The sequence below is a fragment of the Pezoporus flaviventris genome, unplaced genomic scaffold (assembly GCF_033815535.1).
Source record: "Pezoporus flaviventris isolate CSIRO_AGI_PZ_B2104156 unplaced genomic scaffold, CSIRO_AGI_Pfla_v1 ptg000007l, whole genome shotgun sequence".
In the NCBI taxonomy this organism is placed as follows: domain Eukaryota; kingdom Metazoa; phylum Chordata; class Aves; order Psittaciformes; family Psittacidae; genus Pezoporus; species Pezoporus flaviventris.
The window spans coordinates 79,778,742-79,922,920 of record NW_026892555.1 but is presented as its reverse complement, the minus strand read 5'-3'; the positions used below and the strand labels follow the sequence as shown (position 1 = coordinate 79,922,920).

The 144,179-nt window shown below is 37.4% G+C and overlaps 1 protein-coding gene across 3 annotated transcripts; it reads left to right on the top strand.

Annotated features, from left to right (window-relative positions):
* Positions 1-31,578: 31,578 nt before the first annotated feature.
* CDH10 (cadherin 10) lies at positions 31,579-126,119 on the top strand. Of its 3 annotated transcripts, none has more exons than XM_061449269.1 (12): positions 31,579-31,713; positions 71,035-71,412; positions 93,302-93,596; positions 103,036-103,155; positions 103,761-103,928; positions 108,105-108,292; positions 111,136-111,389; positions 113,609-113,745; positions 116,039-116,160; positions 121,944-122,052; positions 123,964-124,215; positions 125,045-126,119. In XM_061449269.1, exons 2-12 carry the CDS (start codon positions 71,182-71,184, stop codon positions 125,536-125,538), a joined length of 2,370 nt encoding a protein of 789 aa, XP_061305253.1. In that variant the 5' UTR covers positions 31,579-31,713; positions 71,035-71,181; the 3' UTR covers positions 125,539-126,119. The 3 variants fall into 3 exon arrangements, with proteins under 3 accessions (XP_061305253.1, XP_061305252.1, XP_061305254.1); XM_061449268.1 differs by lacking the exon at positions 31,579-31,713 and adding an exon at positions 31,779-32,110; XM_061449270.1 differs by lacking the exon at positions 31,579-31,713 and adding an exon at positions 66,918-67,010.
* Positions 126,120-144,179: the final 18,060 nt, after the last annotated feature.

The window sequence follows — 144,179 nt, the reverse complement described above, 5'->3', positions numbered from 1 at the left end:
GGACAGATATCAGTTCCTACTTGAGATTTAATGATTTTTTAAGTTTAGATCATAGAATCATGGACTCATGGAACGGTCTGAGTTGGAAGGGACCTTAAAGACCACTTAGTTCCAGCCCCCCTGCCGTGGGCAGGGACACTTTCCACTAGACCAGGTTGCTCAAAGCCCCATCCAGCCTGGCCTTGAACACTTCCAGGGATGGAGAAGGGGTATGGAAGAATATTCAGAGACAGAGAAGACCTTCTTGTTAGCTGCACATTTCATTTCTTAGCAAGACCAGTAATACTCAATATCTAATTGGAAAGATGTCTCTTAGCTTATGACAATATTTGCAACATGTAAGTCAATAGTGATAGATAAAATCGAAGAGTCACAGACTAAACAGACCTATTCAGTTAAAAAAAAACTATTATCTCTCTCATGCTTCTGTATTTATGCCCAAACTATCAAGACCTTACACTTTCATTGGCCAACAGAAAGCTGACTTTTTAACAACTTTCAGGGTACAGTTGCAAGTGTTCTATGCTCACAAACTTAGAAGAAAATCTGGCTATTGTGGATCATTTAAGTAATAAGAAATGAGAAACTAAATATAAACTAGGCCAAACCCCAAACATTAGTTCTGTAATTTCTTAATCCAGAATTTGAGTCTTCACAAAAGTTAATATGTTATCTTGAGTGGCCTTCTTCTCTCAAAAATAAAAAAAACACAACACCAAACCCTGTTACATTGTAATACATTCCCCATTTCCTGTTTTACTAATGTTGGTCCTTACTGAAGTGCGTATTTCAGAGCCCAGAAGGTAAACATCAACTCACTTCACATGACTCATTTGAAAACTAAGACTCTAGCATTCCACTGCTTACCCATAAAAAACAAAGTTGTTACTCTAATTCCTACCAGTATACATTAATACTGTTTGAATTTCTTCATTAAAACCTGGTCAACAAGTGTTTATTAGAAACTTTCATTATCTTCCAAATGGTCAAATGCATCCTTACATCAGCAGGATCCCATACAAAAAAATTCAGACCAATCATAGAATAGTTAGGGTTGGACAGGACCTTAAGATCATCTAGTTCCAACCCCCCTGCCATAGGGAGGGACACCTCACACTAAACCATGCCACCCAAGGCTCTGTCCAACCTGGCCTTGAACACCGCCAGGGATGGAGCATTCACAACCTCCGTGGACAATCCATTCCAGTGCCTCACGACCCCCACAGTAAAGAACTTCTTCCTTGTATCCAATCTAAACTCCTCCTGTGTAAGTTTTAATCCATTACCACTTGTCCTATGCCTACAGTCCCTAATGAAGAGTCCCTCCCCAGCATCCTTATAAGTCCCCTTTAGATACTGAAAGGCTGCTATGAGGCCTCCACACAGCCTTGTCTTCTCCAGGCTGAACAGCCCCAACTTTTTCAGCCTGTCTTCATATGGGAGGTGCTCCAGTCCCCTGATCATCCTCATGGCCCTCCTCTGGACTTGTTCCAACAGTTCCATGTCCTTTTTATGTTGAGGACACCAGAACTGTACACAACTCTCCAAGTGAGGTCTCACAAAAGCAGAGTAGAGGGGCAGGATCACCTCCTTTGACCTGCTGGTCACGCTCCTTTTGATGCAGCCCAGGATACGGTTGGCCCTCTGGGCTGCGAGCGCACACTGCCTGCTTGTGTTCAGTTTCTCATTGATCAACGCCCCCAAGTCCTTCTCCACAGGGCTACTCTGAATCTCTTCTCCATCCAACTAAAAATAATCAGAATTTTCTGGTAGGTTGTTTTCTGTTACAATCCGCCACGGCAGGTATATTAAATTATGCTCTTTGTGTATAGCCTAAAAGTTATGCTTATTTCTAACTTTGCAAGTATGCATTTTTATTGTAAAATTGGTAAAAAAGTAATTTGTCAAGTAATTCATATAGCATTTACAAGATTAATTTTTTACCATTACACTGCAATACTAACGTGTTAAAATATATTTTTCCCCCTCTAAATTGCTTTAAGTTGATTATTCTTTTCAAGGTCTTTTCCTTTAAAAACACTCACATGTCTATCCAAAGGGAATTCTTTCTTGCTAAACAGCATTTCACTCTCACCTCGAAACTAGTACAAGTCAATGAAAGTATTTCCAAATTTTATTTTTTTTATTTTTTTATATATATGGAATAGAGAAATACTGATGCTAACAACAAAGCCAGTTCAGGGATCTGGCTAATTTATAACAAGTTATTCTTTAATTTGCTTAGTCATATGCAGAACAGAGTATTTAATGCATTGCCAACAGTGCTGTTAGTAAGTTCCCTTTCAGTGATAAATAGTAAATGATTCTATCACAGTGAGTTTTCAGGAGGATTTTTATGATACCACAAACTCCTTAAAGCTTTGTAATCAGAATGTAAGCTTGTCCTGGAAAGGCATGCCTCTCCTAGGTTATAAAGCTAGTACAATTTGGTTGAAATTCCCAAGCCTTGTTTAGAAAGAATTTTCCTCTTTTTGCTTCTTTTCTCTGCTACTGTTGCAAGAAATAGTAGGTGTTACACCAGCAACTATTACAGGCAATTAATAAAATTAAAGCAGAATTAAGAGGCAAAGTCTGTTAGGTTTAGTCAGTCTTTGTACAAAATCAGAGATGAGTGTTGCAGGGATGGAGCGAGTGAAGGCTGCTTGAACAAAAGCTGTGTAGCCAAAACTGAACTCCACTGTTTCAGGGTACTATGCCAGTCTTACTGCCTTATTCACAGGACATCATGAATAATGGATGAAAAATGTAGAGGGATTGGAATCCCAGTTGCTGCTTATAGGATGGACATAGCAAGTGCCAAGTGTTAGAAATGACTGTACAGACTCATGAGTGGCCATCATGATAGGCTTAACCTTTAATGGGGGCAAAATTTACAAGCATTCTCGGTTTGCAAGGCTATATAGCATGGGCAAAATAAATATCAGTGTAAGGTTATTTTGTTGCCCAAGTGACTGGCTACATTGCTTATGCTAAGGTCCATCTCATGTTTTCATGCACCCACTCTTCAACATCTGCATTAACTCATTACCTGCAGCTGTGGATGTGTCTTTATTTTAGCAGATTTATGTACAAATTAAAGGCCATAAATTAAGAAATACAATTGACAATGCTTTAGTAATTTCTTACAGTTCAGAAGTAATGTTTTGGTCATCACAGAAAGGATACACTTTCAGGAACTATAGTCACAACATGCTTTCGAAGTACTACTCACAGATTTCAAATAGTCTCAGCTTGTGCCAAGACCATATTCTCAGACTGTGACATTACCATGTATCTAAGACATATTTTGGAAAAAAAAAAAACAAACCACAAAACAAAGAAACAAAAAAACCCCACAGAAATATATAAAGAATATGGAAAGAAATTCTTATATAACAATTTTTAAATTCAATGCTGCTGGCTTCATTTTTTTTGTTTTTTTTTTTTAGCTGAAGTGTATTAATTATTTACTTAAGAGGGAAAGCATGATTGGAAGGGAAAGAATCAGGCCTGTTACATACATCTCAAACTATTTCTGATCAAAACACAAATGGCAGTTGAAAACCAAATAACCCTCGTTTGCTTGCATGAAATAAATTGGCTCCTTTTAGGTCTCTAACTTTGTTTCTTGTAACTTTCTGGTCTGCTACAACCTGAGTTTGTTCCTTATTAGTCACTTTTCTCCCTTATTTTAAATGGCAATCCCTTCCTCATCCAGTGAAAGAGAAAAAAAAAAAAAACAGAACAAACAAAACCCTCACACTTTTGCATCTATGATGGGGGAACTACTGAGAGACAGTGGAGGCATCAGTATTCTAGATGGTGGGAAGCATTTAAAAAGGGGAAGAAAATTTATTTTTCATGCTTGCAGCAGAAAAAACAACTTACCAATAAAAACATTTAAGATCTCTGTGAATGGATGAGGACTGGTAACCTTAGGAAGACAGAAATTAGAATTTACTCTCAAAAACTGTCACTAGAATAATTATTAGAAGCTGACATGCATACTTTTCTCGATGTTCAGGTAATTCCCTCTCAACATTTTCAACTTTGACTCTCCTTTAAGACTAACATTCAGTAAGGTAACTGGGCAATAAGATCAGTATTACCAATGTCACTGCAACATTTGATTAAATAAATTCTTGCCTGGCTTATCATAAGAAAATTCTGGATTCTCATTGCCAGAACTTAATTAATTCCCATCTTTCTAATTTGATTACCTTTGCATATTCAACTTGCATTTTAATTGTGAGTAGTGTTTCAGAAGCTAAATATCGCCTAAATCATCAAAACCATTGAGACTTGTTTAGTTTTGTCTTATCCTCACGTGTGTTTCTGGGCTGGGTGTTTTCCTTTCACATGTGGAACACATTGTGATGTAAAATCCAATTTCTATTAGGGCTTGAAGGCTAAACAAGTTAAATAGTAACACTGCAGTTTAAGTTTGTTATTTTTTTGCTATGGAATAACTTCGAGAAACTTAGCTTTCTTTTTCAGGCTCTTTTCTAAAGCATAATCACAGTTGCCATGCTGCTTGATCTAAGCACTTAAAACATGCTTTTTGGGTTTTCAATTTTATTTTGGTGTGGCATGTTTGTGGAGTTTTTTCTGTACACTACAATTGAAACATAAAAGGATACCCTATTCTTAGCTATAAAGGGTTCTAATTTTTTGCTATGAACAGAGGAAGGTACTGTATTTAGTCTCTGCATGGTTCTTTCAGAAATCAATGCAATAGCTCTTACTTTCAAAAGAAGTGCCCAATTCAAACATTTGCATGGAGAGATGTGGGTCAGTGGGGAGGCTACGTTTGAGGCCACAGGATGAATTAATGGCCATTACCCCCCTTCCCAAAAAAAAAAAAAAAGTTTTATTATTACCTATAGCTTTATATTTATATGGTCAAAATTCATGAAGCTTTGTGAGACTCTGGGTACTTCAATGTTAATCTTTATATTGCATCCATGGATATCACTATTCCCATCCCTTCAAACCAGGATGTGCAACTGTGTGTTTTCTTGACTGATAGCAGTTTTCAGTTGACCTTTGTGCTCTGCAGAAGTTCAAGGCTGTAATTCATCAGCTTCATTTAGACTACCATTATGAAAGAAATCACTATTATTGTTAGAAATGTTGCTACTTTCAAAGGCAACTTTGTTAAAAACAGTGCCACTTGAAGCTGCTATTTGAAAGTATTAAAGCCTTTCACCTTTTTCCAAACTGCTGAATGCTTAAATCAGTTCAAAGCAAGCATATCTAGATTAGCACTGGTAACAGTGAGAGTGTCCTGCAGCGCATGTCTAACATAGACAAGGAAGGTGATCTCGTATATTTTTTTAGCTGCACAGCTAAAAGACTTGTTTTTCATTTTAGTCAGACTCTTACTCATGTCACTGAATGACATGTCCCGAAACAATTCTTTCCCACTGGAAACTAATCTAGAAAAGCATTTAAGTGCCTCTTGTAATCGAAAACACTGCCAGTGAAGTTAGTAAAACTTCTGCAAAAAATCTAAAGTTATGCTGATGCAGTTTGAGTCAAAAGTTCATCAGGAATCTCAGATTTATCTGGAAGCAGACTAAGAAGCTAAATCTCTCTCCTCCAGTGTTGCTAATCTTTGGAGTATCTTGAAATGTCACTGATCTTGAGAACAGTAATCTATTTCTTTTACTCCATTTTACAGAAGAATAAACTTATTTTTGTCTAAACTGTATTTCCTACTGATACTTAAGTGTGAGTTTCACACCCACAAACAAGAGAAGAATTCTGGGCTCTTTAAAAACCTCAGTGGTACTTGACATTGCTCCCAAAGCCTGTGTTTGTCAGTCTAGAAGTGACCTGACCATCAAATTATTCATTTCATAGAGTTGTTTCTAGTGTCATTAACTACTGCAAGCAGGCATTCCAACACTAGTAAGTATAACGTGTAGATAAATACCCTGACCTGAAACTTCTGTCTTCAAGACCTCTGGAGGTCTACCAGTCCAACCTGTGCTCACAGCAGGTCCAACCAGATCAGGTTGCAGGGAGGCTCAGCCACATGACATTAAGAGATTTCAGAGCTGGGTTTACTGTCAAAGGGCTTCACTTTACATTCTGCTTACAGTACTGCTGCCTATCATGCTGTGCCCTGTGCAGGTGCACATGTGCAGCACCAGCACTGGGCGGGAGGCATCCCCTGTACGGAGCTGCCCGTGCCGCCTGATGCCGCTCACAGCCGGTCCCAGGCCCCTCCAACGGCCCCACCGCAGGGCAGAGCTGACTCCCTCAGCCACGGGCAGGCGCCTCGGGAAAAACCTGGGTAAGGAAGGGCAAAACGGTGCTCGGCAGCCAGGGCTGAGGGGAACCGGGTGAGAAACAGCCCTGCGAGCCCCGAGGGCAGAGCGGGAGGAGGGCAGGAGGGGCTCCAGGCACTGGGGGGAGGGAACTGATCTCTTACCACAGTTGTGTACAGGAGAAACCACAAGCCCTCCAGACTGTAAAACAAAACAAAAATTGATTTTATTGCAAACTTTCCTAAAATTGTGTCAGAAGAAACAAAAGGCTTGGAAAGCTCTTACAGAAGAGCGAAAGTAGATGGAGAAAAGGATAAAGGAAAGAAAAATAGAAAAAAATATGCTCACCATCCAGAACTGTCTTCTCGGTCAGCAAGTTGAAATTCTTTTAGTTGCAATTCCTTTAAGCTACAGATCTTTTACCCGTTTCAGTCCAGAATGATAGAGTACACGGCCTCACTGCCGGCTGTTTTTTTTATACAGCCAGGGATTCTTGGACACCCCTCCCAGAGGCCCAGACTCACTTCCCACACGCACCGGGAGCTGCTCTGGAAGGTTCCAGCTGGTGCCAGGGGTCTCTGGTGAGCCCCAGCCCCAGTTCCCCCTGTGTCCTGAAGAGCCGTAGTGTGGTGCCAGGCAGCCGTAGGCGTTGTGCTGCTGTCTCTGGTCAGGTTCTTGCTGGGGCCGTTGATGTTCCGGGTCTCAGGGCAGACAACATGGGAAACCATCCCTCGGCTTCGTGGGGCGCGGTCCCTCCGCTGTTCCTGACCATCAACACGCTACTCACCGTGAACAGGTCCTCAGCCTCCCTTTGCTGCTTCCATCTGTTTTTTGAGTCGCACAAAAAGGGGCCCTTGACCATCATAGTAGTGAATGCAAAAATTGTGAGGTGTAGGGATCTTACCAGTACCTTTAGTAGATGTTTCATTGCCTAACTAAATTGACCACTTAATATTTTGTTTCAGGGGTTTTCAGAGTTTTTTTTTGTTTTCCAGCCACTGGATCTTTCCAGGTATGCTTGATTATTTATATTTTTTTTTAAACTTAGGAATCATTTTCACTTGATGGGTTTCGTTTTCTTCTTGTAGACAAATTAATCCTAGAACAGTATGCATAAAAATGCACTAGAAGCAAATTTGCAGCAAATTCTTATATAACAGTTTCAGCGTAACATACCAGATTTTTGCAGTCCTTATCTAAAAGGACACTGTCTGCCTGACACAATAGTATTCTTAGTCATTTCAAGATAAGTGGCACAGGGTGAGCAGACAGAAAAAAAAATCACTATGCTTTTATTATTTTAAAGTATTTCCGTTTCATAAGAGTACTGCATGTGTTGAAAAAAAAAAACGAACAACAAAGTGCAAATGTGTATCTCGTAGCAACAAAGAATCAGAACAACTGTCAGAAGATTTTAGAGGAAATAATACACCTTTTCAAAGGGATTTTATTGTTAACTACATGTAGTTCTTTACATACCACTGTTGGACCAGTAGATCAGTTTCCATGGATCTTTAAACTTTCAGTTCTCTTTCTGTCATATCTGCCCAGGTTATCTGCTGTATGTTACTGGTTTTCAATACATTGCACTATAATAGTAAAAAAAATGTGTCATTATGATACGGGGAAACAAAGGGTTAACATTGTGCCTGCTTGCTTAAGCAGTCGCTGTGCTTGGTGAAGCAGAACCCTAGGAGTCAAAGTTGCTAGAATGGTGAAGCAGAACTGTAGGAGTTAAAGCTGCTAGGCAGAATTGTAGTAGATAAGATTCATAGCTTAATATTTAAGACATTCTTGTTCAAATACTATCCTTAGAAAAAAAAGGAACAAAAGATAGCCAGAGTAACAAAATTTGCAAACTTGACAAGTTTCTGCTTTAAGATACATCAAACGGGCTTCTACCAAACCTGAAGTTTGGATAGGAGCCGAAACCCTATTGAGTCTGCGTGAAAGCAAGAGGTTACTCACGGTGATGAAGAGGAACTACAGTCCTTCATCCTCACGACCCCCTACCAACCACCACCAGGAGGCACTGCACAGGTGCACCAATGGGACAAATGCCAGAAAACTAATTATAATACTAGGCGGGTATAGGTTTTGCATATGTATTAGGTGTGAAGCAGTCTCATGTTTAGGTAATCATTATATGTAATATAAATGCACTGAGTGACAAAGGAGAGTGTGCATGCTTTTGGAGGAGCAACCCCCATGCGCCTCAGCTGAATAAAGCATACCTACTTCACAACTCTAACAAGTTGTGGAGTCAATCCGTGTATCAGCTAATGTTTTTTATTTAAGTACTTTCTGTCTAAATCCTTGCCTCAGATGCCTGGAACTATCTGAAATACACTTATTTTACCTACTTTACATGAGATTTATTCTGAGCTAGATATACTGAACACTAATGTATTTGGCTAGCTAATAAAATATCACAGTTTTAATTAGATACCATATCTTTAAATTATCCTTTTAAAATTATTTGAGATAACCATGTTAGTTATCTAATTTTGGAGATTCGATATACAGTCAATAAAAAACACCTCAGGATTTCTCTTACTTATTAACGTTGCTTCCTTTGCCTTCCAGTAACTACTTTTCAGTTTCAGCAGGTTTTAGTTCTCCTAGATTTATTTTTTTTTTTTCCTCCTGCCTAGTGTTATTTAACTTGCGCTTTCCTGTGAAGGATGGCATTTGTGTGTTCAGTAGTCACAGTAGACATGCTAGACATGCTGCTGCACTGCGCTGTGCTGAAATCAGAGCTAAAGTCTCGAGGTCTGTTTCCAAAACTTTTATTTGCCTCTCTCAACAGAGTTGAACCTTCTCTGCTTAAACAAGTTCCACTAATCCAGGTTACATTTCAATAAAACAATACAAGGGATTGAAAGTCCTTGGCTATCTCTGGGTAGTTTCATTTCAGGCATACAGTGAGGTTTGCCTCAGATCCCATGCATGACATTGAGAGTCCCTGAACCTGTGCCTGTGCTTCACTCAGATCATTGTTGGGCTGCATCAGCATAGCATTTGGGACTGAATTCTAAAAGAAAGTTTGTTGTTTGAATTTGCAGTAAAACTATATCCATCATTAGAAAAATGAGCTCCTGATTGAAACAGCTTGAATAATTGCTCAGTGCTGTGTATTTAGATGATTTTCTTAGTGCGCTCATAATACATGTCTTCCAAAGTTTTGCAAGTGTCACCCAAGGTAGATTTCCACTTGTTTTCCTTTCAAAAAAACAAAAACAAAACATTATTTTTTTTCATGTGCTGCTACCCATTTTGATAACTTTCCTCTTTCTGATTTTTAATTTTGTATTGGATTTTTTTTTTGACATTGACTTTAATATAAAGAAAATCTGTGGAACGCTTCTCTGTATTTTTGTTTCTTTGGATTTTCTTTTCTTTATTTTGTCCTAAGATTAGTATGAATCTTTCACAAGAGAACAAGGTTTTCTTAGTAACTGGAGTTACAGAGGCAAAGGCTTTGAAAATTAACTCAGCGAAATGAAATTCAACAACACTTAAACTTGGGCTTTATTTTCAGAAGTTTAGTGAAATATAGAGAAACAACTTGGTAGAATGGAAAAGTCATTTTGTTGGCATGGGATTTTGTCTTTCTTGGCCTATATAGATGACTCAGCACTTCTGCAATAGTTTTACTATTACCTTGACCTTGCATTTTCCTTATTAGCTTACTGTGTAAAGTTTAAGCAACTATTCAATAACCCTAGTGTGTAAAAGTAATGTATTGAAGTTCTAGAAAATGTACGTATGTGCCGAATGATTAAATTATCTGGTCTACAGTGCTGAAGCATTTCAGGTGAGTGGTGTAGATCATGCAGATACAAAAAGCAAGGTGTTATATTCTTGCAAACGATTACTTTGGAAAAGAAGAGGCAAACACTGATACAATTGTAAAGTTTCTTGTAATAATTTTCTCTGATGTATTATATACAATTTTTATGTGAAGCGCTGTATAGCTGTGTACTTGTTAAACAGCATTATTTAATGCACCTTTCCAAATGCAGAAGGTTAACAAGAGAACTAAAAATTTTTAGGCTTTTCCAAGATAAGTTAGGTAAGAAACTAACTACACTGCGTGGCCCTCTAATGTAAGTCAGAAGCAAGAGGATGATTTTTTTAATTTTTTTTTCACAATAATACTGAAATTTATTATAATTTTTGTTAATGAGTAACTTACTAGGAAGAACTACTTCACTAAATAAAGTGTAGGAGTGTATAAACTGAAAGATGTGACAACTGAGGAGACTTAACTGAGATGAATTTATGCGTGTGTTGTGAATGAGCACACAGTAGAAGGTATGAAGTGGTAAAATACGAAGGAAAGTTTGAGACCAGAAGTAAATGAGAACAAAAGTATCACTGGAAATTTTAAAAGATTGAAATTGATGAGAAACTTTTGTGTCTGTAGGGGTAAGAAAGATGAAGTGAGGCAGGAAAAGAGAAGTTCGCTTCAGTTTCCTGTTTGTGGGTGCTTAACAGTAAGTGACAATGTAAAAGTAACAAATTCAGAGTGGAGTGAACATTGGAGACTTTAAACTGTTCTGGTTTATTTCCTTCATCCTTAATACCAGCTCCAGTCAGCCCCTCCACAGTATCTCTTTGGGATGGTTGGTATAATTCAGAAAATTACCTTCTGCAGTACAGAGCGGTATGGTTAATTTGGAGAAATCACTTCTAGGGAGTGATTCTAGGTTGGTAACTCTCTTGGGGTATCCTGTTGCCAGATTAGGACAAAAATGGAGGTGACATACAGCCAACTAGATACCTGACTGAGAATAATGGAAAGCCTAGTAGGCCAAGAGTCAAAGCAGGACAATAAATGAAAATGAAGTTTTCCGATACTCTTATTTACCCTATGACAACTGTCTGATAACCTTGGGTTTGGTTGGTTTCAACTTGCCATTCTGCTGCATTTTCCTTTTCTTCTTATTTTGAGTAATGTACAGTAGCTCTGATGTGCCCAGATATTTCTACCTTGAAAAAGGAATAATGAGAGAAGGGAATGTGCCAGTAACAGCATAAATATTTTCCCTTTTGGTTACAGAGTTCTGGATTATTAGATACATGAATAACTTGCTGTTACCAGTTGTATTTTAGTGTTGTATTTTTTTCTCTAAATTCTAGACTATGCCTCTTAAGGGACTTAAAATACCCTAGAGTGCACTGTCAATTTGAAAAGAAGCTGAACTCTTGACATGGGTCTTCCCAAGAAGTTTCAAATGTAGGAACCAATGACTTGTCCAAACAGATATAAACAACTATGTACCATAGATATAGAAGATAGTCACCTATTAAATCACAGATAGCTGTATTCTTAATCCATGTTACTAGTAAATATTCTCAGAAAAACAAAAATAATCAGGTTCTTAAGATGTATAGTATTGGACTTTTCAGAAGCAGGCCTCAAAGTATCAAAAAATTAAATGAAGAAATCATACTGCAATTGCATATATCATCAGTTTAAGTCGAGTAATTTCATAATTCAAAACCAATCAAACAAAAAAAAACACAACCAAAAAAGCCCACAACAGAACAGAATGAAAAAAATTTGTGCTGTCCTAATGAAAAAAGTTACTGTTTCCACAGACAGGGACTTGATGATTTTTTATAAATCACATTCCACTCAAAAAACATTTGTCTTTGATTAAATTAAACTAAGTTTTTTCCTGTATGAGAGTTGAAATATCCTTTTTATCTTTTTTAATAATGTAACACAGGTTCAAATATCATCTTTCTTACATGTACATGATCATTAATGCCTCTCTAATATCAATAGCCTGTGTACTATGAATGGTAACCTACACTATGTTGTACAAATCCAGCAAGAAGTAATGGCTGCTGGTGTATACGAGTGTCCTAACCCCTTCAGGTTTAACTATTATATTACTTTTATATGTTTACCAGGAAAAAAATCAACTTGAAAAATAATTGCATGCTAGTATTATCAGTTTGAAGATGTCTCCTGGGCAGCCAAATCAGTGATTTTATTTTTTTTTTTTTCTTCTTTTTCCTGTCAGTACTGAATGGATACCCTAATAATGCCTCCTGTCAATTGTGTTTTGAATATTTTTCTTTTTAATATTTTTCCCCCCAGACAAAGTGTTATATTTATTTCTGGAATAAGTGTTCTTTGAAATTATGAAACCAAAATAACAAACAATATAGGTGCCACTTTCCTACTTTATCTCAGTTGTTTTTATAACATTAAAGATTTTGTAACTAATGTCTCAGTCTGCTTAAGTAGACTGAGATAAATATTCAAGATCTCTTGACATTTTAATGCTTCTCTAAGTAAAACTGTGCATCTGTCAAGGGAAAGAATATAGTTCTTTCTTTTGGTCATTCATTCTGTTTGGAGTTTAACCTCAGAGCTGAAATAAATGATGTTCACAGACTAAAATGACATATGATTAGTGGGAGAAGCTGGTTTCAGTGGGGCAAAAAACTGAAGGCCTTGTAGATGTCACGCTGACATAAACTATTGAAAATCATATTTATAAGGATCATGTAAATAAAAAAAAATTGTTTTCTGAATTGGTGGAAATCTTATACATTTGTAGGAGGGTTACTTCCAGTGCAACTGTTTCTTCCTGTGGGTTGACTTTTTAAGCTAAATTATACTAAAGATTTAGTGTGCATTCACCCTTCATTAGACACAAGAAAATGGTCAGAGAGATGATACAAATGTCATAAGACTTAGAAAAATTTCTGGCAGCATCTCTTGTGGCACTAGAGATATACACTCCCACTGTCATTGTTTCCCGAGTGCCTCACTGTCCCCTTTATTTTTGATGCATAGTCTGTTATTTTTTTCCTGGAATAAAAATGATTCAGTATTAACCAACTTTTTGTGTATCATTAATTCTGTGGGGTTTTATTTATTTAATGTTACATGCAGATGATACAGCTTCCCATTACACCATCCCAAAATCTGCTGATATTAATAGGGGTGTTTTAATATATGTGTACTAATGTCATGTTTTTCTACCTGAAGTTTCATAGATTGTATGTGTATGTAAGTGCATATATATAAATAATCATCTTACTTTATGCACTTTAATGTATCATGAAATAGAACCTTTAGAAGAGCTTGTGCATTATTATGATTTCTTCTGTAAACCGCCACAATGATACACAACACAAAATGATATCTGCATATGTATCTAAATGATTTAAAAGAGTAGAGAAATACCTTCAAAATACTGACAAATCTCTGAACAGTTTAAGACAAACTGTACATGCAGTTAGCCGCATTTTCTTTGATTTAAAAAAGTATACCTTATTTGAAAACTATTTCACCTTCCACCTAAAAGTTTTACTTCAGTCAGAACTATGTCTTTTTGGCTGTCGAAAAGCTGTGTTTTCATCTCAAGATGAGTGTATATCTCAAAATGCACTGTAGTGTGTATTTATCTTCAGTTCTTTGCAGCATCCTGTACAGAAATTATTTACTGCTGCATACATAATCATTCTGACCCAATATTTTTTTAATTCCCCACTCTTTCAGTTAACTGGTAAGAGATTAACATGCCAAAGTCTACCACTGTTTTAACAAATACATCTATTGTACTGTAGTTTTCTTCTTTATCCCTCTTTGCTCTTCTTTTCACCACATAAATACAAATCCAGCAGAAGTTTTGAAGTAGAGATTGGATGGTGGTTCTTCAGAAACAAACTAATCCATGGAATAGAGCTGCTCATACTCAAGCTAAGTAGATAATAAAATAGCCTTTTGTAAAGGTTAGCTTGCAGCTGGTTTTGTGAATCCCTATTCAAAGACAAAGATTGTTAAAGGCTGTTTTCTAGCTTGAAAATAAAGCTAAATGCATTTAGCTTTTAAAGTCAGTATTTTTTATTTTCAAGGCATATATTAGAAACGTCCCTTCAGATTCTGAGAAAATAACAACTGAGAGATGAAAAACCATTGTGTTTTACTAAATGATGACAGGTATTGCTACAGATAGCCTTGTAGGCTAATCTTCATATGATAGAGGTACATTTGGGTCATGTACCTACTAACTTTCCTTTTGATATGCTGCAAACATGCATGTAAGTAAATAGCGATATCAAGATCTACTTTGTTTTATTTTTGGTTTTCTGTGTGTGTCTAATATAGTATAGAAAAGAAAAACCCAAACAACCTGTCATGGTTTAAGCCCAGCTGATAGCTCAGAACCATGCAGCTGCCCACTCATTCCTCCCCTTCCAGAGTTTATAAATAAGGCTGAGACCAATACATTTTGAAATCATTAAAATATTCTACACAAGTTACTGTTAAAATGAAATAGTTTGATTTTTCTTTCCATCAGAATATGTTCAAGGTTCCTTTTTTACATCTTCAAAGTACTCTAATGAAACCAGACAATCTCATCAGTGACCAGATGAGTTCAGCAGTGTTGTCCGCAAGCAACAATCACAAAACATACCATTTCTCCTGCCCTGAAAGCCTGTTGCGACATATGAAGCCCAACATCACAGACTGAATGAACTCAGCAAACATTACAGGGATGGTCCATGGACTAAGGAATGTCTCTGTGTGTATAAACACACACACATATATATATATATATATATATACATATTTAGTGAGACAAAAAGCCATAGTATATTGAAAAATGTGGGACCTGAGCATAATGTAAATGGTATGGAATTAGGGATGGATACTGTCCTGGGTTCAGCTCTAACAGTTATTTTTCTCCTTTGTAGCTGGTGCAGTGCTGTGTTTTCGGTTTTAGTCTGAGAACAATGCTGGTAACACACCAGTGTTTTAATTGTTGCTAAGTAATGTTTACCCCAATCAAAATCTTTTCGTTCTTTCACGCTCTGCCAGGGAGGAGTGGCACTAAAAGCAGGGAGGAGGCAGAGACAGGACACCTGACCCAAACTAGCCAGAGGGGTATTCCATACCACAGCACGTCATTCCCATTATATAAACTGGGGGGGGTGTCAACTGTAAGGCCCAAATCGCTGCTCAGTTTAAGCTGGGTATTGGTCAGCAGGTGGTGAGCAATTGTATTGTGCAGCACTTGTGTTTATTTTCTTTTTCCCTTTCCTGTTTAGTTTTATATTCTCTCCCCTTGTTACCTCATTTTTATTATTGATGGTAGCAGTAGTGGTTTTGTGTTATACCTTAGTTACTGGACTGTTCTTATTTCAACCAGTGGGATTTACATTCTTTTAATTCTCCTCCCCATCCTGCTGGGAGCCAGGGGGGAAAAAAAGGGAGGAGTGAGAGAGCAGCTGCATAGTTCTGAGTTATCAGCTGGGCTTAAACCATGACAGGTTATTTGTTTTTTTTTTTTTTTACTATACTATATTAGAGACACACGGAAAACCAAAACATGAAACAGAGTAGATCTTGATATGGCTATTTACTTACATGCATGTTCACAGCATATCAGAAAGAAAGTCAGTAGGTACATGACCCAAATGTACCTCTGTCATATGAAGATTAGCCTACAAGGCTAACTGTAGCAATACCTGTCATCATTTAGTAAAACACAATGGTTTTTCATCTCTCAGTTGTTATTTTCCCAGAATCTGAAGGGACATTTCTAATATATGCCTTGAAAATAAAAAATACTGATTTTAAAAGGACAAAAACTTCAGAATATGACTGTATCTAAGAGTGCTGCTTTTGATATTCTGGGTATTATAAAAAAGATTAATTTCTGTCTTTCATATCTGCAAATACTTAGTGAGAAATAGGGATTTAAGTCCAAAATGTCTTTGAAATATAGCATGCTGTTAGGAAATAACATAATTGTACCTTGCCTGGATGATACGAAAGTTAGACCAACAAGGCATACTGCTTTCTCCAGAAAACCTTACTTTCTGTTAGCCTGACCCAGAAAGAATGCCATTTTGAGAAAAGCAGCATGTCTCTAATGAACAGAACAGTTGTCTTATTTGTATTTCTTTTTTACTTTTTGGTGATCCATAGCAGGTCTGCCTAATCCTAGCTTTGCAGTGACCTCAACTCAGCAGGCTAGAATGTTTTGTTTTGATTATTTTTTACTTTTTTTTTTTTGGGGGGTGCAATATTTTCTCCCGATGTGTTTCTTGACACAGTGAAAAGTTAAGTGCTCCTCTCTGCAGGCACCGTTTCCATCTCTCTCTGTATAGTTTCCCTCTGTGGAGTAGAAGATTGTTCTGGAAACATTTTTGGAATCTGGGGAAAATCTTTTGACATTTCAATGGGGTTGGTGATTTTGTCAAATTTACTGCAAACCTTAGAATTGTTCTTCCAGCTCCAAATAAAACAAAAATCTGAAAATATTCTTATAAAAATAATAAGTCTTTTACCCTTTTACCCTTTGTAGAAAGCTGTTGTGGTTTAAGCCCAGTTGGCAACCCAGAAAAAAACATGCAGCTCGCTCTCTCACCCCCGCCCCCTTTTCTTCCCCTGCTCCCAGAGGGATGGGGAGGAGAATCAAAGGAATATAACTCCCACGGGCCGAGATAAGAACAGTCCAGTAATTAAGGTATAACACAAACCACTGCTGCTACCACCAATAATAATAATGATAAGGGAAATAACAAGGGAAGAGAATACAACCGCTCACCACCTGCCAACCGATACCCAGCCTGACCGAGCAGTGATCTAGCCCTTCTGGGTAACTGCTCCCAGTTCTACATCCTGGGCATGATGTGCTATGGTATGGAATACCTCTTTGGCTAGTTTGGGTCAGGTGTACTGTCTCTGCTTCCTCCTGGCTTCTCCTCCTCCATGGCAGAGCATGAGACTCAGAAAGTCCTTGGTCAGAGTAAACATTACTTAGCAACAACTAAAAGCATCAGTGTTATCAGTGCTATTCCCAGGCCGAAAATCAAAAACACAGTACTGCACCAGCTACTAAGAAGGAGAAAAATGACTGCTGCTGCTGAACCCAGGACAAAAGCGTATACTCATTGTAAATCAGTATCGTTTATTGCTATTCAACTGCTTCTTAATAACATGGTGCAAACATTAGCATGACTCTCCTTACAGTTCTTGGGAAAGTCAATGAATAAAAAAATAAATAAAATTATTATTTGGCAATATTTACTGAAGTTATTTCATGTTATTTATGACAATAGAGGCATTATTTCCCATTATGTTTCTGGAAATATTTTGTGGAATGCAATTAGGAATTTGTGGATATGTGTAGCTAGTAACAAAACTTTAATTGTTTAAAAGCTAGACTCACCCAATCAGGGGAAAAAAAATACAATATCATATGTTTCCAGACAAAATTAGCCAGCATTGCATGAGTTCCAATGGAAAAAAAATTGTCAGCTGAGAAATCGAGGGATTAATTATGCAGAAGAAATGCAAGGAAACTGTAACCTTTGCATGAACATTTATAAATTGAAGGTGAAATATATTCATTCTGTAATTAATATCTCCATCATAGTGATGAACATAGCTAAGTGACTGGCCAAAATTCACGAAAGACATTGATGATAGAAACTATTAGGGGTGATTATCTCTGGAACTTGCCATGTGTAGTTGCCATTAGACTGGACAGTCCACAGTTTACAAGCTATTGTATAATACCTACAGAAGGAATTTTCTGCTGTTATCAGCTGCTTCCTGCTCACACTTTTTTTTTCTCTAGCAAAGCCATTGATTGTAAGTGATGTGCCATGCACAATCTCATAGCTTTCAGTTTAGTGTTAAATTTTCATTTTTTTTCATTCATTTAAATTATGTTAATTTTTAAAAAATTCAGGAGTATTAACTTCTTCACAGTGAAACCTAGGAAGTGTCATGGTAGTCTCCTTGAGTGCACCACATTTTCTGTGCAACTTAACTGTCCCGAGACCTACATTTGAAGAAATTTCTTTTTTTTTTCTTACTTGAAAGCAAAAATTAATCAAGGGCCATAGTATGTTAAAAATGTTGTACAACGATATTCCGTTTTCCAGGATCCTGTTATTCCATCTGTATCGCTTAATTACTAATTCTGTACATGGAATTTATGACAAAATAAGTATAAACCCCTATTTGCTAGGTCCTAAAAATACCTTTGCTAATAGTCTCCCGTAGGCCTTCATTATACCTTATAACTTCATGTGATACTGCACAGAAGCATAATTTAAAAATGCTAGAGCTTGGAACTCTCAAGTACTTGTTTTCTTAGGAATGAGAATGTAGCACAATGAATGACCTAAAAAAAGAATGTACCCAAGCTTCTTGGCTGATGTCCAGTTTGAAGGTAAGATATAAAAAGCTGTTGGCTGTTTTGTGTGTTCCTTAAGTAGGTTTTTTTGGTTTGGGGTTTTGTTTTTGTTGGGTTGTTTTTGTTTTTTTATTGCTACTGTCCCAAGGCTAAAATTTTAGAAAGCTATATGCAAAATTCATTTTATGCTACATTGTGACATTTTTCAACAAAAAGAGAAAGCATTAAATGACTGAAGTATGAATCCTAGTTTAGAGGTTTATGTTACCACAAAGGGCTTTTTCAAGTGCAGGTTGGAGAGTCTTTGGTGACACAGTCTAGTGTGAGGCGTCTCTGTCCATGGCAGGGGTGTTAGAACTAGATAATCTTATGGTCCTTTCAAAACCTAACTATTCTATGATTCTATTATTCTATTGTGATGGAATAATGACGGGTCAGAGCTTGAATGTAAATTCACTTCCTATAACTTTTAGGTAATTTCTTGAATCCTGAATAAAACATATCACATAGAAGAGGACTATGTTTCTAGAAAGATAATACATGTTATTCAGAATATTTGCTTTTATGTATCAGTGCATTTTTCAAAGGAGAAGAAATAGTTGGAAACACCATTGTGATAAAAGATATGTATATAGAGCCCAGAAAAGTTTTACATCTATTTTTGGAATAATATCAAAGTGTCAATTCCTAAGCTTCAAGTAGTAATGAAAAGAAAACAATTCACATCTGTTGTTATCAAAATATCTACGAAAAACCAAAAATAACACTTTTGGTTTTGTTTATGCCTGAAACTGTACAATTTTACTGAAAAAAAAGAATAAAGCTGTGCACAAAAGTAATATACAGTGATCTTAAAGTATAGGTTTAACTGTGTCTTATTATTTTATTCACAAGAATTTTCCTTTGTCTTATTATGACTAAGCTGTGCAAACCAGTAAGGAAGAAACATGCTGTGTGTATTAGCTTTCATTTCATTTGGGGGCAACCAATTATAACATATTTATTTATTTATTTGTTTATGAATTTTAAACTCATCTGATTTGATAGGCAGTTTTCTGTGCTAACATTTATTCACCCATTTTTATTTTGGCGTCAGATACTATATTGTCACCTAAGCAAATCTTTCCTTTTCTGTTGAGTCTGCCAATAAGGGTGACATTCTAATTAGTACTGATATTTTTATGTGTGCATATTTATGATGTGGGTGCTTACTCATTGGGCAGTTGTCCAAGGTAATAAAGTGACTTTATGTAAACCACTAACTTGACATTAAATGATGAAGGTTTCTCAGATTAACCATGGACTAAATTTTAATATAAGGTACCTGCATAGTCATGGTCTCAGTTATGTATTTTGCTTATTCTGATGACATCCATTTCTAAAACGAGACTTGTCTCTATCTTTCATGTGATTTTGGATTGCAATTTAATATGCTGTAATTTGGCTAAAAGTTGTCTGCTGAGAATTAACATTTTTCTTTTCCAGAAAGCTTAATGATTAAATTTCTGTACACAGGGTAGCTGCTGATTTTTTTAGCTGGAATCAGTAAAGGACAGACTGTCTTGAAAATGAGACATTCTTTCAGTGACACTTGAGAAGGATTCTTCTCTCAATGCAGAATGATCAGGTTTCAAGGCTTGATAAGGGGCAACACTGTCATCCAAATATGGATGAAGTTAACAGGTAAATTACCCCTGGGGTTAGAGTACCTGCACTCTGAAGTCTTTCCTGCTGGGTAAGGACAGTCTCTCTTCCCCAGCCTGCAGTTCTGTGTCACCCCACTGAAACAAGCATGAACTCTAATCTAGGGTGCTGTTTCACACAGAAATCCCTAAAAGTCTCCTGACTGATGTGCCTTTGGTCTTGTTTTTGGAATAAAGGAGCTGCTGATTTGACTAAATTTTGGGGGGGGTTGGGAGGGGAGGAAGTAAAATATGTAAAACAGGTGAATACAGAGATTGGAAAACAAACAGTTCTGATGATGGTTTTACAAACTGTAACAGGTAGCTTGACTTCGTCTTTTTCTCCCCTTTGCAGAGAAAGACATTGCTATTCCCATAGCAAAGATATTTGTTCACCTGAGGAAGTTTAAGACATGATGCTCTGTGGGGAAAAAAACAAAATAAACACAAACAAAACCCACAAAACCACAAAAAAAAACCCAACCAAACAAGAAAAAAGATGATGTGTGCATCAGCAGCTACATTGGTTTAGCACAGACGCCGCTTCAGTGTATTATCTGACAGATTTTTTTTTTTTTTTTTTTTTTTTTTTACATTGTAATCCTTCTATGCGACAGGCTACTGTTCTTGGGCATTTTTTCCTTAATTCAGAGTAAATCACAGAGATGAGAGATTTGGCTTTGTGATTGGGAACCTTGGGTAAACTTCAATGTTAACAAAAGGTGCTTATTTTTTCACTCTGGTGCCTTTTTCCCTTTACTACAAAAATACTAAAACTTCCTTCTGCTTCTTGGTACATGTAATTTAATATTCATCTATCCAAGATACAATTTTTTGTGTTAGACTGAGACTATAACTTTTCCTTCCCTTCTGGTCTAAAATACATCAGTAACATTGTATGTTACTCTTAAGCAGTCAGCACCCACCCAAGTTTTCTGCCTTTATGATACTTATTAATACTTCTACTTATTTCTGTTTTTTCTGAGACATTATCTTCCAATGTTGATTTAGAAACATTACTAACTATCACAGAGGAATCTAAAGAGAAGCATATACAGAGAAGTGGAGAATCCAGCAATCTGATGGGGCTGATTGTTGCTGATACTGACCGTAGGGATATACTTCTGAGGAGAAATTCATCATTACCTGTGAAAAAGTCAGATCACCTGACAGTCAAAGCACAAAGGAAGAAGAAAACTGTAGCCTTTTAGATTAGGCAAAAGGCATTGTATTGCCAAAATATAGCAGCCTAGGCAACAGAAAACTTAAATTTTACTTCCAGTTCTATCATGGACCAGCTTTACATTATTTCTTTTTTTTTTACCCTGTCTGTCTTGTTTCTTTGTAGACTATCTCCTTACATTTGGGGTCTCATGCAATGGTGTACTCATTTCTTGAGGTCCCTGTCAACATAAGCAACTTGAAAGCTTTTGATAATGAAGTGAGTAAACATTAAAATAGTGGCCCGGCTGGGAAAAGCGTTGTATTAAGACAGAACAGACCAAACTGGGAACACTTGGTGGGATGGAGATGGAAGATCTGCTCCAAGAATTCTAGTAAGGGATGGCTACAAGGTCAGACCAAAACAGTTTTAAATATGACAGAATTTTGGAGTTTAATGCAGTAAACGATAAAAAACCTGTATTTGCCTTCCAAAGAGAAGACACACCTACTATATCTTATATTACTTGTTTGGTTTTGACATGTTTACAATTAAAACATAAGACACCAATTGTCGCTGATACTTCCTGCCTCCCAGATGAATGCTTTAAGCACAGAGATTAAAAAAATCTAGTAATAATTATGCATTCGACTGAAAGAGCATCCTGACTTTTCATATTCTGAACATCAAATTTATCAGACTCTGACACTGCACTGAAGAAAAAAAAAAAGGCAGTTTCAATACGCATCAGTCCTTCCATTAACCCTTTTGTTTATGCAGTGGATCAGATTCCATGAGGTCTAGGAGAGTTCTGACACAATAAGACTACATGACACAATTACTACTGTCACATTATGCTCTAAGAGATGTGCATGTCATTTCATGTACTTGATAAAATACTGTTAAAAAAAGAATTTCACTGAAATTCTACAACATCCAAGTTTGATTTATTCTTGATATATGTGCAAATTCTTGTTGCCTGGCTTTTTGCCAAAATCTTTTGCCTTTCAATACAGCATTTCTGGAATTCATGCTAATGCCACGAATCACACAGAATATTTAAGTCTTTAAACATAAAACTGAACCATCAATAATGATGATAATAACTGAAATGATTCAAACTTTGCTTCTAAAAATTAAGAAAAAATCTTATTTGCTGTTCATACCAATTATCTAGGCAATTTTTTATCTCTTTCTATTTTTGGCTATCTAGACTTCTACAGGAGGTGAAGTGGGTGAATTTACTGCCAATCTCTCAGTCCTTACATCTGGACATTGGACTATGTATTGGTCAGTTTGTATTCACAAAATATTCTCTATGCATAAATATGTTGTGGATTTGTGTGATGCCTCTAAAAAATCTTGCATGAAATAGCTCTAACAAGAATCTTGAAGTATTTGATTTTTATGCTGTTAATCTGATTTGTTTTTTGGTAAAAATCCTGTTTGGTCTTACTGCTTCTATAGTATTTAAATGCATGTATTTTAAGTATATGGTCTGAAACTTATGGTTTTATTTGTCAGTTATGGTAATGAGTAAGAAAATGCATAGGGAAATCCCTCCTCAACCTTTTGTCAGGAGAAGACTGAGTTATTTTCCAGATTATCTAGAACAGATAAAAATATTCATAGAATCATAGAAGGGGCAGGGTTGGAAAGGACCTTAAGATCATCTAGTTCAAAATTCCCTCCCAAGGACAGGGACACACCACACTAACTCATGTGGCCCAAGACTCTGTCTCACCTGGCCTTGAACACTGCCAGGAATGAAGCATTCACCTCTTCTTTGAGCAACCTGTTCCAGTGCCTCACCACCCTCACAGTGAAGAACTTCTTCCCTGTATCTAACTTGAACTTCCCCTGCTTTAAGTTTAAACCCATTACCCTTTTTCCTGTCGCTATAATCCCTGACGAGTCCCTCTCCTGCATCCTTGTAGGCCCTCTTCAGATACTGAAAGGCTGCCTGTGAGGTTTCCACACAGCCTTCTCTTCTCCAGGCTGAACAGCCCCAGCTTTCTTAGCCTGAATTCAATTGCCTGAATTTTTTGGAACCAAGGCCCAGGTTAATCTTCGTCAGAGGGCTTATCATTGCTGTTATTTTTCATAAGACATGAAATATTAAAAGCCATACCGTTTTTCCATTATTGGACAACTTCCCTCTCCCTAAATTTTAAGTTTATCCTCTCACAAGAGACTGTGAAAATGCTTAGGTTTGCAAACCATGAACTGATACCTGAACCAGTGCTAATAAGAAACCTCTGCTGTTTCATAGTTTTGTATTCTAAGTCCCAAGATGAACTCTCATCCAGTCCTTAGTGTAAGATCTACTAAGGAGGTGTTTCAAATTAAAGGCAGAATGCAAGCACAAGGCTGATTTCTGTTAGGAAAATTTATATGTGAAAACCTAAAAAGAATAGAAAAGACTACTAACGGGACTTCCAGACCTGCTGGTTGCAGCTGGACATGGTAACTGCAAATCATTTAAGATCTGCTAAAAAGGAACTAAGGATGGGGGGGTTGTTTTTGTTGTTTTGTTTTTTCTTCATCTGGCTTGTGCCCTGTTAATGTGAGAGAGGTTCTTTGGAAAAAAAGAAAAAAAAATATCAAGTGTCCTGCTTTGCATATTGGAAGCTTGACATGTATTAGAAACAGCAATAAGAAAGGCCAAGTCCTGCCATATTTCACTTCTCTCCTACTACCCTAACTTTAATGTGTACCTCTTGATCAATAAGAAGATTGCACAAAAGTAGCACTTTTCATAATCTGTTAAAGCTAAAAGGAGAGTCAGTGTGTATCCTGCTAATTGCATATGAACACTTCAATGAATAAGGAGCTTAAAATGGCCCTAAGTCTCTCTGAATCCAAATGTGATACAGCTGCAACATTATACACATGTTGAAATGTAGCACTTTTTTTGTACTCTTGTATTTTTTTCTGAGCTGGGTTATGCTTTACTGTCTGCTTTTGTCTACAAATGTAATTACTGGTATTATTTAAACTGAAAAATTATGCTTAATTTGATCTTGTTCTCTGCAGAAATATAGCTCAAGTGTGAGCAGTTGATCTAAAGCTGTTTAGCAGTTTAGCTGTTCTTAACACATCACCATCTCATTTGCCAAATGCAAACCTGATACATTTAATCTGTGTTCTTCCAGATATATTATCAAAAGAAGAGGGATTTCTTGTGTATTTGTTCATTTAGTTGCAATTGCATGCAACATAAAATCATAGAATCAATTAGGTTGGAAAAGACCTTTCAGATCAAGTCCAACCATTAACCCAAGACTGTCAAGACCACCACTAAACCACAAATGTCACTGAGTGTCTCATCTATACTTTTTTTGAACACTTCTGGGGAAAGTGATTCCACCACTTCCCTGGGAAGCCTGCTCCAATGCCTGACTACCCTTTTGGTGAAGAAATGTTTCCTAATATCCAACCTAAACCTTCCCTGGCACATCTTAAGGCCATTACCTCTTGTCCTATCACTTGTAACTTGGGAGAAGAGACCAACCCCCATGCACATTCTTATTTAAGTGTGATGGGATGGCACTAAACCTGAAAAAGATATAGGTATGACAGCATTAGTTTAGAATAGTAAAATTAGAACCATGCAGGTAAAGCAAACATCTAAATAATCGCAATGCATAAAAATACTATTTACTTGTGAATGCAGAGAAACATATTAATATTAGGTGGGAATCAAGCTAGAAGTTGTTGGAATTATTTGTAACCTTTTTGGTGAAGTTGTCACTGAATGGAAACTAAGAAATGAAAAGACCAAGACAAAGAGAGATCTGGTAACAGATAAATACTACTAAAGACATCTTGCATAGCTGTGTTTTGTTTACACAGTGTAATGACATATCTGCAAGTGAACTTTATCAATGTTTAAGCCATTACTAAGGAAAAAAAATAACAACTGACTGACTTGAAAAGGGGAAATAAACAGAATACTTTTAGTGAAGTCAAGTAAAGATACTTTGTTGTATTTATTTTTGTAGTATTATGCAGAAATAGTATTTTTTATCCAAATGAGAGGATACCTGTGCTATCTAAAGGCTTCTGTTTCGTTGTATTAATACATCATTATTTCAAAAAAAAAGCACTCTCTCTGTTCATACTGCTAAAACCATGACAGGTGATTTGAAGAATGCTACCAATAATCCATGAAGATTTGTCTTTATGGTTGTTTAATTCTTTTTCAATAATCATTAAACTATAGACAAGTTTGTATAGCATATAGATGTTTTACTGGCATCTTTCTTAGTAATTCCATCTTTTGTGTGTTTAGCCTTTTGTATGAATTACATTCCATTTATACTATGTTTATGGATATTTTCTACGTGACTAATTTTTTTTTTAGTTTACTGAAATTCTTTTGTAGCACGAGAACATTTGAACACCAATACAGGAATTTTGAACATTGATACATAGGAATAGGAGGGCAGTTGATTTATAAAAACAAAAGAGGTTTAGCAGATAGCAGGATGAGTGCACTCTGGAGTAACTGCAATGAATGAAAGAATGGGTAGTTGATTCTTTGGAGGCAGCTACATGCTTACGGCTTTCAATAGCTGGAAAAATGTATGTGTTTAGGTTAAAAAGAACTGCCAGAAACTCAAAGAACTCAACCAAATACGTTGGGTTTTTTCCATTATAATAGATCAAAGGCAGGGGATTTGGAAGTAGATGATCTTCAGGTTATTTCCAACCTTAACTATTCTATGATTCTATGATCTAGAACAGCAGTCAGGGCACTGCAAAACATTGCTGCGATTGCATGGAGAGTTACAGGAAGTGATGTTATTGTCAAAGAAGCTGCAGCTAGTATGAATGGAAAGAAGTGATGATGTTACTCTTAGAAGAGTAACATTTTTAGACTGGGTAGTGCCCTGTAGATATTTTTTTCTTAATGTATGTACTGTGAAGTATTTTGCCCTTTCTTCCTTCATAAACAGCCTTTTGATCCTAGTACTATCTATGTGTTCCTCCACAGCACCTAAGCTGTTTGGCATGTGATCCTCTACTCCCATATTACCACCGCCTCTCTTTACTGTTTATCATTACGCTTCCCCTGTTTGCTTGGTTGGGTTTTTTTTTGTTGTTGTTGTTGTTGAGTTTGTTTGTTTATTTTCACTTAGTGGCATTTTTATGTTGTGTTTTCCATCCTTCATGTCTTTTTTGGAAAAAATCCATCTCTGTGGGGTCTGTTTTATTTTTGCCTCTAAGGTCCCATAGAATGGTTGTGGTTGTAAGAGACCTCTGTAGGTCACCCAATCCACCCCTGCCCCAGCAGGCTCACCCAGATCCAGTTGCCCAGGACCATGTCTAGACAGCTTCTGAAGATCTCTAATGCTGGATGCTCCACAAATTCTCTGGGCAAACTATGCCAGTGTTAAGTCACCCTCACAGGACAAAAATGTTCCCTGATTTTCAGAGGGAACTTCCTTCATCCAGTTTGTGCCTCTGGTCCTCTCACTGGGCACCACTGAAAAGAATCTGGCTCCGTTCCCTTTGCACCCTTCCTTCAGGTGTTTGTAAATATTGCTAAGATCCCCCCTGAGCCTTCTCTCCTCTAGGGTAGAAAGTTACAGCCCTCTCAGCCCTTCCTCATGTGTGAGGTGCTCCAATCCCTATATCATGCTTAAAGTCGTCCTTCGCTGGAGTTTCTCCAGTATGTCCCATGTCTCCCTTGTACTGGGGTGTCCAGCACTAGACACAGAAGTCCAGGAGTGGCCTCATGAGTGTTGAGCAGAGGAGAAGGATCCCCTCCCTTGACCTGCTGGCAGTACTTCACCTACTGCAGCCAGTAGCCTTCTTTGCAGCAAAGGCACCTAGCTGGCACCTGGTTCATCCTGGTGACTAGCAGAACCACCAGGGTCTTTTCTGCCAAGCTGCTTTCCAGTTGGTCAGCCCCAGCATATACTGGTGTCTGGGACTGTTCAGTGAACAGTTCAGGATTGTGAAGTTCAGGACTTTGCACTTCAGCTGGTCCTTCATGAGGTTCCGGGCAGCCCATCACTCTAGACTGCTGAGGTCCTTCTGGATGGCATCATGACTGTCTGGCATTATTGGCTAACCCTCCTACACTTTTCAAACCCTGCTTTTGTATAACTTTCTTCACAACTTTTGTAGTGATTAATATTATAATAGCTGAATGTTTTCCAAGCATTAGCTTATCCTCTCAGTAAGTGTCTTACATGGGGCCACCATGTTTCCCTTTTTCCACAAAACAGAATTTGAGGCATAGAGGCCATGGTAAAAAGTACAAGCTGACTTAGTGACAAGACACAGAATACCAGACTTAATTTTTACAGGTTTTTTTTCTGTTATTATAGCACAGTATGTGCTGAAAATGTGAGTGTTCAGCATCTCTTTATATCAGACCCAGCTCTTCAGTTAGAAACTTAAAAATGATAGGATATAACAGGAAAACACCCATGAGAGAAATCTAGTTCAAGTGACATACTCAGCATCATATAAGCATAGGTAGTAGAGAATTAGATAAGGTCCAGTTCAAGGGAGAATGTTTTCATTATGAAAACTTGTGTTTTCCCCTCTGTTCAGCTTCATTCACTACAAATTTTCTGACTTCTACACTATGAAATACAGTCTTTTCTAGACAACTTGTCATGCTGTGACTTATGCATAGACCAGTCCATCTTGTGCAATGAGGAAGGGTACTTTTGTGATTCTATGAAGGGAGATGGAAAGTAATTACAAGATGTGTGTGATAAATTGGCTTTTTTTCATATATGCACGACAATATTTTCTGTGGGTTCTATTATGCATAGATGGCCTTTGTTAATTTTGGAGTACTTGGGTTTTATTATGTTTTGATGTACAATTTCATAGAGGTTAAAAATGTATCGAACATGGAATAAAACCGAGAGGAATGGGATCATCAGGTTCCATACAGATCATTGCTTGTTTTGGAGTCTCTAAAAACACCACATTGATATCTATATTATGCACGCATAAAAGAACTAATATGCTCTCTTCCCCCATGTGGGCCAACACTGAGTGGGCAGAATTCTAATAGGTTTGACAGACATTTGCCGATACTGATATTTAGGAAAAATTCTGGATTTTTTCTTCCTCATCCTTCTTACACTTCATCTTCCTGCAAATGCAACTGTTGGCTTCCAGGACCTCTGCCAAGTTTGCAACCAGAAATGAAAGAAGAAAAGCATCTCCACTGTAGTATGAGTAGGTGTCATACTAGACCATTTCAGAGGATAAAGCTGCCTACCTTGACGACAGAGATGGCAGAAAGCAACCCCACACTCCCAGGTAAGATATGTAACTCTGACTGTTTATCTTGGTGCTTCCTTTTTTATTATTTTTATGTATTTTTTTTCCCCTGTCCCAGGTTTCCTTGTTCAGTCTCCTTGAATTTATGTCTTTACCGCTCCCTGTTCTGCCACTGTTTCTTCCTTCTTGCTTCTTTATCAGAAATAGGCTGGTTTCTTTGCTGACCAGGCCAGCCTCCTCTCCTTCTGCTCCTACCACTCTTCCTTTATTCTAATGCTCCTTGACCTAATCTGTCCCCATTGGTAAGCTTCTGTGACTCAAAGGCCAGCTGTACCCTGTGGATTTTCACATTCTGCCTTCAAAGCATGAAGGCTGTTTTAATCCTGTGAGAATATTTCAGGTCTGTACTTTTTCCTCATTCTCTGAAATCTCAGTATCATTTTGGCTGAAATGTTTTTAAACTATTTCTGCCTGAGGCAGACCATGAGCATAGAAAATTCAATCCTAAATAATTTGTTGTTAAATTTATAAGCAACTATAAAAGGGCTCTTCTAATGAGAAGTATTAGCATTAAAAATAGTTTATGATACCACCTTGTTTTAAAGTTACTGTCATGTATATAAATAAGTACATGGCTATATACCTGTTTTGCCTTAGATATTCATATGCTACCATTATAAATAAATACTGGCTTTTAAATAGTTGACCATATCAACAGGAACAGGAGTTAGTGACAAAGTATGACTTTTATAGGGTTAAACCTTAACTCCCAAAGTTGGTCCAATTTAAAGGTGCAAGTGTGACTTGCAGTAACTATGCCTGAATAAATTAATGTATCTCTAGGATAAGATTGATTCATTCTAGCTGAATAAAAACCTAGCTGAAATATAACAAAATACCCTGCAGAAAATGGGGTAAGCACACATTTAGTTACTTTAAACTTCTTGTTCCTGAATAATTCCACTAGCTGGTTTTTTTTCACTAGAGAATTTGGGTTAAATGTGTGTATGTGTGCGTGCATATGCAGAATAGACTGTGTATATATACACAAATTATTTCCCACTTCATGGTTGCAACTTAAATAACAGGAGACAATGTTAAAAGGAACTTAAGTTTTAACCTTAATTTTCAACACTCAATATTTTGTTCATCATCCGAAAAGCAGTCCAGATTCAAAGAGCTACTTGGAAGCCATGTGTACACATTTCCACATATTTGTGTATCCTCTCATTATAATTTAATTTGTGTATTACCATATTGAAGGTGCAACTTTTATTCTAAGACAATCTTCAGGTTTCTACTATTGGGCCCAAGCCTAGATCTGATATTTTAAGAGGCAGAAGCACAGTTGGTACAGCCAGAAGAGAACATTCCATGATCTTTACTGTTAGATCAATGTGAAATGAAACAAATGTGAAATAAAAACAATGTGAAATAAACAATGTGAAATAAACAAACTTTATGCTTTCAGTTTTGCACAAATAAATGGGTAAACTTGGAAGACAGCACAGATGTCTCAAAATTGTCAATTCGACATGGATCACTGGGAACTGTGAATGTATCTTTACATAGTGTTACGTCAAATGGTAGCAGAGATAAGGAAGCTTGAGTTAGATTTTGCAGTCTTCTCCTTTCCTGGGAAAGGACTGAGAATGAAAGTCTCTGGAAACCAGGAGCAAATGGACACATGAAAATTATAATTTTTTACATTGATATCACTATGGTAAATGGAGAAGGAAAGCAGTGGAATTTTTTTTTCACAGATGTGCTATGCATTGCGTTATGTATGTGTCCAGGGACAGCCAGAGCTAATGAACTTGTCTTTCCTTGAAAGAGTAAAAATCTGTCACGGTAGATAAATTTTTCAATTCCAAATAATTTCATATACAGTAGTAAAAAGATATTCCCCACACCCTCTGGCATTTTGCTGCTTTGCTTCTATTTGCAGATGGTGTGTTCACGTGCTAGTACAGTATGTTACTTAAATGCTGACTTGCTCATCTGCCACAAGGTTGAGCTTAGGTGGTGGTCATTTCCGTTCCTGCTGATGGTCACAGATCTGGGAAAATGGCAGCATGACAGCAGTTGGTTACACTAGGAACTCATACCAGGCATGATAGGGTTCTTGCCTTTCTTTTTTAACTGTATTTTTAACTTACAGTTCACAGCTGAAAACAAGCCTAACAACAGCCAGTTATCTATCTATTCCTGTGTTAGATTTCCTAATAACAAAATATTTTTCATTGTTAGTTTCTTCTGACTCTCAAATCCATTTTTCAGACCCTGTTTTAAGAAAATTTAGCTTTTTTTTTTTTTTGAAGACTTTTTTACAACCAGAGAAAGTCCCTTATGATGCTTTTTAGATGGAGCAATACTGACATCCATTGGTTTAATCTTACGTGACTTTGTTAAATCTCTCCTAACTACTGTACACATAACCCTCTACAGTATCACAATGAAAGGATTGGACTTGGTATGATCCAAGAAGGATTGTGCTAAATCCAATTTTCTGTATTAGAAACATGAAACCAACACAGATTAACTTGATGAAAAGAAACACATTGCAAAACGTGAAGTACAAATACAGCAACTGAAATAAAATAAAAATGGGCATCACAAGTATCAACTGGGGAAAAAATATTAATAAGGGATTACTAGCGCTATTTTTTCAGATAACTTCTGGAAATGTGAATACCTAATATATGAACCTGTATTGTTTTATATTAATCATAAAACTGGTGATGCACGAGGAAAAATGTAATAGCATAGGCAGTTCAGTGAAGAAAACAACTACTCAGTGGTTTCATCTGAGCAGTCTGAGGTTGTAATTTAACTTGGCACCATGCTAATTTTATATATATATATATATATATATTATATGAACACTGCTGTAAGATCACTGGTAGTATAGGAAAGTGGTTATATTTAATCAAGAAAAACACACCACAAAAAGTATTTATTATTACGACAAGCTAAGCAGATGAGGCTGATTGCCTTAGACTTCAAAACCCCAGAACCATTCTGCCAGCGAAGGGAGGAATGCAGGCTTTAACAAAAAACCCTCCGTTTGCTGTACCCTCCCACCGCATTCACTTGCAAATCACTGTGTGCTTGGAAAAGCCTGCGCTTCCCTAGTCTCCAACCTTCCCAGGGTAAGTGCGGTGGCTTCGTCAGCAGCGTATGTTCGCTTTCCCGTTCTCGTACTCGGAGGGAGAGTGTGTGTATGTGTGCGAGTGTGCGTGTCTGGGCATGCTGCGTGTGTATGGTGGTGGTGGTGGTGGTGGTGTGTCTTTTTTTCTTCCTAATCAGGAGCTCCGAATGAGAGCCTGTCAGGGGGAGAGCTCCCTCTTAGCTTTGGTTTCCGGCTGTCCAGAGTTATGTGATGCTGGGAGAAAAAGCCTGAGTTAGATCCAAGTAGGATCAGTCTTAGAAAATAACTGGAGAAAACAAGCAAAAAAAAAAAAAAAAAAAAAATAAGGAGCCTAACAGCACGTTTTTCAGTTTGATTCGGGTGGATACTACTTCACTTTCTCAGAAGCAGAATAAAAGGTAGGAGCCTTTCTTAATTTGATTTTCTTAAGCTTTTTGTAGTTGCTGCTGTTATTACCATAGCATGAACAGTATGGTGTTTAATTCAAAGCATAGAATTGTGCTGCCATATACAACTTTTTTACATTTTATGAAAATGCTTCGGGAATAATGAGGCAAGGGATAGGAAATAAGTGCTATGTATTGTCTCCTCAAAGTAAACCGGTATCATATTTATTCAAGATTGAAACACTAAGCATTTATATATATATATATTCTTTTTTTTTTTTCCCTCCTACTATACAAGCTAGCTTTTGAGCAGCAGTTCCCATCTGTATTCAGTTCTTGCAAATTCAGGGGGGGGGGGGGAACAATACCACTAGAATTGAAAAAACCCACAATGTTTCATAGTTTGTTGCGAGCATAGCACAAAACATGCACATATGTGCCCTCACTTTCTGTATACCTGTGCAAGTCTGTTGCAGCTTTCACTGCTATTTGTTCTGCCCTGAAATGAATTTCAGAATGATTATACACACTCAGGGCAAATGCTTCTTACAAAGGAAATCCCTGTGGAGAGGCATAGCAGGCAGCATTCAGGCGATATTTAAAATTTCTGTATGTAGCTATGTACACACAAATGGGAAAAATATTGGCAGGTTTGAGATTTCAGTAAAAGGGGGTGGGGGAGAGAAGGGAAAAGGTGAAAGGAGGAAAAAATTAATCTGCACCAGTGTGAGCATTTATTGTCACTGCTGCAATAAAATCCATATTTGATGTGCTATTAAATTAGTGCAGCACAATGCAAGGCTAAATCCATGTTCCCAACTACTATTGATGGCAATGTCAGGTGCATTAGAAATCTGCAATCGGCTAATACTGTACATGATACTAATTGCAGCCGTAAAAATCTAACAGTCCTTCAGTTTAAGAGAATGTATCTGCACGTGCATTCAGTGACAAATAGCAACCAGCATTTTAAAACTGACCTATCATCTCTGTTGCTTCCACACAAATGGAACTGTTGCCTGTAATCATCTTTCAGTAAAAGCCTCTGTATTACCCCAACTGCACAGCCATTGCTTTTAAGGTATTTTTTGAATTATACAACTTGTGTGTGCATGTGCATATATGAGTGTGTGAATGTGTGCACAGTGTAAGAAAGCAGGCTTGGAAAAAACGTTTTTTTTTGTGGTTGGGTTTTTTCTTAAGCTAGTAGGCTTTACATTTACATGTTGATATTACTTGAGGGGGAAAGCATGGAGTGGAAGACAGGAACATTCTTCTGAATCTAAATCCTTTCAAAACCTGCCATTTACTAGGAATATTATGAGTCTGATGTAAGCATTTATTGATTTTCCAGTTACTCAAACTTTTATTTTAATTGGTTACTTTTTGAACTGAATAGTAGACTGCAATTTTAGAGGAGAAGTTGAAAGAATGAACTTAGAGAACTGGGAAAGGCAAGTTGAAAAGATATCTTTCTCAAAAGTTGAGAACCAGCTTTTTTGGAGTCAATATGGGTTTACATCAAGAGAGGAGTACTTCTTACATTATAAACTGGTAATCTAGTTTGCATCTGAGGGAATCTTCTCATATTTCTAAATACTTAGTTAAATAGAAGTATGAATGAAGAGGTCATTGCTGTAGCAGTTTCTGTTAATTTTAGTTTAGCTTTATGTCTGTTTTCGTGTGGTGTCAAGATGATTCTGTGCACGTAGATAGGAACTTTGTAATGCTTGAAGAATGATTATAATACAGGTATTTTAACTTGAATTTATAATGCTTTGTGACAGTTTATGGAAAAGTAAATAGAAAAATATATCTGAAAGGGGTTGTACATAAGACCTTATACATTCATAAATTCTCTTTTTGCTTTGTATTAGAGTAAATGAATGTAGATATACTAAAACTTTGTACTTGCATGTTCTCAATAAACAAAGGATCTGTGAAGAAACTGGTGAAATACTGAAATGTGCTCACAGGAGACACTGTGGTTACTGTTCCTTTCTGTGCTTAGCTGTAGTTGAAAAATGCATAAAAATAGTGTTATATGTCAAAGCAAATGAGCTCATCATTAATTAAATGTAAAGATATTAATGAGATACACATCTATACATTCACACTTTTATACAAATTTCAGCTAAGTAATATGTTACATTTTCATTGTTAAATAATTAAATGTAAAAGGCAGAAAAGATTAATTTGAAAATAATATCTACCTCTGATTCTGAGAAAGTAATTTCCTGATCTCAACGTGATTTCTCAAGAAGAAAGTGAGTGAAAGAGAGCCTGTCTCATCTGGATAATTCTGTGCAGGTGACTTAGTTTCTATGGCTGTTAACCATATTTACAGCCAGGGTGCAAGGCAAAGTGATTTTATACCTTATCACACCACTAGGTTGCACTAGTGCAGGGGGTCAAATTCAGGTTGAAATATTGTTGAGTGGTAGCAGTGAGGTGGAGTTTCTGACTTAGCATAATATTATTCTTAATTAAGTCATTATTATCACTTGAAACCAGTCGTAATTGGACTTCACAGTACGTCATTGTTCATAGATGTGAAAAAACTTATACAGTTAATTCTTTCATATTATGTGATAGGCAGAAATGGAAGGAAAACACCTATGATTTGGGTAGTATATAAGGGCTTAAAAAACATTCTGTGAGTGCCTTACGTGAATCACATAAATATATATTCTATATTATCATTGTAATGGTTATAGGCTTTTTTATAACATACTCATTGATGTATCGTTTATTATAAAAGAGGAAAACTGAAACTCAGAAATAAAATTTCCGTACTTATGAGCAGTTTAAATATGCCAAAGTAAAACATTATGAAGGGCGACTTCACTGCACATAAGAATGCCATACCATAGCACGTTCTCAATTACTCTGAATGGTATGCAGCTATCAATGAAAGCGCCTGCAGACTAAAGGTACAGTTCACTAAAACCTTGGTTGACAATGCACATGCTGCCCATCCTGCTGTACCCTCAAACACCTGCTTTTTGAAGATAAACCAAAAACTATAAACAAAAAAACTACCACCACCACAGGAAAAAAAAACAAACAACAAAACAACACAACAACAACAAAAACAAAAAACACAACCCCAGGTTATACTTCCTCTACCATTCAACTTCAGGAAAAACTTGAAAGCAAGAAACAATGAAGAAACAATGGTTTTCTGAATTCTGGCTTGAGCTAAATATTCCTTAAATCTCTTTTCAGGCCTAGAGGAACTCCTATGTTGAATGTTGCATCCTTTTTCCTCCCTAAATTTACAGCTCTTCGGCTTTGAGTCTTTGGCATGGTGACTTCCCTAACTTGCCTGTTTCTGTTGGTTAGCAGCTGTACAACAGAACAATAGAAAACAATCCTCATCTCTAGGAGCTGAGTGCGTTACAGTTATCAGGCTGTATTACTACACACAGAAAAAGAAACCAAATACGCTGAGCACTAGTGTTACCTTTGTTGTTTTCATCTGGTGGGAAGCCAGAACACTACCCAAGTAAAGAGCTGTTGAGCTTATAGGTCGCTTACTAGTTTATTAGTCTAATTTTTAGTATGTGGAGGATCTGCCAAAATCTTTCAGCTGGACCTCTATAAGTATTTCTTTGTACATGCAGTCTTCTTGATTACTAAATGTCAGAACCAGTTACTTGAAGTGTATGTGTGCAGTAGGGGCAAAACAGGGAAAACCTTTGTCATGTACAGGGATTGCACTCTAGCAAGCAAAGTACAATTTCTCCTTTAATTTATATCAACTTTTTATAACTGGACTTTTTCTTTAAGCTCCCACTACCATTTCTTGCCTTTACTTATATAGAATAGATGATATCTATCACTTTGTTTTTTTATAAAGAAGCTTGTCCAACAGGAGGGATAAAGCTCTAGCAGTATCTCAGAGGTACTCCCCAGCTTGTACTGTCACAGGGCATCTGATCTTGGATATAAACTCAAGTCTGCTAGTTGGAAGTGTGAAGTATTATCTCTGTACCAACAGTCTGCATCAGGGGAATACAAAGACTTAGAAAGCTAACGGGCTATAATGAAAAGCAACATGACAGGTGTCCTTTTTAATATTGTTCCCACATGCACATCATTCTTCACATAACATTTTTTTTATTTGTAACTTCACTATGGTATCTATGAATTGTAACTCAGAGTGAACTTTGAGTCATATTTCAAACAGTAAGGCATCATGTAAAGAAAAGAGCATGTGTGTGTGTGTTTCTGTAAAGATGACAATTCAAAAAATGAACTGAAAATAGGTATTTCCAGAATTCTGTTCCTCAAAACCTAGAACTGTGTTCTTCTGTGTTTTACAGAAAATAAAAAAAAATATATTTTCTTCTGAAGAAGTGCATAATATGTGAGACATATATGTATGGTTTATGATTTTTCTGTTAATACTCCATCATCTGCCACATTACAGATTGGATGTATTGTATTCAGTGCTTGCCTAAAGAACATGATGTACCATCCCTTAGCCAAGTCATATCATGATCCTTAAAAATGAATACAATCCTCTTGAACTCTGGAATGCTATAATATCCGGTTTTTTTAAGATGTAAAAAATAGGTACTAATGTAATTTTCAGTTCTGTAATCAAAGCTCAAAATGTAGTGTCCAATGGGACAGTTAATTTTTTTCTCAAAATTAACATAAAAATATATGTGACTGAACTGTTACTGCGTGCTTGTGTCTACCACAGTTTGTTGTTCACATGATAGTTACACCTGTTTAATGAATGAAAATATTATCTTATTAATTGTTATGCTATCCTAATAGTAAGCGCAAATAAAGCAGTGATATGCCTGTGTCTAGGAAACTTAGATGCTATACCTTCTGTCATTGGTTCCTCTGAGTATCACAGGTCCACACCTGATTTTTACTTCCACTAGAATCATGAGAGTTTTGTATGTAGGATTTCTTGAAAATGTTTCATATTTTACACATAAAACAAAATACATGCACAAAATCTTTGAGTTTGTAAATGAAGGTAAGAAAAGAGGTAGGAACCTGGAGTATTTGTAATTAATTATTTGACGTAATGTTCACAACAGAGGAAGGATGTCAAGTTTATCCTGCTTCTAAGATTCCTAAGAAAAAGTATCCCATAAATGCATAAATTTCTCTCTTACAAGTAGTCATCTGCCATTTTCCCCATGCCTTTTATATGGTGAATGGAATTGGAACCATAAGTGCACATAATGTTCAAGGTACAGGACTTGGTCAATATCAGTAATGTTGCTGTGTTCATAGTCTTAGCACCCCTACCTCTGTCCCTTGTCCTGGGGCAGTGGACTGTCTAGGGCAGAGGCTCCTGGAACCCTGCAGAGGTCTTCATACTGGTACTGCTACCGCAGATGAAGTCTCCTAAAAAGGGATCTGGACACCCTTTTGAAAATAGGGTATGAAAGGTGGGAAAAAAAGAGACCACTTCCTATCTCATGACATTGAAATTTCCTTGACTCTATCATGTGGTTTATTAGGTATAGTATTTTTTTCTTCTTGATATAGTTATCATTCTCATAATGTTCTTTTAACGATACTGTCCTTCACTAGACCTTAAAATGGTGTCAGATACGGCATTGAGAGGCATATGGGCTTCAATTATGAATTGGGACTGTACTGTCATATTTTCTCCATATATCTTTCTGTATTTTTGGTAGAATAAGAAAGTGGAGAAATGTGTACCTAACCTTCTTCTAGTCTTGCTTGAAAGCTGTGGATAGTATTACTATATTTAATTTGAAATAAAAAGGGCTTCTTCAAATCTTCAGATGGTTTTCTGTATTTTTTAAAAATACATGCACTTATAATCATGTTTTCATGTTTCATTCTTTATTAGAGAACTATCTGAGCCTAAACATACAGGACAGGGTATGAATCTAAAAGTTTCTACATGGGTTCATCTCTGTTCCATGATACTTAAGATTTCTTGAAGACCTGTAGATATATTTTATCTGTGTGTCACCCAAAAATTAGTTAAAAGTAGACTGAAATGTCATTGATTTCTCTACATTGAAGATTTTAATACATTCACTAGAAGTGTATATATGCTAATTAGTTGAGCAACATTTAATTCTTAAAATAATGTGGTTTTGGGATGGTTTTGTTTGTTTTTTTAATGTTCAGGATACTCAGAAGATGACCAGGATTTTCATTACAACTATAAGTTAGAAATAATTGCAGAAAAAATACACACCAAAAATAGAATAAATAAAACCCCCAAAACAAACCACAAAGCACAAACCCCTCGTTCCCCAACAGAATGTGTTTAAAATAAAAAAAATCCTAAACCATTTTGAAGCAGAAGGCTGACAATATTTCAGCTTTTATTTTCTTTCCACATGTAAGAATAATTTTTAATAACAAATTATGCAAATAACCTTTCACGAAAAATTTACATCATGCTATAATTCATATTTTCATTGTCAGTATAGAAGACTTCTGATTTGTTTTTTTTTCATTTAGTAGGGAGTGGAGGGCTAGAGTGTCTCCCATGAAGGTAGGCTGGGATAGTTGGGCTTGTTTAACCTGGAAAAGTCTCAAGAGAGACTTTGTAACAGTCTTCCAATACCTAAAAACGGCCTGCAAAAATGCTGGAGGGGGACTTTTTACAAGAACATGTAATGATAAGACAAGGGGGAATGGCTTTAAACTGAAAGAAGATAGGTTTAGATTAGACATGAAAAAGCAGTTCTTTATGTGAGGCACTGGAACAGGTTTCCCAGAGAAGTTGTGGCTGTCCGATCCCTAGAAATTTTCAAGGCCAGGTTGGCTGGGGCTTTGAGCAACCTGATCTAACATGGCAGGGTGGTTAGAACTAGATGATCTTTAAGGTCCCTTCCAACCAAAAAACATTCTATGATTCTGTGATTTTTGCATGTCAGTACTGTTGTATTTTATATTCTTTTTATTTTTTCTTTCATTTTAATCTTTATCCTGCAAAGAAAGCTATGTAGAGATACTAGCCTGCCCTCATCACTTTCTGCTAAAAATGAAACCAAGACTAATTAATCATGGTAACCAACCCTTGGCTTATCTAGTAATGAACTACAGTTAAAAACACGTGATTTAAGGCAACAACAAAAAAACTCAAAACCCCAAAACATCAAAAAGCTTCCCCCCACAAGAATAAGATCTATAAACATTAGAATCTGTAAAATCTCTGTCATAGAATAAGGGGAGTTTCGGCAGTGATCAACAGCAGTCAACCATTTTATCAACAGTCTTTAACCAAAATAGTCCTGTATTAAATGGTAAGTACTAATGTCATTATGACATGTCACCATGTCATGGTAAGTAATAATGACATCAATTCATGAATGAATTACTGTATATACCCAGTCTTTTTTCAGCTAAATGAAAAAAAAAAAAAAGTTTTCTAAGACTTGACAGGGAAGACAACATTATGACATGAAAGATAGTTTGAGATTTGCTTAAGCATATGTACATCCCAGTTCCCTGCTGCTTCCCACTTCCCAAGGCTGAGTTTTAAATAGTATTTTTGTCTCCTATTCTGCTTCCCATTGGAATAGTTTCCACAGGCTTTTGGCAGGAACCTGTAGTGTCCTTAAAAGAGCAGGACACAGAATGCTATTATGAGTACCATCCTAGGGCAGTACGATTCTTTTCTCTCTGTTGGACAGAGTTTATTTCTGTCATTAGTGTGCGGAGATGTGTTCTTTCCCTTGAGTGAAAGTATGGTCAAGATACCACTGAAGCTGAAATCTTGATTGAAATGAGTGAACTCAGCCCTAGGCATATTAGATACATTTGGTTCTCTCCTTGACTTAATACTTGGGGCATTTTATTGACAGTTTGTGCTTAAGATCTTAAAAGCATATGCATTATGTGTTACTAGATCTATATTTTCCTGGTAGTTACATCTGAATGGCAGATGTACAAATACGGACAGATGGATTTTCCTCTCTTAATGGTGTTCTTCTTAAATATATATTTTTGCATTGCTTACATGATTCCTTCAAATTTCTCTTCTTAAATGGTTTCAAATGAAGTAGTACCCTGATTTGACTGATTAATTTGAGAAAATGTTATTTAAGGTGGAAATGTGCTACTTTTAAATTCATTTATATTATTTAGGCAGTCGTTAATCATTCTGATAATCAGAAGAAACTGATCTTATTTCTAAAATTTTAATATGTGTGTGTGAAATATATGTACAGAATGGAAAACTGAGACAAAACTATCAACCTGATCTAGTGGAAGGTGTCCCTTCCCATGATAGGGGCTTGGAACTGGATGGTCTTTAAGGTCCTTTCAAACCAAAACCATTCTACGATTCTGTGATTTCTGCTTTTTATCCTTGACTGGCAAGGTATCTGAACCCACTTTGAAACATGTGTGCTATTAGGAAATATATCCTAATTGTGGCTTGTTTTCCTCTAGATTTTTATTTGAGGTCAGAGTAATGAGAGTTAGAAATGAAAGACTAGCTAAGACGTAGTGTATTGTAGTAACAATCCCATAAAAGTTTTGATAAGCATAAATCTCCAAAAAAGAACTTTGAAATCTGTGATGTGAATTAGAAGGGTCACTGGGCTTGATCTATTCTAAATTGGATACCTAGAAGTTTGTGACATTGAAGGAGAAATCAGTTATTTAAGTTCTGAAATGCAAAGTTTTTTTTTTTAAAGTAACACTGTAATTACAATTAAATACATCCAGGGGTTTAAATTATTCTGGTTATACTAGTATTCTAGAGCAGAACTTACAAAGAGCCATTTACAACTGTGTCTTTCAGGTTTCCATTTATAACAGTACCACTTAGTTGAACACAAATGGTAAAGCTCAGAGCAGTCAACTTTCTAAAGGACCAAACACCTGTGTTGACACAGCAATGCTTTCTTGCCAGATTTTGGTTTAACTACATTCAGGAGAGGAAATACCCACCTTTTCCTTCCTCCATGGCTGCAGCCATCAAAATCCAACTAGTAAGTGCATGTGTACATAGGGTTGGAGGTGTTTTGCCATTTGGACCATCTGTTAAAGCCAGGTCTAATGGAATTAAAGCAGCCTTAGGTGGATCAGTCCCACAGCTGCCAGTTCAAAAGTTCCAGCTCAGTCTCTGGAAAAGCACCCAGACAGTCTTGTCTTATATGACTATCATGTAATTTTAGTGGTGTGACTCTGGGTATTCCAGTTAAAGTCCATTTCTAGCTCTAGAATATTAAAATCTATCTTTCAAAAAAGGGCACGCAGGTAAAATCTTGATACCTCAGCACTTAAAAAAAAGGATTCCTGGGCTAGTTTAGAAGACATTTTAATATCATTATAGTGGATTAAAAGTGGACAATTGGTTACTAGGACAGTAACATGAAAAAAATCATGACATTATGTGGTGTCATAATGACATGATGGCTGCAAACCCGAAAAGAATATTTTAAAGAATTAAATTCAGTTCTATGCCAGTAAACAGAATTAATCTCGATTCTAATGTGTAATCAAGCACTGACTTGTCAAGGGTAATCCACTAGTGCTTTAAAATATATGAGCTAAAATGAAGTGCAGAACAAAATGCTTGAAGATAACATGTTTCTGTGCAATCAGAAATACTGTCAATGAAGATCTGGATAATGCTGATGCAAATATAGTTCTTTTTAATCTTGACATTGTTCAGGGCCTTTTCTCCTTAAAGGAAACAGTTATAGTGACTTAAAGAAATCTGCTGGTGAATTAGTAGGTTTATATTCCGCTTGGTTTCTGGCTGAAGGCTGTGAACAATTTTCAGATGTTTTTGTTGTATTTTTTGACAGATAAATGAAACATAGTACATGAAATAATTGCCAGTGAAGTAATTATGATTTGAAAATTTTTATCCCCCAGAAGTCTTTGAAGTTTCGTTTTGGTTTTGTGCAGTTAGCACACTCTGACCTTTTCCTATCATACAGTACTATTCTTTGAGAAGGATGATGTTTTGTGGTGGGAATAGAAGAGCTTTCATTTGACAATAAGAGATCCTATAAGCTAGAAATATAATTTTGTCAGTATTTCACACCTTCTGTACGACAGCTCTTTTCAGAGTTCACTAAATTTGAGATCAACTTTTCTCTTTTTTTTCATTGCAGTTGGGAGGTAAAATTAAGTAACATAAAAGAATAATTCTTAACACATATGTTGTAGAACTTTGATAAATTTTCCTTTAGGGAAGACTGAAAATTGTTGATGGGTTTAGAGTTACTTTGTCTTGTGTCTGCTTTAGTTTTTATTCATACATTTGCACATGTTCTTACTCCCGTATTCTGAAAGGAAGTATATCGTACTAAATGCTCATTGCTTGTTCATTGCAATTTGTAGGAAACTTAAGCTTTAGTAAAACATTTATTTTCTCCATATTCATTAACTCTGGTAAGCCTTCACATTTCAGCAGTTTGTCAAAGTAAGCAGAATGATGTTCATAATTTGCTAACCAAATAGAAAGCCAAATGTATAACATCCCCTGAAAATTTTGTTCATTGTTTCAGATGGGAACCTTGAAATGCAGATATTTTTAATCTTTTAGTGCCATCTTGTGGCACAAGGATAATTACATTAAACCAGGAGGTATCCTTTTTTCTAGTCCAGTTTCTATGCCTACCAGCAAAATATCTTGCTTTGGTGATAGATATATATGTCTGAATTTTTATAGTGACTGTAAAGCAGTGAACCAAGTCATGCGCAGGACAACTCTCTCTCTGGTTGCTGCTTCATCTTCTATTTTTTTTTAATCTTTTCAAGTGCATTACTATAAATATTGATTTGAGAAATCTTAACAAGAATTTGCTATAATTGCCACATAGAAATAGATTTTCAGTCTGTAATGCATTAGATCTGTGTAGAATATTTAAATACTCAACTAGTTTGAGGTAATTGTCAATAGATTTTTATTATATTAGTGTGTTAAATCTCTGTAGAATACTTTAATACTTAGCTAGCTCAAGGCAATATTCACTTCAACATTCTGTAATGTTTAACAGAAAGCCAAGGTCTGTGCTAGCATTCTTGTTTTCATTTTATTTTCTAGTTTTGGCTTGGGGAAAATTCATACCAGCCTGCATCCAACAAAGCAATAACAGCACAGGAATGCTGTTTATTTTACTGATATTTTCATTGGGACTCAGCGAGATGAGTGATTTTGTTTTTGCACTGAATGAATACTAGTTTGATACCTGGGTTTTTGAAGATAATGCTTGTAGATATCTGCAATCAGTACAGATCACGTTCTCACTCAATTTCCTAAAGAGTTTTCTATGTGATATTCCATATTTGTTTACTTATTTATCTCTGACATCCAGTCATGCTGAAGTTTCTAGATGCACAAGTACTACTCCCTGTCAATAGCTGGAAAGAAAATCAAGATGTCAGTCCTGCTTTTACTGAAGCCAGTTGTTCTCATTCTTTCAAAAGAAAGGATGATTTTTTTTTTTTTTTTTTTGACATTTCCTGTAGTCTGGTCCAAATAACATCCAAATATTTTGTAGTCAATTGCAAAGCTCAATTGCAAATTATAGCTTTGTGAGTTATAATAACAACCTTTTTCAGACAAGGGGTATGCAAGCTTATAAAAATTAAAAGTGCTATTACCTCAGGGCTAGAATACAGACTGAAATTTTGAATTTCAGTCCTGTACTATAGCCACAAAACACACACACACAAATACAGTATTTTTGATAGTATATCCTCCCAGCTGCAGGAGGAAGTACTATGAATAAAAATGAGTATCAAAGAAGAACCGTTAAAAATCTCATCTCTTAAATAGAAGCAGTATTCCAACTAAATACTCTTGCAATGTCAAATACTTCCATCACTTCCGGTACACATGGTCAATACTGCCTTGTTGTGTCTTACATGCTTTCTAGATTTATACAGAAAATAAAAATATAATGATGTTAGAACAAAATATGTGTTAATATATGTATTCAAATGTTTGTCACTTGAATGCGATTTTTAATAAGCAGTCTCTATCTGGGCATACAGTTGTATACTGTGCCACCTCCTGACTGCAGTAAATCAGTCAACAGCTGAAGCATTCCTTTTGGATGGTTAGAGATTGTGTGAGTTCTCTGATTACGGTTAGCTGGGTTAGGTAGAGATAAAACTCCATTGCCTATCAAGAGGAATGGAAAGATGAATCATAACATGAAGGTAATAACATACAGAATTTAAGCAGTGTTGTGCATGTATGTGATGATGTGATAGAATTTTTCCTTCTGATCCCAGTCGAATTCTCTTGACACCTAACATACTTGCTTCTCTCTCTTTCTGTATCTTTTGGTGTCTTCTATAGTACACTTTGCCCACAAGATTAAAGTGGATGGGGAATTAAAGAAAGAATTGCAATTGCCCATTCCAGTGAATTAACATGGTATTCCCTTACTAGGAGGACCAGAGTAAATATGTGACATAGTCTTTTTGGTAGAAAGGTGTGAAGCATAAGGCATGACTCTAAACAGTATTTGTATAAATAAATTATATTATGACAAATATAATAATAAATCCAGAATATCATTTGTAGCTTTTTCAATCCATATAAAATCAGTTCCTATATCATTCTATGATTTTTCTAGGCTTAACAGAGATATTTTCTATAACTACAGTTCCTAGGCCTGGTAGAGTGTAAATTTTCTTACATTGAAAAGTATAGTCAGTATTTAGTCATTAAACAGTATTTTCTGTCATTTTCAAGTAACCAGTGAATGGTCTGTAAAAATGATGTTTTAAAAAGCTTTCTAGCGAGTTATTTATCAAACTCGCGTCTTCTTAACATCTTATTCTGGATGAATGCACATTTGTGTATGCCTGGCACTGTAATTTTCATGTGGCTACATTTAACTCAAACTGAGTGCAGAATATTTTAAAGACTATTCAAGCGGGGAAAAGTAGACTCTGTTAAATATTGTAAAGATTTTTAAAATTCAATTTGTGTGTTTTTTTTAAATGCATAAAAACTGTAAGTAAGGCAGGCAGCATGCTTCACTTGAAACGTGGAAAGAGGCAACAAATCAAGTACGTATGCAGAAAGATGATGTAGCGTATCAGAAGTTACCAAAGGGAAAGTCTCCAATGAATAGTGGTTGTGTTTATGCAGTGCAAAAAGCAGAAACGTAACTGTGATAAATCAGTGGTTGTTGTGGAGGAACAGAGTTTCTTGGGCTGATTGATGCGCATACCTGAACCATTTCAGGAAATGAGTGAAGGCTTATTTGAACAGAAGAATTTTGAAACTTGGAGAGAAAGTGTTGTCAAGGTTGTATCTCTTAATTCACATGAGAATGTACTGCACCAGCCTTCAGAAAATGAAGGAACAGGCCATATGCAAAAGAGGAGTGATATTCAATGATAGAAGAAATACTGGTTGTGCCAAGGATATGATCGGAAATCATGTTGACATGTGGTTGAGAATTTATAGAGAGTGTTTTGTGGATAAGAGGGATATAAAATAAATTTAAGGGGTAAAAAGAGAATGTAGATAGTTAGGAAAGTGGTTTACATGTAATATTCTGAAGTATCAATGGCTCCATTGACGTTACAGAGGGAAATGGAAACATGGACCATTAAACTGATTATTCCTATTTAATAATCAGTGGAACTTCTGGTTTTGAAAAGAAAACAGAAATTAATGATTTTGTGATTATAATCAGGAACACCTGGAACTCTGTATAGTACCATTTCACAACATGTGTTTGAAAGAAGTGGAATTGCTGGAATTTCTTCATAGAATAGTTAGGGTTGGAAAGGACCTTAAGATCATCTAGTTTTAACCCCCCCTGCCATGGGCAGGGACACCTCCCACTAACCCATGTCACCGTGTTCATCTCAGTTGCCATATCCGTTACATGCTTTCTATGCAAATTACACCTTTGAATAGTACATTTTTTTCTTTTAATCCCAGTGTGCATAATTTAATTAGAATTTTAGGTAGGTAAGTAAATACGTTATTTACGCTGGAAACTGTTAAATCCTGTATATAAAGGGGAGACAGAAAAGCGCCTGTCACAAACCTTGTCTAGATGATCAAAAAGAAAAAATGTTTTTTAATGCTGTTTCTGGGGTTAGACTGTCATATCTGGTTGATTGCTGAGCTGTGGAAGTCATAAATTTAGTGTGTTCTTCTGACTGTCAAAATTATTTATGTCTAGTGTGACTACAAGCCAGTCTAAGCAGCATGCACCTAGGCTGTGGCAGTGAAAGAAGAAAATTAATCCTACTCTACAACTGCAGTTATATATAACTGACATGTTTCAGGGCCTGAATGCCTAGAGAAAGTCTAAACAAGACATAAAGGTCACAAAAGTACAGGATCCCAACAACCATGGGTGCTGTTGCTACATACAAGACATAGGTTTACTTTCTTTTCAGACACCTGCAGAAACAGGCTGATTTTGTCGCTATGACTTTGTCCTTGAGAGATTAAAGTATTTAGGGCAAATCAGGACATGCTTTTTAAATTGAAACCTTATAAGAGTAGTGACACTGATATTTCAGGTTATCTACATTTTGGTGTTAGGTTAGAAGATCTTTCCTTTGCCAAAGTGAACTTGGCTGTTTCCTCATGAAAAGGAGGAGAAGCCTATGTATTCAGTGCAAATGAAGGATTTTTTTCCTTCCCTACCTTTTACAGTGTAGAAATAATTTAAGCTCTCTCTGAGGTATGAATATAAAAATAAGACAATTTTATTGTCTGTGTGGTTCAGAAATAGCACTGTGTTTTCCTGAAATGGATTTATATCCATGTCCTTTGATGCAGAGCACACTGTGAAACACTGACATGGAGAAAGCTGTCACTTTTGAGTGTAGTAAAGAGAATTCATGAAACGAAACATGAAAGAAATCACAGTTCCTTAAAAATGGGAGCAAAAAGTCCTGCCTTAGCAGATGTTATATATTTTTTTTTCCCCTGGTTTAACAGTAATTCAGCAATAGTCTCACAATATCTTGTGCAGGAAAGAAAAAATTTCCGAGAAACTAAAACCTTGTGTCTCTAGAACTGTCTCTGTTCAATGGCACTCAATCAAGTTCTCCTCAGCCAAAGGAAAAAAAAAAAGAAATCTTCAGAAACTGCAGTGGTTTTATGGTACTCTTAGACCAGGTTACAGCTCTTTCCTGGCTCTTTGGAGTTTGTGATAGCTGATTTACATGTGAAAGGAATGGTAACAAAGATCAGCTCTCCTGCTTTTAGTCCTGGTTGCTTTCCACAAGAAGGAGACAGTTTTTGCACTTTGAAAAGACCATAGGAGAGTCTTTCGTGCTCCTCATTTAAAAAAAAATACAACCCCCCCGCAAAAATCCCGAGGGAGGGTAAATAAGAGTTAATTTACAGTGCCTCCTTCTGTGTGTACTTTCTCTGAAAGGCATTTTGGTTAACAGCAGCAGTCAGGTGCTTTGTCAGTTAGGTCATGCTTGAAATATTTTATATTTGTTCATGCGTAAGAGGCATGCATTTGAAGAACCTTAAGATGCAGGGCTGGACAGCACTGCAGAAGCTCCTCATTGTCAGTAGATTTCTGATGCCATCCTTCTAATTAGAGGGAAAGAGTCTGCCTTCAGGGAAGGTTAAAAGCCACTTCCTACTATGTATTGCAATCTTGGAGGATGCGCTAAACTACAGAAGTTTGAGTGCCTTGGTATGTTGTTAATGTGCTTTCATGTGTGGGAGATGCCAGCATTTTGTCAATTACTTAAACTTGGGTTTAATTTCCATTAGTGTTGACAGGATTTGGTCATCTGTATAAATTTTAGCACATTTAAATTGTTTTAAACAATGTGTTTAAAATGTTTTTAAACAAAGTGTGCATATACGTACACACTCATCACCCTCACATGCTTTGGCCAGCTTAGTCCTTAACCAAGGTTTGTTCCAAGACTTCAATTTCTCAACAGAAAATAAGAATAAAATGGCTCTGTATTTCTGATAAGAACTGGATGTTAACCATCAGCATCATCTGTCTTTGTCTTAGTTTGTGCTTAGCAGTATTGTGTTCAGGACTTCCAGTTTTTTCAGACATTTTGTTGGTTTCCACCTAGATTTTAATAAAAGGGTAATTTTCATTCCCCACGTAATTCTTAGTATTATTTTTCCAGTCAGTATTTGTCAGGAGTTAATTTAATTGATTTAAAGACCAAGATGAGCATTCCGCTTTAGTAGTGAAATGCAGAAGACAGGTGGAATGAATGAATTATATATACAATACATGTGATCAGAGCTTGTCCTAGAAGAGAAGTGCAAAATGAGAACATACGCTGAGCTGATCATTCTTATTACCTAGGAAGTACTTAACTGCACTTTTTGCTTCAGGGTGCATTAAGCAGAAATGTTCATATCCAAAGCAATATGTAGAATTACATCTTTAATAAAATACCAGTATGCTATCTCACTAAAAATGCTACAGGGTTGTAAGTCAAACACTGCCAAATATTTTAGAATTATTAAATAAAAATGTAAGACTATACATTAAAATTATAAAGGAGATCTAATTACAAACTTTTGTTTCTGTTTTTTTTTTTATCCACATATTTTACTCCTGAAATTTTAATGTTTATTGTGTTATCCTGTATGTTTCTCTTCGCAAGCTTTCCAGATTAAAAGGGATGTTTTTGTAGTGTTTCTTACATCCCACATTGCCCAGCCGTTACTCAGAACTTGATCACCTACTTTGTGTGCTATGCCGGTGCCGGTATTTTGGTGTTCCTTTTACATGTCGAGTACTTTGCTTAGGACATACTCCTTGCATTCTTTGCTTTTTACTTCAAAATGGGGATCTTTGACTTTCATCTGTACAATGTAATATAGCAAAATAAAAGTTGAATACTTTAAAATCCTGGGGTTTGTGAACAAGACTGGGGTTCACTGTGACAGGTTAAAAGGAGCTTGAAGTCCTCTGTGAGAAATTTTATTATGTAGCTGAAATGTAGAACTTTTTAAAAGAAAGTATGTGAATTCTGGCTAAGCATATAAAATTTCTGTTCTAGTGGGTGGCTAAGTACTGTGGTACCTCTTTCAGGTATGCTCTTCCTAAGCTGTATCACTAAGATGCACAAAAATTGGTTAAGCTTTGATAGACCTAATTTGAGTAGCAAATATAACCAGTTACCTATAAAGCCAGACTAAGTCTAGGTGTTAGTACACACATTCAGGTACTTCTTTGATAGTTTATGATACTTTGTAATCCTTTGCATATTCTTACAAATAGGTTTTATTTCTTGTATTTCTTCAGTTTCTTGCTCATTTTAAACCATGGATTTTATGATATGCTTTGGACCTCATATGAATATTCGGTGCTATCAGCAGTGTTCATGCTGTACAGCTGTAGTTCCTGATAGTTTTCAGCATATAGTGGATGTTAATTATGAAAATGTAAATAATGGTAAAGTCAGATTTTATCATATATCACTTATTAGCTATTAATAGGTATATGAAGTAATGGGGGGTTTTAAGTTGCAACAGTGTGCTTAGGTACTGTCCTATCTGTTTGAGCACGGCCTGGTTGGTTGCAGAGCAGCAAGGGCTTCAGCATCACTGAAGAGCTTCAGGAATTACAAATAATGAACACCTACCCCACCCACTACCTGTGCTCATTCTACTTAGTCTGTAAGTAGGAAGAGGAAAATAACTTCCTTGAGACCTTTCAAGGCTGATGAAGAATCAGTTTACTAATTTAACAAAATGTTGATTTTTTTTAATTTTTTTTTTTAATCTATGTTTAAAAATATTGGTTTGTTTGCTCTGCCTCTTTCCACCAAAATAACTTTGGAAACATAACGTTTTAAATTTCATGATAAATGACATATCACATTAGAGCTAAGTGCTGTCTGCAATGGCTGAAATATCGAAAAGAATCAAAACATTATACTGGAGACAGGCCATCCTTAATAGCAACGTGATTACAGTTTTCATACTGTTTTTCCTCTCTGACAGCATTTCTTCAGCATACTTGGGATTATTCCATCTTCTTTCCCTTGAAGACACAGCGGGTATATAAGCATTAACTATTGTGTGTTTAGGCCCTTGGGCTGTGTTTCTTGTTTCCAGTGATGTTAAAAGGTACTTCTGAAAATCCAGTAGTCTAAAGTGACAACTCTAAAAAAGCAAATGTACAGTGAGCTGCTGCTAAACAAAATATGAGTAGGCATTTAGTTTTTCAAATTATGTCTGATCCCTAGAGGGCTGTGGAAGCCAGCCTGCAAATATTACTTATTTTATGTTGAATCTAGGTTAGCAAGACATTTTTATTACTTTTATTTCACAAAACAGGGTCTATATGATTAAGATTGGCTCAAATAATTTGGTCCTACTTTGCTCAGTTAATATGTGAAAGTGAAAAATCTGGAAGTACGTACTGTATAGTAGCCTTTTATGACTTTTTTTTTTAAGTGTAAATAAAATGAAGTTCAGGATTGGTCTTCTGGGTATAGCACTTACAAGATTAAGGATAGATAAATGTGGAAAGGGAAGTTAATCTCCAAGATGGTTTTAAGAGATGAATTGTACTATGTAAATGTGTGCTAATTCTGTCTGTAGATGTAATTATCATAACAGTTACCAAAAAAAAAAAAAAAAAATCATTCACTGGGATGGGGTTTGTGTTGGGATTTTTTGTTTGTTTGTTTTTTCCCCTAGCTATAAATCTTCTCAACCATTACTTCTTGTCATGTTCAGTAAATACGGATAATAGATTATCCCCTGTCTCTTTTACAGAAGACTTTCATATTTGAAAATTGTAACTTGTTCTGCCCTCTCACCTGCTTTTCTGTTTTGACCTAATGGCACTAGTTTTTTCACTTGTGGCAGGATAGTCACAACGACTCCTCTTTTACCCTGGCTTCTTCACACCTCTTTTAAGCTGTGGTGTTCAAAACCATATTTATTGTTTTAGCTAAGTCCTTCTGGTGTTGCCTGAGTAGAGAAGATATACTTTATTTCTCTTACAGGTAATAAACCTCTATATAAAACCTCCTTATAGTTTATTTTTTGGGGTCCAGATGATGCTGTTAATTCATATTCTGTGATCTGTATGCCTCACTAGCATTAAGATAGTTGACATTTACTGATTTTTCTCTGTCCACAAGGCATGATAATTATTCAATTTAGAAATTTAGAAAGATTTAGGGTGTGTCCTGGGTTCAGCAGTAGCAGTCATGTTTTTTCCTTTGTGTTAACTGGTGCAGTGCTGTGTTTTGACTTCTAGTTTTGAGAACAGCGTTGGTGAAGCCGATGTTTTCGGTTGTTGCTAAGTGATGTTTACCCTGACCAAGGACTTTGTGAGGCTCATGCTCTGCCAGGGAGGAGGGGAAGCTGTGAGGAAGCAGAGACGGGGCGCCTGACCCGGGCTAGCCGGGGAGGTATTCCATACCACAGCACGTCATGCCCGGGGTGGGGGGTAACTGGGAGTTGCCCGGAAGGACAGGGGCTTCCGGGTGGAACTCGTTTTCTTGGCCGGTGGTATCGTATTCTCTTCCCTTGTTATTTTCCCTTATCATTGTTTTAGCTGATAGTAGCGGTGGTGATTTGTTGCTGGACTGTTCTTGTCTCAACCCGTAGGAGTTGCACTCTCTCGATCCTCCTCCCCCGTTCCTCCGGGAGCGGGGAAGGGGAGAGCCCCGGTGCAGGGAGGGGGGGGAGACGAACACGGACCTTGATTGTTGTCAGCTTGGCACCACTCACTGGGAGTGAGTGAACAAGTTACCTGACTGGGTTTAAACCACGACAGTTGTTTTTGGCCGTTTTGGCATGAGACTCTTAATCTCAGGGTCGTGGGTTCGAGCCCCACGTTGGGCGCCAAAAACAACTGTCGTGGTTTAAACCCAGTCAGGTAACTTGTTCACTCACTCCCAGTGAGTGGTGCCAAGCTGACAACAATCAAGGTCCGTGTTCGTCTCCCCCCCCTCCCTGCACCGGGGCTCTCCCCTTCCCCGCTCCCGGAGGAACGGGGAGGAGGATCGAGAGAGTGCAACTCCTACGGGTTGAGACAAGAACAGTCCAGCAACAAATCACCACCGCTACTATCAGCTAAAACAATGATAAGGGAAAATAACAAGGGAAGAGAATACGATACCACCGGCCAAGAAAACGAGTTCCACCCGGAAGCCCCTGTCCTTCCGGGCAACTCCCAGTTACCCCCCACCCCGGGCATGACGTGCTGTGGTATGGAATACCTCCCCGGCTAGCCCGGGTCAGGCGCCCCGTCTCTGCTTCCTCACAGCTTCCCCTCCTCCCTGGCAGAGCATGAGCCTCACAAAGTCCTTGGTCAGGGTAAACATCACTTAGCAACAACCGAAAACATCGGCTTCACCAACGCTGTTCTCAAAACTAGAAGTCAAAACACAGCACTGCACCAGTTAACACAAAGGAAAAAACATGACTGCTACTGCTGAACCCAGGACAGGGTGGAAAATATATTTTTAAATAAGAGAATGAATAATTATTCTGAAATTGCTTCAGCCAGTTCATGTTTTTTACTAGTAGTAAAAAACTAGTAAATACATTAGTAAATTTATTAGGCCCCAGTGCTTTAAAAACCTGTAACTTGCAGTGCAAAGTATGTGGTCTTGAAGCAAGCCTGATTCCTATGCTGAGGTGGTTTTATTTTATCAACACATGAGCACGCCAATACTGGGTTGCTGGGTTTTCTAAATGTCTTGCCACTGAACAAAGGCCCCATATCTTAACTGAGTTGCCTTCTCACAGCTGCACACCTTATCCAGTGTCTTTCCATCCCCTTCAGGTGTTCACATCACTTCCCACCAATGAATTGTTTATGGATTTCTCTGATGTCTTATGGATCTTAGTTGCAGAACTTGCTTGTTACACAGCTAAAAGGATTGCAAAGACTGGCCATTCTCATTGATGTTCTTCAAGTAATCTTTATCCTGACTTTTTCCTGTTTGATGTTGAGATCATAACATCTTGTTGCCAATATTAATTGTACTAGCTACTTGCCCTAAATTTACTTTTAGGAGCAATGCTGCTCAAAATAGACACTGAATTCTCTAACTTTCATAATTTTACCCATAAAAGCACTATTTTTCCACTGATTATTATTGAACCAAAGGTTTTAGTCTTGGTCTGACAGAATTATTTCACCCTCGATGTGTCTGACTTCTCATTTTGTGCCACGACTGTCTATTTTACCCCTTTCTTTGCCTGCTATTCCTTTATATTTCTTTATATACTTATATTTAGCAATACAATATATTTTATATTTTTTACATGCTTGCTTCCCTATATTTTGAATGTAGTGACAGTGGCTTAGCCAAAGTCTGTTCTTTACTTTCCTATCCCACTTTTGCACTAGAACAGCTTTTGTTTGTGCTGTATAGTGTTTTTTCAAAATACTACTCCATCCTTTGGTCTTCTGTCTTTCCTGCACATAATCTTCCAGTCCTGTGGCATACTTCACCAGCTCTAGATTATGTTTATGATTGGATTTTCAACTTTTAAAACAAAAGACTTCAAGATCTTCTCAGTTTGCTACTGCATTTTTTCCATTAATGTACAGATGTTAGAGATGTTTGATAGATGACTAATACAGCACCTTCTTCATCCTTTCTGACTTGCTGTCATGTGTTCTTTTTGTCCTCCTTCGCCTAAATTAGATATTTATGTTAGTATACCCATGTTTCGTCTTCCTTTATAATCCTTTTTTGCCAAGTTAGTAGTTAAATCTTCCTTATTTCCATTCAAGTCCCATGAGAAAGAATTCATCTTTATGTAATAGCCCAATGAAAAATATCCCCTAAATTAGGAAGACAAAGCAGTCCAGGTGGCACCGTAAGTCACAAATTTATTTACAGAATATTATTCTATAGAACTGATGTTTCTTTCCTAATGAGAAGGTTCTCTAAAAGATAATGAATAAAACAAACTTGCTTATGAAAAGAGTAAGAGGTGGTTACAGAGGTTGATACTGGGAACAAAATTTGCATATCTTGTCATGGATGAGCCTTTGCAGCAGACTTCAGCAGTTTGCATAAATAGAGCTTTTGGGGGAGAAAATTTCCAAATTAATTGGGAAAAGTTGCAGAACAGGATTTGCCAAAACACTGAGGGAGGGAGGCTTTGAAGAGGCTGCTGTCCAGTTGCAGATCAGAAGAAGGGACACATGTGCAGCGCCTGTCAGGACAGAAGATGGAAATTACAGCAGCAGTGCTGCCGCTGTGATCTAAGGGATCTGTGATACGACTTCTTGCTGACCTCATTATCTGGTTGCGTTTTAAAGTCTTACCTCCCAGGTTGCCAGAAGGGTTCAAAACTTTCAACAGTGTGAAAATTATGTTGTATCATATTCAGTGTATGGCCATATTTTTAAACAAGTATCTGTCTTCTAGAGCTGGTGTATTGATTGTGGTGACTTCTCCCCCCCTCACCTCCCCTTCATACAGCTGTCTTTCTGAAGAATTGCACTGAGTAATGTGATGAAGACATTGCAAATTGGAAGGTTTGTTCATAGTCACATAAAAATTTACACTTGAGTTCTTTGATCTTGACTCATGTAACAGCTATTACAGATGATATCTCTATTTTACTTTATAATAGTGTTTAAAGGAGAGGGAGGAAATCATTGCTTGACACTTTCTCAAAGTTTTGCTAATGTGTGCATCTATATTTTTTATAGCATCATAGTTCTGTGCTTCTCATCACTTTGAAAAAAATCCCCATAGTTTTAATCCCTATTCTCTAAATATGATAATATACACTTTAAATACATATGTCACATTGTACTCTGAGTGACACCAGTGAATATCTTCAGCACGTACACTTCAGTCACTGAAGTAGCTGGCTTTTTGCTGCTGAAACTGAGAAAAGATCCTTGACATTCTGGTAGTAACATAAATATAACACTTTCATTGACATTATATTCTTATTCTAGCCTGCCTTTCTCAAACAAGTGTTTGGAAAAGGACTAAAAGAAGCACAAGGGATAAAATGAAAATGTTAGGAAAAGAAGGTGTAGCTGTGAATGTACCAATGAATGTTCACAATATAGGCTAGAGCAAGTAACTATGAATGACACTGGGTAAAAAAATACAAAAGTGAAGAGAAGGAGTCATAAGAAAAAAAGAGTTGATTTGATGTATTACTGTTTAATTTATGTGACCTTTACAACATGTTAAGAATCACTTTTACTTGCAGTTTGGAGTCACTGTTCTTTTGGACCATAATGAATGGATGTAGGACATCATGGAGCCTTTCTCCTGTGTTTGTCTAAACTTCCAAATTAAGCCCTAAACTTCTTATAAGAGCTTGCTTTCCTGTAAAAATGAAAATAGGAAGCTTTAAATGTTCAGCATTGCAGCTTACAACACTGACAGTAGTATTGGGTCCATGCATGTTTCTTGGCAGGTGCAACAAATAATATTTGTAGCAGTATGACAGAGATTCAACCTGACATAAGCCTTCCAAAAGTGAGAAGCTGGATGCTGTTAAATAAAAATATCAAGGCGCACTGGATAAAACAGTAGTTCTTTAGCTACTAGTTAGGTCATGGTATGCTTTTGATGGAAATGGATTTGCTTCCCCAGGAGTGATTTTATTGCAGATGGTCAATATTTCCTATATTATCACTTCCCAGAATATTTTTTTGCAGAAAGTATCAGAATATACTGTGTCTGTGTACTCTTCTATCTGTATCTTTGTGGATTTATTTCCTAGCCAGCTTTTAGATGGTAGTGTATTAGAAGATACAAGACTGAGATTTTCCTGATGACTTGCAACCCAAGAATGTTAAGGAAAGTCTATTACAAACAGTTCTGTGGTCTTCTACAGTGCTTCCCTCTTTGCAAGTGATTTACAGGAGTCTGTTGGTAAAAAAGAACAGGTTGTCTGGTTCTTATTATCCTGAAAGATTTCTGAAAAACAAACCAAACCAACAAGCCCTGGATGGACATTGTGGGTTAACACTGGTAGGCAGCTAAGCACCACGCAGCTCTTCTGCAATCCCCTTGCAGTGAGCTGGGGGGAGTGAAAGGGAAGGATAAAAGTGAGAAAACTCCTAAAGACAGTTTAATAGGGAAAGAGAAAGTTGTGCTTACAAGCAAAGCAAAATAGAGTTCACTCACTCCCATCAGCAGGCAGGTGTTCAGCCATCCCCAGGAAAGCAGGGCTCCATCATATGTTTACAGTTACTCGAGAAGACAAACACCATAACTGAATGTCCCCCCTTCCTCCTCCTTTCCTTAGCTTTTGTTGCTGAGCACATCATCTGATGATACCCCTTTGGTCAGTTGGGGTCAGCTGTCCCAGCTGTGCCCCCTCCCAAATTCTTGTGCATCCCCCAGCATACTTGCTGAGGATGGGTGGTGTGAAAAACAGAAAGGCCTTAACTCTGTGTAAGCACTGCTCAACAAGGGCTAAAGCATCCCTGTGTTATCAAACCATTTTGGTTATAAATACAAAACCATATGAGCTACTGTGAAAAAAATTAACTCTATCCTAGGCAAAATCAGTACAATGATGAATTGAAACATTCTAGTTTATTATTGTTATGCATGAAGTTGGATTTATTTTTGCCATAGCTGAGTATTTTTAAGTATTAATTGCTTTATAGAAATCTTTTGTCTGCCATTAACTAAAGCTATTATTTTATAGTGTCAAAAAATTCTATGTAAAGTATCTTAGCTGTATGCCAGATATACCTATATGTATTCCACATATGCATAGTTGAAGGGGTTTGCCTTTAAATATGGGAGAGCTATCAAATTCCAGCTATCATAACACCTTTGTTCAAGGCAGTTTTCTCAAGGAACTAGGTGGTATTTACATCATTATTTTTTCACTTATGAGGATAGGATGAGATGGAAGTCTGTTTATCACTGGGTAGACACTTTGTTTGAGCACACTGTTGACTCTTGGAATTAGAGAATTATTTTTCTGCAGTCTCCTCGTGATTACCTGTTTGTGATCTTTACAAAAGAGATTTCTCTTAACTTGCTTAAGTTAAGGTCTTTTAGACCTTTGGTAAATTTACAGAAGAATATTCTATAGAGAAAAATGTGCATACATTGCCTAAGACAGAATCACTCATTCAGAAATGATATTAAAATGTTGCATATGATACAGCACAAGGTAGGAATAAGCCCCTGTAAAAACAATTTAAAACTTTTTGTGGAAAAAAAATTGCTTTTTAGGATGTAAACTTTGATGATCAATACATCTTTAACCACTAATAATTTAAGTTTGAATAAAGAGACTGCTGTTTAAAAAAAAATAATAATTAAATTATTAGCTGTACATATAACAGCTTTGTTTCTTTCTGGAAAGATAATAAAATACAAAAAATCCAATAATCTAAATGTCTTGTATTTCTCTTGGACTATAATTATTCAGACAAATTAAATACAAAACAGAGTATTTTTCACGTAGAAGTATACTTTGACTTCTAATTGAATTGCAGTTATAATTAAATTATAAACAATTGGTTTCAAATTATAGTAGTAATTTATTAATCTCAGATTCAAAATAAAGATTGGAAAATCTTAAATTCTGCTTGCATTATAAAATCATTTCTTTACTTAGGTAAACCCACAGAATAAACAGTAGATCAGGTATATTGCTGTAAGAAATTGAGGTGTAATCCTACACCAAAATCTGTCAGAAAAATTATTGATTTTGTAGCTAACTGTATTTGTGGAAATACATAATTTTAATTATCTGTTGGTTTTACAAGGGAAGGAATTGGATAAACCTCTAATATATGAATCCATTTTCACTTTAACCCTGACAGTTACCTTGCTATTGTAATAAAGTAGGCTTAAATCATCTTGCACCCTGTTTAGTTGTTTGCTTGCTAACTAATTGTTACAACATATGCAGTGTTTGTGAATTGTTTTCTGGCTCTTGTGGGTGCAGGTAGAGAATCATTTGGGTGAGATAAGGAGATTCATTGTCACTTTGGGTGTGATGTGGACAAGCAAGGACTCTATATAGTAGATTTGCTCTTCCAGATTTGCATTTTCAGTTTGGATTAAAGAGAGCTGTTAGGCAAAAATAATCTCACTGGAAGCAAGAAAAAGGCTGTGGAGGGCTGGTCATTATTGGTTGAACAGTTAATATTAGTTGTACACACAGGTTTCAACAGCCATTTAGACTAAATCTGTGACTGTAGTGCTACAGAAAAAAAAAAAAACCAAAACAAAAAAAACACCACAAACTAAAAAGAAGAAAACCCAGCAGGTTTACTTGAAACAGAATGTTGAATAGCATTAAGACTAAAATATAAATTTAAAAGCAAAACAAAGCCTTGAATATTTTCAGTTTTCTTTTTGTCTCCCTTCAGAACAGAAACTTTTCTACCTTTATATAGCAGGAATATTCATGCTTTGCTGAATACGTATCTCTGTGTCTGCAAAGTTTATGCATACACATATGCATACAGAAGTAGAAACAAAACAAACAAGAAACTGCACTCAAACTGAGTAACTTAAAACTTTATAAGCTGTCCATCACCACTCAGCGCCTGTGATAAAACTGTTACTGTCTGAAGAGCTCTACTTTTGTAATCCTGATTCCAAAACTTTTCATGAAATTGAGGTTCTCTCACAGAAGTCATCTGAGAAAGAAACCAGTGTAACACTAAAATCTGTCAAATAACATGTACTTCTCCACCTTTTTTTATCTTTACCTATTTACGTTATCCTAGTTCCTGATGATTTTAAAAAATAATTACACACTATTGCTTTGCTTATATGACTATATTTCTCCTTTTTTTTTTTTTTTTTTCTGGAAGGAGAATTTCTCCTTTCTTCTGAGCGAAAAGGATGAAAACTCACCAGCAAATGCTGGCTTTATATGATACAGTGATAGGTACTGCAGCTGCTGTATATTACCTGCTGATTGCCAAGTCACTATATTTCAGTATTCTAACTTAGAAGACTGCTTGGACAAAAAATGTTTTAAGAACAAAAAGAGAACATCTGTTACCAAAGTAATGCTCACCTTCCCATCATTGTTTTACAAACACTAAAAGCTCACAAAAGTAGAAATGTCCTTTCATTTTCTTAATTGTCTCCTGCAAAGAAATTGTGTATAGAATTTATCTGCAAATGATACTGAAACCTCATTCTTTTTACTAGAGAATGTTATAAAATAAAGTTCATTTACTGTGGAGATGGTACTCTATGCCATTCTGACACACACACACACACACACACACACAAAAGCAAACAAAACCCAAACAAACTCAAACCTAAAAACCTAAAATTGGTAGGCAATGCAGGTCATATTCTGTTAGGTACAGTGAAATGGTTTAATACAGTATGTTGGGTGATTGTTTCAGAGCAGTACTAGTGGTCTTTGGGGAGAGGGAAAAGGAGGACATTTTTTTCTGTCAGATGGATCATGGACAGCCTGCTCAGGTGTCCACAAGTTTAGACCACTTAAGTTGTCAAGTCCCTAAATAGTACAGTGATGTTAGTCTGAAATTTATGGGCAACTGGACTTTTATGATTGTTACATGAAAAAAAAATAGGTCTTGCAAGTCTCACAATATGCTTTCAGAATGTGTTAGCACCTTGAAAATTACTGATGAAAGCATAATTTTATTGATTTGTGTGTGTGTGTGTGTGGTTTCTCGAAGTACTAATTGCTGCTGGGAGCAGAAGGCAGAAGCGGTGAGAGACTGCCAAAATACAGATTAGCAACATCTATAATACAGTATTCTTCCTGGCTTTGTTTTTTCTTCCTCTGAGACATTCTTGAATGGCATGACTGCTGGGCAGCTGTCATTCTCTCTTACCTTTTATTGCATGTATGTATGTAAAAGACTACAGTGTTGAATAATTTCAGTGAGAGGAGCTGTGAGAGGTCCTGAGACTTGGTGATCAGAACAGTCTTCTGGAGAAGAATGGCCTCAGTTAACATCTCTGCTTGATTAGCTGCCATCTGTACTGAATTTGTGAATGATTTTTAAGTTAATGAAGTCACAATTTGGAGAGAAAATATGTTGGGGGGAAAGCCCCCTCCCCCCCTTTAAAAAAAGCCTCCTTCGCGGTATTAATTTTTTTTTTAATGGGATTATTGTGATGATATAGGACAAACCGAGAGAAAAGAAAGTTTAACATCACATCCATTGGGATAATAATTTCTTTTAAATTGTACCATGGGTCAGAACTACCCTCTTACTTGCTACCTGATCCCTGTACTTGCAAATGTAATTAATCAGGAATATCTTCATGCTGTACACCATGAATGTTGCTACTTCATTACTTGCTGCTAAGCAAGATTTGAGGGTGGGAGACGAGATTAAGAAGTCAAGGGTCTTTTTTAACTCTCACTCTTCCTGATTGACAATATGTGCATTCATTCACGTATTCACAATGTGTTTATTCATTCTCCAGACACTGGGAACCATGTTTAGACCTTCAAAGTACAACTGCTCATGCACTAATCACAAATGTCTTCCTAATTTTGCCTTATATCACATCTCTTGAAGACAAAGCCTGCTCATGCTTACCCAAGCAACTTCACTCAATATTTCATCTGACACACAGGTTTCTTCATTTGGAGAAGCAAAGCAGATAGTTTTTGGTCACCTGTACATAGGAAACTTTTACTATTTCAGTGATATCAGTTTTCAGCAACTTCTTGCTGGAGAACAATGTCTCTCCTGTATGTTTCTATGGGCTCCTTATACATTTTATGATTCATTCTCCTATTATTTTTCAGTCCTCTGCATTTATGTTTTAACAGGTTACCAACTTCATCTTCTCATATATACCCTCAAAAACCTTAATGACAGCCAGAACCTTTTTAAAATTAATTTTATTCATATTTAAAGTAACATCTTCTTGGTCTGTACATCTTCTCTCACCTAATAGCATAGAGTAGTTTCCATAAAACATTGTTAGTCTTCCTACGGACTAAGGAAATTCTGCTTGTTATTCCATTTTCTAGTTGCTTATCAGTTCACACGCAATTATGTCAATGTTCTATTACTTGACTTATACAGCTACAATAATTTCATTGTATTTATAGCTCTTCAGAGCATACTTTATCCTAGAGGTAGGAGCAGCTTACTATTTTTCTTGTTTACCACATCCCCCCACTCACTGAGCAGCTGAATGATTTCACTTGGCTAATATAGTAAGTCCATTACTATTCACAGACTTGATGACCTCATCAAAGAAGATTGAAACAGGGTAAATAAGTACAGGAAACAGAATGGGAGCCTCTCAGAAGAGGAAGAATAAAAGACCACTCAGGCATTTCAAAAGATGCAGTTTGCCTCCTTGCCTGCCACATACTTGCTCTGCAATCTCAGATGACCACTTTGTCTTTGCTTGAGATTTGAATTCATACAGTCTAGAATAGCAGACTAGAATAATAGAATAATATTTTATTTTTGTATTCTTAGAGTAACAGGTAAGGGTATATTACTTCTCTGCATCTTGGGTGAAGCAGTAATGAATGCTACAATGACTGCCAGCATTGCTGTAATAGTAATGATCCAAGGACTTAACAGATGAAATACATCTTTTTTAATAAATCAAAATATTTTACTAGCCTGTTTGTTTGTATTTGGAAAAAAAATAAATCCTTTTAGGTATAGAGTCCCTTTTTTGTTGTTTTTATTTTTTCTATCTGAAATAGAAAAGATGGACTTACAGACTAAACAGAATTTGAGGACAATTTATCTAATTTTAATTAGAACCTGTCAATTGCATGAACTCTGTAAAGAAAAACATATATACGTATTAATAGTTTTCACCAGTGAAATAGAGTGGTATGAAAAGGGTGCTGAAAGTAAAAAAATAAATAAATAAATAAAAGAAGAAAGATACTTACTTCTCAAAGGAAAGGAAGGGTTAGGTAGTTTATAACCTGCAGACATGCAGAGGTTGGAAGGAGAGAGAGATACACTATAAAGTGCAATAAAACCAGAAACTCATTTGAGTCCATTGTTTTTGGCTTCCAGCTGAGTTTTGAAGTTCTGATTCAGGTTTATCTTTGAAAGATATTTTATTGGTTCTCCTTGAAAATCAGGAGTGAAAGATAAGAGATGGAATGCCTGTTTTGAGAAAAAAATGAAAAAATGTCTCCTCTGGCAGCTGGATGTAGCCTTTCACCAATTATCTGTGCAAGTTCATTCCAGTTCAAGGCTGATTTCCACCCATGTATTTATCAGAAAAGCATACAGCTCAGTGTGTGAAATGTATTACATTATGAGAAAAAGCACTGTAAAATTTGGTGACCTATTTCTCCAGAGGAGTGTTCTTGTTGGGAAGAGTTCCTCTTAACATTATTGAGATGGGGAGTGCAAGTGTTCTTCAGTAATTATTTTTTTACTGAAATAATAATTTTTTAGTATTTTTTTTGTCAAGCAGTGTTCTACATAGATGACATCTGGACAGGAAAAGCAGGCACTTCCTTACTGGCCTTCATCAAAAATTCAGTAACTGTCTACAGACTATCTCTGTAATAGTTCTGTATTATTAGTACTTTCTCAGATGCTGTGGTCAACATCAAAAAACCTGACCAGTAAAATACAGCATATAGAAAACTAGGAAACCAACATATACATCTCTGTATGAACAGCAACCTTAAAAGACAAGTCCAGAAAAGTTGCAGTATACAAACATATTCATAAATATCATCAGATTTATGAAATCCACAAGTTTATCTGACTTTTCCAGCTAAGACTGGTAATCCAGTTGAATCTATTGCATTGGCCTCTCTTACCTTGAAGACTGAGGCAGTAACAGAGTTTATATAAGGCATAGGACTATAAAGCTATTGTGGGAGGCATTCAGAACAGTCTTGATTCAAGTGTGGAGTCCATAGTAACTTCATGCATAATTTCATTTATCTGATCAATGTGTCTACCTCTATGTTGTTAAACAGCAGTGCCACTGTATGTATAAAGGATGCTTACTAAGTGTGTGAAGAGCTCTCTGAGTGTCAGTATAATTACAGTGCTGGTTGAGTTTTACAGTACACAGAAGCATTCTTAAGAGAACATTTCCTTACTTCCAAAGTTTTGACCTGACCCATGTCCATCACCAGTTTATCATGCCCATATGCCATGCCTTGTAAGGGTGATGTGCTACTTCAAAGCAGGTTTCTCTTTCCAAACTAGTCAAGACCCAGCCTTTTCATTACTAAGATAGGCAAAATTATAGTTATTTTTTAATGATATGAATTGCAGGCATTTATACTTAAACATGGTGTAAAACTGATTTCGAAAAGATGTCAGCTTTAGCCTGCTGTATACTGTTTTAAAGCAAGTACCATTTGGGAAAAAGTAGGTTGTGATCTAATTAGCTCCTATCATCATGTCTCCTACATATGATGTAGGAGCATATCAGCATATCTCCTACAACTGATTGTTTCATGTTGTACAGACAATATCAAATTTTATATTGCCTGATTTTAATATGTGATATATTTCATCTTTTTTTACAGTGCACTGTAGATGGCATAATGTTAGGTAAAACAGGTTACAGATTACTATACACTGTATGTATATGTAGTATATTCTTAAGAGGTTTCTGATCCTGGTTTAACATTTAAAACAACTCATAAGAAAATTTATAAAGGGGGCTCTATAATTTTGACTCACTAATGGTGAAGAAATTATGATTTTGTTGTTGTTGTTGTTTTTATTTTGTCTTTTTTTCATAATTTCGTTATCATCCTGGCCCAACAAACTGCAGTCACCTCATAAAGGGACTTCTACTTTGCTGTAAATGAGTACAATAAAAAGAGCCATAGCAGCACTTTTTAATATGCTAAAATAATTATAAAGGCATTGAACACAAGGTGAAACTCCAAGCATTTTAAGAAATACTTATAGTTAAAAATTTCAAATGCATTGCAAATATACCTTCTTGTAATCTGAGGGTTTTTTTTTATGTCAAATATAGTATTTATGGTGACTATTAAACAGCATTTTTTCAATACTTATGCTTTTATTCTAATAAATGTAAGAGATACAATCGCATGCTTTAACAGACTTTCTTAATATATATCTCTCTTACATTTCAACTGTGAGTTTCCATGAGAAATGGTTGTTTCCATTTCTTCCTGTCTGATAAGAAAGGATGTAATCCTTCTACTGTCATCTACTTAGCAGGAATGTGACTATCCATGCTGCAGGCACAGGCACTAACACAAGTTTAAGGAGCCACTGTGTAGACATCAATGAACACTTTATTAAATTACACAGTTTTCTAAGCAGGCATGGTCTCTCAATGCCCCAGTTCTTTATGCCTTAGTGAACTGCCTCTGCTCTCTGAAGCTGTGAGGTTTCAGCCTCAGCTGAAGATAAAAACTCCTGATGAGATTATGGTGAGCTTTTAGATATTTGGCTCACTTCTGTGCTTATTCTGTTTCTCTAATAAGGCTTAGATTTTGCTGGCAGGTGAAATCATTGGATCGCAAAGACTAGCAGATTTAAAATTCCACCTGTCCTGAAGGAAAAGAATGTCTTTTTCTTAACTGTTCAGCATTATTCATTACAATTCACCCTGTTTGGGAAAACCCTGTAGTACAGGGAGGAAGAATATTAAGTCCCCAGGTCTAGAAATTCAATGATCTCTCTGTTTGGGCTCTTGGCAATATTGAGACAGAATTTGCTGATCTTTTCCAGGAATACCATGGTCTGTCAAAGATGGAAGGTAACGAATGAGAAAAACAAAATGTTGTGTTAACAAAATCTCTTTAGCATATGCTTTTGTGTCTAAATTAAAATGTTACAGTGATGCAGATTACTTTCTCTGATAAATCACTCTTCCCCTTCTATTTCATACTTCTTCAGAGAAGAAAACAACATTCTGAAACTTGTTTTTTTTTGCTGCTGCCCATCAGAACTGGTAACTGCCCTCCTCTCTACCATCACTTTCTTCTCCCCTTCCCCTAGCATGCTAAATATCAGAACAGTTGTTTGTTTGATTGTTTAATTGTGAGAGGTGTTTTGGGAGGCAGTTTTTGTTGTTGGTTGGTTTTGTTTTTTTTGTTAAACAAAGAAAGAAAAGTATAATCAAATACTAAAAGCTATTGTGGGATTTCTGTTGTTTTTTCAATAAATGAAGTAGAAAGCTACTTTATGAAAAAAACTAATAACAGAATATGGATGTTTTAGAAGGCTGCGTGGACATGGCTAAGCACAAAGGGGTTAATCATTTAGGATGGGGTACATGGGGTGAATTCAAGGTAGAGTAGGAAAGAGCTAAATTCACTATCTGGGAGAATGTAGCAGACAGTAGATGGAAGAAATGAAACTCCAAAAGCTTATAGAGGGAGACTCAGAGTAGGACAGACCTTATAAAATGGGGGAGGGAACTGTGTGGCTAGGACTGTATTATCTGTTGTGGAAAAGCATGCTATGCTGACTGGCAAGCAAGAGGATTTAAGTTGCTTTCAACCCACAATAGTAATCAGATTAAATCAGATAAATGGAAAAGGATGGGGTCGGGCTGATCTGTAATGAATAATAGATATTCATATATAGGAGAATAGAATGGCCACTGGTAACAGTGATACCAGACGTAGGAAAACCTAATGAGAGCAGCCAGACTGCAGTTTCTTCAGACAGCTCTTGCAAACCTTTAGTCACATCTCCCTTTGGCTGCTGACTACCACAGCAAATATATATGAAGTTTTTCTTAATGCATGACCTAAATCATCATTGTTGCGATTAAAGTCAGTTGCTTTAACTATCTATGGTGTGCATTGAAAATAATTTCTTATTTTCATCAGGGTTTCTGAAAAGTAGTCTTACCACCTTCTTCTTTTTTCTTCGTGTAGAGTAAGTAAGTAGATGTAGTTGTTCTTTCCTAAAAAATTGCAGGTTTTTTTCCTAAACATTTTGATGTTAGTCTAGTTTCTGATTATATACATGTTGGTACTGTGATGTTCAAACCTGGACAGAGGATTTGAAATGAGTGGAGAGGGAGGATTACTTCATAGTTCTTAAGAATAATATTCCTGCTCGCATATCTCTTCTCCCCCCCCCCTTTTTTTTTAAAGATGAGTGACAAAGAAGTCCAACATATTGAGAATGTTCAGAACTATTATACTCTTATTCCTAAATTTTCTCCAGAGCTGTGCCTAGGTAGTTTATTCCTATGTTGAGCAACCTATTATGATCTTTTGACTTCTCTTTTTTTTTTAAAGAATAACCTGTACATTTCACTTATTTTTTGGGAATACTTTGAATTTTAATTCTGGTGGTTTTGTAGTTGTTGCCTTTTCTCTGTTGTTTTGCTCACCCTTTCAATGCCCTGCTATGTCTTAAGACTGAGGAGATCAGTCTTCCTTAAGAAGGACAGGGAAGGGTTGTGATGAGGCATCTGGAAACCTTTATGGGAAGGAGGACAGTGTTCTCCACTGCAGGGGAGCTGGGAGGAGTGAGGTCTTAACCTTTTCTTTGTCCTCAGTTTAGTGTCTGATTGGGGTTATATTATGCATTTCTTTGGATATCACATTTATGAACTACCAGTGGAAGGTAGACTAAATCTTTTTCCACTTCAGAATCACTATAGTGCATATTAATTTGTTTTTGTAAAAACAATTAGGATGTATACTATATAAATATGCTTAAAAATAAGGCATAAAGTATGCTTCTATGTAATCTCACTGTTGCTGAAAATATTACTTTTGTAGGAAAAGTTATAATTGGCAGTATTTCCTTTTCCTTTGTTCCTTTTTTACTCTGCTTGTTTTTCAGTCTTTTTCCCTGTGAACTACGAAAATAGTATGAAAAACTCTCATTTGAGTGAAGTAGCTTTGATGATTGTGAAATATGTTTTAGTATTACTAACTAAAATACATAATTCTTGAACTTAGTTGCTTGCTGGTTTTTGTTTTTTTTTTTTTCAGTTTAGCATCAAACTGTACATATGTAATTCAGATTCCTAAGTGGATCCAAGGTTGCAGGACTTCATAAAAAGGACCAAGTTCTAAAGTTCAAAGGTATAGATGACTACTTTGCAAATTCATGTTATAATTTAATAACTTAAAGCATGGTCACTGCAGTGTGCAAGTGTTCCACTGGAGGCTATGAAATAAGTGGCTTACAATTTACCAATTATCTCCTTAGTTCAGAACTAGGTAATTAAATTGTGAACAGCTTTAGACAACTTCATTGGGATATAATGTTTAAAGCAAGGGACATAGACCTATAATACAAGGAATGATGAGATCAGAATATCCATTAAGAATTTATAATTTGGAAGATCTCATTAGTTTGCTTCTGGTAGACACAAAAATCTTCATAAAAAGTAGTATTGTCTTTTTCTCTTAACAGATAATTTACATCTTTAAGTTACACTTACAGAGGGAAATATTTTTTAGTGTTTTCACTAACGGTCTTTTGCAGAGGTGTCTGTTTAAAGAACTTGTTCATCATACCGTGCTCTAAAGCATTATAACTTTATACCTGGTCTTGATAAAGAGATGACAAATAGGTCAAAAGAGCTAAATTAGCTGAGCTGGAGATTCTTCTCAGGCTTGTTGAAAACTCAGCTTTTCTGCACTTAGTTGCCTTCCTACTTCTATTTTTATTGTTAAATAGTTCTTATTATTTCAAAACCTAGCCAGATTGCTTAATTTCATTTACTACATCATAAACCAGGAGTCAGAGTTCTGATGAAATATAGAGGCACCTTACCAAGTTAACTCCTACAAGGAGGCAACCAAAATGGTAGGAATTGTGTCTTATGGCTAATGGCTGTAGACACTATGAAAGAGGCTCTGCAGCCTGTGGTAGCAGCTTTATGCTGGGATTGGAAAGGCACCAAAGTTTTGGAGAAATAGGGCAAAAAGAACAAAGTATGCTTGTGTTTTCCATTATAATAAAATTTAAGACTGTTCTCCTCATAAAATTCTGAATTAGTTTAACCTAATTTGTCATGAAGCATCTTCAGTTCCAAAAATATCTTTCTTTTGTGCAAACATAGCAAAAAGGACTGAAAGACAAGATTAGAGATGTAAATGGATAATAGCTCCCAACTGAAACAGAAATGGAGAAAACAGAAATGGCATTGCATAAATATCTTTCTTTAAACAAGCTTTTTCAAATGTTATACAATTAAAATTCAGTTCAAGTTTGACCAAGGTTAAATACAGAACAAAATTCATAAGTGGTAGCTATCCCAAGTAAAATTTTTTTACTGTTCAAATCTGTTCTTTGCAAGAGAGGAGCTTAATAAAATTTCTGAAGTAAAAAATTATATGTATACAAGCATTTGACTTTTTTCTTACTTTGTTTATTTACTTTAGATTTAGTTTGCTGACCTCCAAAAGAAGCTATACATTAATGTAGAAAGACAGACAAAAAGAGGAAATAGTTTATGAAAGAAAGACCTCCTCATGGAGCAACCAGTAAATGGAAGTCTGAGGAGAAGTACATCAGTTAGAGGTGCTCATGGCCCATCTTAGATGTCAGTTAAATCTCATGAGTTTCAAATGGTATGAATATGATTTCAAATTACTATAGGGGTTGCATGACTGAGTAAGTAAAATGTATTTTCCAAGTTTTGCAAAAATGACATTTGAAATCACATGAATACAGTTGCGGATGCAATAAAACGTTTTCTTCTAAGTTCTAAGAGATACACAAGTGATTAAGATGTGGAAAGGGAGAATGGCCTAATTGTTCTAAAATTGTTAGCTGAAAGATAATGTTGTAATGATAAATAGCTTCAGTGATGATTGATCCATTTCCTCCATACTAGAGATTGAGCCAAGAAAATTCAGTAAAAATTCCAAAACAAAACTCTATGTAAACTAGAGCCAAGTTGGGCACAGTATTCCTCTGTAGGAAGTTTAATATTATTTAGAAGGACAGAAATATGGAACATAGCACATATTTAATAGTTTTTAGAAAGCTTTAATTAAAAAAAAATATTGATTTTCTTTTTTTCTTTTCTATTGTGGGAAAAAATTGAGAAGTACTCTTTTGGAAGAAGTGGCAAGAGAAACTTGAAGAGAACAACTGGTGAAACAGTTTAATTTAAAACTATTTTACCTATTTAAAATTATTTCAGTTCTTAAAAAAAAAATCTTACTTGAAGCCAGCAAAAGTATTAGAATTCTGCTGAGTTCTCAGACCCTCTTCTAAGATAAGATTTTCACCAAAATTTAGACATTTTTTCTAATTAGTTTTCCAGGAAATTAAAATAAGAATAAATTTATCTTCCTCCATTGGCTGTTCCAGCTTTGGCAGGGTAGTACAGAACCAAATATTAAATGTCTTACAGAACCTGGACTTCTGCCTGTTTTCTGTAGTTAAATATTAAAAGGTTTCCTTCATCTAAGCCTCTTCAAACATTTCCATTATTCCAGTGCTTTTATTTATTTGATTGTTATTACTTGGGTCTGTTTTTTCCTTGCTTGCTATCTTATTTTTAGAGGTAAATGTTTTATTGCTTTAGCGTAGATTACTATCAAAATCATTGCATTTAAAGCAGGAAGCTGAATTTCACCAGGATTCTCAACGGAGGGAAAAGACCTTAGTGGTATGCTTGCCAAGTGCATGTGCATTAGCTGCTTTTGTAACTTTAACAAATTTCATCCAATTTTTCATTCCACTGACCTAATTTAACATGAAGGAAATTCAATAACAACTCCTAATATTGAAACATTATTTCCCAAGAGGAATTTAACAACACTTCTACATCAAATAATAATATGTGAATAATGGAATATATATATGATAGCAATAAGAAAGTAGGGAAAAAAAAAAGACCACAAAGAAAATATATCTCCTTTTCAAAAACCCCTAAGTTTTACATCGCTCTACTCTGAAAAATCAAAAATATTTAAGGTGATAGTGAGCTATACATGATGTTATTGAAACCAGGGGACACATGGGATTGCTGTGTACAATGTTACTTATCTATCAAAATCAGAAAAGGAGAGAAAAAAACAACCCAAGCTTTTTACTACTTGAGTTTTGTGCCACATGTGGAAGAATATACCAGGAACTGCAACCACCATCCATTTATTTTGTTTTCTGTGGACATGGCAAAAAGAAAAAAAAATCCAAACAACTCTGATTAAAACTTGCAGAAACTACACCCCATTAACATGACAAATCATAGGTTTTTATTATTTACATCCCTGCCATACAGAACCAAAACATTACCAAACAATCTGGGACAGAAGTGAAGAGAGCTTGGCAAAATTTGTCTTGCTGAAATAACATCCCATGATTCTATCAGAAGGAAAAAAAAAAACGAAGACAAAGCAAAAAAAAAAAAAAAGAAAGGTGGAGACAAAATAAAGATGAGTTAGGAGAGGCTTGCCTTTCCTCTGCAGTAGCATTTCCCAGAATGAGATTAATTTCAGTGTTATCCAAAATTAATTATTCAGGATACTTGCAAAAAAAGGCCTTCATTTTTTAAGCACTTCCTACATTTTAAGGCTAAGTTTGCATCACTCCATATTGCAAGATCATCTCAAGAACTCTAAAAATTTGCTTCTGGTCATGCTGTGTTTCTTCTGATGCATATGATGTTCTCTTTCACCATTTAAAATACCCTGAAGAGCTGGTGTTTTACCATTTCCCAATTTCTAAAACCACTTTGTGTTGGCTTTTCAGTTCTCTTGGTAGTAAGATTAATAAAACACTGGAATTAATGTAAATCAAGTCAGGTGGAAAACATCTGAAGCAAAGGGAGTGGTATTTAATGTGCAAGTTTCAGCAATATTAAATCCACAGTCTATATACAGAACACGCCTAGAAGTTTCTAAATTGAAAGTTTGTTATAGTTGGTCATCTCTTGGCACTCTTACTTTTTCTTAGGAAATGTTTTGGAAGCAACTACCTAACATATTCACAGTGTTCTCCCTACCTGGATAACTTTTATATTCCTAACCAGGTTGCTTTCTATGTCATAATGTTTTGTATCTGCAGGATACAGCAGCAGGGATGTTGGACACTGGGGAGTGAATGCATTTCAGCTTACATTGTCTCTTCTCTGTTTACATTCAGGAGTTGATTACCTTATACAGTTCAGAAATGAGTTGCTGGAAACTGCTTGGCTGCATCAGCAACTAGAGACATCAAAAGGGAAGTCCAGAAAACAAAACTGTAGACTTCATTGCTGACCAGCTTGAAGAACTTCAGCAGTGGAGAACTATGACAATACAGCAAGTCCTACTACTTCTGCTGCTCTGGATGTGGCTGCCGCATCCCTGCCATACAGAAATGCTGTTCAGAAGGACTCCTGATCTCAGACCTAAAAGCTTTGGAGGACGTGTATCAGGGAATGATGGAAAAACAATTCACCGCCAGAAGCGAGGCTGGATGTGGAACCAATTTTTTCTTTTAGAGGAATACACAGGATCTGATTATCAGTATGTAGGCAAGGTAGGTTTCTCATTCAGATTTCTGTATAATTGTCAGGTTTACCTAATCTTTCTAGAGAACTACCATTTCTGTGTTTTATTCTAATGCATAAGAAGCAAATTTCCAGACAATATATATATATATTTTGCTTGTTGTACTACAATCACTAAATTAATATTGTTAGTTAAATTTACTCTGAAATATTTGAATTAAATCAATGAAGGCTACAAAAAATGCTCCAGTCCCTTAATCAACTCAGTGGCCTTTTGCTGGACTCAGAGTTGGACACAGAACTCTGGATGTGTCTAACCAGGGCAGAGCAGAGAGGAAGGAGCATCTCTCTTGATCTCCCGGTGAAGCTCTTCCTAATGGAGCCCCGGGTGCTGTTGACCTTATTTGCTGCAAGTGCAAATTGCTGATTCATGCTTGCTGTCTACAAGGACCCCAAGGTTCTTCTATAAAACTGTTTTCCATCCATTTGGGCCCCAGCACATACTGGTGCATGGGATATGTTATGTTAAGTTTATATTACTATATTATAAAATCACAGAACAGTTAGGGTTGGAAAGGACCTTAAATATCATCTAGTTCCAGCCCCCCTGCCATGGGCAAGAGACATCTTCCACTAGACTGTGTTGCTCACAAGCCCCAGTCAACCTGGCTTTCAACACTTCCAGGGATGGGGCATCCAGAACTTCTCTGGGCAACCTGTTCCAGTGCCTCACCACCCTCAAAGTAATTTCTTCTAGAAATGGTTATTTCTTCTAGAATTTCTTCCTAATATCTAATCTAAATCCATCTTCTTTCAGTTTAAAACCATTCCTCTTGTCCTATCTCTACATGCCCTTGTGAAGTCCCTCTCCAGATTTCTTGTAGGTCCCCTATAGGTACTGGAAGGCTGCTATAAGGTCTTCCCTGAGCCATCTAGTCTTCAGGCTGAACAAGCCCAGCTCTCTCAACCTGTTTTCACAGGAAGGTTCTCCAGCCCTCTGATCATCTATGTGGCCCTCCTGTGGACTTTGTTGAGCAGGCCCACATCTCTCTTGTGTAGATTGCCCCAGAGTTGAACACAGTACTCCAGGTGGGGTCTCACCAGAGCAGAGCAGAGGGGGAGAATCACCTCCCTCGACTTAATGGGCCATGATCCTTTTGATGCAGCCCAGCAACTGTATTTCTTGAAAGGACTAAGAATGTTGTGGGGATTGAGAAAGGAAATGCATGTTAAAATTTATGAGATTTAAGTATTGAGTAAAAATTGAAGAGTGCAAGCTTATGAAGGTGTAAACTTCCTTTTTGTTTCCAGTTTTTATTTGTTGCTTTATCTGTAATTTTAGCACCATCGTTTGAATGATACAATCATTTCCAAAGTGTTGCAAATAAACCTTATATTTATTTCATACACTTAGCAATTGTAAAGTCATGCCTCCCAGGTGTTCCACTGTATCTAGGCTAGATTGGTAGCTTATGAAAATTGACCTTGCCTATAAAATGAGATGTGTCACTGTACCAAAACACTAAGTTATTGCATTTGGAAGTGTATTGCTCCCACAAGTCTCAGGAAATAAATAATTCTGCAGGGCACCCTGAAATTCAAGTAACTTAAGCTCCTTTAAAAACCTGCTGATTGCTTTTTTTTCCTTGCATTATTTTCGAATATTTATGATCCCAAGTCATAAAGTGTGAGTGTTGTTACTTAGTAATTTTCTTCCACTTATGATAAGTGAAGAAAGACTCCTTAGAGAGAAAATGGTTAACATTTTTATAGGCTAACTCATCTGCAGTAGAAAAAGAGAGAGGGATGTTAATAAACACAGAACTACTTTGAGAGAAAATAAGTGTCTGCAAATGGAAAGTGCTAAGTAAAGATAGGTAAAATGGCAAATAAAGAAACTTAAGGAGTAGTCAAGACTATGCTTTCACCTTTTTTTTTCTGCTTAAAGCAAAAAATTTTCAATTTGGGCAAGGGAGTTTAGAAACTGTTGAATATCACATTTCTCTTGAAACCAGTGTCTACAATTTACAGTGTAATTTATGCATTAATTTATTCCCTCTTTAAGTTGGCTTGAGATGGTTATCTCGAATAACATGATGGAAATGAGGTTCAGTGAATGAATGGGGTAGGTAATCTCGTAATAGCTGAAGAGTTCCTTGCTTAAGTCAGCCATGCTTGTGAAATGGTGGCACTGTACAGACTGGCTGATTAGGGGCATTCACTGGTTTCTTCAGGTGAGTATTTATTATTATTATAAGAAAGGAGCATGGTCAGTCTTTCCTTTATGTAATATACAGGATCCTGAGGATAGAAATCAAAACAATGTAAGTGAATTTTATATATGCAGAACCTCAAATAATAATTGCAACTGTAGTTTCTAGTAAAGGTTAAAGCCATAAAAATGGTATCGGAAACCAGACCTATATATGTGTTACACAGTTTATCTTTGAGTTATCTTGGCAAAAAAATACTAGAAGACAGTAATTCTGAGTAAAAGAACTTTTCTCAGTTTCAGAGAAACAATTCAGGGATGTTCAAAAGAAGCTTAAACCTCCTATGAGAAAAGCCATTTGATTAATATTTGAGGTATATAGTTTCAAAGCCCATTATTTCTCAAATAAAGTGGGGTAATTACGAAGAATTGCACATTTTCAGACTTGTTCAGAAAAACTTGAATTTATTTTAGGTATATCCAGAAAATAAAAATCTTCTAAATCTAAAATTTATACTCTAATAGTTGTCCCCTAAAGGAAGCCCTGTTGTATAACAACGTCTTAATCTGTAGTCATTAAAAATTGAATTTACAAATAAATTCTTCATCCACATTAAAATTTATTTTTCTTCCTTATAATTTCACCTGACCTACCCATTTGTTTCATTTTTGCAGATACTTTTTTCCAGTTTGAGTTCTGAGATAGTGACATTTTCCAGAAATTTCTATCCTAGTACTTTTATTGTATAAAGGGTCATCTGACATGAATTTTTCAGTACTTTGAGAGACTGAAGTTCTTAGTTGCAATGCAGTAGTTTTTAGTATCTCAAAATAAAATGTGTCATATAATTACATGTAAATTCATAGGAATTTTTGCATGTGTTGCTTAGTATTACTTCATATAGTCCATATGCCAATGATAAATATTTTACATAGAATTTGACAACATCAGAGGTGAAAAGATGCAGTTTCATGAAAGTCCATATTTTGTCTCAATTTACAGGGATAAAGATTAGCTAAGATCAGACGTGCATAGAGTTGTCACTGTTAGAGAAACAATTTTAAAGAAAGATTAAACAAAATAATTTCTCGAGTGAAATGAAAGCCAGAAACTATACTGGGCAGGAATTTTGATTGGACTTTCCTGTCTGATGAAGCAGCTACGAAAAATACTGGTTTGAAAAGGGTAATAAAAAAGACTATGTTGTCTTGATTTCAGTGGGCTCACCATCAAGTGGGATGCAAAAAAGTAAAACCTACCCCAGGGAAGTGTTTCTGTTGTAGTGGTAAGATGAAGACTTACAAAACCCTTTTAAAAACTTCTGTACTTTGATTCCTTGAACAGTGTTTCTATCATAACTCTTTATTTTATAAAAGCCTTTGGTACCATGAAAGACTGACAAGCAGGATTTTTAATTGAAACTATTCATACACAGGCTTAGTATTTAGTGTGAAGAAGCATAAAATGTCTTCCCTTTCAGGTGAATGAAATCAGCTCTATGGCTCTGAAGTTCTGTAGAGGTTGAATTTTCAGCTAGAGCAGATTCCTGTGACAGGCATAAATAAAGAAGAATGGGAATGGGAGTGAAGAAACTCTGCAACCCAAATAAATGAATTGTGATCTGCTGTGTCTAGGACTCAGCTGCCAAGGTGAAAGAGGACAGCTTGTCCTTTAACAGTGTCCACTTTGGATTTTTTTTGTTGGTGGTTTTTTTTTTGGTGTAAGTCTACTGAATGCAAAAAGCAAGCTGTTCACGTCTGTGTACCTTCAAAAACCTTCACTTACTGAAGTTACTGCAGTGGGATCAAATTGACACTTAAGGGATAGCAACATTTAGAAATTTTGTCTTTCTCGGCAAGACTTAACACATAGGCTGTGAAGAGGGTTATTTATTTGAGGCACCAGTTTTTGGCAAGGATATGGAAGCTTGCTTTGAGGGGGTACATTGCTTGTACATATTTCAGCGCAGATCAAGAAATATGATTCAGTTTCTTTTCTTTTGGAAGGACTGGTTCCTTTCTGCCTTTTCTTTTAGTCCAGAATACAGGAGCTACAATGGCTTCTCCAAACACGAGAAGAACCACTGTTCTTCCATAACAGAGGCATCAAAATCTTCCTTTAAGATTGTCCAGGAGGTTCATTGATTCTCAGTGAGCTCTGAGATGAAACTCTGTCAGACTCTTTTGGAATACATCTTAGTAGGGAGTTTATGACTATAACTGGTTAGATTTATCATTTACTCTAAATTCAAGTTTTAGAGTAGAGGGTTTATAATTTCTTCTTGCAAATGTGCTATTTCTTTGGAAACGTCAGTGTGTTTTGAAGTCTCTGACATCTTGATTCATTAAACAGCAGCAGAAGGTACTGTTTGGTGGCAAAGAGCTGACCTGGCTGAATAGTAAGTTTTTATTCCCATAAAGAATGAACTATTTGTTAACTACAGTACTGGATGTATACCTACAAGACACTGTTTTTTTCTGGATGACAGAGGACAGAATTAGCAGTTGTTGAGGAACGCAAAGGCTTTGTAATATCCACCAGTCTTTTAGTGAAGACTGAAGAAGCCATCAGGAAGCCAAAGCCAGATATATTTGAAGGCTGTGGATTCCCAGACTTGGACAGATGTGCATGTGAATTTCTTAAAAGTGTTGTCTGGTAACAAGGGAAGAGGAGCTAAGTCATTTGGGTAAAGCATACTCAGGGCATACTCAACCCAGCTGCTTAAGGGGATAATCCCCAATCCCCAATGTCCAAATTATCTGATGGTAATTTTGCTCATATGTGCCAGGGACTGTAAATGAAACACAAGTGAGAATTCTCAGTTGCCTCTTTAGACTGGCAAATCTTCACTGGAAGGGGTGAAGAAGAACAGAGACTACAGTGAAAATTTAGTGCTTCACAGTGAAATAGTACTGGAGTGGATTACTGAGTTAAGGACACATCCAACAGATCTGAGGGTAGATGTTCCAAGGCATTCCAAGTGTAACTTGCCTCACTCAGAGAGTTCAGTGTCAGTATTTGTTCTTTTAAGGAGAAATGATGGATGTATTGAATGCGTCTCTGCTTAAAATCTGTCCTTACAAATGAAACAAGCAGACTGCTTTGGGATTGTGCTTTTTCTCTAAAATGATAAAGTTAATAGGACCGTTCATCCAACCGGAAACACTCGGCATCGCAATAGACTTGTTTCATAAAACCAGTGAAGCTTCATCAGATGCCAGTAGCTCAAGCTGACAAGTGACGTATTAAAGGAGATACCAAATCACAGAAGGCAAAGGCAGGGACTGGAGAATGAAGAGCCACCCGCAGTAGAATATCAGGTTTGAGACCATCTAAGGAACTTAAAGGTGCACAAGTCCATGGAACCCGAGGAGATGTATCCATGGGTCCTGAGGGAACTGGCTGATGAAGTTGTTAAGCCATTATAAGTCATATTTGAGAAGCTGTGACAGTCCAGTGAAGTTTCCACTGCCTGGAAAAGGGGAAATATAACCCCAATTTTTAAAAAAGTAAAAAAGGAAGACTCGGGGTGCTGAAGACTAGTCAGTTTCATCTTGGTGCCCAGCAAGATCCTGGAGCAGATCCTCCTGGAAGCTGCGCTAAGACACATGGACAATAAGGAGGTGATTGGTGACAGCCAATATTGTTTCACTAAGGTCGGTTCACACCTAACAAATTTGGTGGCCTTCTACAGCATGGTTTGACACTGTCCCAGACAACATCCTTGTCCCTGAACTGGAGAAGCATGGATTTTATGGGAGGACCACTTGATGAATAAGGAATTTGCTGGATGGTTGCGCTCAGAGAGCTGTGGTTAACAGCTCAATGCCCAAGTGGAGACCAGTGATGAGTGGTGTTCCTCAGGTGTCAGTATTGGGACTGGCGCTGTTCAAAATCTTTGTCAATGACATGGACAATGGGATTGAGTGTGCCCTCAGCAAGTTTGCTGACAACACCAAGCTGGAGGGAAGAGTTGTCATTCGAGGGACCTTGTAAAGGCTTGAGAGGTGGGCCAGTGTAAACCTCGTGAAGTTCAACAAGGTCAAGTTCAAGGTCCTGCACTGGGGCAATCCCAAGAACAAATACAGGCTTGGAAGAGACTGTATTGACAGTAGTCATGAAAAGAGGGACTTGTGGGTGTTGCTTGATGAGAAGCTCAACTTGACCAGGCAGTGTGTGGTTGCCACAGAGATGATCACAGGGTTGGAGCACCTCTGCTATGAAGACAAGATGAAAGAGTAGGGCTTGTTCAGCTTGGAGACTAGAAGGCTTGGGGAAGACCTTATAGCAACCTTCCAGTACCTAAAGGGGGCCTACAAGAAATCTGGAGAGAGACTTTTTATAAGAGCCAGTAGTAATAAGACAAGCTGCAAGAGTGTAGATGTAGATTAGATTTAAGAAAGAAATGCTTTACTGTGAGGTTGGTGAGACACTGAAACAGGTTGCCCCTAGGAGTTCTGGATCCCCTGTCCCTTGCAGTGTTCAAAACCAGGTTGGCTGGGGCTATGAACAGCCTGGTCTAGTGGAGTATGTCCCTGCCCATGGCAGGGTGGTTGGAACTACATGATTCTGTGCTACAGCATATCAGAAAGCAAGGAAGAACATAGGCAAGGATAGAAAAATGAAAACAGTAAACCAAAAAAAGAAGAAAAAGTAGTCTAACAGTGGTGTCATCCAAACTATCTTAGCAGAGAATATCTGTTTTGACAGAACTGAAAGGTAGTGTGTTGCATATTTTTATTACTGTATAAGTTGGACACAAGGAAGAGAGCTCAGAGGTTGCCAATGCCTTCATGGGTTCTGCTAGGGAAAAACTCTCTGGCTAATAGAGCTAATCTAGCTGTAAAAAAATGCATGCGTCTTCTTGTCTTCTTTAACAACTAGCATGGTGAAAGAGGGGAAATGCCATGGTTCCAGGTTTGTATCTGCACCAAATCTTCACTGGCAATGAAATCAGTGTTTGTTCCAGGTTCATACCATGTATCTCTATACCTACCTAACTGCCAGACAACCCTGAGTCACATGTCAAGTGATGCCCTGATGACAAAACTGAACCATGGTCTCAAGAAGACAGTAACCGTGCTCTGAGACTACAAGACTCCAAAATAGAGAAGAACCGCATGAAAAATAACTGTGAGACGCTGCTCAGGTAGACATATCTTTGTCTTAGGTAGACAAAAGTAAATCTGCTTCTAGACAACAGCTTGAAGTTAAACACTAAATCCAGGGCTTTTTTTCACTTCTGTGGTACAGTTTTATGTGTACTTTGCATACTATTAAAAGTAATAATAGCTGGAAGAGTTATAGTGAATGAAGCAAGGTGTCATCTCTAAAAGTTATATTTGCTCAACTTTCAAGCAAATGCTAATTTGATACTCTGTTCTTATTTCTCCTTGGCCTCTATGTGACCTTAGGTATTATATTTAATGAGTTTAACACTGTTAAACATAAGTTTAACACTATTAGTGGTCCTTAATTGAAATTCAGTGCGTGGAAGATGCAGTAGATCCTGGAAAACATGAGGTGGTTTTAATCATTATTTGCTTTATCTCCTTAAGGAAAACAAACTAAAACTGTATACTGTTTCTTGTAGGGAGTACAAAGTTTGGGAAATAAGTCATGAAACAATAAATTCTACTAAACAGAGTTATTAATCAGTTGAAAATTAAATTAACTTTTTCTTTCACATTGATGCTTGAGTGCAAGACATTTATCAATTTGATGAGAACTCTAAGTGATGATACTGAATGTTCAGTATGGTCCTACTAGTTACTGGGATAGGTTTTCTGCCACTGCCATTCTCAGCCTCTGAGAAAACTACTTTGAAATGTGTTTGGGTATTTTTTCACTTAATAATCCCCTAATAGCAGGGATTTGCCATTTTGAAACTAATTTCTAAAAGAGATAATTCTGCTCTTTCCAAGAAAAACCCTGCAATACTGTTGATCAGTTGTTGGGAAGATTTAGAGCGAAGGTGGTCTAAGCTATGACACCTTCCAAGAGGTGTAAAATCGCCAATAAGATGCATTTTGCTGCCTTCAGAGAGAAGAGTTGTATCTCTCTTGGGTGGTTTCCAAACTCGGAGGTTGTATCTGATTAGGTATTGCTTTTAAAATGGCAACATGTTTCAAAATAGTACAAGAAAGAAACAGGGGAGTAGTTTACTCTGAGCTCCCCAGTTCCTTTCAGTTCAGTTTTTCTTTTAATTTTAAAATTGTGCCTGATTGTCACAAAAAAGATATTCCAAAAAAGAAAGAACTGATAAAACTGAAATTATCTATATTCAGAGTCATAGATCAGGAAAAGTAGAGTTTGCTTCACCACAGTACATTCATGCATTCATTCAAGGAATTAAAAAACATGATAGAAAAGAGAGCTTTAGAAATTTTTGACCTACACCTTTTTTACCATGATAAATGTATAAATAGCCAGTAGTTTCAGCAGCAGTTCAAAGGCTGATCCTTTAAGGCCTTTATTTTTCCCCTCTGTCTCTTGATTTTATTTTGTTTTTAAATCAAATGCAGATGACCTTCTAAATATCTATATACATATAACTGTCTTTTCTCCCATTAAGTTTAAAAACTGTTTTATGTCATAAAAATACTTTTCTGCTTTTTTCCTAAAAAGTTTTAATCAGTTTTTATAATGACATATGATTTAGAATGCTACAATACAGTGATTAGTAGAATAAATCTTAGAATAAATTAGTAGAATAAATTACACCTGATATGCAGACATGAAGTAGCAATAAAGATTTCTTACTTCTATTAAGAACTCCATCTTCTAAAAAGAACTTCTGAGTACCCTTTTTTGAGATATGGCATTTGATATAAAATACACATAAATTAAAATTTCTGAGTCTCCATCTTTATGATTGCTAATTCCACTACAAATGGGATCTCTAAGAAGTAGAATTATTTAAGGAATATTATTTTGACATGAATATAATAATCAAATAATCAGAAAGTATTACTACTTAGCAATCGTGGCTATTAATTAGCTTAGTACAAAATGATAAAAATGATATTTTAAATTTTAATGGTGAGAAAAATGACTAATGCAACTATGTAAAAGGTGAGGTAAGCAGGGAGAAAAAAAATGAGGGTTCTATTTGAATTTTTTAAAGAGTAGGAATTTAAAGAAATGTCATTTTGCAGAAAATCTATTTTGAGGAAGGAAAGAGAAAAGATAGACAGGGTTATGCAGTTTTCCAAGCCATGTTACTTAAATTTAAGAAAACTTTTAATGAAGTGGAGGTACTTGTGAAACATTAAATTAATGTGACAAATAGAATATATGAGCTTCAGGAGAGGCTAAATGGGTATAGCCAAATAGTACCTATGATGGAGCGGAGCCAGGAAAGATACAGGACTTTTGTAAATTGATACTAATGTTTTTATTTGCAAATTTTCATGGAGCAGTCCTCCTGTACTTTGAAAATGCCTGTCACCTGTAAGAAGTACTGTGCAAGAGTATGACCACATTTTTACATAGTGATGCTAGTGAGGGTGCCAGTGGAGGGGATTCCTCAGAGGACTTAAAAATACCTTTAGCACTCAGAAAGATGTCTTTGGTCATTCGAAAAGGGTAATGAATTTGCTAGATAACTAATACAGTTGGAAGATAAGGAAAATGATAATTATCTCTTTAGTTATGTCAGGTTATGTGACAGACCATTGGCTATGTGTCAGGAATGTCATGTTGTCTAGTAAAAGCTAAATAAAATAAATGCAATAGCTAGAGGACTGCTGAGCAGTGTGACACTGAAAAGAGCTGCATGGGATTAATCAAGGCTTAATATTTAAGAATAATGGTAGAAATTTCAGTAATACTGGTGTATTTGCCAGAAAGGGATAATGGTGTGCTACAGAAGACAAAGTAACTGAAGGATCAAGAAATAATATTTCAAGTGCTGTGAAGACTGTGTACCATAAACAGAATTAGGAAGTTTTTCTAGGAATTTTCTAGTTTCTTTAGGGGGCCTAGAAGGATGCTGGGGAGGGACTCTTCATTAGGGACTGCAGTGATAGGACAAGGGGTAACAGGTTAAAACTTGAACAGGGAAAGTTTAGATTGCGTACAAGGAAGAAGTTCTTTCCTGTTAGGGTGGTGAGGCACTGGAATGGATTGCCCAGGGAAGTTGTGAATGCTCCATTCCTGGCAGTGTTCAAGGCCAGGTGGTACAAAGCCTTGGGTGGCATGGTTTAGTGTGAGGTGTCCCTGGCCATGGCAGGGGTGTTGAAACTAGATGACCTTAAGGTGCTTTCCAACCCTATGATTCTACAAACGGTATACAATTCTTTTTACTTCCAAAAGAAAAAAGTAGGTGCTACTAGTGCACAAGGCAAGAACTAAAGCTTCAGGAACAGGCTTAATTCTTAAAAAAAAAAAAAAATGGCAAAAATTCCCTATGGTTCTATAGACAAATATAAAAGAATAGGAATTTTTGGTATAAATGATAAAGCAGGATAAATCTCCAAACTAAGAAGATTTAAAAAAAGAAACAAAACAGCAAAAACCAAACAACCCAAACAGTGAAGAAAACCCAAACACCAACAGCATAACCAATATAATATATTTTATTGGAAATTAGGAAAAGGGAGATTAGGAAAAGCATGCTTCTGATGTCTTACAAATACCGGAGAAGTCATGCAAGTTTTGACGGAAATATTGACCGGGCCTATCGGCTGATTACCAGAGTTCACATAAGTTAGAAATAATTTTTCATCAGTGATGTAGTACATAGACCACATTTTTGAATACAGCAATTAATATCGCAAAGGAAAACAATTACAATGTAGTTTGGTTCTTAATTTGTACCAGCAAATATCAGGATGGGCTTTATGCCATATATCGTGTAAAAGTAGTTGAGGAATAGAGTTCACTGATCTGATGCTGTCTTTTATGTATATATGTAACAGGTAATACTCTGTGTGATCTGAGCCAAAATTTTTATCCAAGTCTGATTATTTTGGTATTTTAGTCTGATAGTGGAATATAATATGCTGCTATGGTAGGAGAAGTTTTAATTTAAATGTGAATCATAGCTACCTACCTAGTCTTAATACAAAACTGATAAAATCCACTTAAATTTCACTATGTAATTGTAATTCTGTACATAATTGAGGTGTCCATAAGATGTCTACAAGGTGCCATTGCAGATAAATGCTCCCAGCCCTTTCCAGGACAGCCTCCACTGGACCAGGTTCATTAGGGTAGAGCAAGTTTTCAGATGGCACAAAACTAGGAGTGGCTGATAATGCCAGAGTGTAGTGCTGCCATCTACAGGGACCTCATCAAGCTGGAGAAATGGGCTGACAGGAACATCATGAAGGCCCAGGTGAAGTCAACAGAGAGTTTGTGGGTCAGGGTTAAAGGGAGAACAGCTATGAGGGGCATTATTGTGGGGTTCTGTTACAGACTGCCTGACCAAGAGGAATCTGTGGATGAAGCACTCTACAGACAGGAACTCTACAGACAGCAAGTCTTGGAATGCAGACGCAGGGACTGTGAGAATGAAGACCCTAGGCCCACTGTAGGAGAGGATCTGGTTCAAGACCGTCTTAGGAACCTGAACGTACACAAGTCCATGGCACCTGATGAAATCCATCCGCGGGTCCTGAATGAGCCGGCAGATGAAGTTGCTAAGTCACTGTCTATAATATTTGAAAAATCATGGCTGTCAGGTGAAGTTCCCGACGACTGGAAAAAGGGAAATATAACCCCATTTTCAAGAAGGGGAAAATGGATGACCTGGGGAATTACAGACCAGTCAGTCTCGCCTCTGTGCCTGGCAAAATCTTGGAGCAGATTCTCCTGGAAGGCATGCTAAGGCACATGAAAACCAACAAAGTGCTTGGAGACAGGCAGCATGGCTTCACTAAGGGGAAATCCTGCCTGACCAATTTGGTGGCCTTCTATGATGGGGCTACAGAACTGATGGACAGGGGTAGAGCAGTTGACATCATCTACCTGGACTTGTGTAAAACGTTCGACACCACTGTCCCACATGACATCCTTGTCTCTAAATTGGAGAGACATCAATTTGATGGATGGACCACTCGGTGGATAAAGAACTGGCTGGCTGCACACAGAGTTGTGGTCAATGGCTGAATGTCCGCCTGGAGACCAGTAACGAGTGGTGTCCCTCAGGGATCGGTACTGGGACCGGTCTTGTTCAACATCTTTGTTGGTGACATGGACAGTGGGATTCAGTGCGCCCTCAGCAAGTTTCTGATGACACCAAGCCATGTGGTTTAGTTGATACGCTGGAGGGAAGGAATGCCATCCAGAGGGACTTTGACACACTTCTGAGGTGGGCTGATGCCAACCTCATGAACTTTAACCATGCCAAGTGCAAGGTCCTACACCTGGGTTGAAGCAATCCCAGGCACAGCTACAGGTTGGGCAGAGAAGAGATTCAGAGAAGCCCTGCAGAGAAGGACTTGGGGGTGTTGGTCGATCAGAAAATGAAAATGAGCCGGCAGTGTGCGCTTGCAGCCCAGAAAGCCAACCGTATCTTGGGCCGCATCAAAAGGAGTGTGACCGGCAGATTGAACAAGGTGATCCTGCCCTTCTACTCTGTTCTCATGAGACCTCACCTGGAGTATTGTGTGCAGTTCTGGTGTCCTCCACATAAAAAGAACTTGTAACTGTTGGAACAAGTCCAGATGAGGGCCATGAGGATGATCAGGGGACTGGAGCACCTCCCGTATGAAGACAGGCTGAGGAAGTTGGGGCTGTTCAGCCTGGAGAAGAGGAGGCTGCTTGGAGACCTCATAGCAGCCTTCCAGTATCTGAAGTGGGGCTATATGGATGCTGAAGAGGGACTATTCATTAGGGACTGTAGTGAAAGGACAAGGGGTAACGGGTTAAAACTTAAAACAGGGTAAGTTTAAATTGGATACAAGGAACAAATTCTTTCCTGTTAGTGTGATGAGGCACTGGAATGTGTTGCCCAGGGAGGTTGTGAGTGCTCCGTCCCTGGTGGTGTTCAAGGCCAGGTTGGATAGAGCCTTGGGTGGCATGGTTTAGCGGGAGGTGTCCCTGCCCATGGCAGGGGGGTTGGAACTAGATGATCTTGAGGTCCTTTCCAACCCTAACTATTCTATGATTCTATGTGCAGAGTCCTGCATCTAGGCAGGCACAGTCCCAGACACCAGGATATGCTGGGGGCTGACCAACTGGAAAGCAGCTTGGCAGAAAAGACCCTGGTGGTTCTAGTAGTTACCAGGATGAACCAGGTGCCAGCTAGGTGCCTTTGCTGCAAAGAAGGCTACTGGCTGCAGTAGGTGAAGTACTGCCAGCAGGTCAAGGGAGGGGATCCTTCTCCTCTGCTCAATACTTACGAGGCCACTCCTGGACTGCTGTGTCCAGTGCTGGACACCCTATTACAAGAGAGACATGGGACATACTGGAAAAACTCCAGCGAAGGACAGCTTTAAGTATGATATAGGGACTGGAGCACCTCACTTATGAGGAAAGGCTGAGAGTGCTTTAACTCTCTTCCCTAATGGAGAGAAGGCTCAGGGGAGATCTTAGCAATATTTACGAACACCTGAAGGAAGGGTGCAAAGGGAACAGACCCAGATTCTTTTCAGTGATGCCAGGTGACAGGACCAGAGGCAGTGGGCACAAATCAAATGCAGGTGGTTCCCTCTGAAAACCAGGGAACACTTCTGCCCTGTGAGGGTGGCTGAACACTGGCACAGGTTGCCCAAAGAGGGTGTGGAGCCTCCATCATTAGAGATACTCAAAATCTGTCTAGACATTGTCCTGGGTAACAGGGTCTAGGTGGCCCTGCTTGAAGAGGGGTGGGTTGAACAGATGACCTGAAGAGATCCTTACAATCCTCAGCCCTTCTGTAATGTAATTGTATCTTATGATTGAAACTGTAACTTCTTTTCTTAGTAATTGGTATTTAGCTAGTTGGGGTTTTTTTTGAAAATATTATTCTCTAGAATAATGGATTTTGTAATTTACGAAAAGGAGAGGGAAAACTGATGGGTAATAAAAGCGTGAGTTACGTTTAAGGGTTTACACATTTTCCACCTCTCTTCTCTCACAGATCTACCTTTAAATCCTGACTACATCTGTAGGGTTTTAAGATATCAATACATTGCTTCTGGAATATGCCTCTATTACATAAATAGCCTCACTGATGTCATTGTGATATAAATGAAGCCAAGATTTATTGAAGACATCTTTGTCCCTCATTGTTTGAAATCTTACAATATTAGGTGTAGCATCATTTCAGATTCATCATTACCTTCCTGAGACATATGAAAAATATGTCTACTCTCTCTTCTTCCCTTTTTTGGGATTAAATTTTACGCCAGGACAAGGGGTAACGGGTTAAAACTTAAACAGGGGATTAGATTGGATATAAGGAGGAAATTCTTTCCTGTTAGGGTGGTGAGGCACTGGAATAGGTTGCCAAGGGAGGTTATGAATGCTCTGTCCCTGTCTGTGTTCAAGACCAGGTTGGACAGAGCCTTGGGTGAGATGGTTTAGTGGGAGGGGGCTTGGAACTAGATGATCTAAAGGTCCTTTCCAACCCTAACCATTCTATGATTCTATGATTATCATGGATATCACTGGGAAATCATTTAAATATCCACTTAATGTTTTTTTATTCCTTAATTCTAATATATATATATGGTTTAATGTGAGGTGTCCCTACCCATAGCAGGGGGGTTGGAACTTGATGATCTTAAGGTTCTTTCCAACCCTAACTATTCTATGATTCTATGATATATATATATATACACACACACACACACCCTGACCTTAGCTGTCGCTTTCCATTTCCTGGTAGGAAGACGTTGTCATTCAGTTTTCTGTGGTATATTTGTTGTTTCCTTTAAATAGATCTCTTCCAAAGATATACATATGTATATATAGTTTAGAATATTCATTAAGAGAAATGAACACATAATAAAGATTGAAAATCTTCACAGCTCTTACCAAGCTACATGTTATGGTGATTTCAGGTGGAAACAAAGACGGTCTTATTTAATGTGTTTTTAAATGGCCTCCAGCGTCAGGAATGAACTAAGCATTACTATTCTTAATAGTGTTCCGCATTTGTTTAAAAAGCATGTAATGCTTTTTATCTAAAGTGAAAATTGTAAATTAGGATAAATAAAATTGTAAATTAGGATATATAAAAAACTAATACTGTTTTAATGGTTATATTGTTAATAATGCAAATACTTTAGGAAAACATATATAAGCTATAATAAAAAAAAGAAAATACATCTTTTTAACAAAAAAAAGGAATTACCTGAAATTGCTTCTTAGTTAGCTCTTTGTTGTCATTAATGCAGAGAACATGAGGATTAGTAGTGACTTTTCCTTTTAAGAAAACCAAAGCTAAACAGACGAAACCAAAGCTTTTGAATATATAAAAGCTGTTCTGAATTCAGTAAATGAAAGATATGTATTGCTTTAGCTTATTAGACTTTCTAGGCCAATTCTTGGTGGAATAGAGATACTGTTCTGCAAACTACTTAATCCTTCAGTTTCACTGCACTTCTCTACTTTCTGTGTCCACCTGGTGTATGGACTGTGTTTACTGCAATAAAATTGGAAGAGATCATGCATATTGGCTCATGCAAGAGCTCTTTGGTGTATGAAATTCAATTAGTCTCTAGATCATGCTAGCTCAATGCTTGTGTGCCTTGTGGTATAGAAGCTGCAACAATCTAATGAAGCTGAAACTTTTTTGTTCTAGCTCTCTGAACATCAGCTAAAGACCTTGGCTTGAGGAGGGAGTTTGTTTATTGGAATGTTGACTCAGTGCATCTGTGTAAGATTCTTCGTTGCTCGTGTGATGTGTTGTAAAAAAAAGAAACTGCCTTTCTCAGGCGAACTCCTAGAACATTTTGTCAGTGACAGGACCATCTACCTTCTCCAGATTGTGAAGCATTTTGAAAAAGCTACAGTAATGAGCAAAAATCCAAGTCTAGTGATGAAAAAATACCTTTACTGTATGATTATTTTGTGGAAACGGAGAATCTTGAAGATGATATCACTTTGTCATGAAGATTTTAGGGAGCTGGGAAAATAATATTTCTAATCCTGTCATAGATACTGACTCACCAGGGATGTGGAAAGAAATCCTAAACTTATTATTAATTTTAATTTATCTCTTACTATTTTAAAACATTGGTAGGAGCAAACAAAAATCTTGAACAGCAAGGAACTACTCTAATGTTTCTTAATAAAAATGGTAACAATGATTTTTATCTTTCCTTTGTATAATGAATAAATTTAAAGTAAACTAATATAATCTGAAAATGCACTGCAGACTGGACTTTTTAATTTCTGTTTGTTGCTACTTCTCAGCAAACAAAAGAATTTCAGAGGTCTCCTCATATTGCATTGCTTGCTATGCTTCCATTTTAGTTTGCTCTCACTTTATCTTTCAAAGTCTCACAAAAGTTTTCCTTTTGAAATGTGCCTTTTTCCTTTTCGCTTGTCTCCCGTTTTAAATAACACACAATAGCACAGGACTGGCAAAGTGACAACATAACTGGGTGAGAAAATGAAATGTGTGACATGTCTCATTAAAACTTATTTCAAAACCTTGCATCACTGAAGAGATTTTCTTTAAATGTTACCTAAAGGATAAATTGAAGTAAGTGAATCTCTTTGGTGCGTAAAATCTGGCTCAAAGCCATGATGGTTAAATCTGGCAACAAAGAGACTATGGCACAGGATATGAGCTATTTTGAAAGTCTTTTGAAATAAGAGTAGCTAATGTTCAATTGCATCATTTAATAATTCAGTTCATGATGGCTAAAATAAATATGTTCATTGTGGGAATTCTGTATCAACTATTTTCTGCTGATTTCATGTAAATCTGCTCACTGTTGAGATTATGTTTAGAGAGACTATCATTATTATTCTATTCTGTTGAATCTGCTAATATTATATGTGCTCTTGAAACTCAGAGTGAAATTGTGAATGCTTCTGCAGGTATATTTTGGCATCACATGGCTAATGTGATTACTTAGAAAACAGCTCATAGGTTACATTTTAATAGGCTAAATTTTCCCTGAAATTTGACGTCAAAATTAAGAGAAATTAAGGACTTGTTTGAATAAAATATAAAAAGAGTAATTCAGGAGTGTACTGAGGTCTCATTGTTTCTGTGATACTTGGATTAAATTGAAATGTTGACAAACATATTGCAGAAGAAAGTAGAATCCCATTTTCTAGATTTGACAAATAAAAATTACTATTATAGAGTAGGAGAGTAAAAATGTGTTTAGTGAGATAATGGAATAGTCTGTTATTTGGAAAAGAGTATAGAAAACTGTAAACTCTGTCAGGCTGGACAGAGCCTCGGGCAACGTGGTCTAATGTGAGGCATCCTTGCCCATAAACGGGGGGTTGGAATTAAATGATCTTAAGGTCCTTTCCAGCTGTAACCACTCTATGAGTCTATGATTGGAAGTTCTCCTATATGATATAGCATATTAAATTAAGATAAAAATCATATTGAGCTGTATTAATGCCTACAGTAAGAATTCATGCTAAAGGCTGGTTAATCATATATTCTGGTCTCTAGTTATCTGAATACCAATCACTGAAAATTCATAGAGGGACTTCTGAATCTGAAATTCAAACGGAAATAGGTGTGACAAATCTTAAAGTCTTCCTCTGGCGTTGTCATAAATAATCTCCAATTCCAGAAGTAGTTTGCATGTTAAAATATCTGACTAAACTAATCTTCTCTCTGTTTTCCACAGTAGCATCTTCTGTTTTTTTTTGTGAAAATAGGATTAACACTTTGTATGGTATTCAAAAAAAGTCCGTGACCTTTATATTCAATCAGTAGATTTCAGACTGTGATGGACTTCAAAGTGTGTGGGGGTAAGAAAACCCACACTGCTGTAATTAGCAGGTTTGATTTTAATCACTGGAACTCAGTTAACATAGAATCCACACATTATAATTTTCAACTAATTTTTAAAGCAGAATTTTTATGTTCTTCATCTAAAGACTTCTGAAAGACGTTTCACAATGATCTTTTACAGATCTAAAAGATACGGAGCTGAATTTGATTGTGGCATCTTTTCATTAGCTCATTTTATTTTTGGTTGCATTACCTTTAAGAATAAGATAATATATATTCATGAACTGTTTTTTTCTTGCAATTAATGAAAAAAGAAATCCATCATTTAAAACATGTTTTTCTCTCTTTCTTGGATTGGTAACTCAGTTACTTTTTAAGCATTCACATAACAATCCATTTTGTTACCATCTCTAATTTTAACTATCTTCTCTTTAGCAACAGAATTAATAATATCCAGTGGTTTACAGTACCTTCCTTTTTCATGTATATGAAATCTTTCTCAATTTAAAAGTTTGTTACACCAATTTAGGTAGATGTACAGATATGCAAAATTGTGTTTCACAGTAATTGCAGTTCCTGTAAGATGAAATGGGGCTATATATAATAAAACCAACAGATGCCCTGGTTTTTATACAGTGAGAAAAAACTATATATAAAGTACGTTTCACTGACAGCTGAAAAAGGAAGTGTTTCTGTGGAAGAACAGCAAAAAAATTCACTGAAACGGGAGTTTGCAAAATATCAGTGACAGATACAAAAACAAAACCACATCTTCACAGCTGATCATTTTGTGCAATAAAATTTCTAAATGAAACAGATGTCTCTCTTTTTCTCAGCTTGGCTGACATGAATCACAGATGCCCATTAGCCAAAATATCTATAGGAAACACTTTATACTAAAAGTAGCAGAGAAATATTTTGCAGAACTTTCTTTTAATACTAGAGTAAAATGACAAAACTTTGCAGTGCTGTCTGACACACAGCTCATGCATTTCAGAACTGGGTAAAGATTCAGTGTTAAAGGCTGTCAAGCACTTGGTCTTTAGCGTTCTTGAGCCCTCTGATAATGTATGGATTGCATGAAGAGCTAAGAAAATGAAATAAGAGTTATTCTTTTTCTAACTTACACATAATACACATTTTCACTCCTTTAGTTATCTCTGGAAGCCTTGTTTGTCATATATATAGCTTTTTATTTCCTGGGCACCCACAAGACCTTCTGAAATGTCATTCTGAATTTGAAGTTTTCCTACAACAACGATAGACTGTTATATGTAGGCATAAAATTCAAACTGGATTACCAATCCAAAGTGAAATTATCAACATTCTTTAGAAAATGCAAAGTGTTATAGCTTCAATTGTTGTTCTGAACTATGCAGGTTGATATTCCTTATAAATGTGTTACTCAGAAATGCAACTACCAGCTCCCTCAAAGCCTTTATGTGGATGTCTCAGAATCTTATATTCAGCTCCTTTTCCAGTGTTTTGGCTAATATAATTGAAAAAAAGCTATAAAATTTGAATTTGGTGAAGGTAGGAGGTGAGTAGCACAAAAACGTCAGCTTAGTAAGAATTTTTTACTTAGTAAGTAAACTTCCAAATCAGCTTAGGAAAAATTTTTGACATGCACCTAGCTACAGAGGAGCAGTAAGAAACCATCAACATTGATGCTACCTTACGTATTAGACAAATAAGTATGCTGAAAAATTTAGCTCTAAATCCAGATTTGGATAAAAATATAGTTGTTTGAAATTGTTCATATATATATATATATATATGTGGTGTAGGGGTTTTCTTCATTTTCTGATTTAGTTCTGATCACTACACTGTGTTTGTGCTTCTAGTGCCAAGCAGCATTCTCGGGCATCAGAATATGCTTACTGGAATTACTAAATTTTTTTTTACAAGTTCCTGGTATGCTTTTGATAACTATCACGCTCCAAAACAATTTACATGCATGATTCATGAGTTAAATATTCCTGGGAACTGTTTGCATGGGGTTATGCTATTCTGGAGATAGAGAATTTATCAGAATGGATTTTTCCAGACTCTACTGATTTCTGAATAAAAGAACAGGCATTGCAGCCTCAATGTACTATCATCAACTTTTGTAAGAATCTGTAATACCAGATCTGTCTTTGGAAAGCACATGAGAAAACTGCATTTAATTTAAAGATTTTCTTCCTCCTCCCAATCTTTCTTGCTCAAACAGTCCTTTGTTTTGTATTTCTAGCACACATGTCTAAGGAGGAGCAACCTCCTGTAATTGCTGTTCATCATTCTGCTGTGAAAATACTGTATTATACCATGCTGGTCATGGACCACTAGTAAGCTCTGATACCACGATATGTTTGAAGATAAGGTGGTGCCTCCTCTCTAGAGAAGAAAACACTTAAAGCCTTTTGAGAACTAGTTACACTAAATGCCATTACATAATGGGCTGCAGCCTGCAAGATACTGTCCAGTCCCCTAAAAAGAATGTTACTTAGGAAGGTGAGAAGTCACAGCTTTAATGGGCCATCAAGAGAAGAGCATGAGGGGTTAAAGTTCACAGTTCACTCCCAAAAAAGGAGTAAGAATGGCCTGAAAGGTTCAGTTTGAATTCAGCAAGAGAAACAGAAGGCAAATTAAAAAATAAGATGTATTTGGGAAAGATTCCTCTTAACATCTACTTTCCTACTCTTCATTTTAGAATCAAATAAAGATTAATGAAATATTTTGTAAAGTAAACGTACACATATGTAATGTAAGTAAAGTTTGTCATTCTTTGATAAATATTTACAGTGTTTCCTTCCCAAGGTTTATTTCTGAACTGAAAGTTTCCTTATTTAGAAAATCAAAGTTCAGAACCATGATAAATTTCTGAATTTCTACCAAAAATGCTTCGATCCAGGATTCTGCAAGGAACACTGCAAGTATATTTGCAGTTCATTTTTGTAATCAGAGCTTCTACTTGATTTGAAACTTCTGCTGAACTCCAAAAGAAAAAAGTATACATTTCTTGCTGAAAATAAATCTGAATGCCAAATTCTTTCAGTTAATTATGCAATCAGTGAAACTGGAAGGAACTTTCCAACAGAAATCATGGTTAGTGTATGCAAAAGATCGAATGAACCAGCCGCGTTGCTGTTCTGAACAAAGCAATGTAATATTGATTTCTTTTTTTTTGTTTTGTTATGGGTGTACTAAAATTGGTCAGTACCACAGGTCATTAAGAGATGAAGTTAAGCTTTATATTACTTACATAATGAGTATTAAATCAATACTGAATGCTTAATAAATTTGTTTCTTTCCTTCAGGCTACTTACATTAGTTGATGGAGTGAAAATGATAATAACTTGAAATGAAATGTTCTCCAATTTAGGAGAAAGATAAATAATATGTGGTGTTTTGATTTTTTTTTAATTAGTATGACATCAAACCAGGTTTCTTTTCCTTAATTGTTGTGTGTTCTGTCATGTCTTTATCTACGTAGTGAATTTATAACTAGCACAGCAGGTTGGGAATTTTTAATAGGATCTCTTTGAGGAAGAAAAAGGTCAGTATTAACATAAGAATCTTCTTTAACAATTGCGTTGCAGAGGTTTCTTAGCAGAGAACAGGTGTTGCTGCAAAGCTAAATCTGCCACAGCAGTCAAGTCAAAAGATTCTTGGAGCTGTTAGGAAAAAAATGCTTCAGTATGTCATCATGACTGCCAGTCAATGGTGACTGAAGTTTACTGTGTTTTGTTGGTATTAAACATGTTCTTTTGTACACAGAATTATTTAATACAGAATAATTATTTTAAAAACAAATAAACTACTTCTAAATAAAATGCTCTGATTTTTCTTCCTTTTCAGCTTCATTCTGACCAGGACAAGGGAGATGGATCGCTGAAATACATTTTATCAGGAGACGGTGCTGGTACTCTTTTTATAATTGATGAGAAAACAGGTGACATTCATGCTACTCGGAGAATTGACAGGGAAGAGAAAGCCTTTTACACCCTGCGTGCCCAGGCTATTAATAGAAGAACTCTGAGACCAGTGGAACCTGAATCTGAGTTTGTCATCAAAATCCATGATATCAATGACAATGAACCAACATTTCCAGAAGAAATTTACACTGCTAGTGTTCCTGAAATGTCAATAGTGGGTGAGTGCTTTATACTGAGGCACCTGTGCCATGTTGCTGGCTGAGTAGTTTCTCCATCCCCTGAAAAGGCAGTCATGCTCAGAATTCTGCCTGATGGGTTAAGTATTTTTCATGTGATTTATTTGTTCAAATACTGAAATTGAATCCAGAAAGACATTTTTGTGATTTCTACTTGGACTATTTAAATTACTAATTTACAGTGATTTGGGACATAAATATAAATAGAAGTAGTCACTGGTGAATTACCCTCCTCCTGGAGAACTGTTAAAATAAGATTACTAAACTAGTGTGTTGAAAGCTCAGTAATTTTTTTCTTTCATTTTCACTGGAGGTCCCAGGTGGTGATAAGTATTGAATGGAGAGCTGTCCCCACTTTCCCTTTCTGCTGCTGAGGAGAGTTACATGTTTAGTCCTGTGCTGCTGATACCCTGCTTGAAAGCAGACACCTTCTTTATTCTCTTTTCTTTCGTTTTTTTTTTAGTGTATGGACAAATCCTCTTGCTCTTTCAGTTCCTTCCTTAACTCACTCGTGAATGGCAGCTTCACACATCTTAAACAGCTGCTTGAGTTAATTTTTTTATGTTTGCAATGTATTTTGAGTTCTTAACTACAAAGTTGTGGCCTAGATCATGCCAGCTGGTCAGATTCAGAAACAAGGGCATTTTGGAATATGAACTATTATTAATTAGTACATACAATTCTTTAGAAAAAAAAAGCTTAAAAACATATAGAGTTTCTTTTTAAAAAAATAATATTCATTTATTTATTGTATAACTAGATATAATACTATGTTCTAATATTCAGAAAACACACAATAACTTCAGTAACTCTTTTGGCCTTTATTACAATTTTAATTACTATCACTGCTTGAACTAGATCAAAGACATGTATGTATACAAGTATTGAAGTTTTAGTACTTAGTTTCATGGCCTTTGGAAAGTATTAAAAGTGCAAGAAAACACATACTGAAATATACAATACTGAAAGAGAATGGCCCTAGCAAGCGGTGCAGCAATGTGTGTTTCTATTCTTAATATGATATTTCAATCTGCTTTTATTTTGTGATTGAATAATTACTAAAAGTCCAAACATTCCTTTAGTATAAAGGATAAATAAAAAAAAAAGATTGAGGAGGAAATCTATTAGATGATTGCATAGGGCCATACTGGAATTCCATCGAACTAGTCCACATTAAGAGAAGAACTAAAATGTCTTCTTTCTTCACTGTTCCAAAATAGACAAAAGTTAATACTGATTTATTAATTTACTGATAAGTTCTCTAGAATCATGCATTTCTGTAAAGGTATATAGCTTCAGGCAGAGCATCCTGAAAAAGCATTGCTACGTTTTCTAGAGAAGCATATGGCAAGATTACAGTAGGGTTGAAATAAGATGCCTTAAAGCTTTCCCTTTAATTCTTATGTTCTTTCTATAAACTCCAGAAGGTATTGCTTAAAATTTTCAAGGAAAGATTTTAAGAAAATGACTCAGTGTATACATACTATGCTATTTTATAACATTCAGTTATGATCTATTTATTCCTACTTTTGTCAGTCTCAGTTCCAGAAAGATCATCTTCTTAAGTGTTCTCAAATATCCAAGACATTATTTCAGTGATTCTAAAATACTTAGGATGTGAGGTTCCAGAGTATCTGTACATCCACATATATCATAAAAATTTGAAAGTGCAAAATACCCCAAAAATTACACTGATAGTTGTCATTGTTTAAGCCAGTTGGTAACTCAGAACCACGCTGCCGCTCACTTACTCTCTCCTTCCCCTCCCATCTCCAGGCAGGATAGGAAGGAGAATCATAGGAATATAAACCCCACAGGTTGAGGTAAGAACAGTCTGGTAACTAAAGTATAATATGAAACTACTACTACTGCTACTAATAAGGGAAATAACAGGGAGAGAGAATATAAAATTAAAAAGGAAAGAGTAAAAAACAAACCCAAACAAAAAAAAACAATTAAAAAAACAGTGCTGAGTGATGCACAGAGCAATTGCTTACCACCTTCCGACTGATACCCAATCCGACCCGAGCAGTGATCTGGGCCTTCCGGGTGACTCCCCCCAGTTTATATACTGGGCATGACGTGCTGTGGTATAGAATACCCCTTTGGTTAGTCTGGGTCAGGTGTCCTGTCTCTGCTACCTCCTGTTTTCTTTGCCCCTCCTTACTGGCAAAGCATGAGAGACTGAGAAGTCCTTGATCAAAGTGAGCATTACTTAGCAACAACTAAAATACTGGTGTGTTACCAGCGTTTTTGTCAGACTAAAGCCTAAACACAGCACTGCACCAGCTACTTGGAAGGAGAAAAATGATTGCTACTGCTGAACCCAGGATGACAGTTAAGAAAAGAAAAAAAAAAAATCTTGGATGCATTTGCAGTAGCAACCCTGTGTCTTGCCCAAATAGTTACACTGAAACAAACAGACTGTTCTGTCAATAAAATTACCTTGATTTAGAGAATTATAACTAGGTTAAAATCTACCATGTTCCTGGATTTCATAAATGTGGTATTTCAGCTGCTAGACTACTATCTCATGGGTAGAATTTGCTTTTCACTTTATGGCTTTTAGCTTTATGGCTGATCCCTAGAGGCATGTGTTCATCTGTGGTCCATGAGCGGATGTCGTGATTTTAAGAGGTATTCCTCAAAGTTGATTCATTTCTGATTGAATTTTCCAACTTAAAAAAATCTACTCTGTAATCTCAAAACTAAAGGCTAAATGGACAAGGGGAGAAATGTTCTAGAAGCACCCGCTGCGTAGAACTTTTGAGACAAATAGAATTCATTAGAAATCTGGGAGTCGTCTTCAGTCTTGGAAGTGTGAAGAGGTCCCAGTTGACTGAAAGAATGCAAATGTCCCAGTTTTCAAGAAGGGAAAGAAGGAAGACCCTGGTAATTACAGGCCTGTCTCACTTCATTGTCTGATAATATTATGTGAAAAACTCTCCAGCACACAGCTAGACAAATCCATAATACACCGAATGAGCAATTGGCTGACAAGTCAGGCTGAAGGTGTTACAGTAAATAGGGTTATGTCAGGCTGGGGGCCAGTCACCAATGAGTTTTCTCAGGGCTCAATTTTAAACCCAGATGTTTTCAGAAATGTTTTGTATACAGGAGTCAAATGTACATTAAGTAAGTTTGCCAGTGATACTAAACTAGGAGGAGCTGGACTCCTCAAGGGTAGAGAGGTCTTAACTTACAAGTTAGAGGGCTGGGCAGCCACCAATTATATGAAATTTAATCACAGCAAGTGAAGGATTTTCCACCTGGGGTGGAATAATCCTGGTTATGCATACAAATTGGGAGAGCAGCCCTGTGGAAAGAGATCCGTAGGTCTGGATCGATGACAAGTTGAATTTGAGTCAACTGTGTGCCCTGGCAGCCAAAAAGGCCAACCATGTCCTGGGGTGCATCAAGCACAGCATAGCTAGCTGGTTGAGGAAGGTGATTGCCCCACTCTACACTGCATGGCTGTGGTGCCATCTTGCGTACTATGTGCAGTTTTGGTATCCCAGTGTAATAAAGACATCACACCATGAGTGTGTCCAGAGGAGAGCAACCAAGATTGTTAAAGGTCCTGAGGGCAACACTTACAAGGAGCAGCTGAGGTCACTTGGTTTGTTCAGCTTGAAGAAGGGAGGCTGAGGGGTCATTGAAGTCTACAATTTCCTTAAGGGAGGCAGCAAAGGAATAGGTGCTGATCTTCTCTCTCTGGTGAACTGTGATAGGGCATGAGGAAATTGAATGAAGCTGCATCAGGGGAAGCGAGGGTACACAGTCACTGGAACAGGCTCCCCAGGGAAGTGGTCATGGTACCAAACCTGTCAGAGTTCAAGGAGGGTCTGGATGATGCTCTTAGTAATATGATATAGTTTTAGGTAGTCCAGCAAGGAGCAGGAAGTTGGACTTGGTGATCCTTATGGGCCCCTTCTTATCTCTATTTTAAGAAGTGTCAAAAACATAGCTGATCTGCAGGTTTGCAACTGTGTTGTCTATTTATACACATGCGTACTTCAACCACAGTAATGAGATGTTCTGTATGCACTTACCTGAATACCAGAAAGAAGACAGACATTGTAGCATATCTTACTACATATGCCTCATTGCTTTTAGAGCCACATTGTATAGTGCAGATAAGAGCTAGAGTTCAGAGATACTGGATTTCTTTTCTTACATTTTCAGCAAGTTTGCACATATCATTCATCAGTATATCACATCTCCGGTACTTAATTACTTTGGAGGTTGAAACTGGTGATCCTGTGCCTCTTTACTCTACTCTTGTGAGACCTCACCTGGAGGTTGTGTGCAGTTCTGGTGTCCTCAACATAAAAAGGACATGGAGCTGTTGGAACAAATCCAGAGGAGGGCCACGAGGATGATCAGGGGGCTGGAGCACCTCTCGTATGAAGACAGGCTGAGAAAGTTGAAGCTGTTCAGCCTGGAGAAGAGAAGGCTGCATGGAGACCTCCAGGGATGCTGGGGAGAGACTATTCATTAGGGACTGTAGTGACAGGACAAGGGGGAATGGGTTCAAACTTAAACAGAGTAAGTTTAGATTGGATATAAGGAGGAAGTTCTTTACTGTAAGGGTGGTGAGGCACTGGAATGGGTTGTCCAGGGAAGTTGTGAATGCTCCATCCCTGGAGGTGTTCAAGGCCAGGTTGGACAGAGCCTTGGGTGACATGGTTTAGTGGGAGGTGTCCCTGCCCATGGCAGGAGGGTTGGAACTAGATGATCTTAAGGTCCTTTCCAACCCTAACTATTCTATGATTCTAGGATTAATAACCTGTTAAATTGATAAACTTTTAATCACCGGGCTTTCATTACCAATTCATAAATGAAGGCTGTTATTTCCTAATGCCCTGCTTCCTTCACCAAAAGCATCAGAAGTGTGCAAGTAGCAAAAATGTGCAAGAAGCATTAGGAAATCTGTGCACCCCTTGGAGTACAGGGTTTGCTTCATCCTACAATGCTTTGTACTATAAGGTACTACAAAGGGGGCCAGGAGGTAAGAGACTATTAAGTCTTTATCTACTCCATCTTCCCCCATCCTTGAGTTACCAAATCATGATGTAGCCATACACCAGCCTCTTTCAGACCTGAAGCAGAATTTTTGATTTCTTAGTCAAGCTGTGGTATTAGTCAGATGGATACCTGAGAATGACTGTTTCTACTATCAAATACAGTGTTTGGAGGAAAGCCCATTAATTCTTCATCATCTTGTTCAACTTTTTCCTGCTGCTCGTTAGTCACAGTAAAGGCAGAGATAATGGGCCAACTTTAGGATCTGGGTCAGTATCCTCAAAGACATCCTTCCTGTTCTCCTGCAGTCTTTGTATGATTACTAGATGTTTTATTTTCTTTCACTTTTTTTCTTTTCCTTACTTTCAAAGTTTGTAAATCAGAATGTTCTTATGGATTTAACAGAAATCTTCTGTCCATCATACTCTTATCTGTCTCTTTCTGCTCATTTGAAGGTTTATTTTCAGTACCGCAGATCAGTCTATTTTCCGCCATACAGCTTTTCCCATGGTTGTTGCCTATTGGTATCTTTTAGACAAGTTTTCAGAACTTCCTGCTATTTAGACCTCTTTTTTTTTCCTCTCTTTTTCTCTTTTTTTTTTTTTTTTTTTTTAATCATCACATTCTTTTATTTGTTGCTGTTTCTCTATTCATCCCTTGTAGCCTACGTATTTCTAATCATTTCTTATCTTTATTGCATCCCATATTCTCAGTGCTGTTTCTACAATCTGTCATGCTCCCATACTGGTCTCTTCTGCTTCTGACTTAGTGATATCAATATATGCTTCATAAAATGTAATCACCCTCTCGGTTTACGTGTGAGTTACAGGTTGGGTATCCCACAGTTAGCATGTCATCTCTATCTGTGGTTCTCTTTTTGCCTTTCTCTTTAGACAGCAGTTAGAGCTACTTGCTTGTCTTTCTCCATAGTTTTTTTTTTGTACACTCCCTCATTAGTGCTATTCTGCCAATTCCCAGTCCTTAGTCCTCTCTGCCATAGCATTTATCTTATAATACTTACTTCTTTTTTTCCTATAAACAAAGATTTGTTTCTTTTTACAGTTATCTCACCAAACCTTTTGCATTTTCTGACTTAGAATTTCAGAGTACCCATAATAACAAGATTTGAAAACCCAAAATATTGTATTACATTTTTTAGATTTTTTACAGACTTTGATTTTGCTCTGCACACAAATCCTACCATCAGGAGAGGAGACAAAAAAAGGAAATAAGTCCCAACCAAACCCCCCAAAAACACCCCCAAGATTAAACATTTTTTCTTTAAAGGAACGTCATAAAAGAATTAGAAATACCCACTGATGTACTTGCTTCCAGCTTATTGTTTTCAAAGTTACAGGAGTACCATGTAGCCAAAGACCGTTCTGACATTGATTTCTCAGAAAATTGAGCCTTTTCCACTTCTTCTCTGTTATTCTGCTGCATTAAACAGTTTATTTTAGGGGAGAACATGTGTTATTATTCCCTCGCTTTTCACTAGAAAGAGCAGAACATTCCTGTTAATTAAACTGATTTGTATGGATAATTTACTATGGAGGGTACATGCTGTAGTCAAATATCACATAAGTGGGAGTAAGGAAAAGGAAATGTAAGTTTCAAATTCTGCTTTACAATGGATATTCCGTGGATTCTTTTTCTAGTTAATTATCTTCAGTGATTCTTATCTAATTTGTCTACACTGTAAGGCCAAAGTCATTAATAGTTGTATGGTGTTCAAAGATGCTTGCTAAGAACACATTAAAAAGGACCAAATACATTAATTACTATTATAGTACTGGACCCTAGGGAGATTCTAACATTATAATTAAAATTATGTTAAAATATGCCTTCTGAGAACTACAATAATCTGACAAATGACTGTTTATTTCTGGGCCTAGTTCATCACCGTATAGTTCTAGTTTACTGTATAATAAATTTGCAAGTATACAAGGAGAAAATTACAGAATTCATAGGTCTTACTAATAACATAGCTCCTGTAATGCTCTTATATGTTTCAGATTGTCCACATCACTGTCTCCTTTATGCAGTCCTATAGAACTTAGGTTAGACTCTTATAAACTTCATCAGAAGCAGCCTGTGCCTGTGTAAAAGACATAGCAACACCCATACCTGGTGGTGCTGGCTAAGTCACACTAACTCTGCAGCTTTTAAACCCCCCAACAGGACTGATCATATTCAGCATCTTCAGATTTCTGGTCTGGCCTTCTGATTAGATCAGTGTATTTATAGTATTTAGCATCTTCAGTGACTTCAGTGAACTGAAGCAAAACAAGGCAAGCTGATGGTTTGACAGTTGACGTGCACAACATAACTGATATCCTGATATACTCCTCCTGTTAGCTTCTTTGCATAATTTCAGACAGTGGGTTTTTTTTTTGTAATAATTACTCATCTCTCAGCGTAAATCTAGAGACCACATTTCTCTTTCTCTTACAAGCAACAGCCAATATGAAAGTGGCAGCTTCTGCTTCCTGAATGGAACACAGAAGTCTAGCATTGCCCTTGCACTTTTCTTACCAGGTACCTGACTGGTGGAAGCAAAAGCCATATTGCTGAGGCAACATTAAAAGTATAGTTCATCCTTGCTGCTTTTGGGTAATGGGATACACATTACCCTGAGCACAACCCACTGAGTAAACCACGCTGTGTGAGTGATGAAATTAAGGAGCCCAAATCTCTTCCCACAGACTTTAAAGGGAAAAGGGTCAAATCTACAATTTTCAGAAGTGTGTGATAGATTTTATTGGGAGTATATGCAGCCATGCTCACTGCAGCTAGAGAGAACAGCTGGTATGATTTGTTCTGTTTCATGTGTATGTGTACTGCGCCAATATGTGTATTATGATTAAGGCATCAGTAACTATTATACACATCTTATTACATAGCAAATACAATTGTTTGAGATTTATTTTCATAGAATCATAGAATAGTTTGCGTTGGAAAGGACCTTAAAGATCATCTGGTTCCAACACCCCTGCCATGGGCAAGGACACCTTCCACTAGACCAGGTTACTCAAAGCCTCATCCAACCTGGTCTTGAACACTTCAGGCATGGGGCAGTGTCGTGGTTTAAACCCAGCCAGACAGCTCGTTCACTCACTCCCCCCCTTTCCCCCCTCTTTCTTTCCTTCCCTGTACTCCCGGAGGGACAGAGAGAATTGAAAAGAATGCAACTCCCACGGGTTGAGATAAGAACAGCTTAGTAACTAAGGTATAACACAAATCACTACTGCTACCACCCATAATAATTATAAGAGAAATAACAAGGGAAGAGAATACAACCGCTCACCACCTGCCGACCGATAACTCACCCCCCAGCCTGACCAAGCACTGACTAATACCTCATCCAACCCCGCAGTGCCCTAGCCCTTCTGGGTAACTCTCAGTTACATCCTGGGCATGACCTGCTGTGGTCTGGAATACCTCTTTGGTCAGTTTGGGTCAGATGTGCTGTCTGCTTCCTCCCGGCTTCCCTCCTCCCTGGCAGAGCATGAGGCTCAGAAAGTCCTAGGTCAGACTAAAACATCGGTGTCATCAGCTCTGTTCCCAGGCCAAAAGTCAAAACACAGCACTGCACCGGCTACTAAGAAGGAGAAAAATGACTGCTACTGCTGAACCCAGGACAGGCAGCCACAAATTCTCTGGGCAATTTGTTCCAGTGTCTCTCCACCCTCACAGTAAACAATTTCTTTCTTATACCTAATCTAAATATTTTAGATTAAAGCCATTCCCCCTTGTCCTATCACTGCATGCCCTTGTAAAAAGTCCTTCTCCAGCATTCCTTAGGCCCATTTTAGGTATTGGAAGACTCTTACAAGGCCTCCCCTGAGCTTTCTCTTCTCCAGGCTTAACAAGCCAACTCTCTCAGCTTGTCATAGGAGTGCTGCTCCAGCCCTCTGATCATTTTCATGGCCCTCCTCTGGACAAATTGAGCAGTTCCATGTCTTTTTTGGGGGCCCCAAAGCTGAACACATTACTCCAGGTGGGGTCTCATGGGAGTGAAGTTCAGGGGCGTGACCACCTCCTTCGACCTGCAGCCCAGGATGAGGTTTGCTTCCTCAGCTGCAGGCGCACACTGATGGCTCTTGTTGATCTTCTTATTGATAAACACCCCGAAGGTCTTATCCTCAAGACTGCTCATAATCCAGTCTCTGCTCAGCCTGTATTTGTGCACACTTGTGGGATTAGGGAAGTTTAGATTCAATTCATGAAGGAAATAGGGAAGAATGTACTGAAGCTGCCTATAGATCATAAATATATTTGAGAAGTCCAATTAACATTATTAGAAATTTTCTTTGTGGTCTGCTTGCATGGGAAATGATGTTCTGGGACCTCTACCTAGTACCATGTGAAACTAAGCTGTCCTTGGATGTTTCAGGTACTTCTGTGGTGCAAGTTACAGCTACGGATGCTGATGACCCTTCATATGGAAACAGTGCCAGAATAATTTACAGCATACTTCAGGGACAGCCATATTTCTCTGTGGAACCAGAAACAGGTCAGGCAAATTGACATTATTTCCATTAGCATAAACTGTTGGCTTTTTTTCATTTTAAAAGTCTTGTATCACCTAAGAAAAAAATTATTTTAAAAAAAAACCTAACTGAAATGAAACAATCTTTATTGCTTTTTTCTCGTAATATATAATTCTTATAATAAATACAAAACAGAGTTATTACAGCTGACACTATGAATTATAAATAACTTTACAGTGATACTATTGATACCTTAGGATCTAAGTAGCAACATTTCTGATAAAGGCAAGAATAAAGGTCTGTGTCCTAGAAAATGTTTTTTCTTAATGATTCCACTTGCGCTAATAAAAGGTGTCCTTTCTACTCATAAAACTTGTGCATAAATATCTTGAATTATTTTTAGCATGAAATGGAAAGGGAGCTGTGATGTGGAGCAAATTTGTTTAACAAAAAGATAGCCTGTACTGAAGGCTATTCATAAAGCTTATGAACAGAAATTTGTACTTTAAAATGTGAATATTTTAGAAACATATTTCACAGACTAATGCAAAAAAAAAGATGCATCAGATTACTGCAAATAAAAAATAAGGAGATTGTTAACATTTTTATTATTATTTATTTGTTTAAGGCATCATCAGGACTGCTTTGCCAAACATGAACAGAGAGAACAGGGAGCAATACCAAGTAGTTATCCAGGCAAAGGACATGGGAGGCCAGATGGGTGGATTATCAGGGACCACCACTGTCAACATCACTTTGACTGATGTCAACGACAATCCACCTCGATTCCCTCAGAGTAAGCTGCATTTAATAGTTATCTTGCACTGTAAGAGCTTCAAAGTGAAGAGTTAAGCAATCACCATCTGGTTTAATTTACAGTAAATCTAGATTATGGGGCACACATGAACAAAAGGCTTATGTACTGATTTATTCACTATTGTTAAAGCAGTATATTAAATGTTACAGCATTTGCTTGTTAGTTACATGGTCAAATATAACTGCAGGAAATCTGGAATACTTTCCAGAACTATGGGAGGGAGTAGTAGGTGGACTTGTAAGAGCATTAGAGCAATGTTCTTTTTCCTTACCTATTGCTTAAATCCTACACACTCCCCCACTGGAAAATAAAACATGTAGTAATTCTAAATATGCAGAAATGTTTGAATTGTAGTATCTGCTTAAATATTTAATCATGAAGAACGTGGAAAAGAAATTACTTGAAGGGAATCAAGCAGATTTGAACTTTTTCAGTTACAGTGCTACAAAACCTAATAGAAAATTTCCCAAAGTAAAAGGCATTTAACTTTTTTTTTTTTTTTACAGCTTAAGTTTACCAGTGCTTTTTATAATGCTTTTTAGCTTCCGATAGTACAGCTATCAAGACTGTTTATCCTCAAACTAAAATATAAAAACAAGCTTGATCTCTATGGAAAATGGAAATATTAAACTGCGTAACATCAAGCTTGTTAAAGGTGAAGCATTTTAAATACATTTGAAGCCTTTTGCTAGTGGTTTGGACATATTTAATAGTTAAAGTATTCAAAGTATCCTCATCACCTATTTTTTCTTCTGTATAACTCTACTGTATCCACTAGTTACTGATTATCAGTTTTCAGGCTCAAAATAACAAAATTGGCTTCAAATGATTCTGATTTTTACATGCTCTTTATAGCACAAATGCAGTATGAAATTTTGTTCATTTTGGCATTGTAGTTAATATATATGTATTTAGCTAAGATATTTATCACCATGTGATTTCGTATCAAAATCATGACCAATTGAATACTTACAGTTTGTGCATTTCCACACAGACCCTGTTCTGGACAGAATTTATTGGTAATTTGTTACTTTATGTTCTTGGTATTTCCACAACTTTTTGATTTACAATTTGTCTTGTTCCCCTTGCATATAGAGGATTATGGTAACTCGAGTGCCATGGAGGCAAGGGTTGGCCTGGGGTTGGCCTTTTTTCTTGTTTCTTGAACAGTGCATTAAATTAATACTTAGAATGATAGAATCAACTTTCTAGAACAATTTTACATGACTTATCTGGCAGTCCAACATAATATTTGAGTCAGATAAGGACCTGATGTAGCAGGTATTGGAGCTTTGTTTCAACTGTAATATTTCAAGTGTTGTCAGAAGTAAGGAGATGGTGTTGGACAATGATAAATGGAAAAAATGGAAAATGGAAAAAGTTGTTTACAAACCTTGGAGCCTGAGTCTGACTGAAACTCAGTGCATCTGAGTTATAGCAACTTGGATCTTCTGTGAGACTGTAGACTGTTTTACTCTATAAAAATATCCACCTTTACTTTATATGCCTATTCGAGAGTAAATGGGTAGAAGGGTAAACATGAATAAGTTTACTTTTTCATTCTTTCAGTCTGAAGTATTTCCAGACATAAGTGGATAGACTTTAATCTTCCAGTTGATTTTCACTCTCCTCAGTACATGGAAAAGCTTTTTCTTTCCTTGATTCTCCCGTTTTTATTCCTGACAGACAAATGAAAGAACATAACTCACTGGAGTAAATGCAGACAATTACTCTCTTTGAGGAAGAAGTGAGAGAAAAAGGGTGGACAGCAGAATTTTGCATGAATAACTATAGTTTGGTATAGTTTGTGTTACAATACAGTTTTTAAAACTCGCTGCATCCAGTACTTAGTCAGTGCATTAACTATCTTCAGTGGCAAAAATAATAAAACAGTCTCTCATACTATGGTGAAGATTTCTATAAATCAATATTTTGTTATAAAATTATCTTTCAGATTATAGGTTTCTGGTTATTTTCACTCTGTGTTTCAACTATCTTTTTAGTAATTAAAGATATAAGCTCTTATCACTTTGTAGAGCTAGTTATTGCAGTTGGAGTCAAAGTAGTGTCCACAAAAGCGTAGCTTAGGGATGTAGTTTTAAGCACTTTAGAAAAAAATATGGGGAATGCTGACACACTATAAAACTAACTATGACATACAAATATTAATTGAGAAAAAGGTGGTCTTTCATTGTAGTCTCACAGTACTGAATAAATACTTAATTGGAGCAGAGGAGTTTTTCTTCTGTTTTTGGTTAGTTTTTTTTTAACCATCAGGCGATTACAAACAGATTATGCACTAATGTAGCAAAGTACACAGATTTATGTATTGGAGAAAGGTAATGAAAATGTCAGAGCAAATGCAAGATGAATCACTCAACTGAAACACCAAAATGTGACTGAGAAAAAAAATATCATAGAATGTGGAGTGTATGTGGCCATAAAATGTATCAGTTTCATGTCAAAAGCTGCCTAAGTAAAATTATATGAAGAAATGAAATTTCAATATTTTTCATTCAACATTTAATTACAAATGTGAATGTGGTGTTTGTTTGTTTGTTTTTTTTATTTTGCTGGAGTTTTTGGTTTTTATTGTTTTTTGGTTTTGTTTTTGGTTTGGGATTTTTTTTGTGTTGGCAAACTATAGCATACTGAAACAGAAAAAAAGAGTTCTGTAGAATGAGAAACTAAGTCTCAAATGTCCCAATAAACAATATGTTTTTTTCAGTGAATATTCTCCAAAACAAAAACAGTTCCTGTATCACTCTGTATCCTGTTTGTAATATAGTCTGTTGAGAGACACACATAATCTCCACATGATTTACCTGTGCTTTCCTGAAGATATTACAAGATCATGTTGCCAGTGGTCTTCCCATTCTGCCTTGCCACTGGTCTCTGCCTATGATTCTTCCCGATTGCACAAAACTAATGACTCACTTTATGTACTTTTCTGTACTTCTTATTTGTAATGACTTGTAAATGTGCTGTGTTTTGGGTAGCCTGTTCAACTTTTTTCTGTTGCGATTGCTGGCCTTTACCATTTCCACTTCTGTGTTACTGTTAACTGTCTTTCTAACTCACCTTACTTACCTTAGGAAGTCTGTAAGTAAAACAGCAAATCTTGGAACAGTTAACTGAGGATAAAGAAGAAAATGTTTTTCAATAGAGCTTTCATGACTTAACTTTCATCTCTGTAATGACAGCTGTATCTGCATTAATTTAAAAACTTTTTTCTGACAGTTCTTCATAGTGCATAATGTGTCCCACATGTTTTCCTACCGTATGTTCTGACAGATGGGACCAAAGATCTCAACCCTTATTTACAGTTTTCACAGTAAGGCTAGGACATAGAATACTAAAAAGTATGGTAAGATACTTATTTTAATTTATTGCAGCATGTCTGAATGGTGACAGTTTTATTCCTATGTTTCTTATCAGCTCTGTGAGACCACAATAAAGGAATACAACCGAGCTAGAAAAGTAGCACGAAACCAAAATTGCAATATTCATAAGCCTTATTTAAGTATGAATTAACTGGTTTAACAAGTATGGACATACTGTCTGCTTGTGGATTTTCAAAAACTTATCCTGCATTAAGATGTCATTCAAATGTATTTAATATTGTATCTGACTATCTAAATTTGAAAGCTGAAATGTCAGTCTGCTGCTTAGACTTGGCCAGAGAACGGGATTCGTTCTTGGTATTGCTTCCATGATAAAATAGATGTAAAATCTACTGTATCCCAAATATAAATGTATACATCTATATAGATGTGTCCCAAAGTTAACCAAATACCTTAGATATTAAGGGGAAAGAGGCAGAGTGAAGCCTGAAAAGAACAGAGAGCAGTCTTTTCAGATTATATTTGAGGGATGACGCAGACCAGAAGACCTAGCTGATTCTTCTTTGAGATAGAATAGAGGTCCTTTTCAATAATGTTTTTCAATTAATTTGTTTCCTACGATTTTGTTTTCAATCTTTTACCTAAAGTTTTCTTCTGCATTGCTCTCTGCCTCACATTTTGCCCACCCCCCAGTATTAATTGACGAGTTCTCTAGCATAAAGATACAGAACAATATGCTGTCAGCAATTGTGTGACACAGTCTTACTTAACACCTATGGGGCTCCTGAGTGGTTCTTTGTTTCTTTGCTAGGTACCATCCACCTCCGCATCCCCGAGTCCTCTCCAATTGGGACGGCCATTGGCAGCATCAAAGCCACAGATGCAGACACTGGAAAAAATGCAGAAGTACAGTACAGAATAATAGATGGCGATGGAACAGATATGTTTGATATTGTGACACAAAAGGACACACAGGAAGGCATCATAACTGTGCGAAAGGTGTTAAGAACATTCACTAAATGATTTTTGTGTCAATGTTATGCCACAAATGTTCACTGCAAAAAAAGTGTCTAGATCATAAGATGATATGTTCTAACTGCTTAATGTTTGCAAGCATCCCCTATCAGTAAGGTACTATTTTCTTTTAAGATGAACTGTAAGTAACATGTGGTAACAATATCTGAGATGCAGCATAGATTTAAAGCATTATTTCCAGAAAGGTACGTAAAAAATGGCCCATCCCCACTGTGTTGGTACTAATTATCTCTGATTTCAAATACGCTTCTTTACTATTCGTGTAACCTATTTTCTTCAGCAAGCAATATGAAGTTCACTCACTACTGCGAGACATGTTTTCCTTCTCTAGGATATTCTTATCAAGTGAGGTTACCAGTGTATGCCAGAACACAAACACACTCACAGAAGTGGAGTAGCAAGCTATATTGTTTTGCTCTTATTTCTGACACATCAGCTGGTTAACATATGAACAGTGAATAATGACAGTGTCCCTGTTTCAAGGCTAGCTTTAGCTTTGCCCTCTGTCTTGCATGTCAAAGCACTTCCAGAAGTGTAAGATTTCACACTTAGAAATGCAATTCACCTGATCCTCAGCAACTTCTCAAATGAATTTCCCTTCCAGAAGTCCCTAAGTCCTTCTCCTACCAATTTTGAGAAGTGTTTCTGAAGAGTACAGGCAGTTTTTCTAACATAAAATACTGTTTGTATTATCTTTTAAAACAAATCTTAAGCACAGAACAGCAAATTAAACACTACTGTAAAATGTATCTGCATATCTGATATGGCAAACAAGGAAAAGGTAAGTTCTGCAAAGATCAGTGTGTTCCTTTTAAATCTCTTTTCTTCTATGTTCATAGTCAGCATTGCAACTTATCTGGGAAGGAATTAAAATATAGAGTTAGAGGCCTGATCAGTTTTCACTTCCTAGAAGTTTGCAAAGGCTTCCCTTGAGATGCTCCTTGCTTGCTTCCTTGCTTCCGATTTTTCACACTGAAGAAAACCAGACTGCCGTTATATTCGATCAATTGTCTTGAAAAAACAGTCTAATAACTTGATCAAGCTCAAAAACAAAAATTGTTATAACACAGCAGCTCCAAAAATGTCACCAAAAATACTAATGAACAAGATCTTATTTTGTCATTAACAATCTGACATGCTTTGCAATTTTCAGGATGCTTTCTCATATTGATAAATAAGTAGTTTATTTAAACAGCACAGAAAACAGCATTAACTAGCAAGGAAGAAGATATCCTCAGTTTGTTCATTTATGCCAATATTTTTTAACTGTTTTTCCACATTGATTATCATTATGTTTTCAGTGGTGAACAACTACAGCTAATGTTCCTTTACTGAGCCCATAGGTTACTAAGTCTGAATTTAATACCTGCTGTAGTAAAGCATTTTCTGTACAAGGTTTTCTGAACAAATTCTGACAGCCAAAATAATTGCTTTGCCAAAATTTCATATATTTGGGACAGTTTTGTTAATTACTAGTGATATGTTGGAATACCAGCATAATCCAGGTTTTGCAGTATAGCCTGAAGATATGTCCAAACTTGACGTGAATGTACTCATAGCAAGTTTATATCTTCATGGAACACCTTCAAATTAAGCCAGCTAGTTAGAATAAAGGAGGACTAACATGGCTTCTTTCTTATAGGCTTGACACCATCATCTCTTAACAGCAGCAGGCTGCACTTTATAAAACACACTGATAGTCTCAGATCTAGGTTAAATGGCAGCACTGTGTTGCATTTCTGTTATAGTCATAGATATTCTCCCTTCTGTTCTAAATACTATTAAAAAAGAATATTGGGGGCAAAGGGGAAACTCATTCTTTCACTGGACTTTCTGCTCTTAAATAGAATATTTAAATTTCTGGTATCTTTCATGAATATTAATTTGTATTTTAAAGCAGGTAGGCAGAGAAAAAAACAAAACAAGTCTTCTATCACCCTTTTCACTGATGAATGAAAACCACCAGTTTGTTATTTCCCTGAGATTTTGAGGTAGGTCAGGGAGTCTTTTTGTGTCAGAAAGGTAAATTCTCAGCTTGCTCATTTCCTGAGTATCATTAATTAGCTAACACTTTGCATCTATGACAGAAAAGTTTGAAGGAATAAAGGTTCTTTTCTACTCAAAATGGTTCCTAATTGTAATCCTGAACCTTTCTTTCTTCCATTTTAAAAAGGAACCGCTGACAAAAATGTCAAATCTATTTTGGGAAAAAAAAAAAAAAAATCCCTGATGTTGGATTCATTAAAATAAATGAAATGGAAAAATATTAAGCTCTTACTGTTTCTCTACATACTGAGAACTTTGACACACCTTCCCTTCCTTAAAAGAAACATAAAACATTGCTGATATTTAAGGCTACTTACATTTGTTTGACAATAAGGATACTCCGGCCATTTTGTGTATCCAAGAGTTTAGTATTTCCTGGGAAATATTAGTATTAATACCTTGTTTTGAAATGTCACTATTTCTAAGTCTGTATTTCAAGTATTTTAAATGTTTGTATGATAGTTTTAAATATTCTCGTGAAATGACTGAAAAATTATGTAAATAATCAGTAGATTTTTACTGAAAAATCTTTTTGTTGGTAGTGCTATGATAATTCAAATAATACTTAGGAAAAGGAACTTCCTCTAAAAACAATGGAAATTTTTTACTCTGCTGTGGAAAATTTAAACACTATTGGGATTCTCCCAGCCCAGGGCAGGATCCGACAAAGCTTGAGTCCTTTTCAGTTTCCATTATGTATGTGAGTCAACATCTGTCAATATATAATGTAATTTAATGAATGTTATCGTCTTCATTTTTAGCCACTAGACTATGAGACAAGACGACTTTATACCTTGAAAGTAGAAGCTGAGAATACTCATGTGGATCCACGTTTCTATTATCTTGGACCTTTCAAAGATACAACTATTGTGAAAATCTCTGTAGAAGATGTAGATGAACCTCCCATTTTCAGCAGATCTTCTTACCTTTTTGAGGTTCATGAAGATATTGAGCTGGGGACAATTATAGGAACGGTGATGGCACGGGATCCTGATTCGGCCTCAAGTCCAATAAGGTAATACTCCAGTAAGAAGTTAGACATTGAAAAATTAATATATTTTAATTTTTTTCTGCTACTATTAGATCCTACATACTACATTGCATCTAGCTGAATGTAGTAAGCTATATTTTGCAGGGGTGAGGTTGGTGGGTGTGTTTGTATAAGCCTTAAGAAACAGGTAAGCAACACTGTCCAAGTTGGATGTGTGTTGTCTTGAAATACTGAACAAAGTACAAAAATTATATTCTGGCAAAACAACCTTATTTACTGACTCTAAAGTCAATTGGCACATACTTCTTAATGAGGCCCAGCTGGTAAAACTGGATTAGGAAATTAAGCTGAATCTAATTTTCTTCTATGGTGATTCGTGTGTATGGAAAAGATAGGAGACAACAGCAAGCATCTGAAATTGAAGAGTATAAAAATAACTTAGAATTACATTTTTACCCACTCTAATTGCATGAGACAACTGACAGTTTTAGTAGTTGTATTTTCTAAATCGTGACTGGAAAAAGAACAAACTTGGAGCATTAGCTTAATTTGTTTCTGACACAACTTGATGAATCAAGTAGTGATGATACATGCAGCAGGTATCATCACTATTATTTACACAGAGTAGCAACCTAAAGATTATTTTATGTCATTTTTCTATGTTTTGTTTATGTTTCTTTTCATTCTCTCACAGAAAATTTAGAAGAGGCAGGTGAGGCAAACCAATAATAAGGGCAAAGAAATTTCTAAAAAGTGACAGGGACGATTGAACCTAGATTTAATTTGCTTGAAGAAAAAAATCAAAGATATATTTGATAATGCTGTTCATAGTACAGTCATTTCATTAGCTTTCATTTAATGCTATCTAGTTGAAGACAAGAACTTTAAAGCAATTGCATAGCACAGATCAAATTCTCTTTAGTATTTCCTCTGTTCCTCAAGTTGCAGAACAACCTTGTATATTCATTCAAACAATGATTACTTAGAATAAGTATTTACAGGATTTTACTTGTTACAATATCAATACTAAATACAAAGTACTATCTGTTTACCCCAGAAATTAACAGCTAACATTTAAACAAAAGGATTTTGAAAAGTGTCATACTTTGAAATTAGAGAAGTTTGTGTAATACATTAATACTGCTATTAAAAAAAATCTTGTAGCTTTGGGTTGTAAAATTGATTCATGTTTGTGGTTTTATTTCTGGTTTTCTGTTAATTTTAAAATATTAGCTTCTGTTTATTAAAATTATAAGTTCAGCTTTCTATAAATTGAGTTCAAACAACTTCCTGTTGCACTTACTTGTTGAAATTTTTTTTTGTTTACATATTTATATTACTGTATGTGGTGAAGTGAGCAAACAAAACCCACCAAAATGTGACAGACATTATTTTCATATTATAGCATTTTTTTTTCATTTGGTTCAGTTTAGTTGAATAGTGTAAATAAATCCAGATGCACTTAATGAACTATTTAGATCCCTCATAAAAGTTCATGGAAATATGAGCAATTGTTTCTGTTGTACTATACACGTGTACTAGCAGACCTTTTTTTCTAATTTGGCCCAATTCTGCCAGAATCCTACGTTAAATTCCACATCAAAGGTTCAACCCTAACTTTGAAGGCAGTGTTAAGTATTAGGAAAAAAAAAAAGAAAAAAGGAAAAACATTGACAAAAAAAAATAGAACAATACATTTTGCCATATTGTATTAGAATTTTTTGCCTGTGGAAGTACAGCAACTATAGCAACACAGAATGTCCCTTGACATCATTATATTCTTGAAAGTTCTGCCTGTGAACTTTATTTAACTTATTTTTTTTAAACTTGAGCTCCAGTAAATTAATACATTCTAAAGTACAGAAGCAGAGCTTATAACAGTAATTTTGAAAAGCTTATAAATTAGCTGTCAGTCTCAGTCTGAAAGAACAGTACATCGAAGACAATTTTCCTTTCAGGTTTAAAAAATCCTGTAATTTTTATACTGAAATTCTGGCTTTTTTAATGATTCTCATATGTCTATAAAAGCTCAGATATATTGTATATTTATGAAATTCTTGCAATTTTTATTCCTCATTCTATGGAATTAACCTTGAGAATTTTCATGTTTATAAAAACTAAATATATGTGTTCTCAAAAGTGACCTTTGTAATGTAATACATAGAACCTAAAAATTGTATTGACATATGCTTTCCTCTATTTTCTATCATGACAATACTTTTCCTTTCTTTATCCATATTTAGGTTTTCTCTGGATCGTCATACTGACCTTGACAGGATATTTAATATTCATTCTGGAAACGGGTCCATCTATACTTCTAAGCCACTTGACCGTGAGATATCACAATGGCACAATCTTAGTGTTATAGCAGCTGAGATCAGTAAGCCAATTTGGTCTCTTCTTCCTTTCAGTTTTCCTTAGCCTGCAAAGTTTACAGCTGTGACTTCATGAGAAAAACACTCTCTTCCTTCCATCCTGCCCCTTTCTATTAGATATTCTGGGAAAGTAAATTGGGGGTAGCTAACAACAGCTGCCTCCTTGTATCTTTTTCTCACCTACATCCAACACTGATCTTTAATGTTCAAGTTCATTCTGAAATGAAATTCTGTTTCATTACTTTGAGCACAGTGACATGATTTTGCTTTTAAGGTAGCAGAGGTCAGGATGATAATCTATTTTTTTTCTCTATTGTTTTCCTTATTTCCCTAGAAATAATTTCATTATCTCTTCCTATCGTATCTACACTTACAACTCTTGCAATCAATACATCTTACAAGTTAGGTTCAGTTTGATCCCAATCCTGTAGGATTTCTTGGAATATTTTCATGTTAAAACTAGAAATACAAAAGCAGAAATCCTCCTAAGCCTGCTATGTTATTAACTAATAATAATCACCCAACAGACAATTTTCTAAGGGACAAGGCTCTGATTTTTTAAATCAGCCAGTGAAGATCACTTGTGTTCAAAGACACTAGCATTTTTTTAGGGTTAATTCTGTATCAGTAAAAAAAAAATAAAAAATAAAACAAATGTGCTCATCAGCAGTGAAACAAGGTTGGCAAGAGCTACACTGCAGGGCCTGTTCCCATTTCTACAGTCCAGACTAATAGGCTGCTTGTACTGAGCACACCTGATAGCTGTATTTTTTATTTTTTAAGCCTTTTTTTTTGTTGTGTTTTTTTTTTTCCTTCACAATGTGTTGTCCCAAGCTTACAGTACTTCACAGTGCTGTCCAGCATTGTACAAGTACTTTTTAGAAGTATTTATATAATGAAAAAGCTTAGTATTCTTGTATGATTGTATCACAGTGCTAAATGTATTTCCATGTAGGGTTACTTTATACATATTTACATTTTGGACCTACTTGGAGTGTTGGCAATCTCTAAAGTGGTATGTTAGTTTTGGAGCAAAATGTGACTGGGGAGATTTAGGTCTTTAAATATATTACCTGTAAAGCATGATGCAATGGGAAAGCAGTGTTACAAACAGAATTTATTTGGAAAGTTAGTACAAGAATGCAAAAGGCTATGAAAAACTGCCTGAAACCTGACATTTTAAACAACTAAGGATGTCAGAAAGATCCACATCACACTCTTTAGCAAAGGTGTTATTAATAACAAGTGAACTTAACGCCAGCTACTCCTGAAAGTTTGCTGCTTTATTTGAAGCAGCTTAAAAGGAGAAAAAAAAACCCCTGTAATTTTGATTTATCTCTACTGTTACTTATCCCATTCAATTAAAGCTTCAAAATCATATCCAAGAGAATTCCAAGGAATGCCTGCACCTTTTTTACTCCTAGGTATTATTTCAGATTCTTGGTATGGCAACTAGATCAGCAAGTGAGAATAGGGACACTTGTATTCCAGAATTAACCTATACTAATGAGAACTCATTTAAGTAATAATAAGGGTTTGGCATTTGGCAAGAGGGGGAGGTTGCTATTCTTGTTTCTTAACCTAAGGTCTGAAAATTTACATTCACATTTTTATGGTTATTTAAACATAAAAACTCTGATTCTAATCAATTTGTTGCTATATTATTTGGGGGATGCTTTCATTGGCTTTGGTGGAACTTCTCCCCCTTACTAAAGAACAAGAAAGGAAAATCAGGCTTGAAAATTTTTCAAAACATATATGCATGTCGTGGTTTAAGTGAACTCTGCCTCAGCCAAAACCAGCACAATGCTCAAAGTCAGTAACATCTTTTCTGTGTAAAACAAATGGCAAATAATTTTAAAATGAAAACCTTACAGCAGAATAATACTCTTGAGCCTACCAAATAACCAAATTTGTCATTACAGTAGTGGGCACACTTTTCATATACTACGTTTGCGTAAATTATTAACAGTTGCAGTCCCTGTTTTCACATAGAAATCTTAATTGCTTACTGGATACCAATACTTTTAATTTACTTTTTACCCTAAGCAAAACATCTTATTTTTCAGGAGGTCTGATTCGTATCTGGTATCAGTTTGTATGCTAAATTTTGACCTGTTTCATTCCTAATCTTGCATGACTTCCCTGCCCATAGCAGGGCGTTTTGGAACTGGATGATCTTAAGATCTTTTCCAACCCTAACCATTCTATGATTCTATGACTATTGCTCATGAAATTTGTAAGAAACTGGAACACATTTAGTACAAAAATAAACTCTTTTTTTTTCTCTTCTGTCAGACAACCCCAAAGATGCCACCCGTGTTCCTGTCTATGTAAGAATTTTGGATGTTAATGACAATGCCCCACAGTTTGCAGTATTCTATGATACTTTTGTCTGTGAAAATGCGAGAGCTGGACAGGTATGCCTTTGATAAACACTTCCCATTTTCCAGTTTTGCTATGGCACTTAATTGTAGATCATGCCTGTCACCTGCGAGGAATCATGTCTGAAATAGCTTTTGAAATGTTAAAAATGAAAGCAAAGTAGCTTTGTAGGTGAAGCTTAGAGTGAAATATCAATATATTACAACAGCATCTGTGTGTGAATTACCACTTTAGTTTAGCTAACCCTATACTACTGTAGGGTTATAGGTATATCCAAGAGACATGGTCATAATTAGTTTTGCTATTATCTTCACCAAGTAAGATGTTACATGCAACTACAAAATGTTTCCGTTATATTTTTAAAAACTATCAAATAACATATTTCAGATGTATTTCAGTCCATCCTGATGGTGATTACATACATCTGTCACACGTTTTTTTTTATGTTAGACATCTTTTATTATAGCACCAAAAACTTGTGAAAACATACATTTTTCTGAACTGGTAACATAATACTTTGTTTTGCCTCTTAGAGGATACAGAATGTGTACTTCAGCTTAAGTGTAATGGCTGAACTGCTTATTATCTAGCTCCTAATAGGCAGCTGCTTATTAGAACGGTTAAAAAACTTTTTTCCTATTACAGCACCGCATGTCCAAGGGTACAGTCAGCCAATAATAAATCCCTTAAAATGGCAGCAGTAGCACCTCAGTGCAATCATTTCAGCACCTTTGAACAGAATGTGGGAGAAGCGCCAGCTTATCTTAATTCTCTAAGTCCTACAGGTGTGGCATTCAGGTTGTATTACGAATTTTACATTCAGGTTGCCATTCTTCTTTCTAAAGTAATATCAGCGGGAAATTAGAACAGGCCCAAATTTATAAAGCATAAGATATATAATGGTACTAAGCAAGGGCATTTGTCTGGCATGACAGTTACAAGAGAATTCAAGCTGTTAGGTGAACAGAAATCAGTGGCTAAACATATAGAACTTTTGACAGTTGCAATGTCTTCTATAAATTCTAAAATAACATGTAATAATTTTCAATATGAGATACGGATTAAGAATTGGAAAATTAAAAGCACTGAATTTTCCTCTTCCAGTTTCATGAAAAGAATTCTGGGTAAAAGAAATAAATGCATTAATCCACAAATCTTACTCTGTCCAGGTGACTGACTATAGAGGGAACAGAAAATGTTCACTAGAACAATTATATTATCATATAAACATGTTTTGAGGAACTCTATTTTTTCTGAGCTATCCAGAATATTCAGATCAGTATAATTTAGAATATAAAAGTTATTTTTGCATTCCACTGGTTTTCTTTTTGCATTCAGAAAAAGCTGTCTGTTAAAAAGTTTAAATAACGCTCAACAATCATTTAAGCTAAAATGAAAAGCTGAGTAAGTTTTATGTATCCATAAATGTTTATTCAAATTGTTACAGACCTCAGAAGTGTCTCCTTTATCAGGAAAAAAGTGGCAAGTCTACTAAAAGGCCTATAAACTTCTTTTTTTTTACTAAAGAAAACCTAAGTTGCAAGTGATTTAAAAAAAAAAAATCCACAGGAAAAGAAAGAATTGCAATGCAAGATAACATGAATAGTCCATTTGAATGTAATTATATTCTTCTTCTTGCTTACTGGAAGATCATAAATTAGACTTGTTATTTTGGAATTCAGGCTGTCCTGAGATTGAATCTAACCAATCCATACTGAACATGGTGCTCTAAGTTTATTCCTCCCATATTTATGCTAACTTTTTTTCCTTTCACCTTTTCATAATCATGTTTGATCTATGAACTAATTGAAATCTTCTGTTAGATCACTGAAACTATTACAATATTTCACCATTCATGAATTCTGTGGTATTCATTTAAATATTTCTTGTCTCCCACTGACAAACATTTTACTGAGTATTATAGTTTTCCAGTTTCATTTTCCCTTGAAATTTCCATTTAGTTAATTTGTATAGATGTGTATATAGAATATACACATATATATACACATATATAGACACACACTATAATATATAGGGATGTGTCTCATTTTAATGGTGGTTGTTCTTTTGACCCCCCAAAAAAGAGAACACCCTTGGTGTGATGGCATAAAGGGACACAGACATCCATGGGAACTGTACAAGGCTGACTCAATAGGAGCTGAGGGGAAAAAAGGAGAGAAATTCCTGGACTGCTATGGCCCTGTATACAAATAAGTTCAGCTGTCCTCCACCCCTAGGTGAAAAGAGTTAAGACCTGGGCATCTGGGCAGATGGATTCCCACTGGTTTTGTCAGCTCCCAGCTGCCACACGTCTGGCAGCTCAGCAGCCAACTTCAAAGATTCTTTAAGGTAAAAGGAATCAGTGTAGAAAACAGAATTCAGCCCTGCTTTAGAGAGACTGTACATGGAAGCTGAGAATGTTTTTTCTACATACTCATTTTCACTATAGTAATGGTCAGAAGACGGGCCCTTTCTTCTCCCTTTGTAAATGACCTGCCAAAAGAAAAAGAATGCATGAGTTGACCTTGGACAGCAGCTAGGTGCCCACCCAGCCACTCGACCAAGAAAGAAAGACAACAGCTGCTGAATCCTCAACCTCCTGTGACGCTTCTTCTTCCTCACACTTTTCCCAACTCCACTGTGGGTATTCCCCATAGGCTGCACTCCTTCAGGATAAATCTGCAGCATGTGGTCCTCTCCAGAGCTGCAGGGAAACCCCCGCCCCACCGGGGTCTTTCCCGGTGCCGCAGGGGCATCTCTCCCTGGCGCCCGGAGCCCCTCCTGCCCTCCTCCCGCTCTGCCCTCGGGGCTCGCAGGGCTGTTTCTCACCCGGTTCCCCTCAGCCCTGGCTGCCGGGCACCGTTTGCCCTTCCTTACCCAGGCTTTTCCCGAGGCACCCGGCCATGGCTGAGGGGCTCAGCTCTGTCCTGCGGTGGGGCCGCTGGAGCCGGCTGGGACCGGCTGTGTCTGGCACCCGGCAGCGCCGGCCACTACGCACAGGGGACGCCGGGGCAGGGCCTCGGTGCTGCTGGTGCTGACAGCATATGGGCACCTGCACCTGATGCAAGTATGTTGTGACGTTTAAATGGGAAACTGGTTAGTTTTCTTTACTTCCCTTTGGTTGTTCACCACTTTGTCCTACTCTAACACTGTGTTGTAGACGACCTTTAAGGCAGAGTTTACTGTCTGCATTTCCTGTACCACAATGGGATGCTCATTGTCTCCTTCGTTTTGATCAGAAGCAGTGAAATAAAGGGGAGTGGAGAAAATAAGTAAAACAAATAGAGCTATTTTGAAGAAAAAAAAAAAAAAAAAACCTAAAAAAAATTTTTAAAAAATTTAAGAAAAATCCAGATTCCAGACCTCAACCTTCTCTTAAACAGAAGCCGTGATAACTCTTTTTTGCTCAACTATCAGGAAGTCAAAGATACCTTAGGATACCCAAATCTGTGATGCTGCTGTAATTGTTTTCAGGAAAGATGGAGTAGGCTAGCAAAAAAATTCACCAAAATAACCTATATAATTGACTACATCTCTACTTTTATTATTTCTCAGCAATGCAAGAGGAATTTGTTTTCCCTCTTGCTCGTTTTTATGTTGTGTTTGTATGTGTTGTCTGAAGCTTGCTTCATGTACAGGCCTTGAAAGTGCACAAGTGACCATGCAGTGCTTCAAAAAGTTAACAGAAAGGTGCTGCTCACTCCAAAGACCAAAGGCCAACCCTTAAATAAACTTCACCAACACTGAGCTCCCAATCTGGTGAATAGCGTGTTCCTTGTGATGACATACAGGAGGAACTCGAGTGCACCAGTGACACTGCAAGGAGAACTAGCCATACTCAAACAGATGAGTACTTGCTCTGTTGGAATGTGTACGTGGCCTTATTTGAAAAGGAGCTAGCAATGCAGTTCCAGTGCGAAATTCCAGTAATATCCTCATTTGCAAAATAAATTTGCATTTTAAAGTTTAGGTTCTAATTGCGAATAGCAAAGCAAATAATGCTTTTGTTTGTGATGTATTTTACAATTTAGAGGTGCTGTAAATGTCACAATGTATCTAAACATTTTCACTAAGATCATCCTTAAAACTTTGTCTTTTAATGAAATGTATCAGCAAATAAACTGACACTGTGTAATATTTAGTCAACCAAATGTTTGCTGGCATTTTTTAATTATCCTTACATTTTCATATCTAAATGATGCTTGCAACAGAAAACACAAGCTTTTTTAATCCCCAATGCAAGCAAGTTAGATGAATTTGCCTCAAAATTATTTCATAAGGTTAAACATGATCATTATTTGAACAGACACGTTCCCAGAGCACTTTAATTGCTACAACAAGTGAGGGATGGAAGAATTAATATGAGTTCTTTTCTTTCTGTCTGTTGTTCTGAAAAGGGATAGTGATTGGCAGTGCCATACTAGGTGAACAATCCCTCTAAACTGTAAAAGATTTTAGGCTACAAAAAAAATTCTACATGCTCTTTTTAAATTGTATGGACACTCAGAAGTGCAATAGTTGATTTTCAGTGACTGCATTCATGGTCTTCAGTTACGAAGTAAAATGGACTACTGTTTTCTTGACTTAATTTCGCAAAACCCTCTAAATATTTATTTGCTATTTGCTCACTAAATAGTTAAAAGGTTCTTTACTTAAACCCAAGTAGTATTCTTTGCTTGTATTATCTGGGATTTTTTTTGTTAACTAAGTTATTAGATGTTTATATGAGAAAACGAATCTAGAGAAAGACAAAACTCCAGTTGAGAAAGCAAGCAAGCAGCTGTATTAAGAGAAATCCAGCTCTTGCCTCATGAAGAAATTTGTTGGTGTATTCTGGATGCACAGAAAGAAGTTGGGAGTTAATAATGCATTTTTAAGGCAAACAGGAGTACATTGCAATTATTGATGTTAAAAACGATCAGCCCTGACAAAAGCTATGATACTGAGAAGTGGCTGCATTTGGAAGAACTGGAAGAGGAAAAACAAACAGGGTTTAACAACTATGACACAGGGAATAAGTAGTGTCAGAAATCGGATGTAATTCCACGATTGACAAAACTGCAATTTAAAATAATGGATTAGAAATTAATAATAAAAATTATCTATGCTAAAGGTCAACCTATTTTCTACAAGTTAAACGTAGGAACATAACTGGATATTCATGCCTGCTTCTACAAAAATTCAGCCATAGGTACAGTTTTTATTGCTATGGTATAAAAATAAACCACTCTGAAATAAAGCAATAAATTTGTAAAACAATGCATTTTGTTTGGGAAAGGACATTCTGATAGAAACTTCAGTGAAAAGACACACATATGTTCTACACACACACACACATGCACACCCTGACACATACATGCTGGTAAAGGGCTTGCCATTACTTCCCCCTAAATACCCAAACTTTTTTGTAGTCATTGCAGAAATCAATCTGTCCAAGTATTGATCTGAACTGATCCATCTTACTCTGAGAATTGTGACATCAGAATTTCATTCCACTCTGAGGTGGTGCATCTGTAGAGTCTGCTACAATGTTTTACAAGAGTCAAAATGTATATAATCCAACTAGCATTTTTCTGCTCAGGAATCTTACTGGGGTATTTTGGTATACTAATAAATAGAAAAATCTTGTTTTTATGTACACTTGTTTAACATTTGTTCAGTTAATATGACCTACAGATTAAGTGTTAAGTCAGTATGTGTATAGCCTGAATATGAAGTTGTCTGACACTTCAAGTCTTCTTAATCATACAGCTGTGTCAAAAACCTAGTTGTAGTTGGGCTTTTTGTTGTTTGTTTGCTTGCTTTTTTTCCCCTGCAGCTTATTCAAACCATAAGTGCAGTAGACAAAGATGACCCTGTTGGTGGACAAAAATTTTTCTTCAGTTTAGCTGCTGTTAACCCTAACTTCACTGTTCAGGATAATGAAGGTAAAATTCATGCCTGTTTCACAGAAAGAGTTTTATTTTTACTCTCTGGCATGCATTCCTGGAGTGCGTATCTGCTTTTGATTTCTGTCAATATATAGAAAAGCTGTTAAGGCTGCTGCTAGCAATAATAATAATTCTGTGTGAATGTCTGTGGTTTGGGACGTGTGCATTTCTACATTTTTATCTGTGTAAGGGAGGCAAAAATTAACGTGGCACAAATTAGAATGGCAAAAATGTGATAAAAGAAGTTGTAAAGAAAATCAGTAAAAGTGTTGGTTTAGTGTGAAGAGCCAGATGAAATGCTTGACCAAAGGAGTCAAAAAGATTTCAAAAATGGCTTCAGCTGGCAAGTTCAGGTTTTTCTCTTCAGCCTTCTGTTGCATAGTTCTGATTTCCACAGTCTTTGTTTTTCTTCTTTGTGACCATTAATGAAAAGAATGGTTCTGAGCACATAGACACTTTGGCTTTTCTTTTGATCCTTTGTCAATCTTTCTTTATCAGAGAAAATTTTCAGAAGGTTCTGTTGGGGGAGTGGAACTATGCACCCATTTTGTCCTTCATTATCAGTATGACTAACTGAGAGGGCTCTAGATTACAGAAGAAATAAATGAGGGAGGACATGGTATTGGCCTTCATATGTCTTAGAGGCATAAAGGTGGTAGGAGCAGTACTCTATTGCTAATGAAGATTTCAGGAAATAACAGGCTGCAAACAACAGCAGAAAAAAATTCTAACAGTAGGGAAAATGAAGGATCAAAATAGTTTGGGTACTTTCTAAAATCCCCAGCAACAGTAATTTAAAGATGTCAGACACAGTTTTTGATGTTGAGTGAAAATAAATACCCCAAACCAATGAAGTATGCAGTAAAGGAAAACTTTGTGCTTCACATTGTGGAAACTAGGGGGAAAAAAAAAAATCACATTTTAAATAAAGCTGCATAGGTCCTGAGTGTATAGAGGTACAGACCTAGCTATTTCTTTCCTATCTGTAATTCTTTTCGCACATGGATTGCTTTAATCCAGCCTGAAGTTGGCTGGCAGGGTAGCTAATGACTTACCTCAAGAGATCCACAAGTATGATGAAAATTAATTTTTCCTTCTAATTAAGATAATATGTATTTTCTCTCTTTTGGACTAAAAAGTTAACAATTCAGGTGCTGGCTCACACTCTAGTGTCGTGGCCCTAGAAGAACTAGTCTCTCCCTATTGTTCATTCCTTCTCTTCCTTTCCTGCCTTCTGGCCCCTCAGTGAACAGCTTTTGATACTGAAGTATACTGCATGCAATTAAGATTTGTATGCTGCAAATAGAGATCAGTAAATTCACTTCTCGAAATGGTGTAGGAATACTTACCGTCTTTCACATTTTCTGAACTCCTAAAACAATTTTTACCCCCCAAAAATATACTCCACATGCTAAGGTACATAATTCGTTGTTCTACAGTATGTTGAAAGTGTTTTGGTGTGGAAAATCTCATACTGAGTTTGCAGCTAGCTTTCCTGTGGGTGTTGTCAGAGAAGATCCATAGAAACAATCTTTCAGAACAGAGTTCATGTTGAACAGTGTGAAGTGGAAGGTTATTTTTTCTCAGTTGTCCACTTCATTTCAGGAATTCAGCCCTGAACTGGAACTGTGTCCTGCACTGGATGCATTAATATATAAAACATTTTAAGCTTTGAGAAATCCTCTTCAAATCACACTCAAAGCTGGTGCAGAGGCACAGAGGAGCAAGCCAGATGTACATATAAAGTTATAAGTAGCTTTCTGATCAAGTGGAAATGTTGTTAGGAAAAGAGATATCAGGAACAGTTTCAAAATAGTACCAATTGTGTAAAATATGATGGTTTGCATGTACTGTAAATATGCATTTTATATTCATATACTCTACAACAGTATATTTCAATCAATCTAGATAACACTGCCAGAATTTTGACAAGAAGGAATGGCTTTAGTCGACATGAAATAAGTACTTACCTTCTACCAGTGGTGATATCGGACAACGATTACCCAATCCAGAGCAGCACTGGCACGCTGACCATTCGAGTGTGTGCCTGCGACAGCCGGGGGAACATGCAGTCCTGCAATGCTGAGGCCTTGCTTCTCCCTGCTGGACTCAGCACAGGGGCACTGGTTGCCATTCTCCTCTGCATTATTATCCTGCTAGGTAAGAAAAAGAAAGGCATCCTTTCTGCCATGAACAGATGCTTCAGGCCTGATTCATTTTACAGAGCTGCAGGTTGTGAAAATTAATAATCATGGATTTTGTAAGAAGAATTTAATTGCAACTTGAAGGAAAAAGAAAAAATAATCTGTTTGTCTGTGAATTGGGCATTGTAAATAAGAATTCCAGTTCCAGACTGTTAAAACTATCCGTGTGAACCCAGAAGCATATTGTTGTTCTTTCATCTAGTTGTCCAAAAATGATCAGAGAAAAGGAATAACATAATCAAAATTCATGTCTTTCATTTTAATAATTTTTGAGGGAATGTCTCTTTTTTATTTAAATAATTATATGAAGTCAGCATGCAGTATATATTTCAAACAGAAGATGCCTGTAAATAATATTTTTACTAGATTAAAGCACTGCCTATCCAGCTGTAGTAAAAAAAAAAATTAAATTTTGTAAAACATCCATTTTGTGGGTTTTAGAATATCACATAATGATGTATAATTCACCTCAGATCAGTTTTTAACAGTATACTTTGAGATTAACAAAAGGGGAAAAGATCTTCAGAATAGTCCTGGTTATTTTAAAACTCATTGAAGTTACAGAAGGAACATGTAGACAAGCTTATGGTTCTGTGAAACAGAGCACACAATGTGTGTCAAAATACCAATTTTTGATATAGACCTTAATGTGCTACCATAGTACAGATGGATGTGTCTATCCATTTATTAGACAGAAATGAACTGGTGAAATATAGCTCTTGTACCCAGTGGATTTGCTACTAACTGTTAGAGAGATCTTTACCCATTCTTTGTTTCTCTCTAAGTTATTGTGGTGCTGTTTGCTGCTCTGAAGAGGCAACGAAAGAAGGAGCCTTTGATCCTCTCTAAAGAGGACATCAGAGACAACATTGTGAGTTATAATGATGAAGGCGGTGGAGAGGAAGACACCCAAGCCTTTGATATTGGTACACTGAGGAATCCTGCAGCTATCGAGGATAAGAAGCTTCGAAGAGACATTATCCCTGAAACATTATTTATACCACGGAGGACTCCTTCAGCACCAGATAATACAGATGTCCGAGATTTCATTAACCAAAGGCTAAAAGAGCATGATACTGATCCTTCTGCTCCACCGTATGACTCGCTTGCAACCTATGCCTATGAAGGGAATGATTCAATAGCTGAATCCTTGAGCTCCTTAGAGTCAGCTACTACTGAAGGAGACCAAAACTATGATTACCTGCGAGAATGGGGCCCTCGGTTTAATAAGCTAGCTGAAATGTATGGTGGAGGAGAAAGTGACAAAGACACTTCTTAACCTACAGTAGGCTACATTTTTGTTTCCTTTGAGTGGAAGTAATTTTACAGACACCTTCTGCACTCAACAGTATTTAATATCCAGGAATATTTTCCTGCCACTCAGCACAATGGTTTCCTTTTAAAATTTGTTTTAAAATTTGTCCATTAATGTCATTCATTCTTTCTAGTAGGATGCCACTTGGAATATAGACAGCATTTTATTTAACCACCTTCCAAGAGCCAAAGCTATGGAATTCAGTGTTGTTCATTTTAGTAAGTAAAATAAGTAATATCTTACCTTCAAAATTTTGAACAGGGTGATAATCCCTTCAGCAACCTCATGTACAAGCCGCTTCTGTTAGGTACATGTCCTATCCTTGCAAGTGCAGCTTTTAAGATGGCAAAGAAGAAAAAGCCCAGTATGTCCTGTTCTGTACATTAAAATTAAAACAAAATGTACATGTGGTGTTAATAAGTGTAATATGCAGCTGGTTTAAAAAAAAAGTTTGTGCAACTTCATTTCATCAAATTCTATCTGCCAATGTTTTATATTTATATTTTTGTATTTATTTTTAAGAAATAAACCAGTTTTTACAACTATGTTGATGCTTGCCTGCCTGTTCTGGCCATGAATTCTAGGCTTGAAGAGAACATGAAATTTCTCCAATGACAGCATAGCCAACAGTACTTCTATGCTGCAGTATTCTCCATACATTTAAAACAGTCTGAAGTGCTTGTGTTCACTGGGAGAGGACCAAGTTACAGACCTATTTGCTTGCTCAAAAGTTCTACTTTCTACATTTGCCATTTTAAAGGAAATTTTTTTATTTTTGAGCTGAACTAATGATATTCTTTTCTAGAAAGATGAACGAAATTGTCTCAACTGGAATTACTTTATTGTAAAGACATGCTGGTACAGGTAGTCCACCAAACACAGAAAATTCATCTAAAATACTGAGTTTATTTGTTCTATAGTTCTCCATTTTGAATCATAATTATATCACCAGAGGTGATCTGTAACTTCAGTGGATAAAGTCTAAAAAGGTACTTAAACATTTTTAAGCACTAGCCTTTCCCAAAGACAAATCATTTGATGACAAAAAAACATGTGTTGTCTGGCAGCCATCTGAGGGTAAACTAACTTCCTTTAAAGCCATCAGGCTGAAGGCTGACAAAGTGTCAGAAAAAAATAGCGGGCACACACATTCACACCCCCCACCCCTGCCCCCCCCCAGTTTACTGAGTTTTCTGATAGCTGGGAAAAGTCTACTGAAAAGAAACTGGAGTAACTAACCAACCGTAGCAGAAATCATACTTTAGCTATCACAAAACAAAGTAGGTATCCCAAGACATTTGAAGATGTCTCTTTTTTCTTTCAATCATTATATTATGCAAATCTATTTGGTAAACAAGCACAGCATTTCTGAAACATTTCTCAGATGAAATAATTTCAGAGGAAAAGCAGGATGGTATACAGTCTTATTTACTTTTTTATTGTAGAAGTGTATCTAAAGTATCATCCCTTCTCTGTCTCTCTTAACTTCTTACTAGCATAAAATCAACATATACTGAAAACATATTAGTCCCTCCAAAAATTCAATGCTGCATTCTTATTTGATGAGATATTTCTTCTCCTTAATGGACTGATTAAATCCAATGAAGTTGAAAGCTGAACGCAGTGCCATTATGAAAGCTATTTTGATGCAGTGGAGACCAAACTTTTATTGACTTGATATCAAGTTAAACTATTTGATCTATTAAAAACCTATGAAGATTATGGATTTTTCTTGATTTCACCCAATAATACTTTCATTAACCAAGTAATTTTTATATATCTGAAAAGAAAATAATTCTGAGAATATTAAAAAACTTCTTAGATAATCAGCATTACAAAGCTTTGTAAAACTCTTACAGGCCGTACAAGCAGCTGATCTTCTCTATGATTATCTAGTGAAAGGGACCTAATTCTTTCTTCCTTCCTAATCTCCATTTGTCATTCAACAGCATGTAATAGAAACAAATGAAGAAAATTCATCTATTAAACACATAAATAGGCAAAAGGCACACTTCCAGTAGTGTTTGCTGCCTGCAGTAACACTGAGACAATTGACATGCTACATATTTAACTGGGTATGTATTAGGACTGAAGATAAAACACGCTGTAATACAGCCTATTTTGAAATTATTTTAAAAACCTGGGATTTACCTCTTTGTTTAGAACAAGATTTTGGTTAAACAAGCCCAGCCAACACATTGAAATATAACTCGGTAAGAATCTCTGTTTTGTTTCCAGAAAGAAAAAAAAAATGCACACATCGCTGTCACTCCTGAAACATATCAGCAAACGTCAAATAAGACTATCATTTTGATTTGCATTACAGTACTTCTTTTTGAATAATAACCATGGAATACTTATCTATCACTACTTTTAAGAAAGTAATCATTCAGCACAATCTAAACCTAGTATTTAAAATTTAATCCTGAATGCATTATTCAATAAAATAGTATTATATATTGTGGAACTATATAACAACATATAAACATACAACTAAAATCATTATATAAATAGTATAAATGAAAATTTGTTTTTACCCCTTGCCATATTCTTGGAGTTTTATTTCCCAGTATGTTGTAGGAGAAGGAAAAAACATAAATTTCAGCACTATACATACATGTTACTGTGCAAATAGTATTTCATTGTGCAAATATATAGCTTTTTACTGTGCAAATACCTCAGTCTAGTAAAAGTGGGCATAGGAATATGCAGTCACCTGTGCAGACAAATCACAGAAAAACATTCAGGAAGTCATAATTCATTCTTATATCTAATTTATTTTAGGAACTAGATCTTTTAAGCAACTGAGTCCAGTTCTTAATATTATATACAGTCACAGAATAGTCCACAATGTTCTCCATGCTTTTACATGATAGAGATGAGTCACAACAGCTTAGTCAAACGTAAGGCCGTATCTTAAAAGATAAAAGTCATGAGGATCAGATGTCATGGAAAGGTAGAAGAAAGGAGTCAATGACACTCTCTCAATGTCTTTCTTAGAACCCTTTCAATAGTAAGCAATTGGAAAGTAAAACTCCCAGAATTTCAAATTGGAGAAAATGTAAAATAGGACACCTGCTTCCCAAGTAGTACCCGCTAAGCCCTGCCATGTGAAATTCTGTGAAACTGAACAAAATGCAACAATGTGCAGTAAGCCAGACTCTAGTGCTGTTTAGTCTGAATGACTTTTCTGTGCATTCTTATGACAAAAATACCACAGGACCACACCAAATAATGAGAAAATACATTAATATTGCATTTCAGGTGGAAGTTACAAATGATTTATGAGACAGACCTTATGAATTCAGAAACATATCAAAACTACTGCAGCTGGACACCCTACATTTTTAGCGTTCTTAGAATCTATTGGAAATTCTTTTTTCTTTTTTTTTTTCTTTCCCAAGAAAGAATTTTGTCAAAGGAGGTGCGTACAAAATCTTATGTTAACAACGAAAATAATGATACTTCATAGGGCCTTCAGGGTAAAGGTTAATCATACGAACTGTTAAAACAGACTTTAAAAAAAAAAAAAAAAAGAAATAAAATAGGCACCTAAATCAAGAAAATCCACATATTGAACATCATTGGGTAATATCCACCAGTTGATAGTCCTGTATATATTTTTCACTCATTTAGTTACAAGGTGTCAAATTTCCACCATTTTTTTCGCTGACCACATGCAATAGTATTCCCAGGCCAAACTGTTCAGCAATTACATTACTGCCACCTAACACACAAAGATCGAAGAAAAAAGAACCAAATTTACCATCTTATTCTCCTTGAAACCTCTTATAATTTGATCCTACTGGAGTAACTACAAAAATACCTGTTAAGGGCTACGGAGCTGCTCACTATGCTACTCATGAACAATGGAGGTGAATCCAGTCACTGTCCCAGTTTGTTTCAAACTGATTTGCCTTTATTCTAACAGAAATGAATTTTTTTACGGTGTTCTAGGTTTATCCAACATTTGGGAAAAAGCAACTATTTTGGCCCATCACTAACTATTCAAAATACAAATGAATGAACTTCTTTGGAAGCTAGTTGATAGTATTATCTGGCACAAGCATATCAAATAAAGAGTTTAGGCTTCCTTACTTTTTGTCAAATGAGTGATCTAGAGTTCTGACTATCAAAGTTCTCAGAAGCCTTTAAACATGGTGTTATCACTATAAAACTCATGTAAACAGCACAGAAATCACCAACAGTAATCTGTTTACAGCAAGATGAGCAGATCTTCAAGCTAAAACAATTTCTCTTGTTCATAACAGCCTTATCTATTATGTCAAAAACCATTATGTAAATAGTAAACAAAATGAGATAATAGCAAATATAAGGAGACACGTGAATACATTTTTTTTCCAACAATGGGCTTCTCTATTGCCACTCCAGTTTTTTTAGAAGCTTATTCAAACTCTATTTGAATATGCTTGAACTGGCTGAAAAGACACATTTCACATAAATAAAGATGTGAAATACAGTAATAACAACAAGGGAACCAATAAATACAAGAAGTCGGAGATAAGAATTTTTTTTTATTTTTATTTTGTTTCATTTTAAGGGGATGTAATAACTATTAAATAAAAATATAATTTTTAAACTGTATTTTTCTGAATGTGAACTTTTTTAAAATATTTCAAACCAAACATTTAACTTTTGAGAAAACTTCATTGTCTTTAAGTTGATGTCAACCTCAATAAACAATTCTCTGAAAAGATATATGTCAAATACTCTTTCTTTGATTTCTGTCTATGAACCAGGCATCAGATATATTTTGAATTTGGCAAAAAAACTAGTAAGCATTTCTATCAATGCTTGCAAAACTGTAATTTCATTATTGATTAAGCATTAGAAGAAAAATATTTTCTAAGTATACACGCACCCATGTTTAGGTACTGTGTGTGGAAACTTTCAGCAAGCTTGTCTTCTGTTTATCCCTTTTGGGGAAACAGAACACATTCTAAGTGTGTAATATTCATTAAAAGGTTAAAGGAAAGCCAACAGTTATATCTAGAAAGCATATTTTATGTTACAGATATTATAGGATGACAAGTGTGACTTTCAGCTGTACAGTCACAAAAAATATAGAAAATCCAAGAAATTAAGTAATCAGTTACTCCTGAAAAATTTTGGAAGTCATGACAGTGTTGACAAACTTTAATTTATGGAGGATCTTCGGTATATTTAACAATGGTGCATAAAGAATGACTCAATTAAAACGCACAACTCTAGTATGCATCTCCCCTCATGAATGTCATCATTGTAAAAAAAATTACAGACGTCATGAACATTTGTAATTTTGGCTGGTTTCCAGAGAGTATAGTAATCTGATTGTTCACAAGGAAAGTCACAAGATTTCATCACCTTCAGGAATATCATTGACTTGCTATGAAGCATGGCAGTCACATGTATAGGAGGAAATTCCAAATTTCATAGTCTGCTTAAATATCCAAATGGTGTTTGACAAGGTATCTCACCAAAACTCCTAAAGAAATTAAGCTGCCATGGAATAAAAGTGAAAGCCCTCATCTGGGCAAAAGACAGAAAAGCAATGATCATATTCAACAATCATAGTAAAGGAAGGCTAAAAGCAGAATCCTTCATGATCTGATCTTCTGATCTGGAAAAGGAGGTGAATAATGGGGTAAGAAAGTTTATTTGTTATCATTATTACATTTAGGACCCATAAATAAAGGGGCCAGACCTAAGATTTGAAGTGACACATAGCAGCTATATATGACTAGACAGTAAGTTAGCAGATAAAATCATTATGAATTTATGTGAAGTGATGTAGTGATGGGACATAGTTATTCATAAATGAGACATTGTAGTTATAATATTTAATTGTGGGAAAACCGTAGCACAGTATAAAGTAAATAAAATACTAAGCATTATTAGGAAAAGAACAAAAAACTGTTATGCTACTGTCTGTCATGTCCTTATACTGAAGGTTTTATTGCAGTCCTTATCACATTGTACCACAGACATGATTTTGTAAACCTAGAAAAATGAGGTTAAGGGATGATCAAAAATAGAAAATGGTTTGCTTGTGAGTTACAATGAGCCAGGTCAATATTCTTCAGATGACAGAAATGTGACAAATATCTGTGAAAATATGAATGATATATCTACTGCTGTGTTTTTCAATAATGTAACAGCAATCATCTAATAAACAAACAACTAATAACAAACTAAACAGCATCTAATAAACATCCAACAAACACCAGGTTCAAAAAGTTCATTTCTCAGCCACAAAACACACCTAAAACTTTGGACTTTTACTTCAAGATTTTTTAGATACTTATTGCTTAACTGTATTACAAAACTGTTAAAGGAAATGTTTGAAAAGCTCTTCAATGCAAGTTGTAACCACACAAGAAGCCCTGTGATTTTACATTGCAAGTGACCATAGGAGTAACTTGTGTAAAGGTATTACTACATGCTTACTTTATACATTCATTTTTCTCAAACATCCACAACTGATCACCATTAAAAATGAGCTTTATTAACCATTGGATTTCTGGTACAATGACTCATATGTTGTAAATTTTATGACATTCTTCATGCCCACCCTATAATTCCGAATGCAAATGATCAGCAATCCCTGACATTCTTTATATTGAAACTGCTGCTGAATCATCGCGGGATAATTTTCCAGAACAAGCTTTAACAGTATCAAGAAGAAAGTAGACCAGGAAAATAGTAGGTGGTATTGACAGAAAAAAACTTTAACTGTACTCAGTTAAATACATCTTGCCTTCAATGTATTTGCACTTTAAAATAAGTGGGCCCAAAGTACAAATTCATTTAAAGAAAATGTAGTGGCTATATAGAATCATAGAATAGTTAGGGTTGGAAAGGACCTCAAGATAATCTAGTTCCAACCCCCTGCCATGGGCATGGACACCTCCCACTAAACCATGCCACCCAAGGCTCTGTCCAACCTGGTCTTGAACACTGCCAGGGATGGAGCATTCACAACTTCCCTGGGCAACCTATTCCAGTGCCTCACCACCCTAACAGGAAAGAATTTCTGCCTTATATCCAAACTAAACGTTCCCTAAGTTTTAATCCATTACCCCTTGTCCTATCACTACGGTCCCTAGCAAAGTGTCCCTCTTCAGCATCCTTGTAGACCCCCTTCAGACACTGGAAGGCTGCTATGAGATCTCCATGCAGCCTTCTCTTCTCCAGGCTGAACAGCCCCAATTTTCTCAGCCTATCTTCATACAGGAGGTGCTCCAGCCCCCTGATCATCCTCGTGGCCCTCCTCTGGACTTGTTCCAACAGCTCCATGTTCTTTTTATGTTGAGGACACCAGAACTGCACACAATACTCCAGGTGAGGTCTCATGAGAGCAGAGTAGAGGGGCAGGATCACCTCCTTGGACATGCTGGTCACACTGCTTTTGATGCAGCCCAGGATACGGTTGGCTTTCTGGGCTGCAAGCGCACACTGCCTGCTCATGTTCATTTTCTCATCAACCAACACCACCAAGTCCTTCTCCGCCGGGCTGCTCTGAATCACTTCTCTGCTCAACCTGTAGCTGTGCCTGGGATTGCTCTGACCCAGGTGTACGACCTTGCACTTCTCATGGTTAAACTTCATAAGGTTGGCATCAGGCCATGTTACAAGTGTGTCATGGTCCCTCTGGATGGCATTCCTTTCCTCCAGCGTATCAACCGAACCACACAGCTTGGTGTCATCGGCAAACGTGATGAGGAAGCACTCAATCCCACTGTCCATGTCACTGACGAAGATGTTGAACAAGACCGGGCTCAACACCGACCCCTGAGGGGTGCCACACGTTATTGGTCTGCAGCCTGACATTGAGCCATTGACCACAACTGTTTGTGTGTGGCCATCCAGCCAGTTCTTTATCCACCAAGTGGTCCATCCATCAGATTGATATCTCTCCAATTTAGAGAGAGGGATGTTGTGTGAGACAGTGTCAAGTCCAGGTAGATGACATCAACTGCTCTATCCCTGTCCATCAGTTCTGTAGCCCCATCATAGAAGGCCACCAAATTGGTCAGGCAGGATTTCCCCTTAGTGAAGCCATGCTGGATGTCACCAAGCACCTTGCTGGTTTTCATGTGCCTTAGCATTCCTTTCAGAAAAATCTGCTCCAAGATTTTGCCAGGCACGGAGGTGGGACTGACTAGTCTGTAATTCCCTGAGTCATCCCTTTTCCCCTTCTTAAAAATGGGGGTTATATTATATTATTATATTGTTATAACAGTCTTGAGCCCCTCTGCCCTCTAGGGCTATATCCCATGGAACCTTACTAAGCAGGTTCCTGAAGAGGCCAAAGTCTCCTCTCTTGAAGTCCAGGGCAGTGACCTTGCTGCACGCTCTTCTCACTGTCCTGAGGATCTCAAATGATTGCTGCAACCAAGGCTGCCCAGGAGCGTCACATTTCCAATGAGCCCTTCCCTATTGGTGAGCACAAGGTCAAGCATGGCACCTCTCCTTGTCGGCTCCTCTATTACTTGCAAAAGGAAGTTGTCTTCCACACAAACGAGGAACCTTCTGGATTGCTTGTGCTGGGCTGCTCCAACAGATGTCAGGGTGGTTGAAGTCACCCATGAGAACAAGGGCCTACGAGCATGAGGCTGTCCCTATCTGTCTGTAAAGTGCTTCATCCACAGATTCCTCTTGATCAGGTGGTCTGTAACAGATCCCAACAGTAATGTCCCCCATAGCTATATTCCCTTTAACCCTGAACCACAAACTCTCTCTTAACTGCTCACCTGTCCCCAGAGTTCCATACTCTCCAGCCTATCCCTAACTTAAAGGGCAACTCCCCCTCCCAGCCTGCCAGGCCTATCTTTTCTAAAAAGCCTGTAACCTTCCATTCCAACACTCCAGTCATAGCAGCTATCCCACCACGTTTCTGTGATGCCTATTATACCATACCCCCGTAGACGTGCACACATTTCTAATTCCTCTTGTTTGCTCCCCATGCTATGGGCGTTTGTATAGAGGCATCTGAGCCGAGCTCCAAATGAAGCCTGCTCATTGGCTGCAGAAGCTGGAATATCTCTGCATTGCTCCAAGCATTTATTATAGGTGTTGGCAACTGACTGGGTGTGTCGGTGTCGTGGTTTAAACCCAGTCAGGTAACTTGTTCACTCACTCCCAGTGAGTGGTGCCAAGCTGACAACAATTGAGGTCCAACCGTCCCGTCCCCCCCCCCGGGGTTCTCCCCCACTCCGGGAGGAACAGGGAGGAGGATCGAAAAAATGCGCAACTCCCACGGGTTGAGACAAGAACAGTCCAGCAACCAATGTACAACACAAATCACCACCACTACTATCAACTACAACAATGATAAGGGAAAATAACAAGGGAAGAGAATACGATACCACCGGCCAAGAAAACGAGTTCCACCCGGAAGCCCCTGTCCTCCCGGGTAACTCCCAGTCACCCCCCACCCTGGCCATGATGTGCTGTGGTATGGAATACCTCCCTGGCTAGCCCAGGTCAGGCGCCCCGTCTCTGCTTCCTCCCGACTTCCCCTCCTTCCTGGCAGAGCATGAGCCTCACAAAGTCCTTGGTCAGGGTAAACATCACTTAGCAACAACTGAAAACACCGACTTCACCAACACTGTTCTCAGGATGGAAGTCAAAACACAGCACTGTACCAGCTACCACAAAGGAAAAAAAAACATGACTGCTACTGCTGAACCCAGGACATTATCCACCCCTTATTCCATACTATTCACGTCGTGCTCAGATCTCACATTTTCAATGCACCATCGCTCTCCCATATATATACATCCATATACATACAGACCAAGAGGAAAAGATCATTTTCTTAGTGCATGGACCAATCCCTATAATGCTGCCGAGTCCATTCGGTCCATGATGTTCAAAGTTCATTCTCTGTTGGGATGATGGCTGGAGGGAAGTCAGGGCCAGTCGCTGGTGACCTGGAGACATCTAGCTGATGGGCTATAAAAGCATTACACAGAAGGCAACAGCATACAATTGAGTTCACTGGCTGTTTTCCCCTAAAATCAAATCCCCTTGAGGTATACATCGGAATTCCCCATCTTCCCACATTACCCACCAAGTATATCCAGGTCCCTGAGCAAAAGCAATCCCACGAGTGGGTTTGCCTTTACCTGAAGCAGGAATAACCCAGACTGTCTTCCCCAGCAAATTCTTCATATGCACCACGGGAACTTTGTCCCCCTCTACAATATGTAAAAGTTCTGACTGGGCTGGGCCAGCCCTGTTGGCAGATCCTCTGGTGTTGACCAACCAGGTGGCCTTTGGTAAGTGTGTATCCCAATGCTTGAAAGTTCCCCCACCCATTGCTCTCAGTATAGTTTTTAACAGCCCATTGTACCGTTCGATTTTCCCAGAGGCTGGTGCATGGTAGGGGATGTGATATACCCACTCAATGCCATGCTCTTTGGCCCAAATATCTATAAGGTTATTCCGGAAATGAGTCCCATTGTCCGACTCAATTCTCTCTGGGGTGCTGTATCGCCACAAAATCTGTTTCTCAAGGCCCAGGATAGTGTTCCGGGCAGTGGCATGGGGCACAGCGTATGTTTCCAGCCACCCGGTGGTTGCTTCCACCATGGTAAGCACATGGCGCTTGCCTTGGAGGGTTGGTGGCAGTGTGATATAGTCAATCTGCCAGGCCTCCCCATATTTATACTTCAACCATCGTCCTCCATACCAAAAAGGCTTTAACCGCTTGGCTTGTTTAATTGCAGCACATGTTTCACACTCATGAATAACCTGGGCAATAGTGTCCATTGTTAAGTCCACCCCTCGATCACGGGCCCACCTGTATGTTGCATCTCTGCCCTGATGGCCTGAAGTGTCATGGGCCCACCGGGCCAAAAATAATTCACTTTTATGTTGCCAGTCTAAGTCCATCTGAGCCACTTCAATCTTAGCCGCTTTATCCACTTGTTGGTTGTTCTGGTGTTCCTCAGTGGCCCGACTCTTGGGTACATGGGCATCTACATGACGTACCTTCACCACCAGGTTCTGCACCCTGGCAGCAATATCTTTCCACAGTGCAGCAGCCCAGATAGGTTTACCTCTGCGTTGCCAGTTGCTCTGCTTCCATTGCTTCAACCACCCCCACAGGGCATTTGCCACCATCCATGAGTCAGTATAGAGATAAAGTACTGGCCACTTTTCTCGTTCAGCAATGTCCAGGGCCAGCTGGATGGCTTTCACCTCGGCAAATTGACTCGATTCACCCTCTCCGTCAGCAGTTTCTGCAACTTGTTGTCCAGGACTCCATACAGCTGCCTTCCATCTCCGATGCTTTCCCACAATATGGCAAGAGCCATCAGTAAACAAGGCATACTGCTTTTCACTTTCTGACAGTTTATTATAAGGTGGGGCCTCTTCAGCACGCACCAGCTCCTCCTCTGGTGACATTCCAAAATCTTTGCCCTCTGGCCAGTCCATGATGACTTCTAGAATGCCTGGACAACTGAGATTTTCTATTCGAGTTTGTTGTGTAATTAGTGCAGCCCACTTACTCCATGTAGCATCAGTTGCATGATGTGCAGAGGAGACCCTGCCTTTGAACATCCAGCCCAGCACGGGCAACCGGGGTGCCAGGAGGAGCTGTGCTTCAGTGCCAATCACTTCCGAAGCAGCTCGAACCCCTTCATAGGCTGCCAGTATCTCTTTCTCAGTAGGGGTATAGCTGGCCTCAGATCCTTTATATCCCCGACTCCAAAGCCGAGGGGTCGACCTCGAGTCTCCCCTGGAGCTTTCTGCCAGAGGCTCCAGGTAGGACCGTTCTCCCCAGCTGCAGTGTACAGTACATTTTTTACATCTGGCCCGGTCCAGACTGGTCCAAGGGCTACTGCGTGAACTATCTCGCGTTTAATTTGCTCAAAGGCTTGTTGCTGCTCAGGGCCCCATTTAAAATCATTCTTCTTCCAGGTCACATGATAGAGAGGGCTTACAATTGAACTGTAATTTGGGACGTGCATTCTCCAGAACCCCACTGCACCCAAGAAAGCTTGCGTTTCTTTCTTATTAGTTGGTGGAGACATTGCTGTTATCTTGTTGATCACATCTGTGGGGATCTGTCTACGTCCATCTTGCCATTTTATTCCCAAAAATTGAATCTCCTGTGCTGGTCCCTTGACCTTACTCCGTTTTATGGCAAAACCGGCTTTCAGCAGGATTTGGATTATTTTCCTCCCTTTCTCAAAGACTTCTTCCGCTGTATCGCCCCGCACAATAATGTCATCAGTGTATTGCAGGTGTTCTGGTGCTTGACCCTGTTCCAGTGCAGTCCGGATCAGCCCGTGGCAAATGGTAGGGCTGTGTTTCCACCCCTGGGGCAGTCGGTTCCAAGTGAACTGGACACCCCTCCAAGTAAAAGCAAACTGTGGCCTGCACTCTGCTGCCAAAGGAATTGAGAAAAATGCATTGGCAATATCAATCGTGGCATACCACTTGGCTGCCTTTGACTCTAGTTCATACTGAAGTTCTAGCATGTCCGGTACGGCAACACTCAATGGTGGTGTGACTTCATTCAGGCCACGATAGTCTACTGTTAGTCTCCATTCTCCATTAGACTTTTGCAATGGCCATATGGGGCTATTAAAGGGTGAGCGGGTCCTGCTGATCACTCCCTGACTCTCCAGTCTACGGATCAACTGATGGATGGGAATCAGGGAGTCTCGGTTGGTGCGATATTGCTGCCGGTGCACTGTTGTGGTCGCAATTGGCACTTGTTGTTCTTCAACTTTCAGCAACCCCACAGCAGAGGGATCTTCTGAGAGACCAGGCAAGGTGGACAGCTGCTCAATTTCCTCAGTCTCCAAAGCAGCAATACCAAAAGCCCACCGGTACCCTTTTGGGTCTTTGAAGTACCCTCTCCTGAGGTAGTCTATGCCAAGGATGCATGGAGCCTCTGGACCAGTCACAATAGGGTGCTTTTGCCATTCCCTCCCAGTCAGGCTGATTTCAGCCTCCAGCACAGTCAACTCTTGGGATCCTCCTGTCACTCCAGAAATATAGATGGGTTCCACCCCTTGACAGCTTGATGGCATCAGGGTACACCGTGCACTGGTATCTACTAGAGCCTTATACTTCTGTGGGACTGATGTGCCAGGCCATCTGATCCACACAGTCCAGTAAATCCGATTGTCCCCTACCTCCACCTGGCTGGAGGCAGGGCCCCTCTAATGGTTGTCACAGCATTGGACACTTAAGTCGTGGTGAAAGGGATTATTCTTCGTTATCACAGGAGCTGGAGTAAAATCAGCTCTTCCATTCCATCTGGGAAACTGCTCACCAGAGACTGAAGCCGTAGCTCTCATGGGACGATCAGTCTTGGCCCTTGCTCCCCTCTTCAGTTCACTCACCCGTTCCTCCAAAGCTGAAGTAGGTTTTCCATCCCACTTTGTCATGTCTTTTCCGTCATCCAACAGGTAAAACCATAGGGTACCCCATGGCGTATACCTCCTGTATCTCCTCTCTTGAACAATAGGACGCCTTTTGTTAATAGCTGAGACGTGTGTTGGTACACGTGAGGAGCTGGATAAATCAGATACATCGTCCCTCAATTGTTCGAGGTCCTGGGACAGTTTTTTCACAGCTGAGATGATGGAAGGGGTGAGATTGTCTTCGAACTCTCGGAGTTTATGAACCATTTCATTCACTGTTAGTGGTACTATGTCATTCCAGGTCACTGTTGCCAATGAATGGGCATATGATGACGGTGCATTCCGTGTAAGTTTTCGCCACATGGGTCGTGTACATTCAACTTCATCTGGATCTATAGGTGTATCCCCGTTATTCGGCTTGATGTGATAGAGCATCTCTACGATGGCCGATTCCCTCAGAGACTGGATGCCTTTGTCTATAGTAGTCCACTTGGCCGAACGACTCATAACATCATCCTTGTATGGAAACCTTTCTTTCACAGCTGCCAAGAGCCGCCTCCAAAGGCTGAGGGTCTTTTTCTCTCTTGCAATTGCTTTGTCAATTCCCCCTTCTCTAGCAAGTGATCCCAGCTGCTTGGCTTCTGTACCTTCTAGTTCGTGACCATCGGCCCCATTGTCCCAGCATCGGAGTAACCAGGTGATGATGTGCTCCCCTGGTTGACGGGTAAAATCTTTTTGCATATTCCGCAGCTCGGTTGAGGTCCGAGGTCGAGAAGTTACCTCTTCTTCTTCTTCATCATGTGATGATGACTCCTGATCAGATTCTGGACCGAGTGGTGAATTCACTGGTTCTTCATCTTGCTTCACCCTTTTTGCCTCCTTTTTACTTATTCTCTTGTGTACAGGGACAACCGATATTGGTACAAAGTGGTCCTCTAGTTTGGCTGCAGTGATTATCACTGTGGTTTGAGTAGCAACTGTACTTGTTGCTGGGGGTGGTGTAGCTGCTGTGCTTGGAGCTGGGGTAACTGCGCTGTCTGTTGCAGTTGAAGTTTGAGCAGCTGCTGTACTTGCCACTGGGGCAGCTGCTCTGTTCATTGAGGCCAAAGTTTGAGTAGCGACTGTACTTGCTGCTGGGGGTGGTGAAGCTGCTGTGCTTGGAGCTGGGGTAACCGTGCTGTCTGTTGCAGTTGAAGTTTGAGCAGCTGCTGTACTTGCTGCTGGGGTAGCTGCGCAGTTCATTGCAGCCAAAGTTTGAGTAGCAACTGTTGCTTTGCCCTCAGATCCGCCAAAATTCTTTTCCTTTTGAAGGTGCTGGATAGTGTTGAACAAGGCCCTGTAAGCATAGGCCAAGCCCCAGCACGTTGCCGTGATTTGTCCATCTCTGGTATGGCCAGAATGACCACACACCTCATTTAAGTGTTTTACTAATTCTTCTGGATTTTGCGGTTGTTCGGTAGTGAAATTCCAAAGTACTGGAGGGGCCCACTGACCTAGATACTTGCCCATACTATCCCACACACCCTGCCACTCATGGCTGTCCAGCCTCAGGGAAAATCTCTTGGTCCTCCTACATCGTCGTTTGACCCCAGACAAGACCCAAACCTGACTCTGCTTAACTCTTGAAATCAGTCGTGGGCAAAACACACTCTGTATGCGTGTTAGCATGGTGATTCCCATCACCATCAGCAAACAAGGCTCAACAGCATTAAAAGGCCATTCAAAAAATTCAAAACTCCCAAATGTAAATGGTCTGGGAGGACGACTGGGAGGGTAAAAGAATGTCTCCTTCACAGGTTGAGCACCTGAGAAGGAGAAAAAAGATGTGTAATTTCTAAGCACCTCCAGCATATACCTCCCAAAGTATAAAGGTGGTGACCACACTGGGAACATAAGCCAGATCAGTTTCATGATCAATGATTCTATTGTATTACAAGTCATTACCATAAAGTACAATGGGACAAAAACCTTAGCCCAAGCCCCACGCTTGAAAAACACTAATACAGCAAATACCGGATGGACGTAAGATACGATATACTGAAACTGTGAGATCAAGAGGAACAACCTTGAGAGCCAATAAATCGGCATTGTGACGAGTGACTATCAATCCAGTCAGATCTGTTCTTATCTCAATCCCTCGTGCCCCATGTTGGGCGCCAAAAAGAACTGTCGTGGTTTAAACCCAGTCAGGTAACTTGTTCACTCACTCCCAGTGAGTGGTGCTGAGCTGACAACAATCAAGGTCCGTGTCCCCCCCCCCACCGGGGTTCTCCCCCCGTCCGGGAGGAACGGGGAGGAGGATCGAAAAAATGTGCAACTCCCACGGGTTGAGACAAGAACAGTCCAGCAACCAATGTACAACACAAATCACCACCGCTACTATCAACTACAACAATGATAAGGGAAAATAACAAGGGAAGAGAATACGATACCACCGGCCAAGAAAACGAGTTCCACCCGGAAGCCCCTGTCCTTCCGGGTAACTCCCAGTCACTCCCCACCCCGGCCATGACGTGCTGTGGTATGGAATACCTCCCTGGCTAGCCCAGGTCAGGCGCCCCATCTCTGCTTCCTCACAGCTTCCCCTCCTCCCTGGCAGAGCATGAGCCTCACAAAGTCCTTGGTCAGGGTAAACATCACTTAGCAACAACTGAAAACATCGACTTCACCAACACTGTTCTCAGGCTGGAAGTCAAAACACAGCACTGTACCAGCTACCACAAAGGAAAAAAAAACATGACTGCTACTGCTGAACCCAGGACAGTCGGGATGGAATGATGCTCCCCTCTCCAAACACATTTAGTTTAAAGCATCCTTGACCAGTCTGGCAAGCCTCCTACCAAAACTACTCTTTCCATTAGACCAGCTCCACCAGCCCCAGTACACCTGGCCTACAAACGTGGGTCCCTTGTTCAAGATACCCAAACCCCTGACTATGGCACCACCCTTCTTGTTAGTGGCGAGGAGAAGCCAGACATGCCAACCCAATATGGGTGATAAGCAAACTTCTACTTTATTTGTGGCGCACTTCACTTATATCCACGTGGTGTTTAGCCACACCTACTAGTGAGAACAGTATTGGTTAGTTCTACACAGCTTCCTTCACATTCTCCTCCCACATCCAGTATCTGGTTACCTGTGAGGCCTACCCCTTGCTTTGCTTGCACAAGGCCTCTAAGGATCCATTGGAGCCATTCTGCAACAATTCCCCCCTTTTTCTTTTGTGCGAGCAAAACATTGTGGGTCATTCTGTTCACTTGTTTTCATCACAGAACTATAAGCAAGTCTAACAACTACAAGGATTGAAATAACAATGATACATAAGCACAGTCATTCAAATAGCAGTGTTTTAAGACAACCTGTAATGCCTCATGAGGACCACCATTTAGTTATCCCTAGGTCATTGCTCACTTGCAATTGCTGGGTAAGCTGAGCCAGGGTTTTCAGCTGTGCGTTTATCGAATTAGAATGATCAGAAAGATTCATACAACACATTCCATCAAACTCTTCACATCCATGTCCCTGTTCCAACAACAAAAGGTTCTGCAGTGTTGCATGTCTTACAGAGTCAACATCAAACAACAAATCAGTAATTGCCTTCGATGTAGTATTTGTCTGCTTAGCAACTCAGCAACTCAGTCTGTTTAGCTGAGCCAAGGCCCCTGCCGAAGCACTTACAGTGATTTGGCATATTATGATTGAAGACCCTTAGTGACTAGCATATAATTGGTTAAACACAGGTGTGAGAACTCAACCTTGAAAGCTTGCCAACAGTCCACAGTTCTCATTGACTTGGTGAATTCCAGCCTCTTATCTTGCTTGCTTAAGCTTCTTTGGGCCTCTCATGGCCTTGCTGTATCTTTCAGGACTATTCAAAGTTTATGTACCAATTATGCATTCTCCCGTGAGAACACTGTCTCCACATCTCCCCCCTTTCGTTTTATCCAGTAACAAGTCACTACTACAGCAAGGCACACACAAATTTACATTAGCAGAGTAACTATTACGAGGTGCAGCAGCATGTTGAAGATGCTGATGGCAGCGAGGGACTAGCCAAAGAAATTTCTTACCAGTGGAATTTTCTCACCCTCTTAATTTGTTCCATTACCTGCTTTATAACACTACCATTGTATTAAAATCTTTCTAGCTTTTACCTTAGCATTTTTCTAGCAACTACTGCAAATTTCCGTACTCTAACCTCTCTTTTACAAGTGACACATCTATACAATACAAGGTGTAGTTTCTTATTAGCAACTAGCAAGTAAATACAGGTGGTTTTATACACAAAATCACAACCTCTAATAATAGCTACTTTACAAGCCCACATATTCAGGATGTTACTTTTCAGTTGCCCCCAAGTGATGTTTTGCAGTTATTTGTTCTTTTTCTTCCTCTATCTCATGCTGCTTGGGGTATTCACGGTCAGCTCCTGTAGCTGAGGCATCAGGTTTTTCTATTCGTCTGTCCAGCTCATGGCAAGGCTTGACAAACTTTGCAGGCAGTCACCATGGACCTGTAGGCAGGAAGACACAAATATACTCCCTCCCCCAGGTGATCAGTTCTTCAGTTCTTGAGAAGTAGACAGGTTAAACAGGTTAAATGCAGCATCATTACTCTCTCTCCCCCCCTTTCCATTTTTTTTTTTTTTTTTTCCTGCAAAAGCCGGCCTGCTGGGCAGCAGCTATAGTGGCCTGCCTGCTTCAGCAGCAAGCATAAATACCTGCCGGCAGCCGCACTTTACATTAACTCTTTCATGTCCGAAATGTTAAACAGCTACCCGTTAAAAGCTTTTACATGAACCCAACAACAAAAAAATACACAGAACACCGTCTGCCCTCAGCACACACACACACACGTGCGCGCGTATGGGATCCCACAAGCACACGCCACACAAGTACAATATTTGAAGTACAAAATCCAGACAATCATTACTCCCATTACAGTTCCACATACAGAACGTGGCACAAGGACCCTGTGGAGACTAAGAGCAAACCAGCTTCGAGAAGCATCATTGCAGTGCGAGGCGGCAGGCTCAACCTTAGCGGGCATCCCCGCAGAGGCTCTGCCTCCCCCACATTGTATGAGGCTTGGGCTTTTATACTGACCAAAATGCACACTCATTCTGACACAGGTGGCCAGCCTGTGCTGGAAGAAGTGGCCAGCAGTATCTATAAAGGTCTCCAAGGGTTGATAGAAATCTGGACATACGTATATTTA

Coding starts and splice junctions, on each gene's coding strand:
- CDH10 (XM_061449269.1), top strand. CDS start 71,182: ATGACAATACAGCAAGTCCTACTACTTCTGCTGCTCTGGATGTGGCTG. Junction 93,597..103,035: donor TCCTGAAATGTCAATAGTGG/GTGAGTGCTTTA, acceptor TGGATGTTTCAG/GTACTTCTGTGGTGCAAGTT. Junction 103,156..103,760: donor CTCTGTGGAACCAGAAACAG/GTCAGGCAAATT, acceptor TATTTGTTTAAG/GCATCATCAGGACTGCTTTG.